Source organism: Spermophilus citellus, assembly GCF_964194105.1.
Source record: "Spermophilus citellus genome assembly, chromosome: 7".
NCBI lineage: Eukaryota > Metazoa > Chordata > Mammalia > Rodentia > Sciuridae > Spermophilus > Spermophilus citellus.
In genome coordinates this window covers 24547182-24669077 of record NC_138188.1, presented here as the reverse complement: position 1 = coordinate 24669077, position 121896 = coordinate 24547182, and the positions used below count along the sequence as shown (strand labels likewise).

General features: G+C 45.2%; 8 protein-coding genes across 15 annotated transcripts in view; 3 read left to right on the top strand and 5 right to left on the bottom strand.

The window, feature by feature from the left end:
- Positions 1-1622: 1622 nt before the first annotated feature.
- On the bottom strand, positions 1623-2667 carry LOC308653764 (twinkle mtDNA helicase-like). The gene has a single exon (XM_081302441.1). It carries the CDS (start codon positions 2317-2319, stop codon positions 1699-1701), a length of 621 nt encoding a protein of 206 aa, XP_081158567.1. The 5' UTR covers positions 2320-2667; the 3' UTR covers positions 1623-1698.
- A 5527-nt stretch (positions 2668-8194) lies between these two features.
- Positions 8195-33179, top strand: SHISA5 (shisa family member 5). Of its 4 annotated transcripts, XM_081300743.1 has the most exons (6): positions 8198-8417; positions 10655-10811; positions 23814-23897; positions 31341-31456; positions 31639-31851; positions 32017-33179. In XM_081300743.1, the coding sequence occupies exons 1-6, from the start codon at positions 8345-8347 to the stop codon at positions 32094-32096; spliced, it is 723 nt and encodes a 240-aa protein (XP_081156869.1). In that variant the 5' UTR covers positions 8198-8344; the 3' UTR covers positions 32097-33179. The 4 variants fall into 4 exon arrangements, with proteins under 4 accessions (XP_081156870.1, XP_081156869.1, XP_081156871.1 ...); XM_081300744.1 differs by lacking the exon at positions 23814-23897 and having other exon boundaries at positions 8195-8417; XM_081300745.1 differs by lacking the exons at positions 8198-8417; positions 10655-10811 and adding an exon at positions 18927-18948.
- Positions 33180-33406: 227 nt separating this feature from the next.
- Positions 33407-35401, bottom strand: TREX1 (three prime repair exonuclease 1). Of its 2 annotated transcripts, none has more exons than XM_081300581.1 (2): positions 34761-35401; positions 33407-34361 (listed from the first exon to the last, which is right to left on the bottom strand). In XM_081300581.1, the coding sequence occupies exons 1-2, from the start codon at positions 34953-34955 to the stop codon at positions 33453-33455; spliced, it is 1104 nt and encodes a 367-aa protein (XP_081156707.1). In that variant the 5' UTR covers positions 34956-35401; the 3' UTR covers positions 33407-33452. The 2 variants fall into 2 exon arrangements, with proteins under 2 accessions (XP_081156707.1, XP_081156708.1); XM_081300582.1 differs by having other exon boundaries at positions 33407-34423; positions 34761-34898.
- On the bottom strand, positions 35401-53457 carry ATRIP (ATR interacting protein). 2 transcript variants are annotated; one of them, XM_081300579.1, is made up of 13 exons: positions 53197-53457; positions 50519-50649; positions 48986-49156; positions 45469-45587; positions 43883-44040; positions 42279-42380; positions 41327-41456; positions 40508-41164; positions 37077-37219; positions 36876-36967; positions 36333-36413; positions 35920-36172; positions 35401-35573 (listed from the first exon to the last, which is right to left on the bottom strand). In XM_081300579.1, exons 1-13 carry the CDS (start codon positions 53441-53443, stop codon positions 35506-35508), a joined length of 2352 nt encoding a protein of 783 aa, XP_081156705.1. In that variant the 5' UTR covers positions 53444-53457; the 3' UTR covers positions 35401-35505. The 2 variants fall into 2 exon arrangements, with proteins under 2 accessions (XP_081156705.1, XP_081156706.1); XM_081300580.1 differs by having other exon boundaries at positions 37083-37219.
- A 2333-nt stretch (positions 53458-55790) lies between these two features.
- Positions 55791-59353, bottom strand: TMA7 (translation machinery associated 7 homolog). Its single transcript, XM_081301856.1, has 4 exons — positions 59288-59353; positions 59134-59189; positions 58959-59046; positions 55791-56000 (listed from the first exon to the last, which is right to left on the bottom strand). Exons 1-4 carry the CDS (start codon positions 59301-59303, stop codon positions 55966-55968), a joined length of 195 nt encoding a protein of 64 aa, XP_081157982.1. The 5' UTR covers positions 59304-59353; the 3' UTR covers positions 55791-55965.
- A 105-nt stretch (positions 59354-59458) lies between these two features.
- Positions 59459-70511, top strand: CCDC51 (coiled-coil domain containing 51). Of its 3 annotated transcripts, XM_081301113.1 has the most exons (5): positions 59459-59537; positions 67343-67662; positions 68861-69025; positions 69498-69575; positions 69705-70511. In XM_081301113.1, the coding sequence occupies exons 2-5, from the start codon at positions 67354-67356 to the stop codon at positions 70251-70253; spliced, it is 1101 nt and encodes a 366-aa protein (XP_081157239.1). In that variant the 5' UTR covers positions 59459-59537; positions 67343-67353; the 3' UTR covers positions 70254-70511. The 3 variants fall into 3 exon arrangements, with proteins under 3 accessions (XP_081157239.1, XP_081157237.1, XP_081157238.1); XM_081301111.1 differs by having other exon boundaries at positions 69498-70483; XM_081301112.1 differs by lacking the exon at positions 59459-59537 and adding an exon at positions 66941-66996 and having other exon boundaries at positions 69498-70484.
- A 1393-nt stretch (positions 70512-71904) lies between these two features.
- PLXNB1 (plexin B1) lies at positions 71905-105403 on the top strand. The gene is made up of 38 exons (XM_081301110.1): positions 71905-72760; positions 76697-76749; positions 77575-78687; positions 79473-79655; positions 79984-80112; positions 80238-80338; positions 80585-80717; positions 80997-81153; positions 81467-81575; positions 81651-81759; positions 82170-82838; positions 83020-83142; positions 83334-83456; positions 83790-83883; positions 83971-84143; positions 84311-84462; positions 85986-86091; positions 86358-86494; positions 86790-86966; positions 87376-87547; positions 87689-87931; positions 88619-88795; positions 88873-89021; positions 89543-89643; positions 89738-89955; positions 90080-90258; positions 90406-90472; positions 90706-90852; positions 91696-91864; positions 92133-92236; positions 92311-92395; positions 92612-92784; positions 92938-93098; positions 93186-93333; positions 95237-95301; positions 95443-95518; positions 96626-96700; positions 98223-105403. The coding sequence occupies exons 3-38, from the start codon at positions 77581-77583 to the stop codon at positions 98325-98327; spliced, it is 6396 nt and encodes a 2131-aa protein (XP_081157236.1). The 5' UTR covers positions 71905-72760; positions 76697-76749; positions 77575-77580; the 3' UTR covers positions 98328-105403.
- An 11729-nt stretch (positions 105404-117132) lies between these two features.
- The window catches only part of FBXW12 (F-box and WD repeat domain containing 12), a gene marked incomplete at its 5' end in the record, with an annotated part of 23158 nt that continues 18394 nt past the window's right edge, over positions 117133-121896 (bottom strand). The window contains one exon of the mRNA XM_081300757.1: positions 117133-118810. Coding sequence (XP_081156883.1) covers positions 118708-118810 — 103 coding nt within the window. The 3' untranslated portion in view covers positions 117133-118707. The remainder of the gene's footprint in view (positions 118811-121896) is intronic.

Below are 121896 nucleotides of genomic sequence, written 5' to 3'. Positions count from 1 at the left end.
AACCTGAGTTTTTTTTTTTGTTGTTGTTGTTGTTGTTATTCTTTTGTTTTCTTTCTTTTATTTTCTGGAGATTGAACCCAGGACTTCGGGCAAAGCATGAGCTCTACCACTGAGCTACACCTCCACCCAGGAACAGCCAGTTAAACAAAAAATATGAAAGACTAGCTATCATTTTGGACTGAGCTTTTTGTTCTAGGTCCCAGTAGACTAGACCAAAATGGGGTCAGTTATGTAATGTGCCACATAATCATACTGAAATGTATGTTTGTTTTTCAAGTGCTGAGGATCAAACCCAAAATCTCATGAATGCTAGCTAACTCTCTACCACTGAGCTATGTATACTTCAGCCCCAAACTGAAACTATAAGGAAGCAGACAAATCCTAAAGTAGACCATTCTTTTCTTGAAAACAGGGGGTTTCAGTGCACCTGAGTGGGCATATTAAAGAAGTCCACCCAAGGACTGGGGATATAACAGTGGTAGAGCACTTGCCTGGCATATCTGAGGCCCTGGGTTGATTGCCCACAATGCCAAAAAGAATTTTTTTTTAACAAAATGCTTTTAACTCTTACAATAGTAAACTGATATTTATCAGTCATCTTTTATCTTTTGTTGTGTTTCTTTGTTCCCATTTTACAAATCCCACCATTCTGCCATTGCCCAGTGGGAGCTCTCATTCTATTTTATAGGATGGAAAGCTAATTAGATGTATAACTAAGTTCATTATAATTTTGTCTTTTTTTAATGGAAAGAATTATTATTTTTTTTTCAGTAAAACAAGAAAAAGTCTCTTTATAAAAAGTTCTAACTCCAGCTGTTCATCTGAAGTTACATATGATGGAAACAATGCCCAGGCATTCTAGGCTCATAGCTTCCTATTATGGCTGCATGGCCAAGTAATCAAGCAGGAGGAAGCTCCCTTCTCAATTTGAGGCCCTGATATTACAGAGCTAAGCACCTAGGATCAATTTTAATTTTAGAAGGTGCCACCTCATGCCTGACTCAACAAAGCAGGGAGCAGGGGGACTTGCTACCATCATGTCACCTTTTGGCTCCAAAAGCCTAAAAGGATGCAGTTTCAGGAAGGAGTTTCCTATCCCACTCTAGGTTCAGGGGGCCTGACCTCACTATCTTGAATTTGACTTGCTTATTCCCATCTCAGGACTCTGTGCTTTTCTCTGGCTGGATCCCTCTCCCTAGATACTCATATGATCCAATCCTTCTAATTCTTGAGGCCCTAACTACATGCATGCTGCCAATATTTGTAGGCCATGTCATCTATGCTAGCCCATGAGCACCCCATCACATTACTATTTTCTTTATAGTATTTTTACTAACTAAAACTTTTTGTTTACTTGTTCATTGCTTGTCTTGTTTCTTCAACTAAAACACTGGTTCTGTGGAAACAGAGACCTTATTTTTCTTTTCAGTGATGTATATTCAGGACCTTGAGGAGAGCCCAGCACACGATAGTTCTTGGAAACAGTAGCTAAATTGGATTTCCTCACTATGAAACCCTGCCCTAGCCTGAAAAGGGCCTATAGCTCAGGACTATAGGACCGAGAAGTCCTAGCAGAAGGCCAAGAAAGTGTCTATGGCCCAGCCTGTCCTGTCAGCTCATTTCAGTGACTGCTCTGGGTTGCCTTCACTTGAAGGCTTAGAGGTTTCTGACTGGTAGGGATTGGGGCCCTGGCCTGAGTTAAGTCTCAGAGTTTTGGGGCATAGCCCCTTTTTTGCCAGAAGAGGGCTTTTTGGCCACTAGTCCATTGTCATCCTTAATCTTCTTGAGCCGGGCTTTGCTCTTTGGAGGGATGGAGAAGGTGAGAGAGTTCTTGTTGAACTCAAGTGGGAAGACACCCACATCTCCATCAAAGCGGTTCTTGGAAACCTGCAGATATCGTTTTCCTGGCCCAGTTACCAGTTTCCTGTCCTGCAGGATCAGAACGTTGTCTGCTTCTTGGCTTGCTTTGGCTGAGCCAAAAATGGATGCTGTCTGCAATTCCTTGTCATCATCCTCCTTCTGGGGGTGAATGACCAGTGTCACATGGCAGCTCTTGTCTGTTTCAAACTTCCGAAAGGCCCCAATGATGTAGTCTTGAGCTGCAATCCTGTCTGTAGACAGCTGCTCGTGACCCATCATGAACTGAAAGTTGTCGATGACCACATGACAAACATCATAGACATAGACTGCATGTTGCATTGTGTCTATTACAGACCTGATGCTCTGCTGTCCATGGAAAGTCATGAAATAGAGAGGCAGGTCCTCAAAGCGGTCGGCCCACTCTTCATATTTATCTAGTTGTTCTTCTAGACGCCCCATGGCAAATGATGAATGTTGTCTTTCCACTGCCTGTTGGCCCTGTGAAGACTGTCAGCTCGCCTTTCCGGTGCCCCTTCAAGAGACGATTGAGGTCTGGAAAGCGGCTCCAGGGGACACCAGCTGCTTGCTCCACGTTTGATATTTCTCCTAGCACCTCTTCCCGAAGCTGCTCTATCGTCAGTCCTTTATGGTTTCTCTCACCTCTGTGACCCTCTGCAGTCCTCGTCACTACCTATCCGTATCATTTCCTCACCTCTACCACCCCTCTACGCACTCTTCTTGTAGTACTCATCTCTACAGTCACAGCCTTCCGCATCCTTTTTGTGGTCCCTCTGTTTTAGGACCCAGATGGAGACCCTCTTCGCACTCCTTCCCCTTCACTGGGACCTTCCACACGGCTAGGGCGCTACTCTATGACTCCCGCCAGTCTGAACCCCAAGAACGCGCCCTGCTCCTCTCTCCCCGTGTCTTTCCTCTGCTGTTTCTAGGAGTTCCAAGGCTCCGGCCCCTGGCCCCTCATCTCTCTCCTTCGGCCCACAACGTGGGTCGTTTGCACGCCTAATTTTGTCTTTTGACAAGCCAAATGGAAGACATGCATAAGGGGAGAGGGCATAGAGCTTCCATGCCCTCACTTTCTTCCCAGAACATAAGTGTGTCTGCCACTCCACAAACCTCACTGTTAAGAGTTGTTTTGGGAGGTGTCATTACAATGGCATGGTTGATTCATTGATTGGCTATGGCAAATTGAACTCTAGTTCTAGCCCCTTCTCTTCCTGGAGTTTGGAACTGAAATTCCAGCCCTCTGGAACCCATGCTGATTTGGTTTTTCTGGTCACTAGCCTGCAATCTAAAGCTCAGTGTGCCCCCCTCTCTTCCCCTTTATTCATTAGCAAAGGAAAAACAGTAAATGTCAAAGGCTGTAGGAGCCTGAAGCTGGGAACTAATGTTAGGTAGGAGTTCAGGGAAACCAAGATGGCAGAGGCAGGGTACAAGAAAAATGCCACTGGAAGACAAGACAGGGAGATGAGTCATCGTGTCCCTGTTTACCATGACTACTCCTGCCCATGATAACTCCTGCCACAGGATTGGAATTCTAAAATAACCAATGGGGGTACAGTAGGCAGTATTGTAATTAGGTTTTCTAAAGTAACCAATGGGGGAAAATTGGACACCGTTCTAGTCAGGTATTATAAGGTAACCAGTGGGCCCAACTGGAGTAAGTTCTTCAATCTGGTCCATACAGAGAAGAGATTGCCTCACAGTCCAGCATATAAAAACAGACCTTGGGACCTTGACCCTCTCTTGCTTGGCTCCCTTTGCTCTACCTTATAGAGTGCCACTTCCACCTTCATCTTCAATAAATCTGTACTTTGCCTGTTACTTCTGTGTGTCTTGCTCAATTCTTTGTTCGGGACATCAAGGACATGGACCCCAACTGGACACCCCAGTGATTAAACTAAGACCAGATACTTTTTCATTATATACACCAGTAGTGGTGGCTTTACTAGCCTCATGTTCTCTGCTTGCATGTGTTGCCAGAGCCTGACTCTCTAACCTGGCTGCATTTCCACCATCTTTAGCTGCCACCTGGCAGATTATCAGTCTGGACACCCCCATTTCCCTGGCACCTACTACCATTCTTGGTTAGAACTTTTCATCAGCTGGAGGAAACTACCTCTGCCTAATAGACTCATGAAAAGGAATTTGTATATCTCTGAAAGTCACCAAGGGGATCAGAGAGCAAGGTTCTGAGGCCATACAGCATTATCTCCAGCCCAAATCACAGTTCTGGATTAGCCTGGTGAGCATGTCACTGCTGTCACCACCAGGGGCATGCAGGGACCTTTGTAACTAAGCCTTCACTATAGGCCCAGAGTTGTGTGCTGCTGCCATGACTGCTGTGGTTCCCCCCGTAGCAAGGGCTCCTTTAATTGGGGATTTAAAGGAGGACCCAGTCATTGTCCTGACTGACTCCATTTTCCTCCTCTAACCTCTTCTTAGTCTCTAAGTCATTTCTCCTCAGTGTATCTCAGGTTCCAAGAACAATAAGTTTTGCAGGCAGATCACTTCATGATGGGAACTCAATTGCCGCCTCAAGCAATAATGATTTCATGGGTGCCATCAGGACCTTGCAAAACTGGACCTGCTTGAAGATCAACTAGACCACAGTTTGACCAAGACTGCTTGACTACTCCTGCCCGCTGCCCTCGTTCTTCTCCTATATAATCCTGGAGCTAGTGTCAGTATCCTGAAGATTGGGCTTAGGATGCTAGTCCTCCTGTTCCTTCCAAGATGGCCATACCGAATAAATTCTTGCTTCAACCATCTTTTTCTCTCTGATCAGACTCTCAAGGCAGCTGATGGTCTGTTGGGACTCCAGAGTCAGGCCTCTTAACATGGATTCTGATAACACCACTAAAGCAGAATCTATTGTCTTACTGTTGGTCACCAGCATCCCCATCAGACTACAGGGAGAGTATGTCTGATTGACTGGGATTAGGGCAAAAGCTCTTGCCTTGGGCAAAGGAAGCTGGGAGAGTGAGTGTTTGGCATGTCCATTGTCTGAAGTGGAAGAAAGGGGCCCAGGTACTTGGTAAGAGGGATTGCAAGGACCCTTTAGTACTCTGCTTTAGCAGGCATCATTCCTGGCCCTGAGGACCAGTCTTGGGACCAGATATGGATAGGTGGCATCCATATCTGGTTACTCCCACCTTATAAGACACTGAGCTTTCTGAACATAATTGGGAGTTGTTTTGACCTGCTAGTCCCAAGAGAATTCCCATTTACAAACTGCAACCTAGGTCCCAGCATGAAACGGTTGTGTGGGAAAATACCCATGAGCTACATGAGGGGTCTTTACTTGGTACCGAGCCATAAAGACTTAGGTTTTTCCTTGGGAACCCTCCCAGCTTCCCTGTGTGTATCAGACCGTTCAAGGGGTGAGATGTCTGTCTTCCCTGTACTAGTGAGACAACTCTCAAAGCTCTAGAGTTGGGCGTAACCCATTGGGAACTGGTCAGCCCACCCCCTACCTTACCTGGCAAAAAGACATTCCATCAAAAACCTTTGATGTTCCCCCCATACAAATAAAGCAAGCATGGGCTCCAGCTCTCTCTCTCTCTCCAGTGTGGAAGCTCGATCCCTAAGATTGAAGACTCGTCCTGCCCCTGCTTTTCAAAATTACTTCCCATGTACTGTGGGGTTTTTTTTCACTGTTTTCTTCTTTTAGTTTTTATTCCGCAGCCAGCCTACTCCACGAAGAGGGACCCCAATTCCACCGACAGTTGTTCTTATCAAGCTGGGTATTTGAGGAGAGTTTACTAAAACTGCTGTTTCCAGAGCTGCAAATCGGTTGGGGAACCACCTATGCCTGGTGAAACACCTGGGTCTGGCATCAAGGAGGGCCCTCTCCATTCTTAGGCCTGTAGGGGCAAGACAGGAAGAGTGACTGAAATATGGTGGGACCCCCTCCCCATGTTCAACCTTCCATGTCTACCTTGTACCTCCAGTTTTGACTCCTATAATTTTGGGGGGTGGATATCAGGGTCTGGGGATAAGGGTTAGTGGGGGTATGTGACAACCCACAAGAGACGGAGCAAAGAACAAATAGCCCTCCCTATAAATGCACTCTCCTTCTATCCTTCCACCTCTTGCTGCTACCTTGGATAACTTCTACCTTCACTACCTTCTATTGACTTAGCCCAATAAGAACCAGGGACAGGGCAAGGCATGGTGGCTCACGCCTGTAATCTCAGCAAACTCTGGAGGCTGAGACAGGAGGATTACAAGTTCAAAGCCAGCCTCAGAAAATTAGCAAGGCCCTAAGCAACTCAGCAAGACTCTGTCTCAAAATAAAAAGGACTGATGTGCCTGAGGTTTAGCTCAGCACCACATAAAAATAAAATAAAGGTGTCCATGTAAAATAAAAATGTTTTTAAAAAAGGGTTGGGGATATGGTTCAGTGGTTAAGCACTCTTGGGATGATCAATCTCCAGTACCCAAACAAACAAACCAGGGACTGGACACCTGTTGGGATGAAAGGGGTATTGGGAAGAGGCCTCATAAGAAAGGCTGTTTATGGGGTACAGACCTCACTGCACTGGTTCCTGGCTGCCCCCAGTCCTTCCGCCTTGTTACTATGGCTGGCATTTTTATGCTTAGCTGGTCTGTGTTCTCACATTATGTGTCCTTGCATAGATTTGTGTCTCTGCAATCTTTGACAACCCACATTTGGCACAACATGTTTGATTTCTGCCTTGGAGGGGCCACTTTCCCCCAGACCACTAGTGAATATGACTTGTATACCTGACCTACCTAATGTCCACACATGTGGGCACATGCCTGTCAGGGATATTGTTGCAATTCCTAAGCCTCTGTGGTACTCTTGGCCTCCACCATGTCCTGTCCAAGCACAGTCCTGACTGAGTCCTAGAGCAATGGGTAACTATGAAGGTCTCACATGGGCTGTCTGTGAGCTGTGAGCAGATGAGGGAGTATGGGGGATCCTAATACTGACAACGTCAGGAGGGTAAGGCCAGGTGAGAGGCCCCTGGAGGATTTGGGAGTGGACAGTAGCTCAGAGACACCAAAGGTAGGTGATGGGAAGTGAGAATGGACCTAGGAGCTTGGCTGAAAACCAAGTTTGTGGACAGGGCAGAATGGAACAAGCAATCCCTGGGAAGACAGAAATAATCTCTGGGGAGGCATATCTGGGGCATAGAACAGGGATCAAGGAGGATGGTGGGAAAAGGTGAATGTGGAGGGGAACAGGTGGTCATACTTTAGGGGAAGGGGAATCTGGGCTTCATTTAGCTTTGGAGAGTAAAACTCAGAAGGCAGAGGTAGGATGAGGCTGTGTCAGGAAGGATGTGGTTCAGATTTCTCATTAAGCCCCTCAGAGAGGGATCTTGCCTGGAGATAGTCATATCCCTGCCCCCAACATGTGTGCCAAGCCCTTCTCAGCCAGGTGGTATTGGGGATTTGTTGGAAACACAGGACTTCCTCTCCCTATTCTAACTCCCAAGCCTGGGAAACTGTGCTGGAGCCATCCCAATTTGTCCCTTCAGATCCCATCTTTGTTCACAGCAATGCCCCTACCTCCAGATAAGATAGGTGGCACACAGAGAGTACACATTGGCTCAGGTCTCTGTTAGTGTATGTTTCATGCCTTCTGCCTTGAATACAATGACTGGCTGTGACAGATACATGGTGGGGACAGGTCAGAAGTCCTGGGCATAAAAAGAAGAATGCTTCAACTTCCTTTCCTTACTCTGCCAGGACCTTTGTGCTCCACACTGAGGGGGCAGGAACAGCTGTCAGCCCTGTGCCAAAAGATGGCCCTGGGAGCTGCTAGTTCCTACCCACAGTCCAGGCTCCTGAGCCAGGGGAGCATGCCTGGTCTGAGAGCCTGGATCACCAGGGGGATGGAAGTGTCATCCCAGGGCGTGGGGTTCCAGATTGCCTTCAGAACCGGGGTCCTACACAAAGTCTTTCAGAAGGGAACTGGCATTTGTTGGGCGTCTACCGTGCTAAGGTCTTCGCTGAACCATTTTCCTACCCCTTCCCCTGGACTTTAAGCACCTCTCAAAGAAAAGATCCTCAAAGCAAAAGAGGAAACCGTGGCGCAGGGAGGGAGGGGCTAGGCACGGCCTCCCAGAGGCATACAGTAGGCGCTCAAGTGTTAGTTTGCAGATTCCCACTGGGACCCTCTCCAAGCACCGAGGGCTGGGGACTGGGGGTCTCCCCTATAAAGTACCCGGTGAGCAGGCAACTTGGGTGCTACGGCACCGCATGCCGGAAACGCGTCCCAAGTTTTCGCGCAGACACCCAGCGTGTAGCTGGCCCCAAGGCTGGGAGGGGCGTCCGCTTCCCCTCCCTCCGCACCCCTCCTCCTCTACCGGGCGGGGGTTCCGGGAACCGGCCGAGGCGGGGCAAGAAAGCGGGCCGCCGCGCTGGTCGCTGAGACTCTGGCAGCCCCACAACCCCGTGCTTCCGTCTGTCCTTTAGTCCGTCTGTCCGTCCAGCCATGGCTGCGCCGGTCTCGGCACGACCGACCCTGTTGCTGTTGCTGCTGCTGCTGTTACCGCCGCCTCCGGGTGGTGAGCCTGGGGGGAGGGGCGGTGTGTCCTGCCCAGGGACAGGGTCACTCACTTCCCTGTGCTGCGCCTAGGACAAGCCAGGCAGCACCAGCCTCACAGTGCTCCCGGCCTAATCCTAATACCCCCGAGGCGGTGCGCCAACTTTACGACGGACCTTTTCTCCACTCCAGCACTCCACCTCGCCTGAACTGATACTGCCTAGACCCCAGGCAACTGCCACCTTTGTTTTGTCCTGGCATGGTGACGAGGGTTCAGCCTTCCTCTGATGTTCCAGGGGATTGGGTCCTCAGAGGCTGGAGTAGGATTCCCTTGCCTGGCATTGACCGGGCATAAAAGCAAGGAGGCGGGGCCCCTCCCTCAGAGGCTGTCCCTCTCAGCCTGTGTTTCCTGATTGCCCCCCTCCACCCGGGGTTGAGGGGGGGGGGTTGGCCTCCATGGCCCTTGTGTTCCTGCAGGCGCTGGACTCGGTGTGGAAGAGACACCACCACCTTGTGTGTGATTGTAGACTGATGACTCATAGACTGGAGAGGCAGGCTAGGGGCCTTTTAGGGATGGGAATTTAAAACAGTCTCCTGCCCATCCTTGAAGAGCCAGAGACACTTTGGGGCTGGTGATTTTCTGGAGGAGAAAGGCTTTGTTTCCTGAGGGCTAAGACAAAACTGGAGGACCTGAGGTGGAGAAATGAGAAGGGGGAGTTCTGTACTTAGAATGAGTAACCCCTAGAGTGAGCAGGAACCTGTGGGAGGATCCCAGGCCCCATGTCTGGGGAGCCTTGAGCAGAGTGATTGTCAAAAGAGCATTTGTGTCGTGGCCTGGGCCTGAAAGACTCACCAGTATGTGTCTTCAGCCTGACCTGGCCTGTAGCTCTTGCTGTAAAGGCCCAAGTAAAGGTGGATTCAACTTAGCTGCCACAGCTGGGCCATGCTAAGAATACCTGTTTTCAGGTGGCCACCTAGCTGAGCTGGGCCTGTCAATGGTCCTAACCTCTGCTCTATAGCTTTGCCCAGAGAAGGGTTTTTCCTGGAATTGCCAAGAACAAAGTGCAGCCCCATGGCACTTTGTTTCTCAAGGAGTCACTCAGTGTCTCTGTCTTTAGGCTGCCCTCTTCATAGCCTCAGGGTGCCTGATACACCAACTACTCTGGGTTTCCAGACACTGCCTGGGGGCCTGGCCAGTTTAGGGTTGTGAAGTCTGAGGCCCACATGCTGTGCCAGGATTGTTTCCAGGCTTACTTCAGGGATTATCATCAGACTTGTCCTCAGCCTACTGTAGTCATATGGGCCTTTCTGAACTGGGTGTTCCATTAGGGATCTGCCTTGGCAGAATCTAGTACTATTCCTCTGGCTTATGGGGTCTAAGTCTATGTTAAGGTAGCCTAAGGAAATATGAGAACATCTGACTGTAGCCTCTTCCTCAGCGGACTGGGTCATTGGTTTTCTCAGCATGATCTTGTATATTGAAGTTTGCAAGATTGTCACTAGGTTCCACCTCTGTGTCTGACAGTCCTTGCGAGAGCTCCAGGACTTCATATACTGTCACTGAGGACACTGACATTTCCTAGGCACCTGCTTTTATGGATATGTGTGATGGGTGTGACTGGCTGACTGAATTGGTCAGGAGTCAGCCTGCAGGCATTTGGGGGCTTGTGAAGGTCAGGCCCTTGCAGATGTGGTATTCAGTAAATTAAGCTGTTGTGGCTGAGTGATTTGGAGAGAAAATGAGGATTATAAACTGAATAGTCCAGTGTCTGGTCTCTGCAGATGGTCAGGAGTATTACCATTAAACTGTGTACCTGCTGGTCTTGGCAGCTTCTGGAGGAAGTGGCTTGGAGTAAGGTCTGGAAGGATGAGTAGAGTTGAAGGTGGGAGATGAGAAACAGGCAGTGTGGCTAGCCTGGAAAATTGGAGTGATTTTTCAAGGCCCTTTGCAGTCTGCATCCTGCTTTGAGGACTCTGCTTGATCTTGAAGCAGTGGAAACCAAGGGAGGTCTGAGAGTGGGGAGAAGCCCAGTCAGACTCAAACTTGAAAATGTCATTCTTCATCAGAAGGTCAGCAGATTGGCAGGGGGTGAGAGAGAGATCAGTTAGGGCACCTCTGCTGAGGCCCAGGATAGAGGGCAAGGCTGGACAGTTGGCCACTGACAAATTTGGTCCAGAGCATGCTTGTGCTTGGTGGTTGTGCCGGGGAAGACTCTGTGCCTGTGGGTCAGAGGGAACAGGTGTGCTTGTGTCTTCTAGCCCATGGCGAGGTGTGCATGGCTACTCCTGGAAGCAACCTATTCCCTGAATCCTGTCCTGATTTCTGCTGTGGTTCCTGTTTCGACCAATACTGCTGTTCTGATGTGCTGAAGAAATTCGAGTGGAATGAAGAAATGTGTGCTGTACCTGAGACCAGGTTGGTACACTGGTGGGTGATTGGAGCCTCATTGCCACAGGAGAGTACTGTTCCTTAGGCCTGTCCACCCTCATAAGATGATGATTGGGCATTGGACCCCTTCCTCTGGGCTTGAGTCACTAGACCTACACAATTTGTCCTTTGCTCTGCTCCCCATCCTCAAGGGCACTGGTTTGCCCAGTCTTGGGAAGAGCAGGTTTCTTAGGAATGGGTCAGTGACCTCAGCTGGCTCTGTCCCTGTGGCTCACGCTGGGTGTGTACCTGTATCAACATGCCCTTAGGGTGGGCATCTGGGTGCCAAGTTGCATCAGGGGTCACTCCAGGGGAATTGGGCTGCGTGAAATAACCACACAAGAGACAGAAATCTCTTTTTCTTTGGGGGTGCTGTGACAGCTCCTCTGACCTTAAGGGTCCGCAGAAAGAGAGAGAGAGAGAGAGAGAGAGAGAGCGAACACATGCTTACCCCTTTTACTAAGGAGAAGCCATTCAAATGACACAAGGGGTCAGGTTTCAGGGGGCTGAGTCTACTTAATGATGTCTGCTGTTAGCAGGTTGACTGACATCTAGGTAGGCCACACCCAAGGACAGAGTAAGAGAAAGGGACACACAAAAGGCGTTTCCATGGAACATTCTATCCAAAACAGGGCAAGGGGTAATATTATAAAGGAATAGGTGAGCATAGCTCCACCCTTGGGGATGTAGGAAGGCATGCCCATGCACGAAGACATAGTCACTCGCACCCTAAAAGATGGGGCATTCGTCTCCGTTACCCAGGCAACCAGATCTCAGAGTGACCTCCGACAATGCCACAATGCCACACCTGTCAGCAGGGGAGACAGACACAGTCACCAGCTAGTCAGCCTCCTACATCTGGGTGTAAGTGTACCCATAGTGTGTGCATGCACCTGGTTGTGTGTGTGCTTTGTGCAGGGCACAGGGTATGAGTGTTATGTCCTCCCAGCATGACCCATACATTTACCCTGTATCTGGGGTGTAGATTTTGTCATGGCCTTATACCAAGTTATATCTCCCTTTGCCATATTCTGTGTTTTTTTCATGTTTGACCACAGATGTAGAGAGTTGAGGTGGTCATACTCCTCAGCTTATGTCAGGTGCTCATCACTGGTTTGGGCAAGACTAGCCCCTTTCTGCCCCCCATCTTATATATTTACTTAAATCTTTCTGACCATTCGATTCCTCTCCTACTCCATAGGCAACCAGCCTGCTGAGCTTAAGATATATCCTTAAAAAATACATAAATATATACATATATTATTAGTTATAGGTGGATACAATACTTTATTTATTTATTTTTATGTGGTGCCGAGGATCAAACCCAGTGCCTCCACACGTGTAGCACTCTGCCACTGAGCTATAGCCCCAGCCCTAGTTATATCCTTTAAATTGTGTTCTTGCCAAGTCTACATTATGTTGTGGGCACATATGTAGGATTACAATGAACTCCCTTACTTTTTGCATTCTGTGTAGTATTTGTATGTTTCTGTGTGCACATCTGGCCTGTGCCCACCAACTGTGTGATTCTCCATGGTGTGAGTCCAAAAGTGTTGCCATCATAGATGGCTGTGGTAGGTATCCTTATATAGTTCCTCCTTTCCTCTTTTTATGGAGCCTATAAGAATTACCTGAAAATATCTACTGGAGTACAATTGCTGGATCAGAGGGATGTCACTAAATTACTAAGGACTTCCCAGTGCTCTTGGGAGTGGCTGCATACCTGTCAGCCAAGATTGAGGGTTCCCGATAGATAGATCATATTCTACCCTTTTACTTTCAGTTTTTGGGTATCTTTGTATTTCACAAATACCTTAATTTTAAAAATTCATTATGTAATTTTTGTTGTTGTTGTTTTATTTCTTCCCTTCCTTCCCTCACCCTGCCCCCCACCTCCTTCCTTTGTCTGTCTCACTATGTTGCCCAGGCGGGCTCCCAACTCCTGAACTCAACTAACTCTCCTGTCACAGCCTCCTGAGTAGCTGGGACTACAAGTGTGGGCACCTGGCCTATGATAATTTAAATAAATAAATAAATAAATAAATAAGCAGGAACATTTATTCCATTTAAGTGTAATGTATTGGCTGGAGGTGTAGCTCAGTGATAGAATGTATGCTTAGCAGGTGTGAGGTCCTGGGTTTAAACTCTGACACTATAAAAAAAAAGATGTTAAGTCAGGCGCTGTGGTGCACACCTTTAATCTCAGCGGCTAGGGAGCCCAAGGCAGGAGGATCACGAGTTCAGAGGCAGCCTCGGCAAAAGCAAGGTGCTAAGCAACTGAGTGAAACCTTGTCTCTAAAATATAAAATAGGACTGGGGATGTTGGTCAGTAGTCGAGTGCCCCTGAGTTCAATCCCTGATACCAAAAAAAAAAAAAAAAAAAAAAAAAAGTGTTAAATGTAGTGAAGTTATTGATATTATAAAACTCTATTTGCTTCCTGAATAATGTCTTATAACCACTCAGTTTACATAATTCTCAACCCATCCCCCCAGATTGTTTTATATACTGTTACATTGTATACAATATACTCTTGTATTATTGTATTATTTTATTGTACTGTTTATCTCTCTTGTTCTGTACTTCTGTACTTTCCTTTTTTCTGTATTGTTTTTATGCCATTTTTTCCCACTATTTACTTCTTTTTCTAACTCATATGCCTTTAATCCCTTTTTCTTGCCTTATTGCACTGGCTAGATGCAGATGTTTATGTCTTATTTCAAATTTTGAGGGAGAGCATTCAGTCTTTCACTTATGATATTACCTGTAGCTTTTTTTTTTAAAGAGAGAGGAGAGAGAGAGAGAGAGAGAGAGAGAGAGAGAGAGAGAGAGAGAGAGAATTTTTAATATTTATTTTTTAGTTCTCAGCGGACACAACATCTTTGTTGGTATGTGGTGCTGAGGATCGAACCCGGACCGCACGCATGCCAGGCGAGCGCGCTACCGCTTGAGCCACATCCCCAGCCCCTACTTGTAGCTTTTTAATAGGTGCCCTTTATTGGGTTGAGGAAGTTCCCTGCTATTCTTGGATTAATTGTAGTTTTTTTTTTCTTTTTAGTTATAGATGGACACAATATATTTTTTTGGTAATATTTATTTTTTAGTTGTAGTTGGACACAATACCATTATTTTATTTATTTATTTTTATGTGGTGCTAAGGATTGAACCCAGGGCCTCACACGTGCTAGGCAAGCACTATACCGCTAAGCCACAACCCCAGTCCATGGACACAATATTTTTGTTTTATTCATTCATTTTTATGTGGTGCTAGGCAAGCGCTCTACCACTGAGCCACAACCCCAGTCCTCACTTGTAGTTTTAATCTCGAAGGGCTATTGATTATTTTTTCTATCAGGAATTGAACCCAGGGTTGCTGAGCGACATCCCCACCCCTTTTAAAATATTTTATTTAGAGACAAGGTCTCACTAAGTTGCTTAGGGCCTTGCTAAGTTGCTTAGACTGGCTTTGAACTTGTGATTCCTCTGCCTCAGCCTCCTGTGCCACTGGGATTACAGGTATGCGCCACTGTGCCCAGCAGGGTGTTGAATTTTGTCTAATGCTTTTTTCTCTGTTGAGATTTTATGATTTTTCTGTTTTATTCTCTTAATATGATAAATTATGTTAATCTCATTCTAAAATAATATTTTATCTGAGCATGGAACTTAGTTTTATGGCTGTTCATTGAACTTAGGTTGATTGTATTTTTCTCTTGGCATATCGAAGTTTCTATTATACACCGTCTTTTAGTGTCCATTATTTCTGTTCAGATAGGAGTAAAACAGTCAGTGTGTCCCTCATTTAAAATAAATCTGGGGGCTGGGGATGTGGCTCAAGCGGTAGCGCGTTCGCCTGGCATGCGTGCGGTCCGGGTTTGATCCTCAGCACCACATACAAACAAAGATGTTGTGTCCGCCAATAACTAAAAAATAAATATTAAAATTCTCTCTCTCTCTTAAAATAAATAAATAAATAAATAAATAAATAAAATCTGGCTAGGCAAGTACTCTGGCATGACCTCTACCCCTCAATAAAAATCTCTTCTGAGGGCTTTTAAAGATTTTCTTCTTTGATATTGTTCAGTTACATTATAATATATTTAGGTATGGGTTCCTTTTAACTTTTGGTGCTATGTATTTGTGAGCTTCTTAAATCTGTGGTTTAGTATCTCTCATTAGTTATGGAAATTTCTATCATTCCTTTTTTTTTTCTTTTTTGTAAGTACTAGGCTTGAAACTAGGGCTGAGCTATATTCTCAGTCCTTTTTATTTTTTATTTTGAGACAGGTTCTTACTAAGTTGCCCAGGCTGGCCTTGAACTTGTGATCTTCTGCCTTAGCCTCCTGACTAGCTGGGATTTCAGGCATGTGCCACTGCACCTGGCTGCCATTATTTCTTTAAATATTACTCCGTCCCCCTTCTTCTCCTTTTCTTCTGAAACTCTAATTAGGTACATGCTACTCTTCTCCCTCCAGTGTTTGTTTTCTAGCTTCTCTTCCATATTTTGTCTCCTTGATGCTTCCTGAATAATGTCTTGTAACCACTCAGTTTACATAATTTTCAACCCATCCACCCAGATTGTTTTATATAGTTTCATTGTACACAATATATTCTGTATATTATGCACAATAAAGCACACAAAATAAGTGTACAAACCAGTAATTTGTCACAAAATTTACTACCAGCATATACCACCACCCAGAAGAGAACATATATCTGCAACTCAGAAGTCTATTTGAGCCCACTCCCAATCAGTATCTCTCCCACCTCCTAAAAAGGTAACTATTATTCTAACTTTTACATAACTTTTTTCTTCTCTTTTCACTACTGGAAATTGAACCCAGGGCCTCACATATTCTAGGCAAATGCTCTACCATTGAGTTACACCACTAGTCCATTTTTTAGAGTTTTAAAAAATCCTTCTTGCCAGCACGGTGGTGCATGCCTGTAATCCCAGTGACTGGGGAGGCTGAAGAAGGAGAATCGCAAGTTCAAAGCCAGCATCAGCAACTTAGCAAGACCTTGTCTCTAAATAAAAAATAAAAATGGGCTGGGGATGTGGCTCAGTGGTTAAGAACCCCTGGGTTCAATTTCTGGTACCAAAAAACAAAAACAAAACTTTCCTTCCTTCCTTCCTTCCCTCCCTCCCTCCCTCCCTTGGTGTGCTTTCCCACTGAGATACATCCCCAGCCCCCCCTCTTTTTTTTTTTTGACACAGGTCTTGCTTAGTTGGTAAGGCTGAACTCAAACTGGCAATCCTCCTGCCTTTGTCTCCCAAGTACCAGGGACTATAGGCTACTGATTCTGGTAAACTTTTCTTTAGAGTTATAATGCCCAGGTATGCATCTCTAAATTCCTTGGTTCAGTTTTGTCTTTCTTCTTGAGGGGAGAATAGCTTCTTTGGAACCTTGAAGAGAAACTTTTTTTTTTGTATGTTGGGGTTGAACCCAGGGTCTGTTCATGCTAAGCACAGTTTCTACTACTGAGCTACCCTGCCATACACCAAAACTTACTTAGGTAATAGGTAACATACACATAAAATTAGACAAATCTGAAGTATATAATTTTAGTGAGTTATCACAAGATAAAGACTTACATTTGGAGGGAAGGGAAGAATAGAAGTTCATTGGACTAGACAAAGGAGAATGAAGGGAAGGGAGTGGAGATGGGAATAGGAAAGGCAGTAGAATGAATTGGACTAACTTTCCTATGTTCATATATTAATACATGACCAGTGTTTACTCCACATCATGTTCAACCACAAAAATGGGATTCTAATTAGAGTAAATTATACTCCATGTATGTTTAATATGCCAAAATACATTCTACTGTCATGTGTCTCTAAAAATAATTTTTTAGAAAAAACCTCACATTTATATAACCATAACCTATTCAGGCTAAGAATAGATCATCATAGTACCCAGAAGCCCCTCACATTCCCTCTCATTTTACATCTCTTCTGTTTTCCCCAAAGCAACTGTTTGCCAGCTTTCTCTTTCTCTCTCTCACATATACATACAGGTATGCCTACATACAAAATCTATATATCATACATAGATTGCCTGTGGTTTGGTGTGTTTTCTTTCTGTTAATATTGTGAGTTTGATACACATTGTGTTATTTTCTTGGTGTATGGTATTATAATATTCACCATAACTTATTTATTCATTCTAATGTTGATGAATATCTGGGTTATTTTTATTTTTTTGTCTATTATAAATAGTTGCTGCTATGACCTATAACTGTTCTTTTTTTTTTTTTTTTTTGGTATTGGGAATTAAACCCAAGGGTACTCTACCACTGAACCATATCCCCAGCCCATTTAAAAATTTTTAAATTTTGAGATAGGGTCTTCCTAAATTTCACAGTCTGGTCTTAAACTTGACTTAGCCTCCTGAGTTGCTGGGATTATTGGTATGCACCACTGTTCCCAGCTCTGCTTTGAGCATTCTTTTTTTTTTTTAAGATTTATATATATATATAAATATTAGTTGTAGATGGACCCAATATCTTTATCTTATTTATTTACTTTTATGTGTTGCCAAGGGTTGAACCCAGTGCCTCGTGCGTGAGAAGCAAGAGCTCTACCACTGAGCCACAATCCCAGCCCCTGCTTTGAGCATTTTTGTGCATATCTTTTGGTACCCTTGTTTATGCTTTTCTTTTCTCTCTTTCTTTCTTTTTTTGGGGGGGAGGTATTGTGACTATGGGTTGATCTCAGAAGCCTTTAACCACTGAGGCATATCCTCAGGCCTTTTTTTTTTTTTCAGTTGTAGATGGGCACAATACCTTTTTAAAATTTATTTTTATGTGGTGCTAAGGATCAAATTCAGTGTGTCACACATGCTAGGCAAGCAGTCTACCACTGGGCTACATTCCAGTCCCCTCAGCTCTTTTTTATGTTTTATTTTGAGACAGGATCTTGCTAAATTGCTGAGGCTGGCCTAGAACTTGCAATCCTTCTGCCTAAACCTCCTGAGTTGCTGGGATTACAGGTGTTCACCACTATGTTCAGTTTGTTTGTTTGTTTGTTTCTTTCTCTCTCTCTCTCTCTCTCTCTCTCTCTCTTTCTTTCTCTCTCTTTTTTCTTTTTTTCTCTCTCTTTTTCTTTTTCTCTCTCTTTCTCTTTCTTTCTCTCTCTGTTTCTCTTTTTCTCTCTTTATTTTTCTTTCTCTTTTTTCTCTCTCTCTCTCTCTCTTTCTCTTTTTCTTTCTTTCTCTCTCTTTCTTTCTTCCTTCCTTCCTTTTTTTCTTTCTTTCGTTGGGGATTGAACCTGGGGCACTTTACTACTGAGCTACATCTTCCGCCCTTTTTAAAAAAAAATTTGTTTTGAGACATAGTCTCACTAAATTGCCCAGCCTGGCCTTAAACTTATGATTATCCTGCCTCAGCCTCCTGAGTCTTTGGGATTATAGGTATGCGCCACCATGCCCTGCTTGCATTTCTTTTAAGTATATGCCTAATAGTAGATTAAGAAGGAATCAAGTTTCATTTTCAAATATAGATATCCAGTTGAACCAGGACCATTTACCGAGAAAAGTGTTTTTTTTTTTTAATCATTCTTCAGTGACAACTTTATTATCAACTTGAGTGTCTATATAGGCATGGATATGTTTCTAGGTTCTGTTCTGTTGCAATGGTCTATTTGTCTATCTTTGAACTAATAGAAGACTCACAATTACTGTAGTTTCATAGGAAGGCTTGATATTTTTCAATAGAGTCGTGGTTATTTTTGGCCTTTGTATTTCCATATAAATTTTAGAATTAAACTGGTGCAATGGTGCATACCTATAATCCCAGTGATTTGAGAGGCAGGAGGCAAGAGGATTACAACTTTGAGGTCAGCCTGGGCAATTTATTGAGATCCTGTCTGAAAAAAAAAAAAAAAAAGGGCTAGGGATATAGCTTGGTAGTACAGCACCCCTGGGATCAATTCTTAGCACTATAACTTTTAGAATTAGTTTCATAAAACCATCTTGTATTGTATTGACTCTATAGACTATTGTATTTATTGACTGTATTTGAGAGGCTGAGAATTTTCCAAAGCTTTTCTTTTCTTTCTTTTTTTCTTCTTCTTTTTTCTTTTCCTTGCAGTGTTGGATATTGAATCCAGGGCCTCGTGCATGCTATGTAAGTGCTCTACCACTGAACTTACCCCTAGGCCCAACTTTTTCTAATCTTTATTATGATTAGTTTTTGCTAATTCTGTCTTTGATTCATTTCTTTCTTTTTGCATTTTACTATAAGCAGTCAAGAAAAATTAAGCTGCTCCTTCAACGTTTGCTTAGAAATTTCTTTAGCCAAATATCCAATATATTTCCTATTTCCTGTTCTCAGGATCACTCACTTTTTTTTCTTTAGTCTTTGTAAGATCTTCTTTTCTTTAGTCTCGCTGTGTTCTTTTTTATTTTTTTGTGGTGCAAGTGAGGCAAGCACTCTACCAACTGAGTTATATCCGCAGCCTTCACTGTAATATTAAACATGTTATCCTAATGTGTCTGATAACTTCAGTACTTAAAGTCCCTGTGGATGTTTATGTTGTCAGTTATTGCTGTTGTTTTTCTGTTCCTGTGGTTTAGTGTCTTAGTGATCCTGATAAGTTTCGATTGTGTGCTTGATGGTACATTTGCAAAATTGATTATAGAAATTTGGAGCTCAGGACTCTCCAGGGACATTAGCACTCTAAGATCATTTTGACCTGATTGCAGGGGCTGAGATGATTAGAAGCTCCTTTCTTCTCAAGAAACAGCTTTTCAGTCACAGTACAAGTGAATGAGTGTCATCAGGGCCTCCCACCCTTGTAAGGCTCGCTGTCACCTTGGCCTCTTGAAGCTCCAGATGTGCTGGTTGACTTCCCAGCTGCCTCTCTGAAATTGGCTAACTCCCCTAGGAGAAGAAAGACCTTGGGTATGATGCAGATTTATGATCTTTGTTACCAACCTTACTGCCACTGGGTCCCAGCTGTGTATTCTCCATGTCATTACCCTCCAATGCTTTCAAACTGATTATTTATTTATTTATTTAATTATTTATTTATGCAATGCTGAAGATCAAACCCAGGGCCTAGCTCATGCTAGGCAAATGTTCTGTCCTAGAGCTGGCACAGTGGCACATGCCTGTAATCCCAGGGGTTCGGGAGGCTGAGATAGGAGGATTGAGAGTTCAAAGACAGCTTCAGGAGTGGTGAGGTCCTCATCAACTCAGTGAGAACTGTCTCTAAATAAAATACAAAATAGGAGATGTGGCTCAGTGGTCCAGTCCCCCTGGGTTTAATGCCTGGTACAAAAAAAAAAAGAGTTAATTTTCAGCTCCACACTGATTTTTTTTTTTATATATGAAAGTCACACTTTCAATATCAGGTGCCACTCTTTGTACCTTGAGTGTGTCTTCTTGAAAAGAATATACAATTGTCAAATAATCTTTTAAGAACTACACAAAATATGGACCACTTCACAAATTTTCACGTCATCCTTGTGCAGGGGCCGTGCTAATCTTCTCTGTATTGTTCCAATTTTAGCATAAGTGCTGCTGAAGGGAGCAGCCCACAGTAATTTTGGGGGGTTGAGGTACTGGGGATTGAACCCAGAAGCATTTCACCACTGAACCCTTTTATTTTTTTATTTTGAGACAGAATTGCTTAGTTGCTAAGTTGCTTAGGGGCCTAAGTTGCCAAGGCTGGTCTGGAACTTGTGATCTTCCTGCCTCAGCCTCCCAAGTTGCTGGGATTACTGGCATGCGCCACTGAGCCCAGCTGGAATTGGCTTTAAAATAATTCAGAAAAGGGGGACTGGGGCTGTAGGTCAGCAGTAGAGCACATGCCTAGCATGCACCAGGCCCTCAATTTGATCCCCAGTACTGCTGAAACATAAAAAAAAAAAAAAAAAGTAGTAGGAGGTATATGAAACAATAGAGTCCTTGTAACTATGGAAATGAGTGAAAGATACATAGTTCCCTTGAGTTCAATCCCCGGTAACCCCCCTCCCCCCAAAAGAAGCCAATTCCAGAATTACAAGAATTTCTCCTTAACTATTAGCTTTCTTCATTAAAAATGAGGCCTTTAGACTTAAAATCAACATACTATAGTGATGCAGCCACGTCAATATTTATAGCAGCTCAATTTACAATAGCTAAACTATGGAACCAATCTAGATGTCCTTCAATAGATGAATGGATAAAGAATGGATAAAGAAAATGTGGTATATATATATATATATATATATATATATATATTGAATGAATATATATATATATATATATATATATATATATATATATATTCATTCAATGGAATATTACTCAGCTTTAAAGAAGAATGAAATTATGGCATTTGTTGATAAATGGATAGAGTTGGAGAATCATGCTAAACAAAATAAACCAATCCCCAAAACCAAAGGCTGAATGTGTTCTCTAATATGTGGTTGCTAATTCACAATAAATGGGGGCACTAGAGAAGTAGAGTTACCTTAGATTAGGTGGAGGGAAGTGAAGGGAGGGAAAGAGTGGGGAGGTGGGGATAGGAAGGATAGTAGAACGAAACAGACATTATTGCTTTATGTATATATGTGACTGCATGACCAATGTGATTCCACAACATATACACTCAGAAAAAGGAGAAATTATATCCCAGCTATGTATAATATATAAAAGTGCACAAATTCAGTCTACTATCATGTATAACTAATTAAAACAAATTAAAAAAATTTAAAAATGAGGCCTTTATATTTTTATTTATTTATTTTATTTTAGGTGCACTTAACCACTGAGCACAACCCCAATCCTTTTTATTTTTTTATGTTGAGAACAAGGTCTTACTAAGTTGGTTAGGGCCTCACTAAGTTGCTGAGACTGGCTTTGAACTTGCGATCCTCCTGCCTCAGTCTCTAAAGTTGCTGGGATCGCAGGCATGCTCTACAGTGCCAGGCTAAAATGAGTTCTTTAGAAAGAAATATGATGGGCTGGGGATGTGGCTCAAGCGGTAGCGCGCTCGCCTGGCATGCGTGCGGCCCGGGTTTGATCCTCAGCACCACATACCAACAAAGATGTTGTGTCCGCCGAGAACTAAAAAAAAATAAATATTAAAAATCCTCTCTCTCTCCTCTCTAACTCTCTCCTCTCTCACTCTCTCTTTAAAAAAAAAAAAGAAATATGACTACCATATCAGTGACATATTTGGCGTAATTAACAGTAACTCTGTAACATTCAATATTAGTGTGTGATCAGTTACTTCCCCTATCTTCCAGAATGCCTTTCCAGAGGTGGTTTGTTAAAGTCAGAATCCAGACAAAATTATTTTATTAATTAATTTATTTTTACAGTGCTGGGAATTGCATCGAGCCTTATATATGCTAGGTGTGTGCTTAACCACTAAGCTATACCCTCAGCCTTAGGTTACCATTTTTAATGTAACCTTTGATTTTCCCTTTTTATTCTACTTTTTTTCCTCTGTTTTGTATCTTTTTCTTTTCCTTAATTATTCTTGCTAGAGGTCTTTCAGCTTTAGATTTATCTTCTCTATTATTTTCTGTGGCTGTTATTTACTGTTCGGTTTCTTCCTTGTTTTTTGGGGGGTTTTCTCTATTGCTTTCATTTTTTTTTAATGGTACTGGGAATTAAACCCAGGAGTGCTCTACCTTTGAATTATACTCCCAGCTCTTTTAAGTTTTATATTTGCAGAGAGATTCTTGCTAAGTTATACATATCTGACTCCAATTTTTTATTATTGTGCCTCAGCCTCTTGAGTAGCTGGGATTACAGGCATGCACCACTGTGCCATACTGTGTTGCTTTCACTTTTTTTTTTTGAATTTTTAATATTTATTTTTTAGTTCTCGGCGGACACAACACCTTTGTTGGTATGTGGTGCTGAGGATCGAACTCGGGCTGCATGCATGCCAGGCGAGCGTGCTACCACTTGAGCCACATCCCCAGCCCCCGTTGCTTTCACTTTTATCTTCTTGAGTTCAATAGTCTTATATATTTTTTTAAATTTTGGTCTTGGAGATTGAACCCAGGGGTACTTTACCAGTAAGCTACACCTTTTTTTTTTTTTTTTTTTTTAATTTTGAGACAGCATCTTGCTAAGCTGCTTAGGGCCTTGCTAAATTGTTGCTGCTGGCCTTGAACTTGTGATCTTTCTGCTTTGGCCTCCCAAGTCAATGGGATTATAGGTGTGCACCACCATGGCCAGCCAATCTTGTTTATTTTTAATCTTTTTTCTTTCCTGATAAATTCTACTAAAAGTATAAATTTCCCTTCAAGAACTACTTAAGCTATATTTCATGAATTTTGATCTGTACACTATTTTTTTATAATTTTTTATCTATATATTTGTTAATTTCCTTCATGATTTCTTATTTAACACACTATAATTCACAAGTTTTTTAAAAAATTGTCTTTTTGAATCATGTTAATTAAGTATGTGGGGTGTGTGTGTGTGTGTGTTGTTTTTTAAGCACTTCTTTTATTTGTTTATTTATTTATTTATTTGGTACCAGGGATTGAACTCAGGGGCACTCAACCCCACTGAGCCACATCCGCAGCCCTATTTTGAGACAGGACTGCTTAGTGCCTTCCTGTTACTGAGGCTAGCTTTGAACTCAATCCTCCTGCCTCAGCCTATTGATCTACTGGGATTACAGGTGTGCACCACTGGGCCCAGCCCTTTTTTGTATTTTTAACTTTGTGACAGCATAGTCTCCTGTTATTGGTTTGTAACCTTACCCTATGTGGTTAGAAAAGATATGTTGTATATCTGTCTTTTGAGAACTACTGAGAATTATTTGGTGTGTCCTGGATACTGTCCCTGGTGTGCCTGAGAAGAATGTGTGACATTGCAGTGTGAGATTTGGTATGTGTAATAGCTCTTCTGGAGACCTTGAAAACTACCAGTACATGATAGCTTTGGTTCATGTTATGTTTATGCCCTAAGATACTGTGTTTGTTCCTGGTATGCAGGTGGGGTTCAAGTGGGTTTCTCATGAGCTTCCTTCTTTGCAGTGCACCCATCCACACGGAGCCACTGGAGCAGCTGGGCTCAGCGCTGAGGTTTGGATCTGGCTTTGACAGCGACCCCATGTCAGGGTAAATAAAACTGTGGTGCAGCTTCCTGGTAGAGGTGACAAGTGGGCTTGGTGAGACCTGTAGGGGTGGGATGGTGCAGTCAATGCAGTGGGGTCCCAAGGAAGTTGTCATCATATCTGACCATCAGAACTTTTATTTACCTTTTTTGTACCAGGGATTGAACCCAGGTGCACTTAACCACTGAGCCACATTCCTTGCCCTTTTTAATTTTTGATTTAGAGAGAGAGAGTCTCACTAAGTTGCTTAGGGCCTATATATATATAAGTTGCTGAAGCTGGCTTTGAATTTGTGATCCTCCTGCCTCAACCTCCTGTACCACTGGAATTATAGGTGCACAGCACCGTGCCTGGCCACCAGGACCTTTAACTCTTATGTTGAAGAATTGTCTTCCTTAAGGTGTTGGGGTGGGGGGCAGCTGTGATGGGGTGGGGCAGCGGTGACTGATAGGCTTAGGCGATAGAGGAGGAAGTGACAGGTGGTGAGGGCTGCAGTGATAAAATGTGAGGTAATGATGGTTGTTTTAGTCAGCTTTTTTTGCTGCTGTAACTAAAGGACCTGACCAGTACAACTGTAGAGGAGAAAAGATTTATTTGAGGGCTTATGGTTTCAGAGGTCTCAGTCCATAGAAGTCCAGGACCATTCCTTGGGGTTCCAGATGAGGCTGAATATCATGGCAGAAGAGTGTGGCAGAGGGAAGTGGCTCACATGATCAGAAAGCAGAGAGAGAGACTCCACTCTTCAGATATAAAATATATACCCCAAAGCCATGCCCCAATTCCCACCTCCTCTAGCCACACCCTGCCACTTCAGTTATCACTCAGTCAATCCTTATCAGGGGATTAAATCACTGATTGGATTAAGATTTACAGCCCAATCGTTTCTCCTCTGAACCTTCTTGCATTGTCTCACATGTGAGCTTTTGGGGGACACCTCACAGCCAAACCATAACAATCATGATGGTCAGTGGTGATCAGATGAGGTGATGGTCAATGGTGGCAGTCATGGTGGTGGGGTAATGATGGCTATGAAGGGGGCAATGATAGGGGCAGTGAGTGTGGTGATAGGGTGATAATGGTGGGGCAGAGGTGCTGGGAGAGCAGATGCCATGGTTATTGTATCAGAGTTTATGGATCTTAGTCACTAGTCACTGTGTTGAGACCCTCATCTCAGGGGACCTAGAAGCAACCCTGTTCCCCAAACTCCAGTCCCCTTGACCAGGCTCCTGCCCTGTCTTGTCATCACCACCATTACGGGTGTTGAAACGCATGTTTGTGTGGGTAGAGTGAGCATGCAGCCACGTGTGCATGTGTTTTCTGAATGGAGTCTGTTTCCTGAGCTGTCTCCTGCCCTGATGTGTCTGTAAGTTCCTTTCAGCAGAAGGGGCCCACTCAGGCCTAGTTGCCCCTTTGTTTTCCTTCCCTCCTTCCTTCCTTCTTCCTTCCTTCCCTCCTTCCTTTCCTCTTTTGTAGTCCTGGGGACTGGTTGTTCTTTTGGCAGGACAGGTACTGAGACCTCAGTGAGCTCTTCCACATCCAGGGAGAGCCCTCATGCAGGAACATGGGCTTTCAGGTGGCCCCATAGGATATTCTGATACCCAGCTATTGTAGACCTGGGGGCAGCCAAGACTGAGCCTCAACTTGAGTATAGTGGGTACTATAGAGGGTTGTGTGCAGTGCTGGGGTCTATGTGGTATTTTAGGAAGAGGACCACTCTGGCTCCTCTAGAGGATGAAAAGAGCAGATGGAGTGGGTATGGCAGACAGCCAGTGGAAGTAGCTGTGGCCCGCTGGCCAGAGGTGTTGGAGGTGAGCGGGGAGACAGTACTTGAGGGGAAGGATAGGGGGAGGGGGAAGATGGAGTCTGGCCTTTAGCAGCTGCCAGCCAGCAAGACACAAGAGGGTGGACAGACATAGGGGCTGCCCTGGTCTCTTCTTTGGAGACCGGGCTGGGCATCCATCCCTGTGTGGGGATACAGGACATATGCAGGATAAGTCCTACTCATGGGTTTGGGGTGAAAGACTCATCTCAGATCCTTTGGGTGAGAAGAGTGAGAAAAATGTTGAGGATTGAATCTGAGGGTCAGCGGTGTTTGAGAAATGGCAGCAGGAGGAGATGAGAGAAAGGGTTCAGAGAGGGGAAAGAACATCGGGAAGTTCAGGAAGGTAGTATTGTCAACTGCACTGTGAGTTGGGGACATCACCTTGGCAGAGGCATGGTGCCCTTGGCAAAAGCTGTTCAGTGGAGTAGATTGAGAATTGAGTTGAAAGTGTGTACAGTGAGACAGCTCCCTGGAGAGACTTGGCAGTGAACAGAGGAGTAAGATAGGAATTGGAGGAGGAATTCGTGTGCAGGACTTTATTGGCAGTGGTGGAGACTTGAGCTGTGAGAGTACAGAGGTGATGACATAGAATAAGGAGTCTTTTTCTTTTTTCTTTCTTTTTTTTTTTTTTTTTTTTTTTGATACTGGGGATTGAACTCAGGGGCACTTGACCACTGAGCCACATCCCCAGCCCTATTTTGTTTTTTTATTTAAAGACAGGGTCTCACCGAGTTGCTTAGTGCCTTGCTTTTTGCTGAGGCTGGCTTTGGACTTGTGATCCTCCTGCCTCAGCCTCCTGAGCTGCTGGGATTACAGGCATGTGCCACCGTGCCCTGCTATCCATCAGCTGGCAGTCTGAAGGGCAGGGAAACAGCCCAATGAACATCACCGCAGAGGAGCCAATCAGCTAGATGTTGCTGGGGCTGCTGTGAGCCAATCATCAGCCATCAATGATACTTTTGTGAACACCCTCAGGTGGTTGCCTTTCCGAGACCCTAGGAGACACCCTTTCTGCTGGGTATTCCTGTGTACCATCCTTGGCTGAGGGCTCTGTTTGCCTACTAGAGGGTTGGTTCTTTGGTGGAGGTCCAGCTCCTGCTGCTCCGGCTGTGGCCAGGATCTTGGGAGAAGCCTGGAAGAGGAAAGGCCCTGTGGGCCAGAGGTCTGCACCAGTTCTGCCCCCATTTTCTCTTATCAGCTTTCCTCTTTTCCTCATCTTGAGCCCTCACCTTTGGCTCTCATCTCTGGGTTACTTCTTGGGTTCCCGAAGAATGAGGCACCAGGTTCTTAGAGCACAGGGACCTGGAAGAGCCCAGACCTGCCTCACCTTGAGACATCACACCCTGCTTGGGTTGTGTCCTCCTTCAACGTGGACCTTGGCTTCCCACAGTATGGCCATGTGGCCTGCATCCACTTGGTGTGTTTCCTCTTTAGAGTTTTGTTGGTCCCCCATCACTGTTGTTTTGGATCCTGATTTCATTGTCCTGTCCCAGCTCCATGCCACTCATAGGACTATTGGACTTGACTGGTACGTTTTCAAGGACCTGAGTAGTAGAATCTCTGGTCATAGTAACTGGGGGGCCAGTCACTATTGACCCTCTGCCCTGACTCTGCTGTGACGATGAGCAGGAAAGACAGGTCCATGAGGTGAGATGTGAGAGCATCATGAACCTGGGCTGTCTTCCTGACCTCAAAGTGTTCTTTCTGTGGTTCTTAGGCCCACGCACTGCATTACAGACTGTCTGGTGTCTTGCCAGTATCATGGGTTGTCTTAGTCCAGAGACAGCTCTGTTATTGTCTAAACACTGGGCATCTGCCACCTCCTGGAGGCCCTCAAGCCCCAACCCTACCTGGGCTGTTCGCTTCATTGGTCTCCTGCTTAGGCTGACTCTGCCTTCTGAACTTGATCTTCAGACTCCTTGATTTTGGCTTGACCCCCATTTTGGGGACGCCCCTTCCTTCCTATTGGTGGTGTAGTTCCATTAATTCTGAAACCTGATGTGGCCATGGTCCTCTGCCACATTTTGCAGCCGCTCTTGAGTGTTGCTTGGTTTCCTCAGAGCATCATGCCTGACAGTCCTGCCAGGGGCTGCCCTTGGGGTCCCTGAGTGAATTTATTAATTCATTTATTAGGAACCTGCTATGTTTTAGGCCCTGGAAATATAGTAATTGCCTAAGGCAGGCGTAAGATGCAGTTTATCAAGTGCTCACACAAAGGAATTATTATTATTATAATTTTTTTGGTGGGGAGGTGGTTTACCAAGGACTGAACTCAGGGGCAGTGGACCACTGAGTTATATCCCCACCCCTGTTTTGTATTTTATTTATTTATTTATTTATTTATTTATTTTTTAAAGAGAGAGTGGGGAGAGAGAGAGAGAGAGAGTGAGAGAGGAGAGAGAGAGAGAGAGAGAATTTTTAATATTTATTTTTAGTTCTCGGCGGACACAACATCTTCGTTGGTATGTGGTGCTGAGGATCGAACCCGGGCCGCACGCATGCGAGGCGAGCGCGCTACCGCTTGAGCCACATCCCCAGCCCTTGTATTTTATTTAGAGACAAGGTCTTGCTGAGTTACTTAGTGTCTTGCTTTTGCTAAGGCTGGCTTTGAACTCATGATCTTCCTGCCTCAGCCTCCCTAGCTGCTGGGATTACAGGCATGCACCACTGCGCCCAGCACAAAGGAATTCTTTTTTTTTTTTATTGGTTGTTCAAAACATTACAAAGCTCATGACATATCATCTTTCATACATTTGATTCAAGTGGGTTATGAACTCCCATTTTTACCCCAAATACAAATTGCAGAATCACATCAGTTACACATTCACAATTTTTACATAATGCCATATTAGTGACTGTTGTATTCTGCTGCCTTTCCTATCCCCTACTATCCCCCCTCCCCTCCCCTCCCATCTTCCCTCTCTACCTCATCTGCTGTTGTTTAATTCTCTCCCTTGTTTCCCCCCCTTTCCCCTCACAACCTCTTATATGTAATTTTGTGTTACATTGAGGGTCTCCTACCATTTCCATATGCTTTCCCTTCTCTCTCCCTTTCTCTCCCCCCACTCGTCTCTGTTTAATGTTAATCTTTTCCTCATGCTCTTCCTCCCTGTTCTGTTCTTAGTTGCTCTCTTTATATCAGAGAAGACATTTGGCATTTGTTTTTTTAAGGATTGGCTAGCTTCGCTTAGCATAATCTGTTCTAATGCCATCCATTTCCCTGCAAATTCTATGATTTTGTCATTTTTCAGTGCTGCGTAATACTCCATTGTGTATAGATGCCACATTTTTTTTTATCCATTCATCTATTGAAGGGCATCTAGGTTGGTTCCACATTCTAGCTATTGTGAATTGTGCCGCTAAGATCATTAATGTGGCAGTATCCCTATAGTACGCTCTTTTAAGATCCTCAGGGAATAGTCCGAGAAGGGCGATAGCTGGGTCAAATGGTGAGGAATTCTTGTTTACATATTGAGGTAGAAAGGAACTTAATTCTGTAAAAGCATTTGTCAAGAAGCCTGACCTCATCTGTAGGGAGCTGATGCTTTGAACTGAGGTTTGAAGAGCGAGAAGGAATTAATGATGTAGGAGGATGGAGGGAAGAAAAGCACCCACCAGGCAGAAGGACCTGCTTGTGCAAAGGCCCTGAGGTAGACACAGCATAGTACTTTCAAAAACTGAGAGGTTCATGTGACTGGAGCATAGACAAGGAGGGAGTGTGAGAGTCCCAGATCATGACAGACTTTGTAGATCTAACAAGGAGTTTTATTTAAATTTTTAGTTAAAAATTGGAATTTCTTTAAGTTTATGTCTAGTTAGACAAACTCCAGAATTTTTTCTTCTTTAATTTTCAACTATAATATACATACAGAAAACTACACATATACCCATAATTTAGCAAGTACTTTACTTATAAAGCAAATTACTGTTTCCAACAGCTAGAAGAGTCATAGTGTACATTTGAGCAGGGGGTGCCATGGTCAGACCTGGTAGGATGGTGCAGTGGGGTGGCAACTGCCTCTTAGTAAGGCCAAATAGAAGCTTGGAGAGTATGCTGGTAGAAGAGGAGAAGCAAAAGGGACCTGCTGGAAGTATCATGTTTGTCATCCAGGGCCCTAGGGTTGTGCTGGAGGGGGTAGGTGGATGAAGGTGCTCATCTGGGAGAATGGCTGCAACAGAGTAGGCAGTAGGGTGGTGAGGAGCTAGAGGTGAGCTTGTGTGTTGTTCAGGCATGCCCAGGCTGGGGCACCTCTCAGATCCCCCAGTGGAGCTATTCTGGGTAGCAGACAGCTGAGGCAAGTGAGGACCAAAGGCGGCTCTGGAAAGGCTCCCAGTGCCTTGGCTTCTCCTTCTCCCCCTTAGTCCCCTCCTGGCTGCTGGCACCTGGGCCATGACTGTGTCTTTAAGAGGGTGGCTCCAGGGCCTCTTGTGTCTGTCCTTCCTGCCGCTGACGTCAGGGATGGGCAGGACCGAGGAGGCGATTTGCTTTTCTTTTCCTTGAAAGGGGAGGAGATTGAAACTGAGTGGCCTCTCTTGAAAAGGGGAAATTCCAGGCATGCAGGAGGCCCTAGGGTGAAGGCGGAGGCTAACATGGGGTGAGCTTGGGCGCCATTCTATAGAGACTGAGACAGAAAACAGAGCTTGCTCCAGAACTGACGCTGGCTCTGCCTGGGCATGTCATTGATTGTGTATGAATGTGTGTTCCTACATTCCTGCCTCTAGCCGGGCAGGGAGACAGCTGTGGTCTGATGGTCCTGTCTTAAGGGCTTGTACTGGCCACTTGGTGGTGATGGCTCCCATCCTGGGAGCTTGCCTGGGTGCTTTTGAGCCTAGAGTGTGCAGAGCCTATTCTTTGGCTGGGGAGCCCAGCCATACTGAGAGTGTGTTGCCCCTCTAGGCTGTGAACTGGAAGCCCATGTTGGGGTAGGGTGGGACCCACACCCTCCCTGGCCTCCAAGGGGCACATGCCCTGTAGCTAACAAAGCTATTTCCAACTTTGAATGTATATGTGGTGCATTTATTTACCAAGCATTTACCTTCTTTTAAGAATACTTTGGGGCCCCTGGGAACATGGGAGGATAGTAAGGGGCCCTGTCTGTCTTTGGAAGTCTGTGTTGGTGAACTTTCTACCCTGCTTTTTCACAGGGCAAGCCCTCATTCTGTGGGCACCTGGGTTGGTCAGGGAAGTCTCTTACAGAGACCACTGCTCTGTCCACTCTGCCCCTCCAAATCATCCTGTCTACTTTTAGCTTTCTCATCTAGGAAGCAACCATGCCACAGTACCTGGCTTGTGGCACGTTCCTGATAGCCATCTGCTTTGTGGTTGCAGGGGCGGGGGTGGTGATGGACAAGGTGTATATGCAGGGTGGCTCCTGTCCTAAGAGGGGAGCAGAGGACAGACCCTAGGCTAGGGGCTTTTCAGAGCTCCTAGTTCACAAATAACCCCATTTTACATGTGAGGAAACTGACACTGAGACAGGTTCAACTACACAACTAGGAAGTTTCGGTATCTATATTGCTTAGAGTCTTTTTTGGTAAGAGGGATGTTCCTTGGAGCAGTTGAGGTATGGACTGCTTCTCCTGGGGAGGGGGAGGGGCCTTGGGTCATGACCAGCTCTTTGGCAGGTTTGGAGCAACTGTAGCCATCGGCCTCACCATCTTTGTGCTCTCTGTTGTCACCATCATCGTCTGCTTCACCTGCTCCTGCTGCTGTTTGTACAAGATGTGCCGCCGACCACGTCGTAAGCATGCCCCACACCCCACCCCTCACCCTACCGGGACCCTTCTTCTGTGCAGGTCCAGATTCCTGGATAGGCAAGGGCAGCTGACCAGAGCCCTATTTTGGCCAAGCTGGAGGGATGAGGGGCAAGCCAACCTCAAGACCTGGGGAAGTGGAGTGTCTTAACTGGGATTCTCTTTGCAGCCGTTGTGACCACCACCACTGCCACCACTGTGGTGCATGCACCTTACCCTCAGCCTCCAAGTGTGCCCCCCAGCTATCCTGGACCAACATACCAGGGCTACCATCCCATGCCCCCGCAGCCAGGGATGCCAGCAGCACCCTACCCGACACAGTACCCACCACCCTATCCAGCCCAGCCCATGGGCCCACCAGCCTACCATGAGACCTTAGCTGGTGAGTACCACTGCAAATTCTGTGACCCTGCCTGCCCCTCAGCTCATGCCTGTGCCTCCATATCCCAGGGTATGTCATTGGATGTTTCTGTCCCTTTCTGCTAGCCAGCCCATTTGCATTACAGCCCACTGTGCCACAGCTAACCAATGTCCTCTTTACTTTCAGGAGGTGCAGCCATGCCATACCCTGCCAGCCAGCCTCCTTATAACCCAGCCTACATGGATCCCCCAAAGGCAGCCCCCTGAGTTTGCCTCTCTAGCTGCCACTTGATTATGTTGTGTGTGAGTGGTGTGCAGGCACAGTTCTTTACTGCCCTGTGTGTGGTGTGTGTGTCCTGTCTAGACACGTGGCTTCCTCTGATACTGACCAGGTAGGGAACAATCCTTGCCAGAGTAGGCTGGGACCAAACTTTTGCTTCCTCACTTGAAATCATGCTTCCTGAAATCTCAAGCATATTCAAAGAATGGGGTAGGTCTTTTCCAACTCACTCCAGGGTTACCAGGTTCAGTCTGTCACATTAGGATTGAAATTTTTATGGGCACCATGGGCCATGTATTCTGGTTTTAGGAATGGCCAGTTGCTGCTCAAAATCATGGCTTTTTCCTAGGGTTTGGGTTACCCTTTGCAGAGCCTGTGCTGTGAAGCAGGCAAGTAGACAAAGTATGGGACCTGGCTGAAGCTCAGTGCTTTGGGTAGGTGTCCCTGGAGTGGGTGCCATACTCAGTGGAGGTTGGTCGGCTCCTGATGTCAACACACCCCAAGCACAGTCCCATCTACCTGGCAGCCCTCTATCTGGACTGTCCTTCCATCCTTCCTGCAGGGCCAGATGCACTCATGATTCCTACCACCAATGGGGAAGCTGTCCCCCTTGCTGCCCAGCCCCTGCCACAGGTGGGCAAGGTGGCCTGTCCACCAACACACTCAGGTATCCTTCCTGCAGTGTTTTTTACTTTTAGCCAAATGTTTTGCCTGTTTTCTGTTTTAAGATGTGTGATAGTTGATGTGAAGCTGAAATGTATGGAGAGAAATTGATCCACAACCTAACCTCTGATACTCTGTTTCCCCTGGTCCTAGCCTGATAGGAATATCCAACTCATATACCCCAATCTATAGTTGTCCTGGCAGTAGGGACACCAGGGCCAAGGGACCATCTGGACCAAAGGTGAGGGTGGGGGGCTTGGGTGGCAGCTCTGACCCAGATACAAATACCTCGGTGTACCCTGCCCCTATTAATGTTTGACCAGGTCTGTTTTAGCTTTCAATCTGTTAATGTGTTTCTAAGAATCTAGAGTCTGCACCCTTGTTTATAATAAAAACAAATATTTAGAGCTGCCGTCTCCTTTTTTTTTTTTTTTTTTTCCAGAGCCTTAGTAACTGGGATTGAGCCTTAGGCTGAGTATTGTTTCCATTCACTATTTGGATATATGTATTTTCCCTACTTTTACTGGGCTCAAAGGTTTGTTTATTTTGTGAAGAGAGTAAGGGACAAGGACTACTCCCCAGGTCCCTAGTACAGGTAGAGGCTCCAGCTGCCAAGGAAGCTAGGAGGCAAATGACTACTCAGTGTTGTGGGGAGTCTTTATTAAATTTTCCTTCTCAAGCTACTGCCCAGGTGTGGCCAGGGATAGTCCATACAATGTGGCTATCGCCAAGGTGAGGAAGGCCAGCAGGCCCAGAGGGGCCAGCAGCCCCTCCCGGGGTGGGATTTCAGGGACTGTTGTTGAAGTAACAGCCTTGGGTCTTCTGCTTTCACCAATGCTGGGACTAGCATTCTTGGTAGTGGCTAAGGGTGTAGTGGCTGTGACCGCAGACCGTTTTGGGTTGGTCCCAGAAGAGGCCGTGACCCCATACATGGGCCTGATGGTGTGAAAAGGCTTGGCGTGAGTATCCACCCACTGCAGCAGGGCCTTTGGCTTCCACTGACATATGCTAAGCAGAGCTAAAACATCACCCTCAGCCGTGTGTGAGTCCACTGGGGCCTGCCCATACAGGCGGGTATAGATACTGCCTAGGCTGTAGCTCTTCCTTGGGCCATGCTTTGAGGGGCTGCTAGCTTGTTCCAAGGCCTTCAGGGCAGCAATGCTGTCCACACAGAAAGCACCATCCAAAATACTGGCAAGACCCAGCATAGCCAACTCTGCCTGGAGCAGGGGGAAGTCATAGCGGTCACCGTTGTGTGCCACCAGGCACCAAGGCTGTGGCTGGCGCTGCAGGAAGGCTTGGAGCAGGTTGGCCAGGTTGTTATCAAAGCGTTGACGCCCATGTGCTGCGAGCACAGCTGTGCTCAGACCTGTGATCTCGCTGGCTGCAGGACTGCAGGCTTTCCCAGGAGCCACGCACAGTGAAAGTTTGTCTGCCACGCGTGGTGGCAGGGGCACTGTGGGTGGTGACCCTTGAGAGGTGAGAGTATTCTCCAGGGCACATCTGTGGACAGCCAGCAGGCACAACTCCGTGACCTTGGGTTGGGAGAACGGCAGGCCAGTGGCCTCCAGGTCCAGGAAGATGAGGGTCTGCATGGGACCAGGAGGTGGGGCCTGTGAGCCCATGCTGGGGTAGATACCTGCTGCTGTGCCTGGGAAGGAGCATGAGGTTGGAGGTGGAGCATGTGAATGCAAGGGAAAGATCTGAAGTGAGCAGGCTCTGGGGGCAAGGGTGGGAGGAGAGTGGGCATAAGTACACTGTAGGTTTTGCCTGCATAGTCAGGCACTGTCTGAGAGCTCTAGAGCCCATTTTCAGGGCAGGAAGTTGGTGAGGGTGGGGTAGCTTCCTTAGAGGATGACTGTACTTTTGGGGAAGGTTCCCTCTTCCTCACATGGGTTTGGTCCCGCCCTTAGTGCCCACCTAGTACTATGTGGGGGAAACCCATGACATTCTTGCCCTGCCCCATCCCCTTGGGGGTCCACACTTACCGGAATAGGGAGGCAGCAGTGACTAGGAAGAGTCAGGCACGCACACTCTTGCTGGCCCTGCTGTTGGCAGCAGTGGCGGGAAGTGAAGCTGGGTCTGGGCCCGCCTGCGAGCCTGCCTCGTGAGCAAGGCCCGCCCTGCTCATCAGCTTGCCTAGTCTGTGCCTCTTTTGCTAAAACCCCTCCCTCCCCAGGCATCCCAGAAGATCTGCTCAGATCTACAGCTGTGGGTCTGCTGGCTGACACTGTGCACGGGGGCCCTCATGCTGCTGAGAGCCCACAGAGAAGACAGCTGCCTCAGCTGTCTCCAGGTGCCAGGCTAGTTCCAGGTCTCAAGCAATGCTGTGAGCCCCTGCCATGGCCCTTTTGTGCCTAGTCCTTGGCCTACTTTCCCAGGTTTAGTTCTGGCCTAGGGCAGCCTCCTATCTGCCACACAATGGTTTCTCCCCATGGCCCCAGCCAAAGCAATGACTCAGGACAATTCCACCAACAGGCCAGGGCTTTCCTCAAGGCAGATTAGTTACCATGGGGACCGTCTCAGTTCCAGCCAGGGAGATGGTGGGGGAGGCGTCTAGTCTTCCTGGGTCCCCTTCCAGTTCCTTCCCTCCCACTAGGCCAAACAGATCAGAGAAACAATGCATTCTCGCATTCTCGGCAGGAACTGCCAGTCATTGCTTTTAATCAGAGGATGTGGTGTGTGAGGAAAGCAGCAGTGCTGGTGCCCCCTTGTGGCAGGATGCTCAGGGCCTCAGCCACAGTCCATTTCAGGGTCCTCCATGTCTGTCTCCGTGGCACAGAGGTCATCCAGGGCTGCCTCTGAGCCAAAAGGAAGAGGGAGGGTTCAATGATGAAGGCCTGAAGGTGCTAGGACCTGGGGGAAGTCCCACCTGTCCTCCCCCAGCACCTGCAGGAACTAACCAGTCCCTTCCATGCCCAGGCCTTGCTCCCTCAGCTATTATGAGCAAAGTGATAACAAAGGCAATTCAGATCAGGATATTCTGGAAAAACCGTGGCTCTGCCAGGCCAACTCAACAAATATGGGCAAAGGGCAGCCCAATATTTTCAGAAGAACCACAGCATGCAGGGCAGAAGGTCCTTTGAATAGGAATCTGACTTGCTTACAAGGATCAGGGAGAACCCACACGTGGGCTTATTGGCTCACCTTCACAGTCGGTCACGTCAGGAAGCCCTCGAATCAGCATGCTGACCCCTGGCATCACCTGGTCATACTGATGCAGGACTTCCACACAGTGCACAGTAAAGAGCTTGTCCTTCTGGGACAGACTGTGCAGGAGCAACACTGTGTCTCGCAGACACCGCACTGTCCGCTTCTGCTGGTCAGTCTTTGGGAGCCCCCCTGCCCTTTGCACGGTCAGCCACTGTCTGTGCAGCATCACTGTGAGAACTCTAACCACCTGGAGTGAGAAAGTGTGCAGACTGAGGTTTCCAACCTTTCTGTGCCCTAACACCCTGTTCAGCCTAGCTGCCCCAGGGGAGCAGGGCTCTAAGTGGGTCTTGTGCAAGGTTCCTTTATCCACAAACAGAGCTGCCATGTTGTTGGCACTGGATACTCACCTCTACATTGCATTGACAGTCAGAGCCAGTGACTGTGGGGGGAGGGCTATACACACCCAGTTTGGCCAGGAGCCACACTGCCTGGAATAAAAAAAAGATTCTATTTTATCCTGTCAGAATAAGACCCTTGTCACTGTGCAAGGGCTCTTTCAGGCATTTCCTACAAGAGCTCTAGCTGCTTTGGCAACTGCTTGTCTGTACAAATGGGGTCTTAGAAGCAGTGGTATGGGGTTTCCAGGCTAGACTCAGGACTAGCACCTGAATTTCACCAAAAACCCGCCTGCCTCCAGACTCATTTCCAACTACCAGGCCCCAAAGCCAGGATAGCATCAATTATCAGGTAACTCAGCTGAGTCCCATTACAACCTGTATTGCATCTGTGTGGGGAGTCCCTAAATGAGTTGCTTGATAAGCTGCAAGCTGCTTGATAAAAACTCTTGTTACCAAAAAGAATTAGTCCCCTTTCTCTCCAGAGAGGAGGGGAGAATTTGTGGTCTTTTAAGATGGGGTGATGAGCAATCTCCATAAGGTTCCCTGTTTTACCTCTTGTTCCAGCTGAAGCCACTGTATCTCTGAAGCCGCCTTATCAGGCCTTGATGTGATGTACATGTACAGCAGCAGGAGGAGGCAGCTTTCTGAAAAGGATACCCCTATCTCACTCAGGGTCCCCTTTCTGCAGAAGCCCTCAGGAGGCCCCTGTCCCTGCCCCAACCCCTCTCTCCCACTGTAAGAGTGCAGGCCCACCTTTACCAGAGTGGGAACAGAGTTGAGGTGCAAGGCTATCATGGTCCACTAGGAGGGACAGCAGCTGGACAGCCAGCAGCACACAAGGCAGGGGTATCTCTGGGCTGAGGCACCGTGGCAGCACTGGCAACACACACTGGAACCTGAAAGATGGGCCCAAAGAAATGTGACACTCCTTAAAAAGGAGAGCTGGTTCAGCCAGACCTTGGTTCAAATGCTGCTCCCTCTCACACTGACTACTTAGTATGAAGCTGTCTCATGTGAACGAATGGACACTACCTTCACTGCAGACTGCTATGGCTCGGAGATGACGGCCCTCACCTTGCACAGCAACACCCAGTAAATGGGAGAGGATTCCCTGGACCTGGGATGCCTGGCCTCTACAAGCTCCTGGTCTCTTCCCTGCCTGTGCTCCCAAATAGGGATGCAGGGCATAACTTGGTAAGTTCTTGCTTACCACCACAGGACTCACCAGGACTCTAGAAGTGACAAAAAATGGACCTGGCTATGGCTGGATGTTATAAAGCCACTCACAGAGCAAGGAAGACCATTTTCTCTTCAGTAAACACTGGTCACCTCTGCTGTCACTGTGGGGTGTGCATGGGTAAGAGGCTCTGGGTATACTTTCTCCCAGGTCTTAGGGGGAAAGGGATAGCTATGACCAAGGGACCAAAGAACCAAGTCTCAAGGCAACTGCTGCTATTTGCTCAATCACCCAGCCTGCAAGAGCATGACAGGGAACTGGCCTGGTGACTGGGGAGCCATCATCTAAAACACTCTGTGGGTTAGACTATATAATATCTTAGCATGAAGATCAAGAATATCCCTCAGTATGTCACTATTTGGGTGAACTCATTTTATGGCATGTCCTGTAAGCATGGAAGAAGTTGCATTTTCTTTAGTTGCCAGAGACCCTGGAACTTTGTGGGAAACTGGAACTTAACCTGGTTACCTGCTCTCATTGTTCAGCTGCAAGTGGCCCTTAATTAGTCACTAAGGCTCCTGAAAGTATCTGCAAGAACAATTCACCTTTGTATAAAACACAGTGGTTTCCAAGTTATTTCTTGCTAGAACTGGGAACTTTTTAAAAATGAAATTTCATGTATAGCCTTTGTATACAAGAGAAGTCATGCTGTTCCAGTTAAAACTGGGAATGAGCTAGGTGCAGTGGTTCACAAATGTAATCCCAGTGACTCGGGAGGTTGGGCAGCAGGATTGCAAATTCAACTTGGTGAGATCTTTCAAAAATAAAAAAAGGCTGAGCTGGGAGTAATGGTGCATTCCTGTAATCCCAATATCTCAGGGGGCTGAGGTGGGGGACCCCAAGTTGAGGTCAATCTCAGCAACTTAGTGAGGCCCTGTCTCAAAATATAAAATCAAAAGATCTGGGGATTGGGGCTGAGATTGTGGCTCAGTGGTAGAGTGCTTGCCTAGCACACATAAGGCATTGGGTTCAAACCTCAGCACCACATAAAAATGAAATAAAGATATTATGTCCACCTACAACTAAAAAAAAAAAAATTAACACCAAAATAAAAACCCCTTCTAACTCTGAACCCCAAACTACAATATAGTGAAAAGACAAGGGACAAACTGCTTTGAAGACTGGATAGGTAAAGATTGGTAGCAGGAAAGACGGCAAGTTTCCTGGCTATTTGTACTGTATCACATACTATGTTCAAACCCTGATAGCATCCCCTGCCCTAGTTTTCTCTGAGGCAAAAAGAGAGCGGTGTATTAGTGGGGTTCAACTTGAGCATGGAAGTATGAGGATTTTTTTTTTTTAATGCTGGGTACTGAACCAAGGGTGTTTTACCACTGAGCTATATACCTAGTCCCTTTTATTTTTTGAGACAGGGATTCACTAAATTGCTGAGGCTGGCCTTGAACTCAGTGATCTTCCTGCCTCAGTCTCCTAAGTCACCGGGATTAGAGGCATGCCCCACCAGGCCTAGTTAAGCATGGAGAATTCTGAAGAGAAGCACTGATTGGGAGATGTGTCAGAGAGTTAGGCAATGGCTCAGGACAGAGTTGGTTTAGAACCAACCCCAGAACACTCCCTGTGGGATTTTTCAGACAAGTTTTCCTCTCTCACCATAGGGTTTATTCAATAATTACTGACTGACTGCTTAGAGTGAGCCAGGTTCTGTGTGAAGCAGAGGATGCAGGGCCATGTATGTCACATGAACCAGCGAATGGAGGGCACCTGTGTCTGGCCTATACTGACTATCCATTAAATTGCTATTTTTGAATTCCCCTGGGGACAAGTTCAACAGGAATGGAATGGGGTGCATCTACTAAGAGAAATGGTATGAACTTGGTTTCTAGAATTCATTCACTTAATATACATGAAAAAGCAAGTAGTCACTGTGAATTGGCTCTTGTGTAATGATTCTGTCCCCTACTGTGTTGCCCATATTGTGCTGTAGTTGTATCCAACTCTTGAGCAGCACCTTTGGAATGGATCAGACCAACCAGAAAATATTCACATGGAAACTAGGATCCAGAAGTGTTTTTAGGGAACAGGCATGCTGAGCTCAGAGATGAGAAAACTTAAAGTTTATGTCCAGTCAGTGGAATCATTCCAACACAAGCGCTGGCATCTTGGAAGAGTACTGTGAGGGAGACTGGACAATGGTGGGCTGGATGGTGTTTCTATTTGCTCCCATCTCACAGCTCTGGACTCTCAAGTTAGGATTTTTTTTTTTTTTTTTTTATACCAGGGATTGAATCCAGTGGCACTTAACCACTGAGCCACATCCCCAGCCCTTTTTTAAATATTTTATTTATAGACAAGAGTCTCTCTGAGTTACTTAGGGCCTCACTAAGTTGCTAAGGCTGGTTTTGAACTCATGATCGTCCTACCTCAGCCTCTCTAGCTGCTGGGTTTATAGGGCGTGTGGCTCTAAGTTAGGAATTTATGATAACACTGTAAGCTAGGTTCATTATACTTCCACTTCTAACACAGCCTATGAGAGGCAAGCAACAAGTAACTCAAGTTAGAGGTAGAAACAATGATGAGAGGCAGATATTCAGCAAGGTCAGCTTGTGGCTACAGACCTTCCCCATACCCCCTGCTTCCTTAGGGAAATTCAACAAACTTAAACATGTTGTGCTACATAGGCTTCACCTGTTCCATTATCTCAGGTTCAGGGCCTCTTGGTTTAGCCTTTGTCCTGGGACAGGATACTCTTCCACAGTGGCTAACAGCTTCCTTATCACATGTGTCTTTTGCTTACCTGCAGTCTAGAATTAAACCACACAAACCCCACTTATTTGGTTATCTGACACATGATCCCACTTCTTAACACCTCAGAACTATCTGCACCAAGCAGAGCTGAATAGTGGGATAAGTGAAGATGTAAGCAATGTACAAGGGCCAAAAGGTCAGAGAAGACACATAAAATCATGCCTCTCTTGCTGCTTTATACCTGGGCAACAAATCAGAGGAAGCGTTTTCAGCTAATTTCACCAAAACTTTGAGGCACTGGCTCGGGACACTGATGTGAAAGTGACCTGTTGCTGCAGAAGAGAAAGCCAGTAAGTGAAGTAGCATCTTCAACAGTGGATGCAGTCCTTGGTCGTCCGCAACCTCCTTGGGGACTGAGATTGTATCTCCACAACTCTGTCTGTGAACCAGGCTCTCATTTCCTTCCCAAGCAGCAGAGTCTGCCTCAACTCCTGATAGTAAGAGGCAGACAACTGCTCTGCTGTGGCACACCAGGTGCTGAAGAATGCTAAGTGAAGCTGCAGAGAAACCTTCCAAGTTGCTAACTGAGTCATCAGGGTTGGCCTCTACCCCAGAGCTCAAGCAGGAGGTATGTGTTGGAGAGTCCCCAGGTGCTCCACTCCTCTTAGCAGCTGCCAAATCCTGCAGAGCCTGGCAATACAAGCCAATGAAGAACTGGATAAGGGGGAGAAGGTGCACGGCTCCAGGAAGCTGGCAGAGTGGGAAGGCCATTTTATCTCCTTCTGTGTCTCTATCACATAAGCCTTGATTCCTGGCAATCAGATTCAGTCCTGTGAATGCCAGATTCTGTGCTTCTTTCAGGGCCAAGGGGCAAAACGATCCACTTCGAGTCAAGGTACTGGCAACAAACAAAACAAAATAGATAAGGTCAAGGGCCTCAAATAGCCTGCCTGCCAAATTCTCCAGTCTCTCTGCACATCCCATAGATCTCCCAATGCTGGCCAGGGCCAGAAAGGGACTGACTTCCTAGAGACAAGTTTTTCAGGAGTATCATGCTTACCTGCCAAACCCTGGTGGCTGCAAGAGGGTGCTAGTAGGAGTTTCAGAACAACTGCTTAGGAGGTGACAAAGACTTAGGGATGACCCTGGGATCAAAGGCTGCTTCAGGAGCAGATTTATCAAAATGGAACCTGTAGGAGAAAACAAGGTAACCTAGAAGGTTCTGACATGTGAGACCTTTTCTATGGCTTCAGAAGGAAAAGATGAGAACTCTTTGGATGCCAAGTGTCTTCTAAGCTGACACAAAGCTCTGTAAGATGCAGAAGGCTCTGGGATGTACCTGCTCTTTGCCCCCCCAACCCCTTTATTTTTGTATGTGTACCAGGGATTGAATTCAGGGGTCCTCGACCACTGCCACATTCCCAGCCCTATTTTGTATTTTATTGAGACAGGGTCTCAATGAGATGCTTAGAGCCTCGATTTTTGCTGATGCTAGCTTTGAACTTGCAATCCTCCTGTCTCAGCCACCTGAGCTGTTGGGATTACAGGTGTGTACCACTGTATTTGGCTTCTTTGCCCTTTTCTTTTTAGAGATGAAGTCTTGCTATGCTGCTCAGGTTAAACTCCTGGGCTCAAGCAATCATCCTGCCTCTGTTTACAAGTAGCTAGGACAACAGGTATGCACCACTGCACCAAGCTTGCCCTTTCCTTTCTTTTTTTTCAATTAATTAATTCATTTTGTGGTTCTAGGGATTGAACCCCAGTGGTGCTCTACCATTGAGCTACATCCTCAGTCCTTTTTGGAGTTGTAGAGATAAAAGATGTGCACCACTGTGCCTAGTTGCCCTTTCCATTTTATAAAGTCATAGTCTCCTACTTGCCTGAACTCTGCAGGTCTGCCTGGGACATGGATTCTCAGAGAGCCAGACAGTTTACAGGCAATTATACTGTGTGTGACAGAAGACGATAAGAGTCATGTAAGTCCCTGCAGGAAAAGCAGGAATTTTTGGTACCTTGAGTCTTTGACTTTTGCATCCAGCTATCAGCAAAACTTTTCTGTACCTCTTCTTGCATTTTGGGATTACCTCTCAGGCTGTGGGTCTTATTATCTGAAACTAGAAAAAATGAGAATCAAAAGTTGAGCACAAAAGCACAGGCATTATCTGCAACTCTGACATGCAATGAATTTCAAACACAATCAGGTTGTTCTACTTCTTTAACCTTGGATAAAGAAAGACTCAAAGCAGCTCAAGATCTCTCACATCTTTTGCCTTTCTCATGCAAAACAGGAATTCACAAAAGAAAATCAAGCTGTTTGCCTTACTTCAAAATGAAATAATAAGGTGAAAACAGTAACCACTAACAGTTATACAGGGCTAAGTAAGGGTCAGACACTGCTCTAAGAGTTTTAAACATATTAGCTCCTTTGCTTCTCAAAGCAATCCTACCAGGAGGTGTTATCATTCACTATTTAGATATAGGAAAGTTGAGACACAGAGGTTAAGGCACTTGCCCACATCAGCTAAGCCAATAAGTAATGTGGATGGGATCTATATCCAGACTATTAGGCTCTACTGTCTGCTTGTAATACTATCCTGCAGTATCCTATTAGTTGCTAGACACCAAAAATATGAGTGGTCTGCAGTTTTTCAGGAGTGATGTGATGGTCAGTGATTTGAAAAGGCTGATGGTAAGAGTTGATGTATTTGAATTATACAATCATCTAGCATGGCAGAATCTCAGAGTGAAAACTATTAATGTAGATGATCTTTCTCTAGACAGTGGCAGCATTCCCTGTCTAGAGTGGCTATAAAACTCATGGCTGGACTATAAAAGGAACACAGGTCCCTGCAATCTAGCTATGTTTCTGGTATGGTCCATGTAAAATGACTGTGATGGTTTCAAAAGATGGTCACAGAGGCTGAGGATGTATGTAGCTCAGTTTAATGGTAGAGTGCACAGCAGATGAAGAAACAGACAAAAATAAACAAGAGCCAGGTGCAGTGGCACATGCCAGTAATCCTAGCTGCTTGGGAGGCTGAGACAGAAGGATTCAAGTTTGAGACCAGCCTGGGTGACATAGGAGACCCTGTCTCCAAATGGAAAATAAAAAAGGGCTGGTAGAGTGCCCCTGGGTTCAATCACCAGTAAGGGAGTGATGATGACAGACAGACAAACAATCAATGTGCCTACAAATTCTTTGACACACCTCCCTTCAAACAGTGCAGCCTCTTTTCCTTCCCACTGAATGTGCCAGATCCTCATTAACTTGCTTTTGACAGAGAATGTGGCAAAAGTGATAGTATGTGACTTCTGAGACTAGGCCATAAAAAGAAAAGCTTTTTGCTGGATCTCTCTGAGTTTGCTGGCTCTAGAGGAAGCCATCTATCAAGTTATGAGGCCACCCAGTAGCCCTATGGAAAGGGATTATGTTGTCAGCCATGTGAAAGAGCCACCTTGAGAAGGTTTCAGTGATTCTAGTCCCTATAGAGCTAAGCCATCCTCATTATGTCCCACCTGAATTGTTAACCCACAGAAATCAGGAGAAAATAAATAATTGTTGTTTAAGGTTGGGTAGTCAATTAAACCATAATAGATGACTAATAGACTGACTTACCCTCTCTGCCCACAAGAGACTTGTATCCTGGCTCTGTCTGGCAAAGGTGGGGAAGGGACATGTTAGCATTAAAAGACTCCTTTGTAGGGAAAGATGTTTTTCCAAACTGTGGAGAATATGCTTCTGGCTTTATAACCACAGAAGGGCTTTTCCTAGGACTGGAAAAAGTTAACTGTGAAAGCAAAGAAATGATCTACTAAAATCACTTAAAATACCTGGTTAGAAAACTTTCAACAAAATTTAAACTTTTCATGTCTAGGTGTTTGACCAGACTGCATCTGTTATTTATATGTCATTCTTTGTCCAGGAACACAGTATAAAATGTTCATTTGGTTATTTTTATCTAAATTACTGAAAAAGTATTTCATTTATTTTCATATTCTCCTAATCACCCAAAAATATTGGCCATGATTCCTTTACCATTTCCAATTCCACTGAAACTTTTCAACATGAAACAACCTTTTTTTTTTTTTTTAATTTATTTTTTAGTTGTAGTTGGACACAATATCTTTATTTTATTTTTATGTGGTGCTGAGGATTGAACCCAGGGCCTCACATGTGCTAGGCGAGCACTCTACCTCTGAGCCACAATCCCAGCCCCCACCCCCCCCACCATTTTTTTTTTTTTTTTTGGACACCACGGATTGGATCCAAGGGTGCTCAATCACTGAGCCACATCCTTAGCCCTTTTTTATTCTGAGACACAGTCTCATCAGGTTGCTTACAGTTTTGCTAAGTTGCTGAGGCTGGCTTTAAACCTGACATCCTCCTGCCTCAGCCTGACAAGCTGCTGGGATTACAGGCCTGTGCCACCATACCCAGCAAAGAAGCTAATTTTTAATAGGGACTATTAGAAAATGTGTTGAAAACTGAGCAAGGTGTTCAGAGCCAACATCTTCATATCAGAGAAGCAGTCTTAGCCCTCTGATCTGAGGTTTTCCTGTTGTTAGCTGGGTTTTCCTGTTGTTAGCTCTCTTGTCTCACCTGAAGTTATATAAGGCAAGAAGTTCAATTATATTCCATGCCTGTTATGAGCAAAGGCAGAATATTTAATACCAGAAAAAGTTACTGTGACTGACACTGTTAAATTTCAAGACTGATACTGACAGTGCCAGACTGCTTTGCCAGGCAAAGAAAGGGCAGGATACAATTAAGCTGAGCACATCTGCTCAGCAAAGGAGGGGCCGATAGACAAAGGTTCCAAGGAAGCAAATCAGCGGAAATATTCTGAAGAACTAGGACTGAAATATACTCATGCTTGGGCAAAACCTGTTATGTTAAATAAATAAATTATATTGAAATGAAGACTGGCCCATCCCACAAATTTGCTAATTATTTTTCTAGTCTCAGGTATTGTGTTTATAATGTATGATTCAGAGAAAGTATTTCCAGATGGTGGGCCTTTATGCTGTGATACCTGAAACCATTCAGCCTGATCCAAACCATCTTTGAATTCTTTACAAAAGAGGACCTCTGACCAGGTGGCAGGATCTCAATGGCCTTTATTTAGGACCAGTCTGAGAGAGTTCTGTAGACTTTTTACTAAATAATGCAAAACTTAATAATTTCTCCAGCACTATCCTTACCTGGCATGGGAAACAGAAGAAACAGCAAGTTTATTTGCTCGTTCACTGCTCTGAAGCCTTGTCCTTAATTCATTCATTTCTGCATCTTTAAACTGGAGTTCAGACTGCAATGATTGGAGCTGAAAGACAAAGGAAATATACTTGCAAAGGCACCACCACATTCACAAAAATATCTCTGGGTTTCAAAATCCTAAGCTAGAAAAAGAAATACAATGAAAAATACATATGAAAGTTTGCTATGATACAAATGTCCTAAAATATCAAACATTAGCCTTCTTCCTAAAAGATAGCACGATACTTTTTAACTATTGTGAAGAAAGTTTGTGAGGGTTTAAATCTGGTCCCACCATTTACTTAACCTGGCTGAATCTGTAACATAAATACTGTCTTCTTCATACTTGGGAGGATCAAGAACAATGAATATAAAATACCCAGCACAGAACTTGAGAGGATGCCATATCTTACTGGTAACATATTTCTTTATTTGATAGAGTCTTGCTATGTTGCCCAAACTGGCCTTAATCTCACTACCCTGCTGCTTCAGCCTCACAAATAGCTGGGATTATAGGTGTGTGACACCATATCTGACTGTTATATTTTCATCAACATAGTGGTCACAATTCCAGGTCTTCATGAAAGTCTTAGCAGAGTATCTGGAAGTTTTACCTAAATCCTGTATGCATATGTGTGTGTGTGTGTATGTGTGTGTGTGTATTTACGCTGTGATACCTCAAACCATTCAGCCTGATCCAAACCACCACTGAATTCTTCACAAAAGAGGACCTATACACACATACATACATATACAGAGGAAAGAAAAAGAGAGGCAGGGGGTGGGGTGGTGGTGGGGGAGACACCAGATGATCTGCCTCCAGGCCTGTAGCCAAACAGTATTCTCCACATACACATTGTACCAGACACAGCATCAGTAACAATAAGTGCAGGAATGTTTGAATCTCTTAATACCCTTTCTGGGGCTGGGTTGTGGCTCAGTAGTAGATCGCTCACCTGGCACGTGGCAGGCCCTGGGTTCAATCCTCAGCACCACATAAATAAATAAATAAATAAAGGTATTGACAACTACAACTAAAAAATAAAAATAAATATTAAAAAAATTACCCTTTCTGGTTATTTTCTGAAACAGATAAATGAGTCATGAAGCTTAGGTCATTACCTTGAGGTCATCACTTGAATGTGATGATGCCTGGATTCAAATTCTAGTTTGGCTGACTGCAAATCCCTTGCTCTGCTCATTTACATTAAAACTCAACTACTGTGCTAGGCACATGTGTGTATTTAAAGTTTGCTGAATGAAGTAATGGCAGAATAAGACCCTATGTCCTTTAGGCTAAAGCACTGGGAAGTGATGAAAGAAAGTGGTGGTATATACTGTTTACCTACTGTTTGGTTTTTCTTTCCAGAACAGCATCTCCCTTTCCCTGAGATATAATCATTTCCCTATCTTAGACCATGTGATTTGAATGGGAGCTGTAATCTCTTTGGTATGGCAACTGGTCCAGGGATAGACACCCAACTCAAGTTAGACAAATCGGAGCCTTTCTCAGAATTTTAAAACTTGAGATGAGGAAGCTCAAGTCTGAACTCTGCTATACAGTTATGAAATAGGAGTAGGAGCTCAGGAGCTACTGGAGAACAAACCCTCTATCATAAGGATGGAACCTGTCTACAGCATAGAGAATAAAAACAGGAGTGAGATGAAATCTCAGCGTACTTTTTATTTGCATTTCCCTGACTGTCCTGGTAAGGTTTAAGTCATTTGAGGCCCTAGTACACCCCTGTCTTCCAAGACTTAGTTATGGAGTCCAGTACATTTCCTTTTGGACTAAACTAGATCAACTAAGGTTCTGATTACAAAGAACCCTTAATTAAGCATGTTTCTAGAAATTCTAAGCTAGTGATTTATTCCCGGCTACCACAGCAAACTCAAGTTCTTTTTCAACCCATAAGCAGACTCTAGAAGAAAAGTGAATGGCAATTTGCTAAAAGCAGAAAGTATTTAAGAAAAACAAAATAACTAAACAGATTATTTCTTGAAAGAAGAAATACAAGAAGCCAACAATTATATGAAAAAATGTTTAGCTGGGTGTGGTGGTATATGCCTGTAATCCCAGTGATTCAGGAGACTGAGATGGGAGGGTCACAAGTTCAAAGCTAGCTTCAGCAACTTAGGCCCTAAGCAGCTTAGCAAGACCCTGTCTCTAAATAAAAAATAAAAAGGGCTAGGGATGTGGCTCAGTGGTTAAGTGCCCCGTGTTCAATTCCCAGTACCAGAAAAAATTAAAAAAATGTCCAACATCTTTAGCAATCAAGAAAATGCAAATTAAAATTATGCTGAGATTTTATCTCACTCCTGTTAGAACGGCAATCACCAAGAACACAAATAATAAATGCTGGTGAGGATGTGGGGAAAAGAAGCATTTACAAACTGTTGGTGGGACTGTAAATGAATAGAATCACTATGGAAAGCCCATATGGAGATTCCTCAAAAGACCAGAAATGAAGGGGCTGAGGTTGTGGCTCAGTGGTAGAGTGCTTGCTTAGCGTGAGCAAGGCCCTGGGTTCAATCCTCAGCACCACATAAAAATTAACAAATAAAATAAAGGTACTGTGTCCAACTACAAGTAAAAAATAAATTTTAAAAAATCTTTGGGCTGGGGATGTGGCTCAAGCGGTAGCGCGCTCGCCTGGCATGCATGCGGCCCGAGTTCGATCCTCAGCACCACATATAAAACAAAGATGTTGTGTCCGCCGATGACTAAAAAATAAAATATTAAAAAAAAATTCTCTCTTAAAAAAAAAAAAAAAGACCAGAAATGGAACCATGTGACCCAGACATACCTTGGTATTTATCCAAAAACATTAAAGTCATCATATTATAGCAATACATTCATGCTCAGGTTTATAGCAGCACAATTCACAATAGTCAAATTATGGAATCAGCTTAGGTGTTAGTCAACTGATAAATGGAAAAAGAAATGTGGTACATATATACAATGGAGTTTCATTCAGCCATAAAAATGAGCAAAATTATGTCATTTGCAGGAAAATGAATGGAACTTGAGAGAATTATGACAAGTGAAATAAGCCAGACTCAGCAAGTCAAGGGTTGCTGTGTCTTCTCTCATATGTAAAAATTAGAGAGAAAAAAGGAAAAAAAAAAAAGGTGAGATAGAAGATTTCATGATAATAAAAGGGAGATCAGAAGAGTAGAGAAGTTCAGGAGGGAAGGAAGAGAAGAGGGAAAGGGGAGATACTAGGGAATGAAGCTGACCGAATTTATGTCATGTGCATGTGTGAATATGTAACAATGAATCTCACCATTATGTATAATTATAATGGACCAATAAAAACAAAGTAAAAATGAAAACAAGCATAAAAGAAACTGTTGAAACCTCTTTGGAAGATTTATAGGCAACACTGATCATTGCTTCTAAAGGAACTCAAGAGCAGCAAAGCTGCTATGTCCCTAACATGCAAAACAAATGCTCTAAGTCACCTTTTTGGAGAATTCCTTTTCTTTGTCACAGAGTGCTTGGGTTTTCTCTTGCTCAAGAATGAAATGTGATCTTCTCTGTTCTTCTAGAATGAATTCCGTTTGATGTAGTGAGTCCCGCAAAATTTTAATTTCCCCATTTTTAATGAGGACTTCTTCTTCCATTGCCTTCAGCTGTAAATACCAGATTAATAGCAGATATTTAGCAAAAATAGCTTAGGGGCTGAGGTTGTGGCTCAGCAGTAGAGTGCTTGCCTAGCACATTCGAGAACCTGGGTTCGATCCTTAGCACCACGTAAATATAAATAAAATAAAGGTATTGTGTCCAACTGCAACTAAAAAATAAATATATTAAAAAAAAAAGAATAGCTTAAAGACATACTTGTCACTAATACATGCAGAATCTTTGGGCTTTAACAGGCATTTAACAACCTTTGTCACAAATGTCATAGAACTAAAATGCCACATTATGTTTCCAGTTCTCTTAGGACCTACAGATGGTCACATGAAAGATGTCTTTCTTGTTTTCTCACAAAACTACTAACAAAATAGCAACCTTTATGATGTTGCTATTTTGTTAGCAGTTTTGTGAGAAAATATATATTATAAATTCATCTCAGTGCTTTCATAGTGTATATCTCTTTTTGGATCTGGTGTATAGTTTTGTTTTTTTTTTTTTTTTTTTCATTCCCTTGCCTTGCTGTTGGAAATCTATTTAGTGTCTTTTAGTCTAAATTTTCTGGCTTTCTTTCCTCAACCATCTTTCATTTCATGGGGACAAATCTAGATGCTTGTTTTAAAACCTTTTTTTTTTTGTTGCTGTTGAACTGGAGATTGAAACCAGGGCCTTCCATATGCCAGGCAAGTGCTCTACAAAGTTATATTTTTAGCCTTTAATTTTATTTTGAGACAGGGCAACACCAAGTTGTCTACGGTGGCCTGGAAATTTTGATCCTCTTGCCTCTGTCTTCCAAGTAGCCGGACTTATAGGTGTGTGCCATATCTGGCTGTTTTAAAACTTCATTTTAGCCGGTTGTGGTGGCACATGCTGTAATCCCAGCAGTTTGGGAGGCTGAGGCAGGATGATTGTGAGTTCAAAGCCAGCCTCAGCAACTTGGTTAGGCCCTAAGCAACGCAGCGAGACCCTGTCTCAAAGTAAAAATTCAAAAAAGGGCTGGGGATTTGGCTCAGTTGTTAAGTGGCCCTGGGATTAAACCCTGGTACCAAACAAAACAAAACAAACCAAAATCCCACTATTTTTTTTTTTTTTTTTTTTTGGTACCGGGGATTGAACCCAGGGGTATTCTACCACTAAGGTACATCCCCAGCCCTTTTTATTTTTTGAGTCAGGATCTTCCTAGGTTTTCCAGGCTGGCCTTGAACCTGTGATATTCCTGTCTCAGGCACCTAAGTTGCTAGGGTTACAGGCATGTGCTACTGTATGATGAGCTCAGTGACAGAGCATCCCTGGTTCAATTCCCTGTCCTGTAAGCAAGCAAGGAAACAACAAAAGAAATCCCACAAGTTGTCACTTACCTTTGCTTTAAGTTCTTTGTATTGTGTCTGAAGAACTTCTAATTCAAAATTATCTTTAACTGGAGCACTTTCTCTGTTTTTCCCTGAAGGATTTTTTGACATTCCATCTAATCTGCGGACCTTATGAACACCTATAAAAAACAATTCCTGTGTACATTTTTGGACCCAACATTTTCCCACTTTTGCTAGAAAATGCAGAATGGAATTGCTCTTGAAAGCAAAGTAGAAAATATCTAGCAAGCAATATACATCAATATTTTCCAACCTAAGAAAATAATGTAAACATATAAATAATCCTTAAAAAACAACAGACCCTGTACCCTCTCTCCAAAGCTCACTGAATTTCAAGGGTCTCATTTAAATGTTGAAAGGTACCACGGAGATTTTACAGGCCAGAATTGTGATTTACCGAGCACCTAGAATATGGCAGGTATGATGGGAGTCTCTAAAGATACAATGGTGATGAAAATGATCCTTACCATTACAGGACATTCAACAAATAAACACAGGAATAAATGTAAAATTACAACTATGATAAGAACTGCAAAGGACAAATACAAGAAAGCCTATAATAGTGGAATCTGACTCAAATGGAACGTCTAGAATGCTTCTCTAAGGAAGACCTTACTGAGCTGAGAGCTGAAGGACAAGCAAGAATTAAACATATGAATGGAGATGGGGAATTGGTGGAAAGGACAATTAAATACAAGAAAAAGCATGTGCAGTTCCTATATTGTAAGGAAGCAGGGAAAATTCAAGAAAGTAAGAAAGGTTTGTTGTGGGCTGGGGATGGGGGTCAAGCGGTAGCGCGCTCGCCTGGCATGCATGCGGCCCGGGTTCGATCCTCAGCACCACATACAAACAAAGATGTTGTGTCCGCCGAAAACTAAAAAATAAATATTAAAATTCTCTCTCTTAAAAAAAAAAAAAAAGAAAGGTTTGTTGTGGTTAGAACCTAAAGAGAAGAGAGGAAAGAGAGAAAGGGTCAGACCATGTTGGTTGGGCTTTGCAGAGTGTTAAAAATTGGTCTCTATATTAGGAGTAGTGAGAAGTTATTAAAGGGTTTTCTTTCTTTCTCTCTTTTTAAGCTGCTGCATAGGGTTTACTCCTGCGTGGATTAAAGGGTTTTCAATATGGATACACATATGCATCTGTCTGAAACATGTCCAGAACTGAGTTCTGAAAACATGACTCTGGCTGTGGTGTGAAGGGAGTAAAGACTGGAAATGATGAATTAATTTAGTAGACTGCTGTCTAGGGTTAAGTATCATGGTGGCATAGATCAGAGTTGGTAGAAATGATGTGAATAGGATGAATTCCAGAGATGAATAAAGAAGATAAAGTTGATAATAAGATTTAGAAAGGAATTAGATGTAGCGTTAAGGACAGGGGAGAAGTTGCCTTGTGCCACTGGATGGAGAGTGGTACTAGTCATCTGTCACATGAACAGCTGGTCATCAGTGAGTACTTAAAAATTTCTGTTTTGCCTGTGCTACAGATGCCGAGGGCTGAATTTCCAGGAAATAACTTTTTTTTTTTTTTTAATGATGTCTTAACTGTGAGGTACAGATGTTAGCTGACCTTAAGACCATTCTTTCTGGCAACCTGGCAGGATTTCACTCATTCCCTAACTAGAATATGATCTCCATTGTAATGGTTAATTTGAATTGTCAACTTGATTAGATTAAGAAGCTTCTGGGGGTGTCAAGGAATAATTGGCATGTGAGGTAGCCAACGGAAGTGGAGACCCTCCTTAAGTATGGGCAGCACCCTTGAATAGAATGGTGGCTTGGATAGAATAAAAGTTGGAAGAAAAAGGAAGCAGCAACAGATGCAAGCTCAATTCCTCTTGACCAGGTTCTAGATTGCTGCAGGGATCCTCTGAGGATATCAGGACTCTCCCTTCTTCACTCTGTGACTGTCAGTGATCCTCCAGAGTTTCCAGAGCCTTTCATCTCTGACTAGTACCCTCTAGCACTGTAGATCCCTCTTGTTCTGGGCCTTCAGCCTCTTGGACTGTGCAGCTACTTGTTCCTCCAGCTCTCCAAGCCTGCAAGCGGCCACTGTGTACTATTCAACTTCTGGTTGAGTAAGCCAACCTGATAAATCCCCTTTTTATAATTATACTTCCTGTTGATTCTGTTCCTCTAGAAAACCCTAATACATCCATGGAGGAAGGAATTTTTAACCTTTGTTCATTGCTAGTGCTGTAATTCCTAACCATTGGGCACCTAGTGCAGAATATTGGTTGTACAAAATAATAAATCTTTCATGTCTTGCCTCTGCCAGGCCGCTCCTCTACTCATACCGCCAGAAGGAACAGTGGCTTCATAAAATTTAAACTCTGTCACTTGGGTTGTGATGGTTCTGACAGTGGTGGTAGTTGTGTTCTAAGGATCTCTGCTTAGAACCAAGAACCACATGGCCTAAACTTTAGAAAATAAATGTTAATCTAGCTGTCCACGCTTCATATCGGCTGTTTGATATTTTGCCCCCGCCCCAATCACAGTGTTTTTGGAACACAACCGCTGCTTAAATCAGGGTTTAAAAAGTAGAAAAGGCAGTATCAGTGCTAGACACAGGGACAGCACTCGCTTCAGGATTCCGAAGCCACAGCCCTCAAGAGGTCAGGCGAGGTCTGCGCCACCCGCGGGGAAAAGACCCTCAGGAGCACTCACTGGATACTTCCAGAACGGCGGCCGGGCATTGGCTCAGGGCCTGTGACGCGAGGATGTCGAGCTCCTCCAGGTCATCGGCGGTGAATTCCCCCTGCGCACCGAAGGGGTCTTCGGGATCCGGGGAGGCGGCCACCGGGAAGCCCCGAGCTCGCTTGCTCGGAGGGTATCCGGTGCCGGGCGGTGGGCCAGGGCGAGGTGCCAGGGGCCCGCTCCGCCTCCTGCTGCCTGGCCCGGGTGTCCCAGCCATATCTTCTTTAGGCCCCAAGCGTCCGAGGGCGCTGATCCCAACACAGTGAAATTGAAGCCTTAGCAGGACCAACCGCCCGCGCGCCGCCGCTCGCCTCAGCTAGTGCCCCGCCCCCGAGTCCAAGGGCCAATTAGCAGCCAGCTGCCAGGCGCCGAGAAATGACATACAATAGGCGCGCGCTCCGCAGCACTCAGCCAGGCCCCTGACCATCTGGCTCCGCCCCGCTCCGGCTGGCGCCTAGCGCTGGAGGCTGGATTCGCTAGTCCGCGATAGGACTCCGAGCGGCGCTATTAGAGTTACCCCGAGTGCGGGTCTGACAAGCATCTGTCCGCTCTCACTTATGGCTCCGAGGCCCCTCCCTGCGCTGTGTGGAATAGAGAGTCGTGCAGGATCAGTTTGGCTTCACATTCGCACGTGTGCCCTTGAATCGAGGGAGGTAGCTTCAAGGGATCTAGTCTCTTTTACCTGACTTTTTAAATTTTACCTCGCCTGACACACCTCTCACTTACCAGGAGACTCCATAAGGGAGGAGGCTGGAAGAGCGGGGTTGAGGGCGGAGTATGCGTGGAGCTGTTGTGAGCAGGGATCTTCTAGAATAAGTAAATGTTTCAAATGTTTGCATTTGCATTTCCTCTGGGGAGGTCTCAGGAGCAGGAAAGGTCTGAGGTGAAAAAGGATCCTGAGGAATATTGTGCTGGTGTTGGAGGGAATGAGAATTGCTCAGACTGTTAACATTCATTCATGCCTCTGAGAGTACAATAGTGTTTTTGTGCCAAGCGCTGGTTGTATAGAGGTGAATGAGGCTCAGGAGGTAAAGACTTTCCTTTCCCGGAAATGTCCTCTAGATTTTCCTACAGGTTGAGTGGAAGTTAGCCAGAAAAATATATAGGAGGCTGTAGCACAGGGTTTATTCAGACAAGATTTCAACATGGAAAGCCAGATAATAAGTTATCTATGGCAAAAACGGATAAATGCCCCTGGGTTCAATCCGTGGTAAAAAAAAAAAAAAAAAAAAAAAAAAAAAAACCCACACCTTTTTATAGAAGGTAAAGCTTCACAAAGGAGCACGCATTTGAGCCGGGTTTGAGTGCCTGCCAAGATTTTATTGAGCAGCAGTGGTGTGCAGAACAGTTAGCAGCAATTAGGCATTGGTATTGGAGAGCAACTTTTTTTCAATCTTGACTTTTTCAATCAAGACTTTTTTCATTCTTGCATGCTCAGTGAGTAGCCCATGAATGTTTGCCAAAACATTACATGTAAGATTAAATGAAAAGGGAGATGTCAGGGCCTAGAATGCCTAAAAATTCAGTCTTTTAAAGCAACTGGTAGATTCCTTCAGATAGCTGCCCAAATGTTGAGTGGTTGTCTTAAATGCTTCATGCCTCTGGTCCTGGAAACAGAATCGTTCTTTTGGTGGAAGGGATTAGGTTGACCAAATAAAAGAGAAGTAACTTCCTTTTAGGGCAATGCACTCAGAATGGTTGTTTACAGCAGCACAGGGCTTGGCAAGGCCCCATGAGTAATGCCTAAAACCCAAAGAAGGTACTGCTAACTGCAACTTTCTGGAGGACCCAAACTGGTGTTTTTTTCCCCCCTATTAATATCATGTTCATTGTAGTCATAAAACAGTTTCAGTCTACCAAAACCTTTTTTAGAGTTGGGTGTGATGGCATACGCCTATAATCTCAGCAACTTGGGAGGCTGAGGCAGGGGTATCACAAATTCAAAGCCAGCCTCAACACAGTGAGACCCTAAGCAATTTATCCAGACCCTGTCTCAAGTGAAAAAGCAAAAAAATGGGCTGGGAATGTGTCAATGGATAAGTGCCCCTGGGTTCAATCCCTGTTAACAAAACAAAAAAAAAAACTTTTTATAGTTCTGATTTAGTAGTCTCAATGATTTGAAAGTCCTTTTAAAATACAAAGCTTATCATTATTCCCAAGTTCTATCAAGGCCTGGAGAGGAAATCAAACTGGTGGCTCTTAACCAAATGTTTCAATAAATATATATGTAGGGTGTGGCCATGCATGTGTATAATCTCAGCTACTTGGGAGCTGAGGCAGTTGGATGGCAAATTCGAGGCCAACCTGAGCATTAAAAAGAGCCTACGTAGAATAAAATAATTAAAAAGGGCTGGGGATGTACTTTGGTGGTGGAGAACTTGCCCATGTGAGAGGTCCTGGGCATTCCACTGAATATACATCACATGATAACAGCCTTTCAGATGAACTTGTTTAATTCCGGGTGATGCAGAATTCAAACTCTGGCAAGATTCTAGGATGGGTCTACTTTAAATTCACAGCTGAGGTAGGAATGCCTGAATGAAACTAAAGAGACAATGAGCCACTGTGTGTGTGTGTGTATTATTATTATTATTTTACAAAAGTTTATTACATTTACAACAGACTCCAACATAACACTTCATTCTAGCTATAGGTGGCAAAAGATGTTACAGCGGGGATCCAGATGTTTAAATAGGAATGGAATCAACGGTCACCATCATTTCAGGCACAAGAATCGGCTTACTTTTTGCCAGATTTCTTAATTCCACCTGTGGCTACAAAAGGAAAAGTCACAGTTAGGGAAAAACATATTTCTTATGGCAAAAATCCCAATGAGCTTAATGTATATTCCAGCAAAGCTTAACTCTTACCCTGGGAATTCACTCTCACATAAGTGTGCACAGTGGCTTTACTGATACCATCTATTCTGAGCAAAGGCAGAATGATGTTAAGGCAGGGGCCCAAGCAATAGCTGTGTACTTTTCTGCATCTACAATATCATATACTTCACAGATTAGCTCATAATCCTCTTGCCATGCATCCCACTTTACAGATAGTCTTCGTATTTGGTGTTGTTCAAGGTTTTAAACTGGTATGTGACAAACCAGAATTCCAACCTGGGTAGTCTGATTTCTAGATCTATACTTAACTGCCACATTATACTACACTCCATTCCATATTATGTTCCTGGGGCCTGGTTTACTCAATGATTTTATTTTACCCAATTAACAAATGATAATACATTTGGCAACTTGTAGGTAATTTAAGCAATAACTGTAGAATTAATTCCTGATACCAGAATGAAGATATAAAAGGATTCTGACAAAATGAATCTTAAAAATTTTACATGATTCCGTTTGTGTATAATGAAATGAAATACATTCTGCTATCATGTAACTAATTAGAAAAAAAAGATGTTGGGCTGGGGTTGTGGCTCAGTGGTAGAGTGCTTGCCTAGCATGCTTGAGGCACTGAGTTTGATCCTCAGCACCACATAAATGTAAAATAAAGATATTGTGTCCACTTAAAACTAAAAAAATAAATATTAAAGAAAAGAAAAAAAAAGATGTTAAAAAAAAAAAGTCAGATGATGCTCTACGAGAAACAAATAGTACTGGTTGAGTATCCTGTATCTGAAACGATTGGGGACCACAAGTTTTTTTTTTTTTTTTTTTTTTTTTTTTTAACTAGACCAGAGATTAAACCCAGGGGCTGGGACACATCCCCAACTCTTTTTTTAAATTTTGAGACAGGGTCCCATTAAGTTGCTGAGACTGTGCTTGAATTTGAGATCTTCCTGTCTCAGCCTCCTGGCTGCTGGGATTACAGGCATGTGCTACCACACCTGGCAGTGTTTTGGATTTTTTTTTTTTTTTTTTTTTTTTTTTGGTATCAGGGATTAAACCCAGGGGTGCTTAACCACTGAGCCACATCCTCAGCCATTTTTATATTTTATTTAGAGACAGGGTCATGCTAAGTTGCTGAGGCTGGCTTTGAACTTGTGATCCTCCTGCATCAGCTTCTTGAGCTACTGGGATTATAGGCATGCACCACTGTGCCCAGTGGATTTTTGAATATTTACATATACATAATAAAATATTTTTGGGGATGGGACCAAAGTTGTAAATCCCAGAAATTCTAAAGGCTGAGACAGGAGCATTGCAAGTTCAAAGCTAGCCTTGGCAATTTAGCAAGATCCTACAAAAAAAAAAAAAAAAAAAAAAAAGAGATACAGTTTAGTGGTAAGTTCAATTCTCAGTACCAACACACACACAAAATCCATTAATGTTTCGCTCTGCATATCCTTATATACATAGCTGAAGGTAATTTTATATATGTTTAGTGCATCTGCATTTTGACTCCAAGCCATCACATGAAGCCAGGTGTGGAATTTTCTACTTCTGACATCAAGTTGCACTGAAAACATTTCAGATTTTGGAGCATTTTGGATTTTCAGGTAAGGGATGCTCAATCTGTACAGGGTTTTGCTAAGGACTTACCTTCTCCCTATATACAGTCACAAATTAAGGGAAGGTGCAAGGTACCTGATATAATTCTGAAAACAGCTTATAGTAGGCCCTGGCCAGTTGCAGTGGTGCAGGCCTTAACTCCAATGACTCAGAAAGTACAGGCAGGAGGATCACAAGTTCAAGGCCAGCCTCAGCAATTTATTGAGACCCAGTCTCAAAATAAAAAGAACTGGGGAAGTAGCTCAGCCATAAAGTACCCCTGGGCTCAATTCACAGTATATTACCCTCCAACTAGCACACAGTACTAGGACAGCAAGTAAAATGTAATCCATTCCTCTCACAAGAAGGAAAAGAGAAAAAATGGTTGGGGGTTAGACTAGAAAAGCACATGGAACAATAGCACTCTAAGGAACCTGGACTATAGTCTAGGCACACCTAGTAGTAACTCAAAATGAGGAATCATTTATTATAAATAATATGAGCAGTAAGTAAAAGTTATTAGTTGAGTAGTGTTACAAAGAATAAATAAACTAGGTGTGGTGGCTCATGTCCGATAGCAGCTACTTGAGGGGTTGAGGCAGAAGGATCACAAGTTTTGAGTTCAGAATGAGCAACTTATGGGCTGGGGATGTGGCTCAAAAGGTAGCACGCTTGCCTGGCATGCGTGCAGCCCGGTTCCATCCTCAGCACCACATACAAAGAAAGATGTTGTGTCCGCCGAAAACTAAAAAATAAATATTAAAAAATTATCTCTCTCTCTTAAAAAAAAAAATGAGAAATTAGGCAGACCCTGTCTCAAAATAAAATTTAAAAGGCTGGGTATGTAGTTCAGTGGTAGAATACCCCTGGATTCAGTCCCCAGTATCAAGAAACACAACATAACACAACAAAACCAATAAGCAGTTAGTTACAAATTTGGGGCAAGAAAGCATGTAAGAAAAATATCCATAAACCTAACCATATAGATTTGTGCCTGGGGTAAATTTCTGCAGCTTTCCTAGGAATGAAAGCCCAAGACTGCCTGGAAGGTAAGATTTCTTTTCAGATAAGGGATACTTAATTTGTACAGGGTTTTGCTAAGGGTTTACCTTCTCCAGTTCTGGCTTGCGTTCAAATCCAAGATTGGCTAGGGCGATCCGCCGGGGCGGACACCAGGAACTGAGACCTCGCAGCTCACCAATGATACAGGGAACATCTCGGCCCTCATCCCTAAAGATGCTCAAAGTATGTGTCCGATTTGAGCGCCCCTCGGTCCTCACTTACCCAGGGGGCCCTTCCCCGCGGCCTTCGCTTTTAGCTCCTCAAGTTTCTTCTGCTCTTCTTTTTGTTTCTGTTTGAAAGCCTTATCTTCCTAGAGAGAAGCACAAGTTTCACTCCAGGCAAGTCTCCCAGTCTCTCCGCACGCCCGCTCCGACCGCGCCTCCGAGCCCGCTCTCACCTCATCCATCTCCTTGGCCTGCTTCTTAGGTTGTTTCAGGGGCTTCTTCTTGCCACCTGTAGGCGACAGGAGCACGGTCAGCCCGTCCCCGCCGCCGGGCCCTTCCCAGCCGTTCAGCACCTCCCCGCGGTCCCGGCAATCCGAACACACTTACCTTCCCGGCCGGACATGGCGCCTGCCGCCCCTACCCCAGACCTTGTTCCTAAACCGGAAACGGAGATCCGAGTCCCGCCTTCTGTTCGTATACCGCGTTGCGGGCCCGTTGATTGGGTCCTAGTCAGGAAGTTGCCCTCCCGCTACAGGATGCGGCTCTCCAGGGGCAGGCGCTAAAGGGTCAGAGGTCAACTGAATGGCAGATGCTTTGTCGGAGTTATAGCTCCAGTGCTCCAGACTAGGTGTACCAGGTACAAGTGGGAAGGGTCGTTTCCCCAGGGGTCTCCGGAACTGTGGGAAGGGTACCTGACCTGAATGCGCCGGGCCTGCAATTGCATGCACCGGAAAAAAGAGGATTGCGGGTAGAGGGGAGTGCAAGTGCCAGGAGCTTTTCTTGAATTCAGAAAGTAGTTACTGAAGGGAGATAGGAAGATGGCAGAAGTGGGAGGGCTCTAAGTCACCAGATCCTACAACTTTGGAAGTCGTTGGAAGGAGTTTGGTTTTTATAAGATAATCAGGAGTGCACTTGTTTGTGAATTCTGTTTATTCATCCATTGCACTTTTGTTGAGTATGTACTATATTTAGATAGTATATTAGGCTCTGGAGATTCAGCAGTGAACAATACTTCTTGTGCTGGTGTAGCTTAAATTTAACTGAGACAGATTATAAACAAAGTATAAAAGTGAAATACATATCAGAGTTCATGAGATGTTTTAGGAGAAAAAGAGGGAAAGTGGGTATTGAGTACTGGGATAAGAGTGCATGGCCATTGCTGATAGGGTGGCCACAAAAAGACCTCCCCAGGAATTCATATTTGAGCAAAACTTAAAGCCAGAGAGCAAGCAGTGCTGAACATGATCACTGGTCACTTAAGGATTGGAAAACCTTTAGGAGGAACAGTCTAGTGTGTTCTAGCATCATGAAGGTCCATGTGACTGGAGCAGAGTGAGGAAAGGGAGAATAGTAGGAAATGAGGTCTGAGAGGTATGGGAGCTGGGGCTCCATCCCCTGTAGGCTGTGGAAAAGACTGACTTTTACTTTGTGAGAAAAGATTTGAGGATTTGAGCAGAGACGTGGTCTCACCTGTGTTTTGAGAGGAACACTGGCTGCTCTGTTGACAGTAGTCTATTAGGGCTAGAGTAGGGAAACCTGTCAAGAGGCTTTTGGGATAATCCAGGAAAGGGATGTTGGTCATTGGGACCATTTGGTAGCACTAGCAGAGATAAAAGGAGGAGTGATCCCAGTGGACATTTGCTGATCAATTAGATGTCAGGATAGGAGAGAAAGTAAGGGGTTTTGGAGGATGTGAGGTTTTCAGCCTGAGCATTTGGACTTGAAGTTGCCATCAACTAAGATGGAGAAGGTTATGGGAAAAGCAGGTTTGGGAGGCTTTATGGTTTGTATCTGGAATGTCCCCACAAAACACATGTGTTGAAGGAAGTGCAGCAATGTCCAGAGGTAGGGCTTTTAGAAAATGATTGGATCATGAGAGCTCTAACCTCATCAGTAGATCCATCCATTTGATGGATTAATAATTTGAATGGACTACTGGGAGGAGGTAGAAATTGTAGGCAGGTAGGGCATGATCAGAGGAAGTAGATCACCAGGGGCATGCTCTTGGAGACTATATCTTATCCTTGGTCCTTCTTCCCTGTCTGCTTTCTGGCTGTCATGAGCTGAGCAGCTTTCCTCCACCATGTCCTTGCCATTATGTTCTGCTTCACTTTAGGCTCAAAGCGATGAAACTAGCCAACCATGGACTGAAACTCCTGGAAATATGAACCAAAATAAATCTTTCCTCTTCTAAGTTGTTCTGGTCAGGTATTTTGGTCACAGCCAGGAAAAATTGACCAAACCAAAATAGAGGGGAAGATAAGATTTACCATTAGATTTTATTTTTTTGTGGTGCTTGGTATCAAACCCAGGGTCTTAGGGAACACTGGACCTGTGCTTAACCACTAAGCTACATTCCCTTCCGACCCTGTTAGTTTTTAAGCAAAGATAAGGGTTGGGCAGTTTGATAAATAAGCCTGAATCCTGAGGAGAAGTCTGGATTGGAGAAATCAGTATAGTTTTTAATTTTTGGGTTTGAGGTGCTAGAGATTGAGCCCATCATTCTAGGCAAATGTTCTACCAATGAGCTGTACTTCAATTAAAGCGCTCTCTCTCTTTTTAAAATAACAGCTTTATTGATATATAATTTATCATACAATTCAATTAAACCAATTTAACATGTACAGTCCGTAGATTTTAGTATAATCAGAGCTGTGCAGACATTACCGCAATCATTTTTAAAAGCATTTTCATCCGTGTGTGTGTGTGTGTGTGTGTGTGTGTGTGTGTGTTTTAAATATTCTTCAATTGGTGTTGGACATAATACCTTTATCTATCTATGTATGTATGTATCTATCTATCTATCTATTTATTTATTTTTATGTGGTGCCGAGCCTCGTACGTGCTGAGTATTCTACCACTGAGCCACAACCTATATATATATATTTTTAGTTATAGGTGGACATAATACCTTTATTTTATTTTTATGTGGTACTGAGGATCGAAACCAGTGCCTCAAGCATGCTAGGCAAGCACTCTACCACAAAGCCACAACCCCAGCCCCCCCCCCTTTTTTTTTTAATAGTGCTGGTTGTTGAGCACAAGGTCTTGGACATCTAAGCACTCTGCCACTTCACTGCACTTCAGCTCTGTTGCATTTTTTTTTTTTTTGTTTTTAATACTCACTTGACAATTTTGTTGGAAGAACATATTTGCCACCAACATCAAGTACTTATTTGTTCTCATTATAATCAATAATAACAATTGCTACCACTTCTCATTTTGTTCTGCCAGGTATAGATCTAACAGATTTAATTTAATCCTTTAAAACACCTTGGGTGTGTGGTAATTTGTCATCTAAATAGGGCTACTAATGATCTATAAGTACAATGAATCAAGATCTAACATTATTTATTCCATAGGCATAATTTCATTAGTATTAATTCTTTTTTAAAAGTAGTTATACATAGTGGAAAAATATGGAATGCTTCATGAATTTGTGTGTCATCCTTGTGCAGGGGCCATGCTAATCTTCTCTGTATCATTGCAATTTTATGCTGCTGAAGTGAGCACCCAGTACCATAGCATTTTTTTGTTATTTTGGTACCAAGGATTGAACCCAGAGATGCTTAACCACTGAGCAACATCCCCAGCCCTTTTTATTTTTTATTTCGAAACAGGATCTTGCTAAATTGTTGGTTTTAAACTTGTGGTCCTCCTGTCTCAGCCTCCCAAGCCATTGGGTTTATAGGTGTGTGCCATTATGTACCCAGCATTTAAAAATACTGTACTAGAAGTCTGAGCCCTGAGCCCTGAGGCAAGTGTTTAGAGGTTAGGGAGATGAGTGGGGGACTAGGAGCCAAGTGGAAGTGGCATTTGAAGGAAGAAGGTTGCTATCATGAGGCACAGATTTCTGACAGGGCAAATGAGATGAGCACTGAAAGCTTGTCATTGGATTTAGTAGTGTGGTGATCCAGACAAGTACAGTTCCGGTGGCATGGTGGGTATGAAGGCCAGAGCAGACAGGGTTTGTGAGAGAACAGGAGGCAAACAAGTGGAGACGGTGAGTTCAGGCAATCTGTGGAAGAGTCTGATGTGAAGAACATAGAAATGGGGCAGTTGCTGAAGGGGATGCCACATCAATTGTTGAGCAGTATCTGAGGAGGGAGAGGAAATGGGACCTGGGGCATGCACTGGTCTTCCCTAGAAGCATAGATTCTTTATCTTGAGAATCAAGAGAGATGGGGAGTCCATTCTATAAACTTAACTTTTCATTTTTTTTTTCCTTTTGTGATGCTGGGACATCAAACTTTGGGCTTCAAGCATGCTCAGCAAGTGCTCTACTACTGAGCTACACTTCTAGCCCATATTGTTTTATGTTTTTGAATAGTGTCGTCATCTTTTTTTTTTTTTTTTTTGGTTGTGAGGATTGAACCCAGAGGCACTTAATTACTGAGCCACATCCCTACCCCTTTTTATATTTTATTTTGAGACAGGGTTTCATTAAATTGCTTAGGGCCTTGCTAAGTTGCTGAGGCTGGCTTTGAATTCTCCTATCTTAGCCTCCCGAGTTGCTAGGATTATAGGCATGCACTACCACGCCTGGCTTTGATAGTGTATTTTTTTGGAAAAAATATTTTCTGTTAGTTGTCGATGGATCTTTACTTAATTATTTTATTTATGTGTGGTGCTGAGAATTGAACCTAGTACCTTACACATCTACCTCTGTGCCACAATCCTAGCCCTGATACTGTCTTTTGAAGCACAAAAGTGTTTCATTTGGTAGGGTCCAGTTCTCTCTCTTTCTCTCTCTTTCTCTTTTTTTTAATCTCTCTTTTTTTTTTTAACTTTTGTTTATTGTGCTTTTGGTATCACATCTAAGAAGTCACTGCTTATTTTCTTCTAAGATTTTTGTAGTTTGATATCTTACATTAAGGATTTTGATACATTTCAAGTTAATTTTTGTATATAGTGTGACATACAAGTCTAAATTAATTCTTTTGCAGTTATTCCAACACAATTTTTTAATATTTATTTTTTAATTTTTGGTGGACACAATATCTTTATTTGTTTATGTGGTGCTGAGGATCGAACCCAGTGCCTCACGCATGCTACGCAAGCGCTCTACCACTGAGCCCCAGCCCTAGCCCCTCCAACACCATTTTTACCGGGGAGTACTGGGCCCAGGGGTGCTTTATCATTGAGGTACATACCCAGGCTTTTTTATTTTTTTGACAAAAGGTAAGTTGCTGAGGCTGACCTTGAATTTGTGATCCTCCTGCCATAGTCAGTTGCTGGGATTACAGGTGTGGGCCTCCTTTCCTAGCCCAACACCATTTTTTTTTTTTAAATATATATATGTGTGTGTGTGGTGCTGAGGATTGAACCCAGGACCTTGTGCATATGAGGCAAGCACTCTATTGACTGAGCTACCCAGCCCCCAACACCATTTTGAAATGAGTGTTTTTTCTCTGTTGAATTATTACAGTATAGTCATCAAAAAGCAATTGCCCAATCAGGTGTGGTGGTATATGCCTGTAAAACAGCTAAGGCAGAAGGATCATCAAGTTCAAGGCTAGCCTGGGCAACTTGGTGAGATCCAGTCTCAAAATTAATAAAAATGGCTGGGGATGTGATTCAGTAGTAGAGTGCCCCTGGGTTCAATCCCTTGTACAACATTAAAAAAAAAAAAAAAGAATAATAAAAGAATAATAAGAGTAAAGAGAGAAAGGGAAATGGAGTAGAAATCGGCAGTTGGGAAGGTATTATGGGAGTTTGTTGGAAGTTCCCTTCCAAATTCATATTTTCTTGGTGAGGAATGAAGTAGGGCATCAACTGTGAATGAAGATAAGGTACAGATAAAAGAGGGTTGAAGAAAGAGCATTTGGCAGGAGACAGTCATCTAGATGGAGTGGGAGAATGGATTTGGAGGGGCAAGATTCCAAGCTTGGCTCCTGGGACCCTGTTTAATTGAGCCTCTGTCTGTTTGTCCAGCTTCTCCTCCATCCACCCTTGTCTGTTTCTACTCCTGCGTTGCACTGACTGCCTTTCAGGTTTTGGACAACCTCAAGTGCTTTCCACCTTTTACCTCTGCCAGAACCATTCTCCCTTTGCTGGTTAAAGGTTCTGGAAGATACCTAAGTGGGGAAGATAGGCCAGGGATTGGGATGGGCCAGAGAGGCTGAGAGGAGGGAAAGGAGTGGAGAAACAACTCCAAATGTTATTGACACATTTCTTCATGAAGTCCCTGTGTCACCAAACTTATGTTCTAGTTAGGAAATGGATGTCTAATAGAGAAAAATGAAGCAGGAAAGATGGCCATGCAATGAGTGGCCAAGGAAGGCCTTACTGAGAGGTGAGCTATGAGGAAAGACATAAATGTCAAGATAAGCCATGTAGATTTACTGAGGAAGAGAGGCCTGGGTTGGAGGAGCAGCGGGGCATAGAGCCTGTGATAGGATCCTGCTTAGCATGTCAAGGTGGCTGGAGCAGAGTACAGTGATGGAGAGAAGGAAGAAGGTAAGGGCTGAGAGACTTGTTAGCTGCTTCCAGGCTTGGGGTTCATGCTAGGTAAACTGGGAGCTGAAAGATACGATCTCTCTCACATGTTAACAGACCTCTGGGCTGCTGTATGGAGAATGTTGTGGAAGGCAGGAGAGGAAGCTGAGATTGCACAGGAGGAGGCTGTAGCTATCATCTCTCCCAGGGATGGGTGACTCTCTTGGGGTCCACGAGTGGGCCTCTGCCAGAGGAAAGGAGATTGAGCAGATTGGAGGAAGCCAAGAGGGCAGTGATTTCAGGAAGAGAGGGTATCAAAAGTTGCAGAGAGGCTGGAGAAGAAATCTGAGAAGCAGAAATAGGAACCTAAAAAATTGGAAGTTTTGAGGGGCCTATAGGGAACAACCTTGATCATAGAGTAGGATCAAGAGAGGGAAAGAGGAGGGAGTGGTGATAGCCAAGGTGATGAACCCTTTTTGCCAAGTGTTGCTGGGAAAGAGAGTGGGTGCTCTGTTTGGTGGGGTGCAGTGCCATGTGCTTTGCTTTGGTGAAGGGTACACTGGCAGGGCTGTTGTGGGGCCATGGTCTGTGTGCTGAGGGCACTAGTATTGAGGCTTGTGAGGCACACCCATTCACTGGGGCATGGAAAGTGTGATTTTCCATGGTTCCCAGCCTTATGAATGAGGCTGGGGGTTCCTGTACAGCACACCTTGGAACCTCTGTTAAAGGGAAGCTAAGACCCTTTAATGGCTCTTAGCTTGGGTGCACTCTGACCAGAAGGCATGTCCCTGCCCATGAGGCTTATTTTCATGAGGGCCTGAGCTTCTTCATAGGTGATGAGGTTGAGGCTGGGATGCTGTGGGCAGATCTCTGTTTCACATCATCCTACCTCAGGAAGCCTTTTTCTGTTTGGCATCTGATGTACCTCCCTCAATCTTTCTGTGCCTAGCTCCTTTTGCTTTTTTTCTGACTGACTTGGTTATTTGGCCACCAGATGTCACTCTGACAGCTAGGATCAGTGTTTAGGGGCTTTGAAATGTGCTTTGGCCAGAAGGTGGTGCCAGCTTTTCCTGAGAATATGGGTAACTGACCTCCTTTTTAGTGCTGTTCTTGGGCTGGGCAAGGCCTGACTCTGGGATACTGGGAGATTCACTATGTTGTTCATATTCGGGAAAGTAGGCATTGTTAAGGCCCAAACATCAAAGCAAGGCTAAAAGGGAAACTAGAGAAACCTAACCTGTTGAGCAGTGCCTGAAGTTGGAGAGGAAGGGAAAAGCTCTCAAGAAATGTGAGACTGGGACTTGGTAGTCTGGAAAGTTGAGTTAGATGGCAGGAGAAGGCTTGTGAACCTAAGAAAAGTTGTTCTCTTTGGAGAAAGTAGATTTTTTTTTTCTTCCTCTGGAATTATCTTCTCAAAGAGTGATGAGAGTTTTCTTTGTTGGGATATGAATGACCTGTGTCTTTATGTCCTTGCACATAATTGAAACTTTGCTTACCCAATGGGAGGATGGCTTCAGAAGTCTGGGAAGTTGAATGTGAGGGTTATTTCCAGAAATGACCCTGGATCTTAATCTTCCCTGAATTGCCCTCAGTTCCATCACTTTCCAGGAAGTTTTCATGAATCTTTGTGAGGCTTTGTCAGCATGGACATAACTCAGGTTTGGTATCTTTCTTTGACATTATCAGAAAACTGGGTTGTAGAATTATCATCCAGGTCACATCAGAGGGATGCAAGGAGGTGGGAAGGTCTGTTTTGGGTGGTGTCATGGAGGAACATGGAAGACATGATGTTCTACATAAGCTTTTCCCCGAATGTGTTCCATTGTTCGGGAGACCTGGGGGAAACTCTTACCACAGGGCTGCAGTCTCTGGGCTGAACAGAGTGGTGCTTGGTTTAGATAATTTTAGTGTGAATCTGTTCAGAACTATCCCTAGGCCTTGAGACTTAGCTTCTGTCCAGCCTTTCTTAGCTGTGAGCTCATCTCTCTGATGTCCTCCTCATAGATCTCCTGCTGATGGGGTGTAGTCCTGTGTTTACCATGCAGCACATCATGGATCTATCCCATGTACTGATGCGAAGGGGTCTCCTTGGAAGGGACCTCTTTGTGGCCAGGACTCTCTGCAGCCCAGGCCCCACTCAGCCTGGGGATAAGCAACCACAGGAAGCAGCCCTTGGGCTATATCACCGCCTCCCAGCACTAGGAAGAGCCCTGGGGCACAACATTCAACAAAGAGCGACCTCTACAGCCAAGACTTGGTGGGACAGATATGAAGAGTTTGTTGGACTTAATGAGGTTCGAGAGGCCCAGGGAAATGTGACTGAGGTGAGCAGGGGACTTGGGGTGGTTGGCCCTGCCCTCAGACTTGGGAAATGTGCTATGTTGGCTACTACCAGGTAAGTTATCAGCCATATGCTGGTGCTGGGAAACCACTCCAAATTTGCCTTTCTTTCTTTTTTTGGTGCTGTGGATTGAACCCAGGGCTGCTTTACCACTGAGCTATATCCCCAGTACTTTTTATTTTCTTCCTTCCTTCCTTCCTTCCTTCCTTCCTTCCTTCCTTCCAACCCAGGGGTTCTGTACCATTGAGCTACACCACTAGCCCTTTCTTATTTTTATTTTGAGACAAGGGTCTTGCTAAGTTGCCCAGGCTGGCCTTAAACTTGCGTTCCTCTTGCAAGTTGTTGGGGTTATAGGTGTGTGCCATTGCGCCTGGCCAGACCTTCCTTTTCTTAAACATCTTTGGCGGAGGGATTTGACTTATTCTTGCATGGAAACCTGGGTCTGACACTTCTGGGATGAAGATCTCTATGTAACTATGCCCCCTAATCTCTGTGAAAATAGTTGCTGGGTGCCAGTAAGTCCTTGGCCATTAATATACATTCAATTAAGCCAATGAACATCCTTCACAGACTGTTAGGGAGGGTTGGTGGTGAGACTTCCAGGCAAGGGGGGTGTGATTCTGCCTTATTATGTGAAGGTAGAGGGCCTGAGGCAGTTGTCAAGTCCTTTGTGGCAGCAGAAATTCATTGTATCACCTCTAGTCCCACTCCTGCTTAGGCACAAAACATTGTAGCAAGGCAGGAAGAATCTGAGGATTGTGAGCTTGGCCAAGCTGGACTTTCCTGGTGTATAAACTGGAGAGTTGTAGCAATGCCTTTGATGGCCTTGTCCTGAGGCATAAGTAAGGTAATACATGGGAAACAATGTAAGAACTGGGTTCTACTGTGCTTTGTATCTGAGTTGGCTGGATTTAGTGAACACCAATTATATGCATTGTTAGCTGTTTTCAACTTTCTCAGGGGCACATTATTTCTGTTTGAATGGATAAATCTGGTGATTTGGAGGGGTGTGGCCCAGGGCTATACCACTGGGTGAGCCAGGAAGAGCATCAAAAGAACCATTTCTACCCTTTGCAGTTGACACCCCAGTGACCTCTTAACCACTGCCTTTTTGGCCAAGGAGTTGAGCTTGTGTGGGTGTTGAGGGAGGGGACTGATGACCTCTGCTGTTCTTTCTGCAGGCAGAGAAAGTGTTCATGGTGGCTCGTGGGCTTGTCCGAGAGGCTCGGGAGGACTTGGAAGTTCAGCAAGCAAAGCTGAAGGAGGTGAGGGATCGCTTGGACCGTGTTTCCAGGGAAGATAACCAGTACCTGGAACTGGCTACTCTGGAGCACAGGATGCTGCAGGTAAGCCTCTTATGAGGTAGCCTTTCTCACCTGCACAGGGCCCCTTGCCTGGTAAATTGTAGAGAGACTAAGCGGTGAACCAGAAGCTCTTGTGGAGGGGTAGGGCCCCATGCTTCCAGAGCCTGTTCATGTTCTTCCTGTTGAGTAGTGGGGTTCACATTCTAGGACCCAGATTACTAAGAAGGGCAGATTATTGGAGGGACCAGCCCAGGCAGCTCCAGACACATCATTTCCTAAAAAACACCTTTGGGAAACATAAGTGCACTTCTGACCAGACCCAAGACTGCCCAGATGGGAATATCATGCCGCCACTTCTACACTCCCTGTTTCTCTGCCCCTACACCTAGCCAGGTTTATGTGGCCTTTATCATTCAGCAAGTGTAGTGGAACCAGGGGCAGGGAAGTGACCCAGGTGCCACTGGCTGTAGCCACAGGGTCTCTTGCTGCTATGTGACATGTTTTGTTTCCACAGGAGGAGAAGAGGCTCCGCATTGCCTATATGCATGCAGAAGACTCTGAGCGTGAGAAGTTCTCCCTTTTTTCTGCAGCTGTGCGTGAGAGTCACGAGAAGGAGCGGGCAAGGGCCGAGAGGACCAAGAACTGGTCCCTCATTGGGTCAGTCCTAGGAGCCCTGATTGGTGTGGCTGGCTCCACCTATGTAAACCGTGTTCGGCTACAGGAACTGAAGGCTTTACTTCTGGAGGCACAGAAAGGGCCTGTGAGTCTCCAAGAGGCCATCCGTGAACAGGCGTCTAGCTACTCCCTCCAACAGAGGGACCTCCACAACCTCGTGGTAGACCTGAAGAGCCTGGTGCATGCTGGGCAGAGCCAGGGATCTGGGTCACTGGCAGGTACTTCCCCGCATCGAAACAGAGACACAGATGTCCTTTCAGCTGCTTTGAAAGAGCAGCTCAGTCATTCTCGGCAGGTCCATTCCTGTCTAGAGGGTTTACGAGAGCAGCTTGATGGCCTGGAAAAGACTTGCAGCCAAATGGCTGGGGTGGTTCAGCTTGCAAAGGCTGCAGCACACCCAAGCTTGGTGGAGCCAGCAGATGGGGCTCTGCTTGGCTCCTTGCTGGAACAGCAGAGTGTGATGTTGGCTCTGTCTGACATGGAGCAGAGGGTAAAAGTTCAAGGCAACAGGAACACCATCTACAGCACACTGGTCACTTGTGTGACGTTTATGGCGACACTGCCTGTGCTCTACATGCTGTTCAAGGCCAGCTAGCCCCTGGATCTGCCTATTGAAGGTCTAAGGGGATAGAATGTGGCTTTCATTAGTGAATTTCAGTGATGAAGCGAGTCTTGGGACATACACAGCCTCAGCCTGAGTCTGAACACCATCTGCATGGCTTACCATCTGCATGTACTTTGCTTTGCAGGCAATGCTTATTTACATTAATTATCACAACTTTGTGCAATTAAAATGTCTTAGAATGTAAGGTGGTGCTCTGTACTTGTGTTGGAGTACTGGAGATCTGGCATATAGTAGAAAGCCTACCTACCCTTTCAGAGTACACTGAAGTTGTACCTTAGATCTGTGGATGGGAGCTCATTTGTCTGTGCCTGTGTAAGTGTTCTGCAGAAGTCAGTAAAGCGGAAATGTTTTGTATTAGGTACCCTCCTCTTGGAGCCTGTGCTCAGCCCAGATGACCCCACTAGTCCTCTGAACCTTTGAGTACCTGGTCCCTCAGTCATTTGGTCAATCCATCTTCAGTGTATGATGTTTCCCCAGAATGGCATGGGATGGAATGACCTCTGTACTGAGTGTTCATTATTCTAATGGCACAGCAGGTACCTTATCTGTATACAGATCAGGAGGTCTGTGGGGTGAGTCCAGGTTTACCTATGGGGTAAGGTAGGTCTTGATGTTTGTGCACTTGAGTGAATGGATTTGGGGAGGAGAGGATTCTAGGCATGCAAAAGGTGATACAAATGGCTGGGGTTGTGGCTCAGTGGTAGAGTGCTTGCCTAGCATGTGTGAAGCACTGGGTTCAATTCTCAGCACTGCATATAAATAAAGGCCCATCAACAACTAAAAAAAAAAAAGGGTGGGGGAACAGCTTGGATCCTACAAGCTGTAGAGACAGGAAAGCCAAAGTGGGTGAGGGAGTTGGGGCAAACTCTCCTGGCTGAGGTAAGGATGGTTGTAGGGGAGTTGGAGATTGTATATTTAGAGAATGGGGAAGAGAGTTGTCAGTCTCTGAGGCTGGAGCCTAGAGGTGAGGGAACTGGAAAGGGTTGCCTTGTTGTGCCTGTAAGGTGCTGGAAGCTTGGGTTTAGGGACTGGAAGTGGGGATGAAGGAGAGGGGAGACTTGAGAGGTAATGGGAGGGTGAATCTGGAAGGCAGATGAATGAGAATGGAGACTTGGGGGGTGGGTAGGAAGTTTGAAGAGTAGCCAGTGTGGAAGACCTGAGCCCCCTGGTTGAGGTTTCCTCTAGTTTGTGAAGGCCCTGGAAGGTTCTGTGACAAATTTTGTCTCATTGGAAGCCGAGGTAATGGCTGGGCCTGGTCTTTGCTTAAGACACAAATAGGCCTCAGGAGAAAACCCTTTGCCCAGCGTTTCCTCCTCAGGAAGGCCCAGTTGTTTGATAGTGAGGGAGCCCAGACTTGCCCAAGGTTTCTCAGTTTGGGGTGAGTCAAAGTACAGTCCCGAGAGGAAAGGAAGTGAGACCTTGCTTGTGCACCTCCGCAGCCTGTGTACCCTGCTTCACAGACCGGCTAGGGGAGCTGTCACCCCCACTTGTAGATTAGCAAATAGGTGGTGGTGGTGGGTGTCAGGTTACACGGTTTAGTGATGGCGCAAACTCAGGTCCAAAGCCCGAGCTCTTCTCAAACAGCCAGGGGTGGGGGCCGGAAGGAGAGCTTGGTTGTTGGGGAGATCTGGAAGAAGGAGCGGTGGGCAGAGCCAGGTGTGAAGAGGAGAAACAAGGCGCCTAGGAGTTCAGACAAAGGAAATTGGGGAGGATCGACTACAGATCCCGGTACCAGAAGGAAAAAAGAGCTCCAGGCACTGGGCGAGGCGGGGTGGTGGTGGTGTTCACGGGCCAACAGGCCAGGCAGGTGAGAGGCGCGGGTCTCACCCGGTTCTGGTGAGGCAAAGAGGCTGGGGCGTTTTACCAAAAGCACATGGGGTGCAAACCGCAGCGACCATCCGGGCCTATTTGGGTGGAGGTGGGGCCGCGAATTTCGGTGCCAACCCTGAGCGCAGGTGAGGCCCGGAGGGGGCGGGGCGGGATCGCCCTTGCTCCAGGTTTCACTCCTTAACACCCCCCTCCCCCCGCGGTCCGCGTTGCCATGGCTACCTCTAGGGTGAAGCGTTACCCCGGTGCTGGAAGCCGTCCCCCCCATTCCACATCCGTGGGCAAACACTAACCCCGGGGGAATAGAATGCGGGGTCCCGGGCGGTTCAGGGCTGCGCGTCCCGCTTTCCCCGCTGCTTCCGGCCAGGCCCTGGCGGCGGGAGGGGGAAGGGCGGCCCGGCGGGCAAGGGGGGGAAGGAGCGGAGCCCGGCCCGGCCGACGCGGCTTTGTCTCCTTTGTTCCCAGCGGTGGCAGCGCCGCGGCGGGAGGGGCGGGTAGCGGGCGCAGTTTTCCGCCCCTCGGTCTCCGGGTAACTGCAGCGGCTTCGCCAGACCCACCTCCCCGGGGGAGGCCGCTGCGCGCAGATCCCGAGCGAGTCCGGAGCGGCCGGCGCCCGCTTCAGCGTGCTCATCCCGCGGGCTGGCTGAGTGGTGAGTGCGGGGCTTGGGCCGGGGCAGTGGGACTGGGACGAAACCACGCGACCCGAGTGGCATGGCCTGAGGCCTCGATCCGGTCGGGCAGGGGTTGCCTTAGTGAGTGGTGGGCGGCTTGGATCAAGAGAGTTGGAACTACACTTCTGAGCGCGAAAGCAAACTCTGGTGGCTCCGCCTGTAACGCGATTGGGAGACAGAGGAGGTGGAGCTGCTCCTCCGCGCCCCCTCCTCGCCGCCGCCGCCACCACCACCACCACCACCGCCGCGGTACGGTCCGGCCGGCCCCTTCCCCGCCCTTCCAGGACCACTGGTGGGGTCCTTTTCCTTGCCGCAGAGTGAGGGAGGAGGGTTGGGGGAAGAGCCGAGTGGGGTGGTCGAGTTATTCCCTCAGAAGAAGCAGCCCTTTGAGGTTGCGCTTGGTGAGGCTGACAAAGGGGGACCACGAGTCTCCTTACACTAGAGTGGGACCCCCTCTCCACACTCAAATTCAGCGGATGCTTGATGAGCACGTCGGGTCATCGTGGGTGGCTGGTAAATGGTGGCTCCCTTCACCCTACTCAACACCCAGAAAAGAGAGAGGGCATTGTGCACCACTATCAATGAATATTTTCTCCCTTTGGTGGACCATGGGAGTGGGGCAGGAGGATGGAAGGGGCATGCCAGTTTCCCACTAACTCTCAGACAAGATAAATAAATATACAGGTGTGGGAGGACCAAATTTGTGACCCTTTTGGTTGGTGAGGACAGCTGCAGGAGGTTCCGGTGGTGCTTGCTCTTTGCAAACTTTGCAAGCAATCTTGGGCCCTGCTGAAGAAGTTCAGAGAGAGATGGGCCCAGAAGAGACCTGCCAGACAGGCCTGGGCACAGGCAGTTAGGCTTTGGCTGTGAGCCTAGGCAGGGCCTGAGTTGTGGGGAGTAGGCAGGAGATCGCGGCCTGTGCAAGTTGGGGACTCAAGGTTTGGCTCAAATCAGCCATCTCAATGTGCTCTTGCCTGGTGGTTTAATAAAAGTGGAGCCAGTGCTTTGCCCTGTCTAAGGCCAAGTGGCTTTGAGAGGCCTGTGTAAGCCTCATATCTCTCCCAGGGACAGAATCTCCTTGGAAGTGAAATGGAGGTTCATTCACCATGCTGGGAGCCCCTGCCCTGTGCTAATATCTGTGCTAGTTGCTGGTGACTCCAAATCAAAAGCCATACTCTGTCTTTAAGGAGCTTCAGGTCCAGTGTGGAATGATGTAATGGGGAGAAGTGGTCTTCTTGGATAGTGCAACTAATGCCAGGCACACACATTATCACTTTTACTGATCAGAGGACTATCATTCTATCATTGGGAAATCAGAGGCTCAGAGCCCAGCTGGCAGAGCACTGTACTCCAGGTTGGTGACTGGGTGTGTCCATTCTACCTGCCACACAGGCAACTTCCTCAGGAGCCTGGGAGGACTGGGAAGGCTCCCCAGGGAGGTGATGGCTGGGTGTGGGAGTTAATGAGATAGAGAGGGAGTGGGCATTCCAAGTAGTGGGAACAGTCCTTGTGACAGCAGGGAGAAGTGGAACAGCCTGCAGTTCAGGCAGGAATGAAGAGCATGTATGGGGGAGGATGTGGACTCTAGGGGCTTGACCTTTATCCCTCTGGCTCTGGGGTACCCCAAAAGCTCTAGAGAGAGAGATGCACTCCATTTCTGCTCAAAGAAAATCTTGTGAGGTTGGGGGTGGGGGTAGATTAGGGAGGCTGCTCTGTGCTGTGTGGCAGAGGTTAAGTAAAATAAGTGTGCCTAACATGGAGGAGAAAATGTCACTGTCCTTTGTCTTCCACCTGCCCGTGGTATGCGGGGAAGAGTGCAAGGCCTTGCTTCACGGGAAAACTGATTGATTAAGCCTGACGGAGTTCCCTGTAGTGGGTCAGCCTTCGATTTTCTTTTTTTTTTTTTTTTTTAAATTCTTTTTTTTTTTTTTTTAATATTTTTATTTTTTAGTTCTCGGCAGACACAACATCTTTGTTGGTATGTGGTGCTGAGGATCGAACCCGGGCCGCACGCATGCCAGGCGAGCGCGCTACCGCTTGAGCCACATCCCCAGCCCAGCCTTCGATTTTCTATGTGCCCTGGTCAGAAGCTCTTCTGTTCTCATGCATTTCTTCCTGTGTGCCCCTCAACTCAGTTGTGATTTCACATTTGGGGAGTGTTTTTTTTTTTTTTTTTTTTTTGTATGTGTGTGAGTGTGTTTTTGCTGCCCCTTGAGGCCTGGAAAACTTTGGCATGCAGTAGGCTCTAAGCAAATATTTGCCAGCAAATGAAACAGTGAATGTCAGTCTAACTATAGGACCCTACGCCCAGGGCACATCCTTGGCATGAGGTGGCGGAAGGAATGGGCAGCAGCCAAGTGCAGGAGGTGGCCTCTGACTATCCTCAGGTGGACTCTCTTCCTAGAGGAAGAAATTTTGTCCCCCCATTCTGTGGAAACAAGGTAGGGGCTCCTAAACAGCCTGGCCTTGCCACCGTCCTGAGCTTCTGGCTGGTTCGAGACTTTCCCTGCCACCTCCCACCCCGCCTTGGGTGGCAAACAGAGGCAGCCTTGTTCCCGTTCCCATAGAGCTGCCCTGTTCTCTGCACACTAAAAATGGAAACCCCCAAGCTATTTTGGGAGCAGTGCCCAGCCAGGCTGTGGCCGCTGTGTCCCTGCTCCCACCAGGCTGCTGGACCCTCCTCTGAGCCTTGTGCCCAGCCCTGCTTACATAGGGACAGCCATAGAGCACCCTGCTGAGGCCACTGATGGGATAAGCTGAGCTGGGCCATTGGAAGTGAGAACCCTTGGTACATTCTGCACAGACAGCCTGGCAGCCGGGTAGTGGGAGGGCTGCGCAACATGGCCTGAGCATAGACAAGTGAGAGTTGTCTCCCAGTTTGGGATGCATGCTTGGTGTTCCTAGTTGGGGACCACTGGGGTCTGGGAAAGCTGGTGTTACCATGGTTTCTTGGTTCTGGGACTCAGGAGCCCCAGCTGGAGGGTAAGAAGAGCAAGTACCCAAAGTTTGGTGAGGTCCTAGGGATGGACCTTTGGATGGACTGAGGGTTGGTGTACACAGGCATGATGACTTCCTCAGGGTACACCCTACTCATCCCACACCCGGGGCCCCGGCTCAGCTCTGTCCTGCATGGGAGGAAATAGCAAAAGATGGCCTGCCTTCCACAGTTCTCGAGGACTTAGTAGTTGAGCCAGGGAAGCATGTGTGTGTGTGTATGTGTGATTGTCTAAATGTGGGTGGTGTTACTTATGTCTCTGGGTATGACATGTGCCTGTGCAGAGTGTGCCATGTATGTGTTTGGGTGTGTAGGGATTGTCTCTGTATGGATGTGACTTTATGTGGTGTCTGGACATGGGATGTGCCTGTGTTTCTGTGTGTGTACTCATCATATCTGCATGTGTGTATGTATATGTGCAAGTACCCATGTGTTTATGTGTGAGTGTATGCACACAGGCTGGTTGGTGTGTACAAATATGTATCTGCCAATGTATTGGTTCCCATTGGGGCTGGGATGGCCCTTGGCTGGTGTGGAGAGTGTATACTCTGGTGCCTCTACAGGGAAGGGTTTGGACAGAGGATAGAGAGTAGACAGTGCTGAGAGGAAGAGAACTGGGTGAGAGAGCCACGTTGGGGGCCTGATTTGGCCCTGATGGTTATGGGGCTCCTTACTAGCTGACCTTTCCCAGGCCCCTCGGGTGCCTGGCTTTGCTGCCCTCCCCCTCCTCATGTGGGTGCTGAGGAGGCATCCTCTGTGGAATGTGTTTGGTGGCTGAGGGCCAGGCTGGGCCTAGCTGTACAGGCAGGCTGGGCAATGGGGAGGGGGTAGTTTTGTGCTACCGCCACAGTGGGAGCCCAGGGTTTCCACATGCCTACAGCCTAGACCCCAAATTCATATTCTGCTTTCTCCCTGGCTAGGTGACTCCTACTTAGGTCATGCTGTTGTCTCCTGATCCAGCTGGCCCTACCAGGTGAGTCTAACTTTACTCCTAGGCATCTGGGGGTGGTGTTATTCCCACCTGTGCTCAGGGCTCTCCGAGATTGGGCCCAAGCTTTTACCTCCCACCCCTCTCAGCCTGGATTTTCCTCTTCCCTCTGGCCTGTTGGTTCTGTGGTTATCACCCTTCTGGATTCCTGGCCAGAAAGGCCCTTCACCCAGTTCTTGCTTTACTCAGATATGCTAGTGGCCCATGAGTCTTTGTTTTCCCTCTCTACTTTGCCAGGAAACCAACATTCATGCAAAGAGGGCCTCTCAGTGTTCTTGGCCCCTTCCTTTTCCTCACTTGTTTTCCTATCTCTTCCAGGCCCTTTTCTCTCTCTCTCTCTCTCTCTCTCTCTCTCTCTCTCTCTCTCTCTTTTAATATTTATTTTTTAGATTTAGGTGGACACATTATCTTTATTTTACATTTATGTGGTGCTGAGGATCGAACCCAGTGCCTCGTGCATGCTAGGCGAGCACTCTGCCACTGAGCCGCAACCCCAGCCCAAGGCCCTTCTCTTTTTGATCCATATGGTGGCACAGCATAGCAGGAGTGAGGGTGGAGTGGGGTGGATGTAGGACTCCGGAGAGCATAATGCCTATAGAGAAGGGTTGGTGTTGAAGTTTCCAGGGTTAAGTGTCCCTGTTTCTTCCCCAGATAGTATGTGGTCCTAGGGTCATCCTTGACCATAGTGCTTATCTAAGCCTAGTCCTCCTCTGCTTACCCTCAGGTTAGGAGGCAATTCCTATCCCTTATTAGTGATGTTAGGGCACTCTGCTGGCCACATGAATCCCATTCAACTTTTCTTCCTGATAGGTGATCATGCCTGCTCTTGGCCCAGCTCTTCTCCAGACACTCTGGGCTGGGTGGGTCCTCACTCTCCAGCCATCTCCACCAGCTGCTTTCACTCCCAATGGCACACATCTGCAGCACTTGGTGAGGGACCCCACATCAGGCACCCTCTATCTAGGGGCCACCAACTTCCTGTTTCAACTGAGCCCTGGGCTGCAGCTGGAGGCCACAGTGTCCACAGGTCCTGTGCTAGATAGCAGGGATTGCCTGCCACCTGTGATGTCTGATGAGTGCCCCCAGGCCCAGCTTACCAACAACCCCAACCAGTTGCTCCTGGTGAGCCCGGGAGCCCTGGTAGTGTGCGGGAGTGTGCACCAGGGTGTCTGTGAGCAGCGGAGACTGGGACAGCTTGGGCAGCTGCTGCTGAGACCAGAGCGGCCCGGGGACACTCAGTATGTGGCTGCCAATGACCCTACAGTCAGCACAGTGGGGCTGGTGGCCCAGGGGTTAGCAGGGGAGCCCCTCTTATTTGTAGGGCGGGGATATACTAGCAGAGGTGTCGGGGGTGGTATCCCCCCTATTACAACCCGGGCCCTGCAGCCACCAGACCCCCAAGCTGCCTTCTCCTATGAAGAGACAGCCAAGCTGGCAGTGGGCCGCCTCTCTGAGTACAGCCACCACTTTGTGAGTGCCTTTGCACATGGGACCAATGCCTATTTTCTGTTCCTGCGACGGGACCTGCAGGCTCAGTCTAGAGCTTTTCGAGCCTATGTGTCTAGAGTGTGCCTCTGGGACCAGCACTATTACTCTTATGTAGAGTTGCCTCTGGCCTGCCAGGGTGGCCACTATGGGCTGATCCAGGCTGCAGCTGTGGCTGTGTCCCAGGAGGTGGCCCGTGGGGAAGTGCTCTTTGCAGCTTTCTCCTCAGCGGCTCCCCCCACTGTGGGCCGGCCCCCATCTGTGGCTACTGGGGCATCTGGAGCCTCGGCACTCTGTGCCTTCCCTCTGAATGAGGTGGACCGGCTTGCTAATCATACACGAGATGCTTGCTACACCCGGAAGGGCCGTGCTGAGGATGGGACTGAGGTGGCCTACATTGAGTATGATGTCAATTCCTGCTGTGATCAGCTGCCTGTGGTGAGTTTCAGCATGGCCTGGCCTTTGCCCTTCTCCAAAGCCACTGGCCAGGCACTTGCAGCCAAGAAGGTACCCAGGGAGCCTGAAAGGAAGCTGGTAGTGGGGCAGGGAATGATCAGGTTAGCAAGTACTAGGTACTTCCTTTGGGTCTAGGTGATGAAGGGGCCCCTTAACACAGCAGAGCATTCAGGGTGGCAGAAAATAGTACCGGGATGGGCTTAGAACGGAATGTTGAAGAAGTAGCATTGTAGAGGTGGGCTGAGGTTCTAGGATAAGAGCAGAAATGTTGAAATGAGACATTGTTTTAGGTTCTGGAGCAAGAGATGAAGAAGAGGTTGGGACTTGGGGCTGTAGTCTTTGGATGGATACAGAAGGGAAGAAATTGCTCATAGCAAGACTGAGTCAGTGAGAAATGCAGAGGGCTTAAGCCAGTGGTCTGGGAGGTGAGGAGGCCAGCTGCAAGAGCTTTAGGAAATGGCTCAGGAGAAGGCAGAACACAGAGATCAGAGGAAGCAGCTCCCAGGCCAGGGATGGGAAAAGATGCGGCTGCAGGCATTGGATGGGGAATCAAAAGAGGGAAAGGAGCCATTGGTAACTGTCTATGGCAGTCATAGATTAAGTGCATTGAGTTAGTGATAAGGATGTAGTTGTGGCAGGTGCTGCCCAGGCTAGGGTTGTCAGGGAGGTCTGGCAGAGAGACTGGGCTGGGAGGAGGTTGTCCAGGAAGGATGGGGCAGGAAGTTTGTCTAGTGAGAGACTTAATCAATTCTTCTTGTTGCCTGCAGGACACCCCGGATGCTTATCCCTGTGGCTCAGATCACACACCCAGCCCTATGGCCAGCCATGTTCCATTGGAAGCCACACCGATTCTAGAGTTGCCAGGGGTTCAGTTAACAGCTGTGGCAGTCACCGTGGAGGATGGACACACCATCGCTTTCTTGGGTGACAGTCAAGGACAGCTGCACAGTGTGAGTCTACAGGAAGTACCAGCCCTGTTCCAGGATCTAGAGAGTACAGGCTTCTAGAGAACCCAGCCTATGTGGAGGTACCCCAGTGTTCTTTGAGGCTGAGATATGCCCCCAAGACCTGGGCTGGGAGAGATAATCTGTGTTCCTCTTCCTAGAAATGGATGGGTTTACCTGTATCTTTTCTATTCACTCTGGGACTGGTTGCAATGAGTTGTGACTTCCTAGGAGGGGATTTTATCTGTAAATTGCTTAAATTGTGAATGGGAGAAGGCTTTGGGTTTGTGGCCCTGGAATTGGTGCCAGACCAATTCCTGGTCTCTAATTTCAGGTCTATTTGGGCTCGGGGAGTGATGGCCAACGATACTCCATACGGAACATCCAGCAGGGGTCTGCAGTGAGCAGAGACCTCACCTTTGATGGGACTTTTGAGCACCTGTATGTTATGACCCAGACTACAGTGAGTGTCAGGCATAAGCAAGGGCATGATTGCTGGGAGGGTCCTCTGGGTGGGGCTGGGGACCCACATGTGGGTGAGCCACTGGTGTTTGGATTGCTGGCCTCAGGTCCTCTTTGCTGTCACAGCTTGTGAAGGTTCCTGTGGCTTCCTGTGCTCAGCATCTGGACTGTGCATCTTGCCTTGCTCACAGGGATCCTTACTGTGGGTGGTGTGTGCTACTCGGCAGGTTAGTGTTCCACCAGTTCCCGACCCCTCCTGACCCAGCCTCATGCCTGAAGTGCTACTGTGTAATTGTCTCATCCAGGATTCTTGACCCTTGGCCCTTGACTCTTAAACTCTGACCTTTGGACACACCTATCATCCACCCTATCTGCATTACTGTCCTACCAGGACAGACACAGGATCCTGGTGTTATCTATCACTGAAAGGGCTCTTGAGTGTCACAGATTAGGTACTGGTCATTCTTGCTCAGGTGTAGTCGCCGTTCCGAGTGCTCAAGGGGCCAAGGGCCAGAGCAGTGGCTATGGAGCTTCCAAACTGAGGTGGTCTGTTTGCGAGTGGCAGCCATAAGTCCTGCCAACATCAGCCGAGAGGAGAGGAGGGAGGTGAGTGACCAGAGTAGGCAGGGCCCCCGAGGGGAGGGCTTTGGGGATGGGACCTTGCATTTTGGTGTTAGATGTACCAAATACCACATGGCCTTATATAATTACTCCTTTTGGGGCCTCAATTTCTCCATCTGTTATCAACCCAGTTCAGAAGGATTTTGTGAGGTTTTGGGGTGGAGGTACTGGTGCCAGCCCACATTGGGTACCTGTTAATGAGTCCTGATCTACCTACTAAGCCGTAGTGGGGCCTTAAAAGTGTGTGCTGGCCTTTCTTGGCAGGTTTTCCTGTCAGTGCCGAACCTGCCACCCCTGTGGCCGGGGGAGTCATATTCTTGCCACTTTGGGGAACATCAGAGCCCTGCCCTGCTGACTGGATCTGGTGTGATGTGCCCCTCCCCAGACCCTAGTGAAGCCCCAGTGCTGCAAAGAGGAACCGGTGGGTGAGAAAAGCTGCCAGTCCCACAACTGGGGAGCCCTACCCTGCTCTTATTTTGTTTCAAAGGGTGTGGTCAGGGTGAGGTGTGAATCCAGGCACAAGAACCTTGAATTGATGCTTTTCTCTGAGTCCCTTCACTGATGCCCCAAACCCTAGAATGTCTATTTTGTGCCCTGTAGACTGCCTTCTCTGACCCTGGTTTCCTTTACCCATTTTGGATGGTAGCACCACCTCTGTGTGGTCTCAGCATGTTAACTCTGGGTCTGAGTGCACTCCCCACTCCTTAGCCCTGGGCCTCTCTCCCACTTTGCAGACCATATCTCCGTGAGTGTAGAGCTCAGATTTGGCGACGTGGTAATCACCAAAGCTTCCCTCTCCTTCTATGACTGTATGGCAGTCACTGAGCTTCGCCCATCTGCACAGTGAGTTCCTCATCCTGTCCCTCAGCTCTGAGCTCCCCTGTGGTGATCTCTGCCCCATGGTTGTACTCTGTGCAGGTGCCAGGCCTGCGTGAGCAGCCACTGGGGGTGTAACTGGTGTGTCTGGCAGCACCTGTGCACACATAAGGCCTCATGTGATGCTGGGCCCATGGTGATGAGCAAACAGGTGAGTGGGACCCCAGGATGAACCACACATGGGCTTTGGGTCCCCAGTGTGAGGGTTTTCTGATGGCCCGGGGTCTGTGTGTCTGCCTGCCCATGTGAGACTGTGTCCTGAACGCCCAACCTGCTGTGTGTGACGGACTCACTAAAGAATGGCTGCTGATCCGTCCATCCTGTTTCAGGAGAGGACATTTGTAGCTGAGAGGCGGGAGGTGTGGCCTTCGTGCCCCACCTCAGCACAGACACCCCTGGAGCCTGCCCTCTGTGTTTCTCCTTTGGAGAATTAATGGGCTGTTTTTGTTTCTCTTTTCCTTGGTCTCCTTTCCTTTTAACATACCCTTTGCCTGCCTGCCTCCTGCTCCTGCATCTGCCTGCTGAGTGGCCCTTCCTGTCTTTCTCTGCCTCCCCCTTCAGAGCCCGCTTCTCTCCCTAGCACCCCCTGCAAGAGATATACCCACCCTCTTCCCACCCACTGCCCCTGCATCCACAGTCACTCCTGTACCTGACACTTTTCCTGTGGACCCAGGAGCCACAGACTCAGATGTCCCAACTGGGGCCAGACCTTCTTTGCTCAGCCCCTGGGGGCCATGGGCAGGTCCTGGTCCCATTCCTTCCCCCACCTCTTCAGAATCACATTTCCATGAGAAGCCCCTCCTTCCCAACCTCCCTATCATACCTAGAACCACTGTTCCTGCCCCCACTAACTTGGGACCTGCAGCCACACCTGAGGACCTCTCAGCCTCCCATCCATCACCCTCAGATGCAGCACAAATGCCCCCTGCAGAACCTGGCCCTGAGACCCTTCCCTCCATGGTGGCCCTGGATCAGCCCCCTGGCACTGTACCTGCCACCACTTTCCCAGGGGCCACTGGCTCCACGAAGCCCGCTCTGGACTGGCTCATGAGAGAAGGTGGCGAGCTGCCCGAGGCCGACGAGTGGACAGGGGGTGACGCGCCCGCCTTCTCCACTTCCACCCTCCTCTCAGGTGATGGAGACTCAGCAGAGCACGAGGGCCCTCCTGCCCCCCTCATCCTCCTGTCCAGCCTCGACTACCAGTACGACACCCCCGGGCTCTGGGAGCTGGTGAGGTCCAGCCCAGGAAGGAGGCCTCGGGAGGGAATTGGGGAAATGTAGCCCCTTTCTTGCCTTGTGATTCTCCCAGTGGAAGGGCAGGGGCAGGGTCTTGCTCTTGAAGTCCAGCAAGACAGAGGCCTGAGGTAGGCAGCATGGAGTCCATAGATTGCCTTGCTCTTGGTACCTGCAGGGAGAGGTGAATTGGGGGCCAAGCTCCTGCCCCTGTGTAGAGAGTGTTCAGGGCTCCACATTGATGCCAGTCCACGTGGAACAAGAAATTCATCTGCAAGGCAGGAATCTGCGCCTTTTCCAGGTGTGTGTGTCCTGCTTGCAGCTGTCCTTGCAGGCTTTTTGACTGTTGACAAATTCTACACTACTCCTGGGGAGCAAAAAGAGGGTGTGGCCCTGGGTCCCAATTATAACTCAGAAGCTGTCCTGTGGACCCATGTGACTCATGGGGCCTGTTCCCAAAACTGCCCCAACAACTGTGTTCTCTGCCCCCAGGACAGCCCAGGAGACAATGAGTGTGTATTGGAGCTGGAGGGCCTTGAAGTGGTGGTTGAGGCCCGTGTTGAGTGTGAGCTGCCTCCAGATACCATGTGCCATGTCACGTGCCAGCAGCACCAGGTGCAAACCACAGAAACTTGGGTGGGCAAGGGTGCACTGGCCACAGGCTGGCTGCATCATGCTTGACCCAATCCATGTTTTGACCCTGGAAAACAGATGGGTACCCTACCTCTGACTCTGTGTCACATGGGGTCTTTGCATTGAGGCTGACCTGTAAATAGAAATCCCAGAGAGCCCCTCCATTCCAGTTCTGCCTCCTACCTCCAACTGTTTCACTCTATGGGGTCCCTGCATCCCAATTTTGATCTCTGATCCTGTGTTACATAACTAGTCATTTTAGTCCTTTTCTGAGCACCCCAACCCTAGGCTGTGATCACACTCCTACTTTTTCAGCTTAGCTATGAGGCTCTGCAGCCAGAGCTCCAGGTGGGGCTGTTTCTGCGTCGGGCTGGCCGCCTGCGTGTAGACAGTGCTGATGGGCTGCACGGTGAGCTACTCACTGGTAATGGGGGTGGGCTGGTAGTAGCAAGGCTCTTCTGGGCCTGCCTCTCACATTTGTCTTTGCTACTTCCAGTGATACTATATAACTGTTCTGTGGGCCACTGGGACTGTAGCCGCTGCCAAACTGCCATGCCCCAATATGGTTGTGTGTGGTGTGATGGAGAATATCCACGTTGTGTGGCCCAGGAAGCCTGTGGAAAGGCTGAGGCTGTGGCCACCCAGTGCCCTGCACCTCTCATCCACTCAGTATGTTGAAATGCTGGCACATCTCTTCCTCAGTGCTGTCTTTGGTGGGAGGGTTGTGCCTGTGCCATGGATTCAGGGAACCTAAAGGTGGGAGGCTGGGCTGCCTCTGCAGACTGCCAGAAGTCTACATAGGTGGGTAGAGGTGAGCAGTCCTTGTCTTGGAACAGGTGGAACCACTGACTGGACCTATAGATGGAGGTACCCGTGTCACCATCAGGGGCTCCAACCTGGGCCAACATGTGCAGGATGTGCTGGGCATGGTCATGGTGGCTGGAGTGCCCTGTGCTGTGGATGCCCAGGAGTATGAGGTCTCTAGCAGGTGAGCTGGCTGGACTCAAAATGGGAGGGCTCTATGGCTGACTTTCTTACTCAGGGTTTACTACCTGCTACTCATCTGCTTTCTGTCTCCCTGTTTCCTTGATTCTGGTTCTAATGCCTTAGTGCTGGGGTTGCCACTGAGGCATTGAAGTACCCACCTTGGCTTTCTGCACATACCTGCAGGTCACTGGTTTGGGGTTCTTCCAGGGCCTGTATGGGGCAGAGAGGACTGGTAACTCTGCATCTTGGCTCTGGTTAGGTCTTCTTATCTGACTTTCTGAGTGATAGTGGATATAGTGGTGCTAAGTAGGGTTCCCAGATCCAAATAGCTGGGCTAAGGGGCTAGTCTTCTCATCAGCTGTCCTTACCCAAGTATTGGTCTTGCTGGGCTCTCAGGAGGTATACTTGTGGCACACCTGTAGAATGCCAGACTTCTCTGTCCAGCCTCTGGGAACCCTGCTGCCTCCCCAGGGCTCATGGCTTACTGAGGTTCTAGTCATGGTAACCTGGTCAGTGGTTCAGGGTCCCAAGGTACACATGTGGGACATTCTAGAGGTGGTGGCCACAATCAGTGGACCAAACCTGATTGAATATCAGGGTAACTTGGAGAGAGAATAGGTCTCTGATTCTACCCTCAGAGATGTGGATTCAGAAGGCCTTTGATGAGATCCCACAATCTGTATTTTATTATTGATTGATTGTGGTGCTTAGGATTGAATCTAGGGTCTTGTGCATGCTAAGCAAATGACACAATAGGTATTTTAAACAAGGACTATTTTGCAAGAGCATGGAGTTTTCTCTAAAATGTGTTATGACTGCAAAACCTAAGGAGACTTTATGGACTGTTAATGATTCCAGAACTTTAAGACTTACATGGGTTACAAAGTAATTTATAAAGTGATTAAAATATATTCTGACTGGAACCTCCCCTGGGTAGTTCACACTTTACTTGTTCTGTTTTCCCTGAGTGCAGTGACTGTGACAATGTCATGGAATAGAGCCACTGAGACTTAATGTTCTGGAAATTAATTTTCCCCAACTTCTGGCTGATAACCAGCATTTTCTTAGGCTGTTCACTTCTACCCTCAGATCTGACTGGAGACTTTCAGATTTTTTTCAAGAAGAGATCAAGTTTTTACCACTTTGTGGGTGGGTACTGTGCCATGAGGTGTTGGTAGAAGACAGGGTGGCTGGCTAGGCCCACTCTTCAGCTTGACCACCCGCCACACCAGCCTTACAGGGCTCCTTTAAATTTATGCCATAACAGAGGTTTGATCAACTCTTCCTTGTTGAGAGCCTCTTTGGGGTAGCACTTGAATGGTTAAACCACAAATATTAATTCTCAGATGCCAAGGCCAGCTGATGTGCCTTAAGGAGTACCAAAACAAGAGAATCCCGATGTGTTGCATGGAGCATGGGAAAAGGAAAACCATTTGGCAGTGGGGTGGGGAGAGGGACTACTGGGTTACTTTGAAGGGGGCCTTTGATACAGCCTCATACTTCTTGCCTGCCTTGTACCCACAGTCTCGTATGCATCACTGGGGCCAGTGGAGAGGAGGTGGTTGGTGCTGCTGCAGTGGAGGTGCCAGGAAGAGGGCGCAGCATCTCAGAGCTCAACTTTGCCTACCAGGTACCAGATTGTTGAGCTCCCCCTAGCTACCAAGTGGCTAGTCCCTTTGCCGGCCCCTCACCATTTATTTATTTATTTATTTGTGGTGCTGGGAATTGAACCCAAGGCCTTGTGCATGTGAGGCAAGGCCTCTACCAACTGAGTTATTTTCCCAGCTGACCCCCATCTGGTTTTGCCTCCATGTGGCTCTCCACCCCAGGGCCCTTTTGTGTGACTCAAGCTCCCCTGTTTTTGTTTTCTATCACTCCCTGTCATTCTTTGTATAGGACCCAAAGGTACATTCCATCTTCCCAGCCCGGGGCCCCAGAGCTGGGGGCACCCGCCTCACCCTGCATGGTTCCAAGCTATTGACTGGGAGGCTAGAGGATATCCGAGTGGTGGTTGGAGACCAGCTTTGTCACTTGTGAGAGCTGTTTCCTTATCCTTCAAAATTCCATGTGCTCCAGGGAGAGAATGGGAGGGGTTGGGATGCTGGGGAGAACAAAAGTGGGAGAAGGCAAATCTGCCCTGTGAGACTTTGGTCAGGCCCTCTTAAAGCTGGGGCTGTAGTGGGAAAGTAGCCTTCAGAGCTACCTGGTGGAGATGGCAATAAGCAAGAAAGGAAAGTAAGCTGAGGCCTTGAGTGGGTCTCTAGTTCCCCTCTCCTACACATCCTCCAGCCCAGGTGACCTGCCTTCTACTTTCACCTTTCTCCCCAGGCTGCTGGAACAGCAGTCAGAGCAGCTGCAGTGTAAGACCAGCCCACACTCCATACCTGCCACGCTTCCTGTGACAGTGTGGTTTGGGACCGTTAAGCGGAGGCTTCAGCATGGCCAGTTCAAATACACATCAGATCCCAATGTCACCTCAGCTGGCCCCACTAAGAGCTTTCTCAGGTATGGGACCATGGGCATGGTTGTATGGCAAGTGAGCTTTTGCCACTCCCTTAGTGGGGATAGGGCTTTCTGTGTGGGCCCTTGAATCCCATGCATAGGGAAATGGGGTCATGTGGCTTGGGCTGGGCTGAGCTAGCTGGGACTGGCTGTCTTTTAAATCCTCATTCATAGCCAGGCAGTGGTGCATGCCTGTAATACCAGCAGCTAGGGAGGCTGAGTTCAAAGCTAGCCTCAGTAACTTAGCGAGGCTCTAAGCAACTTAGTGAGACTCTGTCTCAAAATAAAAAATAAAAAGGGCAGGGGATATAGGCCATTGGTGAAGCATCCCTGGGTTCAATCCTTGGTAACAAAATAAAACAGAAAACCCTGATTCATGTAAGTCATGAGTGGCTCATGGGCTCTATTTCAGTGGAGGACGTGAGATATGGGTTCGTGGCCAGAATCTGGATGTGGTGCAGACACCAAGAATCCGCGTGACAGTGGCCCTAGGAGTGCTGCAGCCTAGCCAGGGGAATGGGCGGAGGCGCCGTGCGGTCCTGGAGACAGCGTGTTCCCCTGGAGCCTCCTGTGGCAGTCATCACGTAGGAAACCCTTGGACCTCCCTGCCTCCACTGGGCTGGCTGCTGCTGTCCCTTTTCCCCACAACCACAGATGGCTGGTACCAGCTCTGCCCTCTTCCTACATGGCCCCTCAGTTGACCCTCTCTTGTCTTTTTCTGCCAGTTTGAAGAGCCATGTTATGTGAACTCCTCCCATCTCATTATGTGCCGTACACCTGCCCTCCCAGGCCTACCTGAGGACCCCTGGGTCCAGGTGGAATTTGTCCTTGACAACCTGGTCTTTGACTTTGCAACACTGAGCCCCATACCCTTCTCCTATGAGGCTGATCCCACTCTGCAGCCCCTCAACCCTGAGGACCCCACCATGCCATTCCGTCACAAACCTGGAAGTGTGTTCTCTGTGGAGGTACTGTTCCTTCTTGAGCTTGGCAGGGCCCAAAGACCCTCCCTTTGTAGGACAGCACTGCACTAATGGTAGATAGGTCAGGACAGTAGAGCAAGGGCTAAGAGGTTTATGGAGTAGGGGAACCCTAGCTTTTGGCAGGGGTTTGACTACTGGCCTGGGTTCTAACATTTCATGGTGGGTGTCTTCATGACAATCAGTAAATGACTTGGCACACACAGTAGCTGGGTGGTGTGCTACTTAACAGGTAACTGGGCTGATCCCTATGTGGCAGCCTGGCTTACAGAGACAACACTAGGCACATGTTCTGACATGCATGGTGGGCAGTAGGTGGGTATTTAGGCCACAGGTAGGTAATCCATCACCCACCTGTGGGGTCTTCAGACAATGGGGCTCTGGCTTTGTTAGTTAATTGGTCAGCACTCTGTAGGCAGTTTTAGGTTCTCCACATTTTTAGCTCTATAGAAAAAGTAGGGAGGGGCAGAAAAGGGTCATGAGGAGCAGCCTGAAGGATATCTCCATGACTGTCAGCCCTATCTACAGAGGGAGTAGTGCTAAGGGACTGTTAGCCCTGTGTCTCAGGTGGTTCTCAGAACCATTGTTCCCATGTGTGGGGGGATAGGATCTGAATGGCGACCAGCTTTCTCTGGGAAGTGTTCTAAGTGACAGATCAGTGACCTCATGTTCCAGGGGGAGAATCTGGACCTGGCAATATCCAAGGAGGAGGTGGTGGCCATGATAGGAGATGGCCCCTGTGTGGTGAAGACACTGACCCGGCACCATCTGTACTGTGAGCCCCCTGTGGAGCAGCCACTGCCACGGCACCATGCCCTCCGGGAGGCACCTGATGCTTTGCCTGAGTTCACAGTCAGTGGGCAGGTCCCAGGCAGGGCTGGGCATTGGGAATGTGCTGAACCCTTCCTCACAGGTGACTCCCCACACAGGTGCAGATGGGAAACTTGCACTTCTCCCTTGGTCATGTGCAGTATGATGGCGAGAGCCCTGTGGCTTTTCCTGTGGCAGCCCAGGTGGGCTTGGGGGTGGGAGCCTCTCTTCTGGCTCTGGGTGTCATCATCATAGTCCTCATGTACAGGTGGGTGTAGCCAGGTATGGCTGGGCTGGGCTGGTCTGGGGCAGTAAGTGACATGAGGCAGGATGGGGAAGGGGCAGGTTTGACCAGGGCTCAGCAAAGGACCAGAGTAAATGTTTTAGACTTTGTGGGATGGATGTCTCTGTAGGATGGATGTGTCTGTTGCAATCAACTACCCAACCCTGTAATTGGGCCTAAGAGCTGCCAGGGGCAGTCTGTAAACACATAAGTGTGGCTGTGTTCTAATAAACCTGTATTTGTAAAAATAGGTCACAAACCAAATTTGGTGCTGTTGTAGTTTGCTGATCCCTAGGCTCAACTGCACTGATAGGGTACCGGTGGGTGTGGCTTGCTGGGATAGGGCAGGCTAAATTATTCTGGGCCATGCCTCGTCATCCCTGGGTTAGACTGTGCTGGACAGGGTCAGGGTGTGCCTAGGGCTGGGTCAAGCAGGCCTGACTAAGTGGAACCCAGCAAGGGCTTTGGCCTCTTGGCTGTCCCTTCCTGATCTTGGTGCTAAGCAGGAGGAAGAGCAAGCAGGCCCTGAGGGACTATAAGAAGGTTCAGATCCAGTTGGAGAATCTGGAGAGCAGTGTACGGGACCGCTGCAAGAAGGAGTTCACAGGTGAGGCCCTAGAGCTGGCTCCTGCCTCTAGGGTTCTGCCCAAGTCCACTCCTGTTACACAGGATTGGCACCCAACTTGGTTTCTGCTCAACAGACCTCATGACAGAGATGACTGATCTCACAAGTGACCTTCTGGGAAGTGGCATCCCCTTCCTCGACTATAAGGTGTATGCCGAGAGGGTCTTCTTCCCTGGGCACCGGGAGTCACCTTTGCACCGGGATCTCGGTGTGCCTGAGAGCAGGCGACCCACTGTGGAACAGGGCCTGGGGCAGCTCTCCAACTTGCTCAACAGCAAGCTTTTTCTTACCAAGGTGCTTTCCCACCCTCAGCTGGACCCTTCCTATCCCATCTTATCCCTAACTAGACTCCTGGCCCGGCCCTTCTCCATTCCACCATTTCTGATCCCCTCCCCCACATATCTTCTCTCTGGCCCAGTTCATCTACACACTGGAGAGTCAGCGAACCTTCTCTGCTCGGGACCGTGCCTACGTTGCATCTCTACTCACTGTGGCCCTGCATGGGAAGCTTGAGTACTTTACTGACATCCTTCGCACCTTGCTCAGTGACCTGGTAGCCCAGTATGTGGCCAAGAACCCCAAGCTGATGCTGCGCAGGTCTGTAAGGCTGTTGTGACTGGGTGGGTAGTGGACAGTTGGAGGCAGGAGCTGAGGCAGGGCTTTGGGTCCGGTCTGGGATCTATAGAATAGAGAACCCTGAATTGTACTTGCTAATTCTGGCTTTCCCATTTTTTCTCCTCCCAGGACAGAGACTGTGGTGGAAAAGCTGCTCACCAACTGGATGTCCATCTGTCTTTATACCTTCGTGAGGGTGAGGGAGGCAGAAACTGAGAGAGCTTCTATTCAGAGGGGGTTGAGACCTTTAAAACACAAGCCCTATGTCCTCCAATGCAACTTAGCTTGCATACGTGTGCCAAAGCAGAGACCCTGCCTAGCATGTCCTCAGTAACCTTCAGCTTGCATCCTGTCCCTTTCCCCAGTGTGCACACTGTCTCATAGACCTCTGCTGCCGGCCTGGGGCCCTAACTGCCTATACTTTCCTAGGATTCAGTAGGGGAGCCTCTGTACATGCTCTTTCGAGGGATTAAGCATCAAGTGGACAAGGGGCCAGTGGATAGCGTGACTGGCAAAGCCAAATACACTCTGAACGACAACCGCCTACTCAGAGAAGATGTGGAGTACCGTCCCCTGGTGAGGGTGTGCATGTGTGTGGTCTGCAATATCAGTGCTCAGTTGAGGTACTAGCTTCTAGTGTCTGTATCTAGATGTAGAGCCAGGCTGATCTCTGGCTACAGGCTGAAGGGGGTCTTTGCTTATTTATTTTTGATGCTGGATCAAACCTAGAGCTTCAGATATGTTAGATAAGCATTCTGTCACTCAGATGTACTCCCAGCCTAAGAGAGGCCTTTAGACAATCTTAGGAGAATAGAGGATTGAGAGCCAGACCTTGAGAGCACTTCAGAAGGTCCAGGGTCTGAGAGGAGTCTGCCCTGTCCTGGAACATCAACCTGTGTTGTGATTGGGCCTGAATATCTTTCTGACCACCCTGTCAGGGATGTGGCCTTGTCTACCAAGTCAGAAGGCTGGCTGATCTGCATGTTTTTCCTCTGGATTTGCTTTCCTTTAGTTTCACATGAGGGTTCCTTTGAGGAAGTGCCATGCAGACTCCATTAAACTTGCTTCTCTGTCAGATAGGGCAGGGAATCTTGGCTTATGCAGGTTTTCCTCAGGCACTTCAGCCTGACCAGCTCAGCCAAGCACCTGGGAACCTGAGTGAAGAAGGGTTTGTGTCACTTAGGTATTCTGCCATTTACCCCATAGATGTTTACAAGCACACTGTCTATGTGCTGGGGTCAGTGAATGTAGGAAGCTGCTGTTCCTGGGGGAGGCAGGTGATGAGACAAGAATTTAGCGTTGCTTGGTACTTGGGAGTCAGAGGCTGTGGCTTTCTCATGTTTGTCGCTGCCTTTAGCCTTGGGTCTTGGTCATTTGAAATGTCACACAATACTGATGGTTCCCATGTGTCCTGCTTAGACCTTGAATGCACTGTTGGCTGTGGGGACTGGGGCAGGAGAGGCCCAGGGTGTGCCTGTGAAGGTCCTGGACTGTGACACCATCTCCCAAGCCAAGGAGAAGATGCTGGACCAGCTTTATAAAGGAGTACCTCTTGCCCAAAGGCCAGCACCTCGTACCCTAGATGTTGGTAAGTGTGGAGAGGGGCATGGCCTGGGGACCTATGATAGTGCTGGGCCTGGGATGGCCTAGGACCAGCCTTACGGGGATATCTTATCACTCAGAGTGGGTGATATTAGACAGTCTCTCCTGTGGTTAGGCCCTTGCTGGTTTTTAGAGAATTTGGGGAGGGGTTGCCCCTGATAAAGGGATGTTGTCCTTTAGGAGGATAAGATGGGTTCCATTATGACAAGGGGATTCTAAGAAGCCCTGGACCAAGTCCTATTTTATTCTTATAGAATGGCGATCTGGGGTGGCTGGACACCTCATCCTTTCTGATGAGGATGTCACTTCTGAGGTTCAGGGTATGTGGAGGCGCCTGAACACTTTGCAGCATTATAAGGTAGGAGGGTGGGAGTTGGAGGAGGGGTATGATGGGGTGGAAGTGGTAGAGGGGTCACCAGCTGTGGTCATCAGGTCCCAGATGGAGCAACTGTGGCCCTTGTTCCCTGCCTCACCAAACATGTACTCAGGGAAAACCAGGATTATGTCCCTGGAGAACGTGAGTACCTAACCCTCCAAGTCTTCTACACTTGCTTTGCCCAGTCCTGGGTAATGGGGGACAGTTCTTTGGACCTCAGGGTGGGCTTGTGCCTATTTTCCTTCTACCCAAGAAGCCTCAATCAGGTATCTCCACTCCTGGGAAGGTTGGCAGGACCCTGGAGGCCCAGGAGGTGGCACCTGATGTGGGGCGACAAACTATGGGGTCTTGGCACAGGAACTCCAATGCTGGAGGATGTAGATGAGGGGGGCATCCGACCCTGGCACCTGGTGAAACCGAGTGAGGAACCGGAGCCACCCAGGCCACGGAGGGGCAGCCTTCGGGGCGGAGAGCGTGAGCGAGCTAAGGCCATCCCTGAGATCTACCTGACTCGCCTGTTATCCATGAAGGTGGGGCTGGATGGACTGGTCAGGGTTGGGACCCAGGGATAAGACAAGCAGTGGGGTCTGGACTGTGAGGGAAAGTGGCTACTGATGGGATTTGGGCTGGTGCTGAAAATCCTATTGCTGATCATACCTGTCTGCTTTCCCCTTTTACTATAGGGCACCCTACAGAAGTTTGTGGATGACCTGTTCCAGGTAATTCTTAGTACCAGCCGCCCTGTGCCTCTAGCTGTGAAGTACTTCTTTGACCTGCTGGATGAGCAGGCCCAGCAGCATGGCATCTCTGACCAAGACACTATCCATATCTGGAAGACCAACAGGTGGGCAGGGGCAGGGCTTAGAGAATGTATGAGGTCCCCCCTTCACCCCTGCAACATGATCATCAGCCATGTTTTCCCCACTCACAGCCTGCCACTGAGGTTCTGGATCAATATAATCAAAAACCCACAGTTTGTGTTTGATGTGCAGACGTCTGATAACATGGATGCAGTGCTCCTTGTCATTGCACAGACTTTCATGGATGCCTGCACCCTGGCTGACCACAAGCTGGGCCGGGTGAGCAGGCTGGGCTGGATACAACAGGAAGGGGATGGGGGCATGGGTGGCATGGGCTGGGGGTGAGCAGTGCTGTATGTGCACACAGCTTTCAGGTTCTCCTGAAAGTTTCAAGGAAGAGGGTTAGGGGAGGCCACTGACCTAAGACATTCCCTAGCCAGGCTTTGTTTCAAGAGCTTTCTGGAAGGTGGCAATTGATTAATCTTAAGGGATGAGCAAGAGTAGGGGGCACTATGTGCCAGATTACAAGATTAAGATGTAGATAGCAGTTGCAACCTGGCAGGCTTTGGGAGTAGTCCAGGGCCACTTGGTGAGGTCTCCCCATGGGGGCAATGGGGAGCCACAGAAGACCTAGGAATGGGGGTGTGGTATGATCAGTTCTTATGAGAATTTGGCAGAGCATCATGGCAGCTACGCAGTGGGGGTCCAGAGGAAGCTATGCTGTTCTTTGGACAAGCAGTGGCCAGATTCAAGCCAGCAACAAGGTGCAGGGCAGAGATAAACTGTAGATTGGATGTGGGGGATATAGAAGAAGGACAAATACGCATGATCCCTGTGCCTCTGGCTATGGTGAGTTCAGATTTAGAGGTAAGCCTTTGGTATTTGTGGGGCTACCACGTGATTTCCAGTGGAGACATGGATTCTCCAATCTGAGTGCAACTCTGGGCTGCCTGGTGGAGTTGGTTCTTTAAGGTGGTGGAGATGTCTGTCTGCTAGTGGTTTAGAGGGGAGGAAGGTCCAGGAGAGAGTTAGGTTTGAGGGTTGTGCTGACAAGGGCATCTGGGAAGCATAGACAAGTGGTCTCTGGTAGTACCAAGGTTGGGAGTATGTAGTCAAAGCCTGAGTCCCATCATATATGGGGTCCTTACGTGTTGCTCAGACACCCATTAGGCAGGGCCTTTATGGCTTTGCAGTTCCATGAATGAAGTTTTGCTTAGCTCAGACCTCTGGGCTATGGTTGGTCTCTGATCTCTTAAGAGACATACCTGTAAGAGTTAGTGAAGAAGCAAAATAGAAAGTTCCACTTTGTAGTGCTGTCTTTTGTAGCCATTTTTTGTTCCACGTGTTCTCATTATTCTGCCTATGATGAGCTGAAAATCACAAAGCCATACCAGGACTCATGGGTCACCTCTAGGGGTGGATCCTGTGTGGTGATGTTTTTTTTTTTTTTTGGCCAGGTCTTCTATCTGCCTCCTCTTTCCTACAGAACAGCAAATAGTTCCTGGATAGCTTAGGGGAATAGTCTAAGCCAGGAATGCCAAATGTGGAGAGTTGAGGAGATAGCATACATCCCGACTCAGGCTGAGGTAGAACCTGGACCTGTTCTAATAGGGCAGTGCCACCCAAAGATCTTTCTCCTCTTCCTGGCAGCTTTAGCATGAACCAGAAGTCCTGAGAGCAGAAGTATGTGGCCCAGAGGTCATGGCTGCTGGGACTTGAACCCAGTTTGGTGGTATAGGCTGTATCTGAGTGTGTGAAAATTATGGTCTTTGACTTGAGAGACCTGCTTCAAATTTTAGCTCAGTCACTGGGGAGTGAGATGGTCTGGGGCAATTTACATATTTTGGGTCACAATTTGCTGATTTTTAACATAATTACATGAGGACTTACTCTGCATTCTGGCTCCAGATGGAGGCATAATCTCAGAATAACAGAGGATCCTTAGCTGAGGATCTCAGAGAATGAATGTTGAAGCAGAGAGGGAGTAGAGGAGGATCCTGCAGAAGAAAGTGGGCTAGGGTTACAAATCATCCTGGTTTGCTGGGGACTGAGGGGTTCCCAGCATGTGGGACTTTTAGTTTTAAAACTGAAGCACTGCTGAGAAACACTAGGGAGTCAATCACCCTAACAGAGGCTGTCATCCTTCTTTCTTTCTTCACTACCCTCCTGCTGGCGGTGCTAGGACTCCCCCATCAACAAACTTCTATATGCTCGTGATATTCCCCGTTACAAAGGGATGGTGGAAAGGTACTGGGGAAGGGAGTGAGTCTGGAGAGGGTGTTGGTGGATGGGCATGCATACAGCTGAGGTCTTGGGGGTGGGTCCTGGTGGGGACTGGGAGGAGTGGGCTTATTTACCAAGCAGCTGTTGTACCCGGCTTTTTGGCAGGTACTATGCAGACATCAAACAGAATGTCCCAGCCAGTGATCAAGAGATGAACTCTGTCCTGGCTGAGCTGTCCCGGGTAAGGCCTGCCTCTGCTTTTTGGGTTGGGTACAAGCCTCCTACCATGACAATCCTGCCCTCCTCATACTGCTCCTTGGCAGGGAAGCCCTTGGGACCTTAACAGCCCTGTAAGTTGGTTGGGACATGATACACACCACCAGTATAAATGTAGAATGATCCAATTGCTAATGCAAGATATCAGCACTCCTAGCATCTCATCACGGAGTAAGCAGGGGTCTTATTCTGAAGCTGCCACCTAATCTGATTCAGTCAGGTGCTTGGATGCCTGTTGGGGTCTATGGAATGCTTGGGATCAACTCTAGGCCTGCTAGCATTTGCCTGCCCACATCTTCCCACTGTTCTGCTAGCCTTTATGGTATAGTCATGCCCCTACCTACTCCTCAAACAGTTTCAGAAAGGTGTTTCTGAAATGATGATGTTGATCACAAGCACAGTACTAACAGCAGCTGTACTTTTGTGGTATTGGCTTTATTTTATTTGATCCCCATTAGTGCTCCCACAAGTTAGGTGATATCAACACCAGTGTCCCAGTTAGGAGGTTGACACTCAAGTGTCTCTATGGAAAGACTTTAGGAAATCCTTGAGTGAGATCAGCGCAGAATTACACTGGGTTGACAGCCTGCAAGTGAGTTTAGTTCTACTTGGCCCTGTAGAACCAAGAGGCATGGGCATCTCTGTGGGTTCAGACCTGACTGGGCTGCATGAACCATGAGAGAGGAGGGTTCAGGCACAGAATGAGGATGACTAAAGGTACAAAAGAATCAGTAAGGGGGTTTTCTGGAGGACCCCTGGGCTGGGCCTGTTACATGTCCCCTGGGAAGGTGGGGGTTCCAAGTGACATTCTTGACAGAGAGAGGGGTAGGTCTTTGAGGAAACTGCAGAATGGAGGCTCTTCCTACCAAGAAGACTCCTGTCCTCAGGCTAGGCATGCCTAGCATGAAGTCCCTAGTCTGTGGTGGGGTTCTACTTCCCACTATAGGGCCTGTCCCTTGCTCTACCTCTTAGGCTTCCTTCTTTCTTCTCACCCTCACCTCGAGTCCTGGGCCTGCTCGCATGGCTGGCCAGACCCCTCATCTCTCTCACTTCTTATCTGCCTTCCTTCTAGAACTACTCTGGTGACCTCGGGGCACGAGTGGCCCTGCATGAACTCTACAAGTATATCAACAAATACTATGACCAGGTGGGCAGCCCTGGGCCCTGACTGGGAAGCTGACCTCAAGGTACCCTCTGGGAGGCTGAGGGGATAGATGTGAAGAGGTGTGACTCTGTGACTCAGGGTGGGTGGGAGTCTTTGGGGGCTCCTTCAGCACAGAATAGGGTAGGGACTGGGTCCTTTAATGGTTTGGAAAGTGTCCTGTAGGCATGCTTCTTGGTTAAAAGAATAGCTCTTCTTGGCTCTAAGAAGTTGGCTCTGCTCTTCCCAACACCCCATCCCAGTTCCTTAGCAGGGCTCCCAGGCATGGTGATAGTGGTTGAGTGGGGCTGGGGAATCTATCAGGGCCTGGAAATGGTATATAGGATGTGCTCTTGGACCATATAACTGCCATCTCTACCTGGGCTATGCTTTTATTCAACCCTTATCAGATTCTGAAGTAGGCAGCATTCGGGGCATGGGCACCTCTGTGGGTTCAGACCTGACTGGGCTGCATGAACCATGAGAGAGAAGGGTTCAGGCACAGAATGAGGATGACTTAGGGTACAACAGAGTCAGTAAGGGGGTTTTCTGGGTGACCCCTGGGCTGGGCCTGTTACATTAAGTGTTCATCAGTCAACCTACATTGCTTAATGGAATCATTCACTCACATGTCTGGGTGGCACTAGTGATACGGCTGTTGCTGTTCAGTGTTGAACCTTCCTTGTGGCCCATAGCCTGGTGGGACAGCAGTCATTTGACAATGAGTGGATCCACAAATGTGGAGTCCAGGCTCTGCAGCCTTGCTTAGCATGGGGGCTAAGGCATTGGGCAGGTGGGGGTATGATATAGTTGTGCTCCTGTATGGAGACAGAGTGGGAGACCGTTCCTCTCCCCCAACTCTGCTGCTCTCCTGTTCCCTTTCTTTTTATCTTTTATTTTGAGACAGGGTCTCACTAGTTTGCTTACATCTTCACTAAATTGCTGAGGCTGGCTTGGAACTTGTGATCCTCTTGCTTCAGTCTCCTGAGCTGCTGGGATTACAGGCATGTGCCTGGCTTCCTTGTTACCTTTGAGGCAGCCCCCTGTTTATAGTTGCTCATTACTTGTCTCTCATACAACATCTTTCTGGCCATAATGGGGTCCCTGGTCCCTGATCTCTGCTTGGCATCTGACACACAGGGATTCAGGATTTGCTATTGGCTAGAGGGCAGGTGAGCTGGGATGGCTGCAGCAGGGTTTCTGAGGGGCTTGTGGTGAGAAACCAGTTGGGGGTTGGTCTCCATTCAACAATTTTACTCGGTGAGGTATATATATATATATTTTTTTTACCATAAGTGCTAGGTAACTGAGTAAAATATATCATTCCCTACCTCATTAATCCCTAAAACTCCATGGTGACTTTATTATCTCTCTCCAGTGAGATTCTGAGGTCATACAGGAAGTGAGGCATTTTGCTGGATTTCTCAGGTTCTTACTGCCAGTTGTTCTTCTCTGGAGGCCTGTTGATGTCTGCAGTGAATGTGTGGGCCAAAGATCTCCCCTAATGGTGTTGGTGTCTGCGTTTCAGATCATCACTGCCCTGGAGGAGGATGGCACAGCTCAGAAGATGCAATTGGGCTATCGTCTCCAGCAGATTGCAGCTGCTGTGGAAAACAAGGTCACGGATCTATAGGGACCAGGGTGTCCTGGCCTGCTGTTGCCTCAGTTCTGCCTGGACACTCCTGGAACCTTAAGGAGAAGACCACCTTCTTAGATGTCTATAGTGACTGACAAGCAGGTTTAGTGGAAGGTGGTTCCTAGTCTCCTGGTGGCTCTGGCCTTAGCCCTGCTAGACTCACCTTGTAGGCGTGGGACCTTGAAGCTCATGAGGTGGTGCCTGGCTTGCTCTCTGAGCTCAGTGGCCCTGTGTACTACTTCTTGTGTGACATCAGCCTGCCTGGATATGGGATTTAGGGTTTCCAGAGTGTTTGGAAGGGCCTCCAGGACCCTGGGGAGACTGTACTATTCCTGAGCACTGGCCTTTATCCCAACAGGATTCAGAGATTTTCTGTCCTCCATCATTCCTGACCTTGGTTTAGTTTCCTCTGTCCTTGTTGCTGCTGCCACATCCAAGGTCTCTTAGATAAAGCCTTTCCTAGGTCATTGCAAACTGACCCCTCAGCAAGGCTGGCTGCCTCAGGGCCATCCTATCTTCCAGGCAGCCAGTACTGAGGGGTATCTGCTGAGGGGGTCTTGGGGAGAAGGGTGGCCCACTGACTCAGCTTTTCATTAAAGGATAACACACTGAGTAAGTAGACTGTGATGTGTGGGCTCACCCAGCCCCTCCCATCATATGAGGGTGGTAGCTATGCTTGGCAAGCACAGGGTAAGTGTGTTGGGGGGTGAACTTTGTACTTTGGAGGGGTCTCAAGGCCCCTACTAAAGGCCCGTTGCAGGTCTGGCTGTCCTTGGCTCCTGGGACCAAAGCTTTTGGAAAGGGAGAACTTCATTCAGGACCAGTTGGGGAAGGCCTGTGACCCAAGTTGGAGGGGTCCACCATCTCTTCAACTTAAGTTTTATAACTTCTGTACTCATGTTTCATTTATTTTGAAAGGAATTGGGAAAGGGTGGCATTATTACAGGTGACTCTAGGCAGCATAGGTCTTGAGGGCCCTTTTCTATGGCTCCATTTCTAGACCTTTGGTTTCCAAGTCAAGGCACCCTTAGAGCAAGGGACCAACCCAACTGCCTACCTGCATGAAGGCCAGCTTGGGTGGTTTTACCTGATACATAGCTGGAGGTGATCTTTGAGACAGTCCTAGTGGGGTCTTACATTGCTAGCTGGGTTAGTAGGCTGGGGTTGATGGTTTTGTGACAGAGACTTCCCTCAGGAGACCAGTCCCTCACTGAACAATGGTGAAATGGGGGCCCTTCATCTCTTAAGGTCCTCAAAAAGTACACTCCTTTGGTTTTCTGCCTACTCCTTGTAACCCTGTGACCCCCAGCCTCCCCTTGGGGTCTTCTTTGAGGGTTTGAAGGGACAGGCTGCTATAATTCTAGGAGTCCTTTCCCTGCCTCCCTTTGGTACCCAAAACCATCTGTAAAATTCTTTAATGCAGCAGGACTCACATTGGTCTTGTCCATGCCAGAGGTAGTCATAGCTGCCATTCTGTTAGCTCTAATGTCCCTCCTTCTCTCTTTCTGCTCGATGTGGGTCAGACCACAGTTGGACAGGTTATTAGTGGTCAGGTATCGTCATTTGGGAGTATGTGAGCTTTAGTTCTTCAAATGGGTGCCATAGCCAGGTTTTTATAGTCACTCAGAATGGATCTGATGTTCCCCCAGTAGTTGCTTTGGCAAACTATGGAGCTGACAGTCTCTAGAAGCAGGGCAGATGGAGAATGCAGTTTGGGGTGGACTTTAAGCAGGCATGTAAAGGGAGGCAGTCTTGGTTAATACCACAAAGACCACAAAGCCAAGCCTCTATTCCATACTCAGGCCTCTGCAAGTTTTAGAGGCCTTTAACTGAAGGTGAGGGCTCCCAGGAAAAGAAGGCCAAGTACTTGCATACCTGGACACATGTACATAGGAGGGGTGAGTAGTGAACTTGTTTTGAGTTACTCAATTTTGTGACTCACCTTCACAAAATATTTGTTTTGTGGTGCTGGGAATGGAATCCAGGACCTCATGGGTACTAGGCAAGCACTCTATCACTGAGGTACATCCCTGGCCCGGAACTTTGTTGTAATAGAAGAAATATAAAGAAAAAAAATTCCTACCACAATAAGATAGGAATCCCTTCAAGTCTTCACATAAACACCATGGCTCACAAAGGAGATGCCATCACTGACAAGCTTTGCTCATTTGGGTCCAGTTCACAATTTCAATGTAGAATGTTTGTAATTCAGTTTAATCAGTCTTTTTCTTACCAAGATTTCAAAGGTATGCTCTCATTACTGTTTTCTATAAGTCTGTTAGCATACAAAGCACCTTTGTTTCTCAGTATTACCTGGGACTCCTTAGGGAATTTATGGAGCAAATTGCTTTATTAAAATAGCTTTCACTAATTTAAATATTGGAGTCATTGTCCAAATGGTTATACGATCTAGGAGGTTTGTATTTATTTATTTACTTTATTATTTTTTTAAAAAATATTATTTTAATTGTTGACAGACCTTTATTTTATTTATTTATATGCGGTGCTGAGAATTGAACCCAGTGCCTCACCCATGCCAGGCAAGTGCTCTACTGCTGAGCCCCAGCCCCTGTGTTTATTTTTTGATATGGAAAGAATCATTTGCTAGTCGATGTAACAGCTGAATTTGTGCGGATACATTTTGTAATCTTTTGAAAGAACTTGGAGTCTTGGGAATGGACAGAAGCACCCTGACTCCTACTAGCCAATGCCAGCAGGTGGTTTTGGCTGTGTTGGGGGCCACAGGGTGAGCCTGGTTGCCCAGGTTTCTCTGCTGGACCCCAACACCTACTGATGTTTTTATTTCATCTTCCAGGCTCCTAAAGTATAACACATTGAAGAAAAAACACATCTCCTACATCACTGAGATCAGCTGATTGGCAGTGGTTCATGGGTCTCTTTAAAAGTGTTCTGTCCTAATAAAGGATGATAGTTTATCCAAATCCAAATTATTAAAAATAGAAGACAAGAATATTGTCATGATGTTTGAAAGGGAATTTTTTCCTTTGGGATTCTCTACCTTAAGTGCTTGGATTATCTTACTGATGTGTGTACCTTAAACAGGTGAGCTGTGGGCTAAGCCTCATGAAGAATTTTCTGGTGCAGGAATGTGCTCATTGCCCAGTCCAGTCCCAGCTAGTATCTGGGTCCCAAGTGAAGTATTAAAGTGGGCATGGTAATATACTGCCATCTTCTGGCCATAGTGTAGAATATGAAGCAGATAAGAAAAGTTTCTTTATCTTGAGCTGTTTAGAAAATTACAGTGGGAGTCTGTAGCTCTGGGGCTGGTCTCTAATGTAAATTTTGGTTTCAGATTACTACATCCAAGGACAGAATTGAGATACTATATCACTGAGTGGCTAGTCAGGAAAACAAATCACTTTAGGAGTTCCTAAGTGGGACAAATAGGGAGTTGAATGGCAGGAACCCTGTTCTGAGTGACAGAAGGCCTGGGTTCTAGTTTCTCCTTCCCTGCTATGACCTGGTGAAGAAGGGTAGAGATTCTGGCATGTGGTTTGAGCCACCCTGAGTCCTGGGTTACATCCAGGTTGGTACCTGGCAGGATTTAATGAAGTATTTTAGGTGCTGGATCTGTCCATCTCCTGGCAGGATGCTGATGGCATGTACCAGAAAAGATGTAACCAGAAGAGAGTTTAACCAGGGAACTACATATAGAGCTTCAGGTATAAGGGAAGCCAATTATGGACAGTGAAGTGTAGCTTTCACTAGCCCTGGGCTCCAAGGGGGCAGGGACAGAACAGTTATCAGGACCAGTGGGGCTGTAACTGGAGGAGGGGCTGCCCCCCCAAGTAGCTGCAGCCTTTAGAGAAGGAAGGCAGCTGCTGCAAACCTGCAGGAGGATGCTGGGGATAATTATCCCGGCCTCCTGCTCCTTGCACTGCTCAGACATCTGTCAGCTTGCTTGGATATCTGGCCCTGAAAGCCAGAGGACAGGGGAGCCTTGCTGGTGCAGATAATGGGGATCAGCTTCTGGAGTGCAGAACAGGGTGCAAGTCATAGAAAGGACCAGTGGTGCAGCTCACTTGAGTACACCTACTGTGAGACACCTAGTAGGCTTTCTATCATCAAAGGCTGTGGTAGTTCCTGATATAGCAGGACTTGTTTTTTTAGCCTCCCAGTTCCCAGGATTTTCTCTACACACCATACCCTGGTGTCACTTGGGAAGGACTACATAGTCTACCTGAAGGACCTTGGAAACCCCAACTTTTCAGGGCTCTGATACTTTTCTCCAGGTTGGGTGGGATGCTGGGTGTAACCCAGGAAGTAACCCAAGGAAGACACAAGTTGCAGGCTGTGGAAGACATCTTTTCTGTTCTCTGTCTACAGTTCTCTGTCCTACCCAGAGATGCAGAAGCTGGTGCCCCTGCATTCCTCATATCCATTGAAGTTTGTGAAGGCATTCCAAACCCCTTGCAGAGAATCTCACTCACCTGCACCCAGGCCAGCCTGCTCATTGTACTTGTGTGTTTGTATTTGTGCATACATGTACTCATGATGTATACATCATTGGGGATAGGCAGAACCTCTGTTATAAAGGTGCTGTGGTGGAAAGTCCCGTGGAGTTAGAGCATGAAGTCAAGGTTTGGCCTGGGCTTGACCACTGTGAGATAACTACCTCTTTTTCTGAGACTTTGGTTGTTCTTTTGTAAAATTGGGTCTATAACCACCTTTCTAGAGGAAGCATTCTTTGAAAACTCATGGCAGGGGGAAGGGCCCTGGTGACTCTCAGAGTTTTTAGAAATCCTCCACATCCCAGGGGCTGGGCTTACCCCTGCTGTAGGTGTCACACTGGGTGACATCCCTCCCCCCACCAACACACACTTGAGGCTTTGTTGGAAAAGGAGAGGGGCAGTCAGAAGTATATCTTACCATGGCCTCTACTGGGATGGAGGGAAACATGAGCACATGGAGGGGTGCAAGCTGGGATCTAGAAGTCCTGTGTGCCTGTTGGGCCTCAATGCCACTACTGTGTACTGCATAAGAAAGCCCTCTATCATGAGGGCCTCTTCACCTTGAGCTGGGTTTGTGATCTGAAGCTGAGCATGCCTGGCTCCATGTTTAATTTCACCTGACCCTTATCTTTAATCAGTTGGAGTATGTTTTCTTTCATAGCCATGAATTTGACAGCAGGCCCTCTGGACAGCTATCCCTCTAGCCTGTTCATTGTGTAATGTCTCAGGTACTTCACATAAACAAACTAGTTAGTAACAAGAATAGCTGAGAAATAATGTTTTTTTTTGTTTGTTTTTTTTGGTACCTGGATTGAACCCACTAAGCCTTTTTTATATTTTATTTTGAGACAGTGTCTTGCTAAGTTGCTTAGGGCCTTACTAAATTGCTTAAGATGGCTTTGAACTGGTGGTCCTCCTGCTTCAGTCTCCCAAGCTGCTGGGAAATAACAGCTAGACTTGGCTAGGAAATAATGTCTTTGACAAAAATAATCACTTTTTATTTATTTTTGGTACTGGGGATTGAATCCAGGGGCACTTAACCACTGAACTATACTGTCAGCCCTTTTTATTTTGAGACAGGGCCTTGCTAAATTGCTGAGGCTGGCTTTGAACTTCCTGTCTCAGCCTCCTGAGATGCTGGGACTTTTTGTGTTTTTTGAGATTTGCAGAACTGAGAACATTTTGTAACTAGGTGATTAAAATCAAATGTGTGTAGGGACTGGGGCTGTTGCTCAGTGGCAGAGCACTTGCCTAGCACGTGTAAGCCACTGGGTTCAATCCTTAGTACTGCATAAAAACAAAAACAAATAGTGCTCTCATTCTACAACTACAAACAACAACAACAACAACAAAACACACACACACACACAAAAACAAATCAAATGTGTGTTAATCTGGCCATAAATCTTCAGCTGTGAGAAGGCTACAATTATTTATCTCCTATATAAACTACTGTTAATTCAGCTTCCTGGCAAGATGGTCCTTATGTACCAGTCATGCTTTGATTGGCTAGCTCATCACTTAATTAACTTCTTTCTCTACCTCTGCCTTGTCTCTTAACTGGTTGGCTTCTGTTGTGTGGTGAGCAGAAAGATTTTTATGATAATAAATCAAAGGGCACAGCAACTGCTAGGATCAGAGACACCAAGTTCCTGCCCTGCCACCTGTCCCATCCCTGCAATCTCCTGAGAGGTTTTTCACCTCTTTCTCCCATGCTCAGGGTAGATTCCTGAGTTCTTCAAGGCTGTAGAGATCTAGAATCCAAGAGATAGAGGAAGGCCCTTTGCCTCTGACTTTCACATATATGACCCCCATATATGTGAAAGGTCCTGCTCTGGCATGTAGGCTGGAGAAGATGGAGAAGGTGTCCCTTCACTGGGGAGCTTGAGTCAAGGGAAGAGGAATGACTTGCTCAAGAACACAGCAAATGGGACTAGAACCTAGATCTCTGGACCCACAAATGGAATCCAGGTTTCTGCTGCTTCAATGCTGCCCAAGTTCAACCTCTCACCATACTCTTTTCCCTGGATTCATCCAGGTCACCTTCTGGAACCTTCTGTGCCTTTATCTTCATACTGGACCAGGATTCTGAGCCTTTTAGGAGACAACAAAGTCCAGTTCCTTCTCTGCTTCTTGTTCCCTGCCTCCTTGTACTTCAGTCTTTTGGTTTCCTATCAGCTCCCTTCTCATTCCTCTCATAGTCCATTTCTCATTTTAACTCTTATCAGTCTTTGTTCCCACATTTGAAGGACTATTACATGCACGGATAGATGTTTAGGATTTTTTGTATCTTGAATGTTTTATCCTTTTTTATTATTAAAACTTCCTTTTTATTTCTAGTAATACTTCTTATTTTTATTGGTGCATAATAATTATACATAATAGTATAATTCATTATGCCATATTCATACATTCACATAACAATCTACTCAATCTTGTTCTCCAGTACTTTTCTTTTCCCTCCTGACCTCCCTTTCCCTGATCTATTTGCTCTATTGATCTCCCTTCTGTTATTTTAGTTATTACACTATAATTATAAACATAAGTGGGATTCATTGTGGTATATTCATATACATCTGGTAATACTTTTGGAGTTTGCACTTCCTGTTTGAATGCTGTTCAATATCCAGTGTATAATAAAAAAAAACTTTGAAAATATTTATTTTTAATCTACATAATATTTGCACTTACTTATGGGGGATAGTATAATTTGATACATGTGTACAATGTGTAATGATAAAATCTGAGTAATTAGCATTTCCATTAAATATTATTATTTCTATGTGTTGGGAATCTTCAAACCCTTCTCTAGTTATTTTAAAAGATGTAATTAATTGGTTACTCTATATTCAAGAATACCCCAGGTGGCATTATTATATTATTATATATTAATTATATATATATATATTTCTCCTATGTGCTACAGAACATCAGAACTACTTTCTCCCTTCTAGAAATATGAAAGTATTTGAACCCACTTTGAAAATTCTATAATGGGTCACTTGTTGACAACTCTTGACTTTCATGAAATTAAACTTTAATTCATTACCTGTTGTTATAGATATTAGTAATACAACTGTGATTTTGATTTTAAGATAAAAATCAAATTTTTACAAGAGGAAATATATCAAAGCCAGCCTTCAAATTAATTCATAGCTTCTAGTACTTACTTACTCACTTTTAAAATTTTTAATAAAAAGCAAAGAAAAGGCAGTGAAAATAAAATTAACCATGTGGTAAAAAATATTGAAATTACTAGTCTTAACCTATTAATTTGATTGAAAATAAAGTAAAACTTGAATGCTATAATATTTTAAAAATTAAAAATCATAAGGACAAGCTATTCTTGGAGGATATTCTCTATATTCGAGAATACCCCAAGTGGCATTATTATATTATTATATATTATATTTTACACACATATATATATAGTTCTCCTATGTGCTATAGAACTTCAGAACTACTTTCTTCCTTCTAACAGTATTTTGATGCCCATTATCTATCCTCTCTATTCTCCCTAACTGCCCCCCTTCTTAGATTCTAGTGACCTTTATTCTACTCTTTATTTCCATGTGATCAACTGTTTTAGCTTCTGTAAATGAGGAAAACTTGTGGTACTTGTTTTTTGGTGTCTGACTTAACATGATGTCCTCCAGTTTTATCTTTGTTGCTGCAATTATTACAGAATTTAATTTTTAATGTCAGAAAAGTATTCCACTGTTGCTGAGAGCAAATGGCCCCTGGCATTTTACCAGAAATATGGTCGAGAGGCGAGCCATTAAGATGATGTTGGATTGAAACAGGTTGTGTATTCAATTGTATATTAGACCTTTACTGTCTGGTAATAGGATGGCTCTTGCTGCCTCGGGCGCCTGCTACTTTGGAGTTCCCCTTGAGTTCTCCCTGGGTTCCGAGAGTGAGTGTGTGGTGTGTTCCTGGAGGAGCCGCGTGGGTGGCGTTCGGGAGAGTTCCCGGGGAGTGTGCGTGGAATGCTGTGGGAGTTCGGAAATAAAGTTTGTTCCTGCTTGAGTGGCTCGTGATTTGTGCCCAGCCAGACTGCGGCACACTGTGTATATATACACCACAGTTTATTTGTTTTGGCTTTTTTGTGTGGGTACATTGTGTATGGTGTTCAGGATTGAACCTAGGGCCTGTGTATGCTAGGCACTTATTCATTCTTCCATTAGTAGACGTCTTCATTGAATTCCACATCTTCGGTATTGTGAATAGTGTTTCAATAAACATGGACTTTCAGGTATCCCTTTGGTATACTGATGTCTATCTATCTATCTATCTGTTCATCATCTATCATGCATCTATCTTCTTTGGATATATGCTCAGTAGCAGAATTGCTGGTTCTTATGGTAGTCCTGTTTTCAGTGTTGTCCATAATGGTTTCACTAATTTACCTCCCCACCAACAATGTATAAGAATCCCCTTCTTCCATATACTTGTTAGCATTTATTTATTTTTTTTTGAATTTTTGGCAATTGCCATTCTAATAAGGGTGAGAGGATAGCTCATTGTTTTGATCTGCATTTCCCTGATAATCAGTGATGTTGAGCAGTTTTCAGATACTTCTTGGCCATTCATGTCTTCTTTTTTTCCCATTTTTGTTTTTTTTTTTTAGTTGTAGATGGACACAATACCATTTATTTTTATGTGGTGCTGAGGATCGAACCCAGTGCCTCACATGTGTGAGGCAAGCGCTCTGCCACTGAGCCACAATCCCAGTTCCATTTATGTCTTTTGAGAGCTGTCTATTCAGATCATTCCCACTTCCCTTTTCCTTCAGTACTGTGAATTGAACACAGGGCCTCATATGCTAGGCAAGCACTCTTTCAGTGAGCTATATCCCCAGCCACCACCACCTTTAAAAAATTTTGAGACAGGGTTTTGCTAAATTGCCCAGGCTGGCCTCAAACTTGTGATTCTCCTGCCTTAGCCTCTGGAATAGCTGGGATCACAGGCATGTACAATCATACTCAGCTTCTTTGACCATTTTAAAATTGGGTTATTTGGCTTTTTTTTTTTTTTTTTTTTTTTTGCTCTTGAGTTCTTTGTACATTTGGGATATTAATCTCTTGTTAGTTCAGCAGTTTCCAAGTATTTTCTCCCCTTTTGCAGGTTGTCTCTTCACTTTGTTGTTTCCTTTGCTGAACAGAAACTTCTTACTTTGTTTATTTTTCTTTTTGTTGCCCGTGCTTTTGGGGTCTTATGTGAAAAATCATTGCCTATATCAATGATTTAAAGTGTTTTGTGTTTTCTTCTCATAGTTTTACAGTTTTAGATCTCTCATTCAATTCTTTGATCCATTTTGAGTTGGTTTTTATATGTGGCAAGAGATAGGGGTCTAGTTTCATTCTTTTATATATGGATATCCAGTTTCTCCAGCACCATTTATGAAGAAATTGTCTTTTTTTCTAATGTATGTTTGGCACTTTTACCAAAGATGTATTTCTATTTTTATTTTGCTCCATTGGTCTGTTTGTCTGTTTTTATGCCAGAACCACGCTCTTTTGGTTGTTATGACTTTGTTGCATTTTTTTGGTTGTTGTTGCATGTTTTGAGGTCAGGTATTGTGATATTTTCAGATTTGCTCTTTAAAAAAATAATTTAACCTTTATTTTTTATTATTATTATTGTTTATGTGGTGCTGAGGATCGATCCAGTGACTCACCCACGCTCTTCCATGACCTACAACCTCAGCATCAGCTTTGCCCCTTAAATCAAGATTGCTTTGCTATTTGGAGTCTTTCTTCTTCCACATCAACTTTAAGATTAGGATTGTTAATTAAAATTAAAAAAAATAGGATTTTTTTTTCTAGTTCTGTGAAGAATATTGTTAGGATTTTGATGGGGACTACATTGAATCTATAAGTTGCTTTGGATATATGGACATTTTTAACAATTCTTGCAATCAGTGAATATGGATGTCTTTCCAGTTTTTTTCAATATTTTTCTTTTAGTCATTGATGGACCTTTATTTAATTTATTTATTTGTATGTGGTGCTGAGAAGTGAACACCACACACATGCCAGGGCCTCACACATGCCAGGCAAATGCTCTATCACTGAGCTACAACCCCAGCCCCATGTCTTTCCATTTTAGATGTCTTCTTTAATTTCTTTCATCAGTGTTTTGTAATTTTCTTTGTAGAGATTTTCACTTTCTTGGTTAAATTCATATGTACTTATTTTTGTTAGGTATTGTGAATGGGATTGCTTTCTCAACTTATAAAATTTTTGACTCTCTTTAATTTGGATTATTTGTATTTTATACTTTGTGATTTCTTTTAGGATTACTTTGCTTTTTTCCTAATATTTTGACTAAAAAGCTTAGCTAATTTTATTTTTCCAAAAAATCATTTATTTGTTTTTGCATATTTTCCCACACAAAGTATTGGTCTAACTATATCTGAATTTTTTTTTTTTTTTGTACCAGGAATTGGTCTCAGGGACACTGAACCACTGAGCCACATCCCCAGCCATTTTTACTTTTTGAGACAGAGTCTTGCAAAGTTCTTTAGGGCCTCATTTTTAACTTGCCATCCTTCTATCTCAGCCTCCTAAATCACTGGGAATACAGGTGTGCACCATTACACCTGGCTATATCTGACAAATTTAAAAGTAATGTTTTCATTATTATTCAATTTGAAGTACAATCCAAATCTCATTACAAGTATAATGTACTATTTGACTCATGGTTACTTAGAAGTTTATATTCTTTTTTAAAAATTTATTTATTTATTAAAATATTTATTTTTTAGTTTTTTTAGGTGGCTACAATATCTTTATTTTATATTTATGTGGTGCTGAGGATTGAACACAGAGCCTCACATATGCTAAGCGAGTGCTCTACCCCTGAGCCACAACCCTAGCCCTAGAAGTTTATATTATTAAAGATGTATTTTTCCTATCCATTTTTGGTTTCAGTCTAATTCTGTTATAATTACTGACCATGAGATATATGACTCTGACTTGTGATGGTTGTGATGTGAGTTGAATACTATCAGCATTTAGAAATATCCTATTCGGGGCTGAGTATGGTGGTGTACACCTATAATCTCAGTGGTTTGGGAGAGGCTGAGGCAGGAGGATTGAAAGTTCAAAGCTATCTTGGCAACTTAGAGATACCCTAAGCAACTTAGCATGACCCCAACTCAAAAACAAAAAACATAAAAAGGGCTGGGGATATAGCTCAGTGGTTAAGTGCCCCTGGTTTAAAAAAAAAGGAAGGACAACAAAGAAATATTCTATTTATATTTAAATAATCTGTATATTCTAACTTTGGAATGCAGAGTTTAATATCTGTCCATTGTATAGTTAGTTACCCAGCCTCAGGTATTTTAGCAGTGAAAACTAAGACAGCAGCAAAAGCTAATTTGTAAAGTCATCCAATGGCTGAGGACAATTCTTGGCTATAAGCTTTAAAAGCTGCAATGAAAGTTTATTATTGATAAGTCAAGAAACTGATATGTGGCTAGTTAAGCCAGGATATCAACCTGTATTTCTAACAGAAATTTAGGGAACTGACCATAGTTAAGTTCATCACAGTAAATGAAGTTCACCATTGACATTACTGGTTCAATAATGAGTGATAGTTAAATATTTACCTTAGAGTAACTGCTGATAAATAATACAATGAATAACTATACATTTATATTTTCACAAGTTTTGTAAATTTGTCTAATAGTCTTGGACTGTCACTGTTTGACCCATCTGTTACTCAGAAGTTTAGAGTCTTAAAAATACACTTTTTTGTTTGTTTGTTTCAGTCTAATTATATTGTGGTTATAGAACATGGAATATGTGTCTCTGACTTGTCGTTTGAATTGACTATTGTCAGCATTTAGAAATATTCTATTTATAGGATATTTATTGCCACCAATAGTAACACATTTTAGTATGTTCTACTTCAGGCTTTTTCCAGTTTGTTTGAAAGTATTCTCACATATTGTTGTTCCATGCAGATTACTCATAAAGGCTAATTCTTTAGTTACTTTAACTAAGCAAATATCATTCAAACAAACAACTAAGGAACATTGGTAACTTCTGTAGACTCATAATTAAGGAAAACCACTTGAAGTCACATGCCTTTATTTTATTTTATTTTTTAAAATACATGACAGCAGTGGAATGCATTACAATTCTCATTGCACATATAGAGCACAGTTTTTCGTGTCTCTGTATATAAAGTATGTTCACGCCAGTTTATGCCTTTATACATGTACTTCGGGGTTTTTTTGCATTATAATTCTTAATACACATATATATCACAATTTTTCATATCTGTTTGTATATAAAGTATGTTGACACCCAATTCAAGTCTTCATACATGTACTTTGTTAATGATGTCCATCCCATTCCACCATCCTTGCTAATCCCCTGCCCCCTTCCTTTCTCTCCCACCCCTCTTCCCTATCTAGAATTGATCTAATCCTCCCATGCTCTCCCTCCCTACCTCACTATGAGTCAACCTCCTTATATCAGAGAAAACATTCAGCATTTGTTTTTTTGGGATTGGCTAACTTCGCTTGGCATTATCTTCTCCAACTCCATGCATTTACCTGCAAATGCCATGATTTTGTTCTTTTTTAATGCTGAGTAAAATTCCATTGTGTATATATGCCACATTTTTTTATCCATTCATCCACTGAAGGACATTTAGATTGGCACCACAGTTTAGCTATTGTGAATTGTGCTGCTATAAACATTGATGTGGCTGTGTCCTTGTAGTATGCTGTTTTTAAGTCCTTTGGGTATAGTCTGAGGAGAGGAATAGCTGGGTCAAATGGTGGCTCCATTCCCAGATTTCCAAGGAATCTCCATACTGCTTTCCAAATTGGCTGCACCAATTTGCAGTCCCACCAGCAATGTATGAGTATACCTTTCCCCCCACATCCTCGCCAACACTTGTTGTTGTCTTCATAATAGCTGCCATTCTGACTGGAGTGAGATGACATCTTTAGAGTAGTTTTGATTTGCATTTCTCTGATTGCTAGAGATGATGAGCAGTTTTTCATATATTTGTTGATTGATTGTATATCCTCTTCTGAGAAGTGTCTGTTCAGGTCCTTGGACCATTTGTTGATTGGGTTATTTGGTTTTTTTTGGTGTTTAGCGTTTTGAGTTCTTTATATACCCTAGTGCTCTATCTTATGTGTGAGGGGTAATGATTTTCTCCCAGGATGTAAGCTGTCTGTTCACCTCACAGATTGTTTCTTTTGCTGAGTAAAAACTTTTTAGTTTTATTCCATCCCATTTATTGATTCTTGGTTTTAATTCTTGCGCTATAGGAGTCTTATTAAGGAAGTTGGAGCCTAATCCCACATGATGAAGATTAGGGCCTACTTTTTCTTCTATTAGACGCAGAATCTCTGGTTTAAATTCCTAGGTCCTTGATCCACTTTGAGTTGAGTTTTGTGCATGGTGAGAGATAGGGGTTTAATCTCATTTTGTTGCATGTGGATTTCCAGTTTTCCCAGCACCATTTGTTGAAGATGCTATTTTTTTTCCCCCAGTGCATGTTTCTGGCAACTTTGTCTAATATAAGATAATTGTAATTTTGTGGGTTAGTCTCTGTGTCCTCTATTCTGTACCATTGGTCTACCAGCCTGTTTTGGTGCCAATACTATGGTGTTTTTGTTACTGTTGCTCTGTAGTATAGTTTAAGGTCTGGTATAGTGATACTACCTGCTTCACTCTTCCTGCTTAGGATTGCTTTAGCTATTCTGGGTCTCTTATTTTTCCAGATGAATTTCATGATTGCTTTTTTTATTTCTATGAGGAATGCCATTGGGATTTTGATTGGAATTGCATTAAATCTGTATAGTGCTTTTGGTAGTATGGTCATTTTGATAATATTAATTCTTTCTATCCAAGAGCAAGAGAGATCTTTCCATCTTCTAAGGTCTTCTTTGATTTCTTTCTTTAGGGTTCTGTAGTTTTCATTGTATAGATCTTTTACCTCTTTTGTTGATTCCCAAGTATCTTTTTTTTTTTTTTTGAAGATATTGTGAATGGGGTAGTTTTCCTCATTTCCTTCTCAGAGGATTTGTCACTGATATACAGAAATGCCTTTGATTTATGGGTGTTGATTTTATATCCTGCTACTTTGCTGAATTTATTTACTAGTTCTAGAAGCTTTCTGGTAGAGTTTTTTGGGTCTTCTAGGTATAGAAACATATTGTCAGCAAACAGAGCTAGTTTAAGTTCTTCTTTTCCTATACATATCCCTTTAATTTCTTTCGTCGATTTGCTCTGGCCAGTGTTTCAAGAACTTTGTTGAATAGAAGTGTGAAAGAGGGCATCCCTGTCTTGTTCCAGATTTTAGAGGGAATGCCTTCAATTTTTCTCTGTGTAGAATGATGTTGGCCTGAGGCTCTTAGTGTAGCTAGCCTTTACGAAGTTGAGATATATTCCTGTTATCCCTAGTTTTTCTAGTGTTTTGAATATAAAGAGCTGTATTTTGTCAAATGCTTTTTCTGCATCTATTGAGATGATCATATGATTCTTATCTTTAAGTCTATTGGTGTGATTAATTACATTTATTGATTTCCATATGTTGAACCAACCTTGCATCCCTGGGATGAATCCCACTTGATCATGGTGCACAATCTTTTTGATATGTTTTTGTATTTGATTTGCGAGAATTTTATTGAGAATTTTTTGCATCTATGTTAATTAGAGATATTGGTCTGAAGTTTTCTTTCTTTGAAGTGTCTTTGTCTGGTTTTGGAATTAGGATGATATTGGCCTCATAGAATGAGTTTGCTAGTGCTCCCACTTTTTCTATTTCCTGAAATAAATTGAAGAGTATTGGTATTAGTTCTTCTTTAAAGGTCTTGTAGAACTCGGCTGTGTATCCATCCGGTCCTGGGCTTTTCTTGATTGGTTATCTTTTGATGGCTTCTTCTATTTCCTCACTTGATATTGGTCTGTTTAAGTTGTGTATATCTTCCTGACCCAATTTGGGAAGATCATATGACTTAATTAATTTATTGATGCCTTCAATGTCTATTTATTGGACTATAAGCTTTCAAAATAAATTCTAACTATCTTTTGTATTTCTGTAGTGTCTGTTGTTATATTGCCTTTTTCATCACATATGCTGGTAATTTGAATTCTCTCTCTTCTTCTTTTCATTAGCGTGGCTAAGGGTCTGTCAATTTTATTTATTTTTCAAAGAACCAACTTTTAGTTTTCTCAGTTTTTTTCAATTGTTTCTTTTTGTTTCGATTTCATTGATTTCAGCTCTAATTTTAATTATTTCTTGCCTGCTACTGCTTTTGTTGCTGATTTGTTCTTTTTCTAGAGTTTTCAGATTAGTGTGAGGTCATTTATTTATTGATTTTTTTTCTTCTTTTGAGGAATGAACTCCATGCAATGAATTTTCCTCTTAGTACTGATTTCAAGGTGTCCCAGAGATTTTGATATGTTAAGTCTGTGTTCTCATTTACCTCTATGAATTTTTCAATCTCCTCCTTGATGTCTTCTGTAAGCCATTGTTCATTCAGTAGCATATTGTTCAGTCTCCGTGTGATGCAGAAATTTTTATTTTTTATTTTGTCGTTGATTTCCAAGTTCATTACATTATGATCTGATAAAATGCATGGTAGTATCTCTACTTTTTTGTATTTGCTAAGAGTTGCTTTGTGGCATGGTATATGGTCTATTTTAGAGAAGGATCCATGTGCTGCTGAGAAGAAAGTGTATCCACTTGATGCCGGTTGAAATATTCTATATCTGTCAGTTAAGTCTAAGTTATTAATTGTGTTATTGAGCTCTATAATTTCTTTATTCAATTTTTGTTTGGAAGATCTATCCAGTGGTGAGAGAGGTATGTTAAAGTCCCCCAAGATTATTGTGTTGTGGTCAATTTGACTCTTGAACTTGAGAAGAGTTTGCTTGATGAACATAGCTGCACCATTGTTTGCGGCATATATATTTATGATTGTTATGTCTTGTTGGTGTATGGTTCACTTGAGCAGTATATGATGTACATCTTTATCCCTTTTGATTAACTTTGGCTTGAAGTCTACTTTATTTGATATGAGTATGGAAACCCCTGCTTGCTTCCGCAGTCCATTTGAGTGGTATGATTTTTCCCAGCCTTTCACCTTCAGTCTGTGTATATCTTTTCCTATCAAATGAGTCTCTAGTAGGCAGCATATTGTTGGATATTTTTTTTAAAATCCAATCTGCTAGCCTGTCTTTTGATTGGTGAGTTTAAGCCATTGACATTTAAGGATACTATTGAGATATGGTTTGTATTTCCAGCCATATTTTTTATTTAACTTGACTTGGTTTTCTTCTTTTATTAGTTTTTCCTTTAGTGTACTACCTTCGTCTGCTGGTTTTCATTGTTGTTTTTCATTTCCTCTTCATGAAATATTTTGCCAAGGATGTTTTGTAGTGCCAGTTTTCTAGCTGTAAATTATTTTAACTTTTGTTTATTGTGGAAGGTTTTTATTTCATCTTCAAATCTGAAGCTTAATTTTGCTGGATACAAGATTCTTGATTGGCATCCATTATCTTTCAGGGCTTGAAATATGTTGTTTCAGGATCTTCTAGCTTTCAAGGTCTCTGTTGAAAAATCTGCCATTATCCTAATCAGTTTACCCTTATATGTAATCTGATTCCTTTCTCTTGGGGCTTTTAAAATTCTCTTCTTGTTCTGTATGTTGGGCATTTTCATTATAATGTGTCTTGGTGTGGATCTGTTGTGATTCTGCACATTCAGCATCCTGTAGGCTTCTTGGATTTGGATTTCTGTTTCATTCTTCATATCTGGAAAGTTTTCTGGTAGTATTTCATTGAATAGATTGCTCATTCCTTTGGTTTGGACCTCTATGCCTTCCTCTATCCCAATAACTCTTAAATTTGGTCTCTTTATGCTATCCCATATTTATTGGATGTTCTGCTTGTGGTTTCTTATTTTTGCTGTGCTAGCTACATTCTTTTCAAGATGATATACTTTATCTTCATTGTCTGATGTCCTATATTCTAAGTGGTCTACTCTGTTGGTGATGCTCTCGTTTGAGTTTTTAATTTGGTTTATTATTTCTTTCAAGTATTTTTTTTTTTTTTTTTGCATAACCTCTATCTCCCTGTTGAGGTGATCTTTTGCTTCTTGGATTTATTTATGTAGCTCATTGTCAAAGTGATCTTTCACTGCCTGTATTTGTTCTCCAATGACTTCTTTGAGATCCCAAAACATTTTAATCATGTATATCCTGAAATCTTTCTCTGTATTTTTTTCTGCTGGAGCTGTCCATTCTTCTAATGATGTGTTGTCTTGAATTGTTTGTGGTACTTTTCTTCTCTTGTCTTTTCATGTTGCTGGTGTTTCTTTCTTTCCAGCTCTGTGGGACTGGTGTGTTATTGTTTTTACCCTATAGATTTGTAGTGCTCTTCTATGGTTCCTTTGAGATCCCTCCTTTGTGGGGAAGGACAGTGTTAATAGATTTCAATATCAACAATACATCACCTATGAACAAATTATTGTTATTAAGACATTTATAGTTAGTCTCAATGTCCAGAAATGTTGGATTCAATTATTATTTAAAATATAATCAGTAGTTTCATAAAAGGTGTACAATTTCTGGTGGCGGACAGTGAACTGGGAGTCGGGCGTAGGACAATATGCTAAGGGGGAAAGATGTGAGGGTATGGGGTTAATATAACTTAGGAAATTTGGAGAACGCTAATGAAGAGGGTTAGTCACAGGGGAATAGAAAGGAGGTAATTTAGGGTAGACAAGTACGTGGGAGGATAGTAGAGTACATAAAAACAAACACACATATGTATTTAGAAAATTACAGGTTGTAAAAATAGTAAAATTTGGAGGTTGAAAGAAGAAGAAAGAGAAAAAAAAGGAAAGAAAGAAAAAAGAAAAGGGGCGGGGCTTATGCAATTCCTCTATATTATATTATTCTGGTGACTCAGTTCTCAATGTTCTATTTCATGCAAAGTTCTTGGTTTCACATATGTTGGGGTTGTGAGGGCCAGAGGATAGAAGGGTAGAGGAGAAAGAAAAAGGATAAGAAGGAAAAAATACTCTTAGAATTCCGTTTATTTCCTGCTTCTCTTCCAGTAGGTGGAATTGTCTATTTTAAGCTTGAATCTCTGCCCTCAGGGTGGTGTAGGTAACTAGGGTGAGAAGACTTGAGTCCCCCCCCCCCCACACACACCCCTATCATCTCCCTCTCCTGCCTGGAGCTTCCTCAATCCTGGTCTCTCTGTTTTGCTTCAGGTTTTAGACCCTCTCTTGCTTATCAGGTCCCAACTGCGGGACCTCTTGCAGTTGGGTGGTTCACACCAGGTGGGCAGCGCCCTGGTGGCACCGCGCTTCTGTTCTACTGAGAGAAATTTTTTTGCTGGGTAGTCACTGTGCCGAGTTTTCGCAGCTGGCGGCTGGCGGGAGGGGGAGTTAGAAACCAGGTACCTCTTCAGTTGGAGATCTGCACCCACGCCCACCAAAAAATGGTGAGAAAGGTTTTCCAAAATGGAGTTGGTCTGCTTCCAGCACCTGGGTGTCTGGTGAGGTGGGGGTAGCTGGGATGTCCTTGTGCTGTGGCTAGAATGCAGTCAGGTGACCCGCGTGGGAGTGGAGCGCAGTCTAGAGTTCTGCAGAGGTGCCGATTTGGTGATTCTGCTACACCGCTTGAGAGCTGTGTGTATGCTCAAACTGCGGGCTTTGGGTCTGGAGTCAGGAGTCTTAGTGGAACACAGAGGCTCTGCTTTCTGCACACGTAGTCGCAGCACTGGTTGTTTCTGTGAAAATCTGTTGTATAGGGGTCCTGTCGCATGCTCTGAGATGTTGTATTCTGTCTAGGGAGACCTTGTGGAGAAGCTGCCTCACTGCTTTCTTGGATTCATGCACAGAGCAGCCAGAAACAGTTTCTCCTCTATTCCATCATCTTGGATACCCCCACATTCCTTTTTTTTTTTTTTTTTTTACTTTGAGACAGGATCTCACTAAGTTCCCTAGTTTATGATCTTCCTGTCTCAACCTCCAGAGCTGCTGAAATTACACTGTATCCAGCACAGTTCCTTTTTATTTTTAAAATAGTACTGGGGATTGAACCCAGGGGTACTTTACCACTGAACTACATCCCCAGCCCTTTTTTAAAATTTTGAGACAGGATCTTAAGTTGCCCAGGCTGGCTTTGAACTTGTGTACTCCACCGTGCCTGACATGTCTTTTTTTTTAAAGACAAACCATCTGCCTTTATGATAAATGACATTCTTAGTGGGGTCACATTTGTTTTATACACACACACACACACACACACACACACACAAGGAATTCTTTATTTTGAGACAGTGTCTCTAAATAAATAAATAAATAAATTTGTAGATGAATACTTTTATTTTTATGTGGTGCTGAGGATCAACCAAATGTCTCACATGTGCTAGACAAGTTCTTTATTGCTGAGCCCCAGCCCATCATATCTACTTTGAACAGCTGTCAGGTAGGTCGTTAAATATTAACCTCTATGTCTTTTTAATACATTGTTTTTTGGCTCAGATTTGACAAGGTTTTTTTTTTGTGTGTGTGGTTGTTTATAGGCAAGAACATGGATTGAGGCTGATTTAAAAGTGAAAGAATCTGTGTCAATCCAAGTTTACGGTTGAAAATCTTCCCCATAACATATTCCCCTTGAATTGTTTGGAATTGTGTGTCTATGACTATTTGCATTTTATTACCTTATTTGCATTCTAAAGGATGTTTTGCTCCACACTCTATCTGTATAGCGCCTGTTCATAACATCTGTCATGAGTCTAATTCACTATTTCTTAATAGCATTTAAATCATCATTCTGGTCTTGCAAACAGAATTATCTTTACTACATCAAGGAGAAGGATGAAGATGCAAAATTAATTCCATTGGTTTCCATGTTACACATTCAAAATATTTATCACCAGAATGTTGGATTCATGAGCTCTTGACACCACGCGTACTATGCTCATGTTATCACATATTGCCCGGAAGACCTGGTTGCTGGCAGAAGAAACAAGATCAGTGGGTGAAATGGAAACTAGATATATCCATTGTTGATATTAAATTAGAACCCAACAAAAATATAAGTATTTCTCCCAATTGGTTCTTTAATCATACTCTTAAATATTGAGTAACTGCATAGATCCAGCCAAGTTATACTGAGTATCATCTGAAGGAGTAGCAATCCCAATCTGCTCATGGGGTTACAGCCTTGTTGACCACCTTTGTACTATGGTAAGTAGAAGTGGTATCCCCTTTCTCTTGAGTATGCATAGACAAGTAATAACTTCCTAAGGAGCTGGGGTACAGTTCAGTGCTAGACCTCATACATCGCATGCACAAGACCTTAGGTTCAGTCTCCAGCACAAACAAAACAAACAAATAAAAGAAAAATCCCCAAACTGGTAAATCTACAGATTCAAAAAGCTGATCAAACCCAAACACATTAAACTCTTAAGAAATTCACACTAAAAACATCATAATCAAGTCTCTGAAAACTAAAGACAAAGAAAATAACTTTAAATCGGAGAATAGCACATTTTATAGAATGACAGATTTGAATGACAATGGATTTCTCAGTAGTCAAAGCCATCTTGACCAAAAAGAACAAATCTGGAGATATGACAATACTGTTTCAAAATACATTACACAGAGATCTGGTAATCAAAAGATCATAGTACTGGCATAAAAACAAGACACATCAATCAATGAAATAGGTAGTATTTAGAGCCCAGAAGTAAGCTCACACATTTATGGTTAGTTAATCTTTTTTGCAAGGGTACCAGGGATTGAACTCGGGGGCATTCAACCACTGAGCCACATCTGCAGCCCTAATTTGTATTTTATTTAGAGACAGGGTTTCAGTGAGTTGCTAAGTGCCTTGCCATTGCTGAGGCTGACTTTGAACTCGCAATCCTCCTGCCTCATTTTTGACAAAGTTGCCAAGAACACATAATGGGGAAAGAACAGGCTCTTTAATAATTAGTATTGGGAAACCCGGATATCCATATGCTGAAGAATGAAATTAGATCTTTATCTCACACCTTATATAAAACCCCAAAGTGTAAAACTCTACTAGAAGAAAATAAAGGGTGAAAGCTCCATGACATTGGTCTGGTCAGAGATTTCTTGGATAAAATTCCAAACTCAGAGGCAATAAAAGCAAAAATTGAAAAATGGTATTGCATCAAACTGAAAAGTTTTTGCAAAGCAAAGGAAATAATTAACAGAGTGAAGAGAAAAAACCACAAATTGGGAGAAAATATTTGCAAATTATATATCAGATAAGTGACTAATATCCAAATAGATAATAGAGCTGAAATAACTCAATAAGAAAATAAATCACCCTATGAAAAACAGGGGCAAATGACCTGAATAGACATATCCCCAAAACACATATATAAATAGCTAACAAATATAAGAAAAAATGCTTAATATTTTGCATCAAAGAAATGGAAATTAAAACTACAAGTATCACCTCACATTTGTTAGAATGGCTATTGTCAAAAAGACTAAAGATAACAAGTGTTGACAAAGATGTGGAGAAAAGGGAACACTTGAAAAGTGTTGGTTGAAACTGTAAATTGGTACATTATTGTGGAAAACAGTATGGAAGTTCCTCAAAACATTAAAAATAGATTTACTATATGATATCTACTTCTGGGTATATATCCAAAGGAATGGAGATAAGTATGTCAAAGAGATACCTGTACTCCCTTGTTCATTGAGACATTCTTCACAATATCCGAAATATGGGATAAACCTAAGTGTACATCAATGGATAAAGGAAGAAAATGTGGTGTATATATATATGGAATACTCTTCAGGAAAATAAGGACATTTGTCTTTATTTTGATGTCTTTTCATGTCTATTGCAAGTGCTGTGACTCCAAGATGAATCAGCATGGATGAATCACTATGTGACATTATTTATGCTAAGTGAAACAAACCAGATACAGAAAGACAAATACTGTTTGATTTCAGTTATATATAGAATCTAGAACAAAACTGAACTCATTGAAGTAGAGGGTAGAATGGCAATTGAGTGTGGGGTGCAGAAGGGGAATGGGAAAATGTAGTCAAAATGTACAAAGTTTTAGACAGGAATAAATTTTGGAGATCTTTGGTGCACTATTGATGTCTACAGTTAGTAGTAATTAATTCTTTGCAAATTTCCAAAAGTAGATTTTAAATGTTCTCATCTCAAAAAATTATGTGAGGTGATGGATATGTTAATTAGTTTGATTTAATTATATACAAATGTATACATACATGAAGACATACATAATATACAATTATTTGTGAATCATGGATTTAAAAATAAAGTTTTATGTCCTGATCAAAACAAAGGGAATTTAATTAATATAATTCACCCTACCAATAATCTAAAGAAGAAAACCCGTATGCTTATCACAATTTATGTGAGGAAAGCATTTGGAAAAGTTAAACATTTATTCATGACAAAAACTCTCAGCAAACTAGGACTATAAGAGAACTTCCTTAATCCAATAAATGGCATCTACAAAAATATGGTGAATATAATAATGGTGAAAGACTGAACACTTTTTATCTACTCCAACATTGTGCTGAAGGTTATAGCCAATGCAGTAAAGCAGGATTAGGGAGTAAATGCACATGTTGGAATGGAAGAAAATAGTCTCTATTAATATAATATGATTGTCTACCTAGAAACCTCCCATAATTTGTCTGCAAATAGAAATGAAATATATTAGATGTTGGAAACAGTGGCAGACACTTGTAATCCCAGTGACAAAGGAGGATAAGCCAGGAGGATCAAAAGTTCAAGACCAGCCTCAGTATCTTACCAAGACCCTGTCTCAAAATAAAAAATAAAAAGGATAGGGATCTAGCTCAGAGGTAGCATACCCTTAGGTTTAATCTCCAGTACCACAAAAAAGCAGAACAAAACAAACAAGACCCCTCCAAAAATCTGTCCCCCACAAAGAATAAACAAAAACAAACCCTGTTAGAATAAAGAATAAATAAGTTTAGCAAGTTTGCAGGATGAAATTAATATATAAAAGACACTTGTATTTCTACATACTAGTAATGAAAAAAATTGAGAC

Bases quoted from the DNA above. Each gene is read 5' to 3' on its own strand.
- LOC308653764 (XM_081302441.1), bottom strand. From the start codon at position 2,319: ATGGGGCGTCTAGAAGAACAACTAGATAAATATGAAGAGTGGGCCGAC.
- SHISA5 (XM_081300743.1), top strand. From the start codon at position 8,345: ATGGCTGCGCCGGTCTCGGCACGACCGACCCTGTTGCTGTTGCTGCTG. The intron at 8,418-10,654 runs GTGAGCCTGGGG...TGTGTCTTCTAG, and splicing joins GTTACCGCCGCCTCCGGGTG to CCCATGGCGAGGTGTGCATG. The intron at 31,457-31,638 runs GTAAGCATGCCC...TTCTCTTTGCAG, and splicing joins GATGTGCCGCCGACCACGTC to CCGTTGTGACCACCACCACT.
- TREX1 (XM_081300581.1), bottom strand. From the start codon at position 34,955: ATGCCTGGGGAGGGAGGGGTTTTAGCAAAAGAGGCACAGACTAGGCAA. The intron at 34,362-34,760 runs GTAAGTGTGGAC...GGTCCCATGCAG, and splicing joins ACTGCTGCCTCCCTATTCCG to ACCCTCATCTTCCTGGACCT.
- ATRIP (XM_081300579.1), bottom strand. From the start codon at position 53,443: ATGGCTGGGACACCCGGGCCAGGCAGCAGGAGGCGGAGCGGGCCCCTG. The intron at 45,588-48,985 runs GTGACTTAGAGC...TTTGTCTTTCAG, and splicing joins AAAAGGAATTCTCCAAAAAG to CTCCAATCATTGCAGTCTGA. The intron at 42,381-43,882 runs GTAAGTCAGTCT...CATTTTTTCTAG, and splicing joins GTCTCTTGTGGGCAGAGAGG to TTTCAGATAATAAGACCCAC.
- TMA7 (XM_081301856.1), bottom strand. The intron at 59,047-59,133 runs GTGAGAGCGGGC...GCTTCTCTCTAG, and splicing joins AGGCCAAGGAGATGGATGAG to GAAGATAAGGCTTTCAAACA. The intron at 56,001-58,958 runs GTAAGTGAGGAC...TTCCTTTTGTAG, and splicing joins CGCGGGGAAGGGCCCCCTGG to CCACAGGTGGAATTAAGAAA.
- CCDC51 (XM_081301112.1), top strand. From the start codon at position 67,354: ATGGGGTGTAGTCCTGTGTTTACCATGCAGCACATCATGGATCTATCC. The intron at 67,663-68,860 runs GTGAGCAGGGGA...TTCTTTCTGCAG, and splicing joins CCCAGGGAAATGTGACTGAG to GCAGAGAAAGTGTTCATGGT. The intron at 69,026-69,497 runs GTAAGCCTCTTA...TTGTTTCCACAG, and splicing joins TGGAGCACAGGATGCTGCAG to GAGGAGAAGAGGCTCCGCAT.
- PLXNB1 (XM_081301110.1), top strand. From the start codon at position 77,581: ATGCCTGCTCTTGGCCCAGCTCTTCTCCAGACACTCTGGGCTGGGTGG. The intron at 84,144-84,310 runs GTATGTTGAAAT...GTCTTGGAACAG, and splicing joins CTGCACCTCTCATCCACTCA to GTGGAACCACTGACTGGACC. The intron at 88,796-88,872 runs GTCAGTGGGCAG...CTCCCCACACAG, and splicing joins ATGCTTTGCCTGAGTTCACA to GTGCAGATGGGAAACTTGCA.